This window comes from Argopecten irradians, chromosome 11, assembly GCF_041381155.1.
Source record: "Argopecten irradians isolate NY chromosome 11, Ai_NY, whole genome shotgun sequence".
Taxonomy (NCBI): Eukaryota; Metazoa; Mollusca; class Bivalvia; order Pectinida; family Pectinidae; genus Argopecten; species Argopecten irradians.
The window spans coordinates 41,495,786-41,625,294 of NC_091144.1; the positions used below are offsets into that span (position 1 = coordinate 41,495,786).

Below are 129,509 nucleotides of genomic sequence, written 5' to 3' on the forward strand. Positions count from 1 at the left end.
ACAACTCTACCCTGTCGTAACTTGTACGCATTTTCATGTCGGTGTTGGAAAACTCGTCATATCTCCTTCATTTGTGGATCTATCGCAATACTATTTACACATTGTAAAAATACAGATAAAAACGGAGAACTTTTGTTATGAGAAAAATGTCATTTGGCAAGGTCCACTTTCTCTTTCAGTGAATTAAAAAATGGTGCCAACTTTGTCTAATTCCGAGCATTTTTAAATTGTTGACGTCGGGCGGTGTAATCGCCGGAGCGGAAATTACATGAAAATATTGAGTTTCGAAATATTAATAAGTAACGAGAAATAATGCTTGTATGTCACGGGTTTAGTAGTTGATTATTTCTATTTTATGTATGATCAATTATATAGAAAGAAATACACTCTAAAAGTGATTTTTCTCGTAGAATAAATACATGCAATAGGTACCCTGTGCACTGCACATAAAACTTAAAGCTAACAAGTAAAGCTGGTTTCCCAATGTGTATTGTGTACCTGTACTGTGACATTTATGGCTTTTAAATTACGTAACTGGTATTTTTCGTGATTCGCAAGAAAACAAAACATGAAAAACTTCATTCTTTTAATATAGTATAGTACGGTATGTACTACATGGACTTGGTACGAATGCTAATCCACAAAACTTTCAATTCACGGTTATATATACATGTATTAATAAATAATTATGGCCAAGAGGATGGAAATTTGCATTCAAGCTTCCTCAGCTCGGACTAAGTACAGCTACGTACACGCAGGCTACAGCTGCATTGCCGGGATGTGCAGGATTACAATTTTAAATTTTTAAATCAAATAAATAAAAACTTGAATTAACAAAATCAACGTCAACCCCATACACCGCCTGCAAGGAGGTGTCCTTGAATTGGCCTATCGCTACCCACGATACTCTCCATCGTGGTCTTATATTATGTCACTTTTCATCAGATAATAAATCTAGATATATCTGTTTTCGATAGTTAAATTTCTATGAACATGTGTAAAACAAGCTGTCTCAACTGCTATTCCGAGACCGTAAAATGATATCTTGGTCACCTTAGCCAAAACACAGGGCACGCAAATTATGACTGAAACATTTACTGGTAAATTGATGCGTATGTCATTTAAAAGTGTTGGAGACCTTTTGATATGCACGTGTATATCATGACGTTTCAAGTGGCTGCCCGTATTATTTTTTGTGAAAAATGAATTATACATATATGCTATAAAATTCTGTTAGCTTTTTATTATCATTATAAATATAATTGTTATATACACTGTATGTGATATTTAAACGAAAACACAGATTTTACCTAAGAAGCCAATGATATATTATATATAATGTAAGTATCGGTTAGCTTGTAATGTTATAATTATAAGGGAGACAATTATTTCCCCAATACAGTATCTAAATTTATCAATCACACAACACGTTCACAGTCTCCGTAATAATTTGGATTTTTTAAAGAAAGAACAAAATAAATCAAGAAAAACAATCCTATAAACTCAGTAATTTAAGTAATAAAACTTAGAAGACTGATGACCATAGTGTAACAATGGTTTTAGTATAGCAGTATCCACATATAACCAGAAACATATATACATATGTATATATGTTTATGATATAACACCTAAATTACTAATTAGTGCCATGTTTCGTATCTTCTATTAGGCCAATAAAATATATGTCTTTTTAGGGTTACCCGACCGACCCTAATTTTTCACCCCCGACCCTATTTTTTTCCATTTTTCTACGAAAAAAAATAAAAGTCGGGATTTCGATCTCAGACTCCGGTTCAGGCCATTATTTTAGAGTGAAAGACGTTAAAAAATCCCGATCTACCGACCCTATTGTTTTTCACCAATGTAACCCTAAACAGACTTATCTTTTTTTTTTTTTGCCTTATTATCATGTACAAGCTGATATATAAACTCTACAAAAATAAGATAAAAAATAACTCGCGCTGAATATACTGTTGAACTATATACTGTGTATAAATATCTTAAAAAAACATTGTTTGTAAATGGACAGTTTTGACTGGGGTCGTTATTGCAGTGGGACCTTTATTTGATTTTTTTTTCTGACTGGGCCGATTTTACAGGGGGTCCGTTTTAGCTGGGATTCTAAGAAATCGCCGACTGAAAAACGAATAATTATAATTATGAGAAAAGTAAAAACAAAATCTTTAGCTGATAATTTACAAAACGGTGTAAAATTGTAATCAAAATCTAACCGTACCAACATTATTATTGAAGTTTGCTTTGTTGTTGAGAAATCTGTAAAAACATAATTCATGGTACAGAGAATGGGCACGGGAGCGGGTACGGCGTACACGAAATCGCCTCCACCATTTTTGTGGAACTTAAGCGACAAATGATGCAGATGAATAATATTTAATGTGATGTGAGCTTTTGAGGATAACTATATACAGAAGGGTTTTAGTGGATGTAAGTTAGCACACAATATTAATTTCTGTAATTGTTCAAGTTTGATAAATTGTTTATAATTGCCGAAATTGAATCCGTTTTAGATATTGCACGACGACAAGTTTAACTGTAACAGTTACGTAGGCTATTTTTATCTGATGTTGGTTACATTGTGTCTTGGTCTATTGCCTATATTGACTGTTTATGCACGTATTTCTGTACTTGCCAAGAGCCGAGTGATCGTGTAAGCTTATGCGAATGCCAGATGTTTCCCCCGAAGTCTGCCATTAATGCATTACCCTCCCCCTCCCTCCCGACATTTACAGAATATTATGATGAGCCCCACCCACTGGTGACGATAATAACAAAATTGAAATCAACATTTTGCCCCCAAGTAAATATGTGATAACTCTCATCATTTGGAAATAGAGATAAAAATTGTAGACGTCGACCTAATCAATTTTTTTGAGTCACAATTCATGACATATCATCAAAGCTATCGTCTCTCTATGCACGATATGCAGGTTGGGCACATGTTTATTTATCGCTATTATTACACGTTGAAAATAAATCAAAAGAGTCTGTGCTGTTCCAATATATCCCCATCAGTACTGGTATCACCGATATCTGTCATGTGATGCTCGGGAGATTCCGATCAGTACATATACAAGTATCACCAATGTCGATCATGTGATACAACTTACGATCAAGTTTAAAATTTCCAATATTACCTGAAAATTTTAAACATGACATTGATTTGTAGTCGCTTCTAAAATGCATGATATTTCATCTAACATTTCCCTCTCTTATCATCATATATTGGTGCTTATATGGATCTGAAGCATTGTATATCATTTGGATCCTTATTGACACATTGTATGTTTTACAACAATTTGTTGGAGTGAAAATAACATGAAATATGACTGAAATGGCATGTGATTATGGTGAGTCTAGCAGGGACCTGCTCAGGTCCTACCTGTCACAATAGTCATCATCTTACGTTAGTAACACTTTCTTATTTATGACTATATTGATTCAGGGAGATTTAGGGAGTATTATAGTTCACCATGCTACAATAGTGTATTTGTATTACAGAAAAACATGGCGGATGGTAAGCAGTTGAAGATTGGGACTCGTGTTGAAGTCATCGGCAAAGGGGTTGTAGGGGCTGTAGCCTATATAGGTACAACCCTCTTCTCTTCCGGTAAGTAATCTCTCTCGGCCAGCTGAGGTCATAGTGAAGGTAGAACCTTTATCTCTCGTTCATGCCTCGGGGGTATCAGGTCTGTAGTTTAGAGATCCAGAACATTTGTCTTGAGTGACGCTTTGTCTCAGACCAAGTGGGACAGTGATGCAATGGCGATTTACACGGGCTCCATTATCATTTTACCCTAATAACCTCAACAAAATAAACATATATTCCTTATATTTACAGTTTTTCAAGTAAATAAATATTATTAATTCCCGCGGCAGTTGCATATTTTTTATTAAAATACACATATTGTTTTCTCTCCCGTCATCGTCAACGAATTCGATTGAACAGCTGATTGGAATCGAGTCATTCATGTGTTCCCGCCAAAAGTGGGGTCATGATCACGTTGCTACGCCAACGACTATTTACGTAACAATAGAATCGCTGCGCGTGTTGTACTAACATTATGCACTAGCTGATACTGATAATACTAGAAAGCATGGTTATTGAGTCCATGTCAGTGCAAACTGTAAATATATATCTATAGCCACCGGGTAGTCTGGTTTGTATTTGGTGATTGAACAGTGATGGGCGTTGATCCTGATGTTGTGTGGAATGTTAGTTTCTACGAGAGGAGTTAAACAACATTGCTTGGTAATTCCTGTGAGATGTGGTTAACTTCGTTGTAGATTCTGTTTATAAACACAACTTGTATATAATTTGTTGCTGCACATGTAATGATGTTGAAGGAACCTGTCGTTATGACATGGGCAGATGCTACTCACTACCAGAAATCTTACATGTTTTGTCTACGATCAGCCAGTAAAGGTGGCTATGTGGGAAGGTATGCCTCCATTATACCCCAGTGGTTTCTAATTCTAATATTAAAAGGTAAAAATCTAAGATAGTAGGAATGTATTGGTTGTCTTAACCCCTTATGTCACAACTATGCATTTTCATGTCGGTGTTGGAAAAGTCGCAACACCTCCCTTATTTGTGGAGCTATAAGGACACTGTTTTACAGAAAGTAACTGACAACTTTGTGTGGTGTTATGTTATGTTGGTAAATGGATGGGTGTTATATCTTGTAGGTAAATGGATGCGTGTTATATCTTGTAGGTAAATGGATGGATGTTATATCTTGTAGGTAAATGGATGGGTGTTATATCTTGTAGGTAAATGGATGGGTGTTATATCTTGTAGGTAAATGGATGGGTGTTATATCTTGTAGGTAAATGGATGGTGTTATATCTTGTAGGTAAATGGATGGGTGTTATATCTTGTAGGTAAATGGATGGGTGTTATATCTTGTAGGTAAATGGATGGGTGTTATATCTGTAGTATAAATGGATGGGTTTATATCTTGTAGGTAAATGGATGGTGTTATATCTTGTAGGTAAATGGATGGGTGTTATATCTTGTAGGTAAATGGATGGATGTTATATCTTGTAGGTAAATGGATGGGTGTTATATCTTGTAGGTAAATGGATGTGTTATATCTTGTAGGTAAATGGATTGGTGTTATATCTTGTAGGTAAATGGATGGATGTTATATCTTGTAGGTAAATGGATGGGTGTTATATCTTGTAGGTAAATGGATGGGTGTTATATCTTGTAGGTAAATGGATGGGTGTTATATCTTGTAGGTAAATGGATGGGGTGTTATATCTTGTAGGTAATGGATGGGTGTTATATCTTGTAGGTAAATGGATGGATGTTATATCTTGTAGGTAAATGGATGGGTGTTATATCTTGTAGGTAAATGGATGGGTGTTATATCTTGTAGGTAAATGGATGGGTGTTATATCTTGTAGGTAAATGGATGGGTGTTATATCTTGTAGGTAAATGGATGGGTGTTATATCTTGTAGGTAAATGGATGGGTGTTATATCTTGTAGGTAAATGGATGGGTGTTATATCTTGTAGGTAAATGGATCGGTGTTATATCTTGTAGGTAAATGGATGGGTGTTATATCTTGTAGGTAAATGGATGGGTGTTATATCTTGTAGGTAAATGGATGGGTGTTGTATATATATATCTTGTAGGTAAATGGATGGGTGTTATATCTTGTAGGTAAATGGATGGTGTTATATCTTGTAGGTAAATGGATGGTGTTATATCTTGTAGGTAAATGGATGGGTGTTATATCTTGTAGGTAAATGGGGGTTATACTTGTAGGTATTGTTATGGGTGTTATATCTTGTAGGTAAATGGATGGGTGTTATATCTTGTAGGTAAATGGATGGGTGTTATATCTTGTAGGTAAATGGATGGGTGTTATATCTTGTAGGTAAATGGATGGGTGTTATATCTTGTAGGTAAATGGATGGGTGTTATATCTTGTAGATAAATGGATGGGTGTTATATCTTGTAGGTAAATGGATGGGTGTTATATCTTGTAGGTAAATGGATCGGTGTTATATCTTGTAGGTAAATGGATGGGTGTTATATCTTGTAGGTAAATGGATGGGTGTTATATCCTGTAGGTAAATGGATCGGTGTTATATCTTGTAGGTAAATGGATCGATGTACTTATATCTTGTAGGTAAATGGATGAGTGTTATATCTTGTAGGTAATTGGATAGGTGTTATATCTTGTAGGTAAATGGATGGGTGTTATATCTTGTAGGTAAATGGATAGGTGTTATATCTTGTAGATAAATTGATGGGTGTTATATCTTGTAGGTAAATGGATCGGTGTTATATCTTGTAGGTTAATGGATCGGTGTTATATCTTGTAGATAAATTGGTGAGTTTTATATCTTGTAGATAAATGGATCGGTGTTATATCTTGTAGGTAAATGGATGGGTGTTATATCTTGTAGGTAAATGGATCGGTGTTATATCTTGTAGGTAATTATATAAATGGATGGGCGTTATATCTTGTAGGTAAATGGATGGGTGTTATATCTTGTAGGTAAATGGATGGGTGTTATATCTTGTAGGTAAATGGATGGGTGTTATATCTTGTAGGTAAATGGATGGTGTTATATCTTGTAGGTAAATGGATGGGTGTTATATCTTGTAGGTAAATGGATTGGTGTTATATCTTGTAGATAAATGGATGGGTGTTATATCTTGTAGGTAAATGGATGGGTGTTATATCTTGTAGGTAAATGGATAGGTGTTATATCTTGTAGATAAATAGATTGGTGTTATATCTTGTAGGTAAATGGATCGGTGTTATATTGGATGACGCCAAGGGTAAAAACAATGGAGTGGTTCAGGGTAAAACCTACTTCACCTGTGAGGATAATCATGGAATCTTTGTGCGTCAGTCTCAAGTAAGTTCTATATTGTGATAACAAATTGTCCTCTATCTTCTGATTTTGAAATTTATGTAACACTTTAAAATCATGAGACATAAATGTGCTTTTTGTTCCTTAAGATTATATGGTAGACATATTTAAGGGAAGTATCTTTCAAAGCTATTTACCCAGAAATGTTTGTTCTATGCAGGTAACATTTGATTTATCACTTGTTGATATGGCAGCAAATTTTATCAAATATGTGACTTAAGATAAGATCAATACTTCACGGTATAATGACTAATGAAGTTTTAACCAACAAAATGATTCGAAAGCACCAAAGTAGAAAGAAATTACACAATGTCATGATGCACAATGTAAGGTGTTAAGATGGGCTGTGGAGTGGCGTAATCAACTATAGATTTATGGTTTTTATACTGTACAGATTGTAGCTTTAGATGATAAGGAACCTAGTCCTGTGGCAGCTCCTAGTCCGGCTATGTCGGCCTCCACTCCAGCCCCCTCCACCAAGTCAGGAATTCCAGCTCCCAAGTCAAACAAGCGGTCAGGCCTACGTCCACCAAGCTATGTCGGCAAAAGTAAGTCATCTGGAAATCCATTTCTATTGTTTTAAGGGTCAAAACAAATAAAGACATCCTGTTAAGTCAGTGTCTCATTACAATGACCTGTTTGGATAGACAGTCTGGCTTGATTCAAACTCATCAACCATCAGGTATCAATGAATACCAGTATGAATTATTTATTCTTCACAGGTAGTGAAAATCTAGTTGACATGTCAGCCACCCCTAAAAGGGCTCCCAGTGTCCCCACAGACCTGTCCAAAATAGCGGCTACACCTGTCCAAGCCAAGGAGAGTAGCATCCCTTCTGGATTGTCAAAGATTGGACGAGTTGCCAGCAAGGAAGCCACGCCGCCACCTCCTGTGGAGATGAAGGCACCAGCTGCAGAGACAGCACCAAAACCAGCACCAGCCATTAAAAAACTAACAGTGAGTCATGTAGAGATTTATACTCTTGTCCCATGTTAGCAGTTAAAAACTTTAAGAGTTTGTATTATTTTCTAGTCTACTAATACAGGAGATGTAGCTGTAAGAGTTTGTATTATTTTCTAGTCTACTAATACAGGAGATGTAGCTGTAAGAGTTTGTATTATTTTCTGGTCTACTAATACAGGAGATGTAGCTGTATGAGTTTGTATTATTTTCTGGTCTACTAATACAGGAGATGTAGCTGTAAGAGTTTTGTATTATTTTCCTGTTCTACTAATACAGGAGATGTAGCTGTAAGAGTTTGTATTATTTTCTGTATCAGGAGATGTAGCTGTAAGAGTTTGTATTATTTTCTGGCCTACTAATACAGGAGATGTAGCTGTAAGAGTTTGTATTATTTTCTGGTCTACTAATACAGGAGATGTAGCTGTAAGAGTTTGTATTATTTTCTGGTCTACTAATACAGGAGATGTAGCTGTAAGAGTTTGTATTATTTTCTGTTCTACTAATACAGGAGATGTAGCTGTAAGAGTTTGTATTATTTTCTGGTCTACTGATACAGGAGATGTAGGTGTAAGGAGTTTGTATTATTTTCTGGTCTACTAATACAGGAGATGTAGCTGTAAGAGTTTGTATTATTTTCTGGTCTACTAATACAGGAGATGTAGGTGTAAGAGTTTGTATTATTTTCTGGTCTACTAATACAGGAGATGTAGCTGTAAGAGTTTGTATTATTTTCTGGTCTACTAATACAGGAGATGTAGCTGTAAGAGTTTGTATTATTTTCTGGTCTACTAATACAGGAGATGTAGATGTATGAGTTTGTATTATTTTCTAATCTACTAATACAGGAGATGTAGCTGTAAGAGTTTGTATTATTTTCTGGTCTACTAATACAGGAGATGTAGCTGTATGAGTTTGTATTATTTTCTGGTCTACTAATACAGGAGATGTAGCTGTATGAGTTTGTATTATTTTCTGGTCTACTAATACAGGAGATGTAGCTGTATGAGTTTGTATTATTTTCTGGTCTACTAATACAGGAGATGTAGCTTAAGAGTTTGTATTATTTTCTGTTCTACTAATACAGGAGATGTAGCTGAGAGATGTAGCTGTAAGAGTTTGTATTATTTTCTGGTCTACTAATACAGGAGATGTAGCTGTAAGAGTTTGTATTATTTTCTGGTCTACTAATACAGGAGATGTAGCTTTAAGAGTTTGTATTATTTTCTAGTCTATTAATACAGGAGATGTAGCTTAAAGAGTTTGTATTATTTTCCAGCCTACAACACCAGGCGATGTCAGTGTTACATCGATTGACGACAAGATGACTAACCTACAGCAGTCGCAAGAGATTGAGGGGCTTACTGCGGAAATCAAAGACTTAAATGAAAAACTAGAAGTTTTGAAATTCAAGCGTAGTGAAGATAAAGGGAAATTGAAAGAGTTTGAGAGAGCAAAACTGCAAATGCAACAGGTAAAGATTAATGGTAAAGGGAGATTTAAAAGCAAGTATTCGCTGACAAGATGGATAAAACTTGATTTTCATCAATAAATAAAGCCAGTAGATCTGCATGAAGTCTTCTTCCCAGACTTGAAATCTGCAGTTTGGTTAGATTTGTATCTGAAATATCACATTGATAAAGGAGGAATAGATCCCGAATAAGTCTTTACCTTTGTTGTTTTGATTTAATATTAATTCTATTTTTGTTTAAAATTTCACCAGAGACGACTTTCTTTGTTCAACTTTCTAAGAAAATGCTTATTTTTTTATTTAGATAGATTACTTTGAACTGATATGATAATAATTGAACATATTTTTCTTTTGATGACTTTTTGTGTACATTGTTTGTGTAACAGTAGTAAAATCACAACTTTCAGTTACAAGAATACAAGACAAAGATACAGGAAACTAACAAGGAACTTCAGCAGCAGTTAGCTAATGCTAAAAGGGTAAATATTCATCAGTTTCAACCTAAAACAAGTCAACATGAAATTATCTTCCAATGACTTATATGAACAAAATTTAAAACAAGTCAGCGTGAAATGTTATGTATCATCTGGTCACTTATGTCAACAAAATCTAAAACAATCTGTGATAAATGTTTTAACAGGAAGCCAGAGATATCCAGGATGCTTTTGACCAGTACAAGGATGAGATGTCAGATCTAGCTGAATCTATGGAATTGGCCACACTTGACAAGGAAATGGCTGAAGAAAAAGTGGGTGGACACTTAACACTGTTCTGATTTATCTAGTCACTCACTGTCTTTATCTAGTCACTGTATTTATCTAGTACGTCACTTACTGTATTTATCTAGTCACTTACTGTATTTATCTAGTCACTTATCTAGTCACTTACTGTATTTATCTAGTCACTTACTACTGTATTTATCTAGTCACTTATCTAGTCACTTACTGTATTTATCTAGTCACTTACTGTATTTATCTAGTCACTTACTGTATTTATCTAGTCACTTACTGTATTTATCTAGTCACTTATCTAGTCACTTACTGTATTTATCTAGTCACTTACTGTATTTATCTAGTCACTGTATTTATCTAGTCACTAGTATTTATCTAGTCACTTACTGTATTTATCTAGTACTGTTTTTCTAGTCACTTACTGTATTTATCTAGTCACACTTACTGTATTTATCTAGTCTTACTGTATTTATCTAGTCACTTACTGTATTTTTATCTATGTATTTATCGTCACTTACTGTATTTTTATCTAGTCACTTACTGTATTTATCTAGTCACTTACTGTATTATCTAGTCTTACTGTATTTATCTAGTTCACTTACTGTATTTATCTAGTACGTCACATACTGTATTTATCTAGTCACTTACTTTATTTATCTAGTTACTGTATTTATCTAGTCACTTACTGTATTTATCTAGTCACTTATTGTATTTATCTAGTCACTGTACTGTATTTATCTAGTCACTTACTGTATTTATCTAGTCACTTACTGTATTTATCTAGTCACTTACTGTATTTATCTAGTCACTTACTGTATTTATCTAGTTACTGTATTTATCTACTGTATTTATCTAGTCACTTACTGTATTTATCTAGTCACTTACTGTATTTATCTAGTTACTGTATTTATCTAGTCACTTACTGTATTTATCTAGTCACTTACTGTATTTATCTAGTCACTTACTGTATTTATCTAGTCACTTACTGTATTTATCTAGTCACTTACTGTATTTATCTAGTCACTTACTCTATTTATCTAGTTACTGTATTTATCTAGTTACTGTATTTATCTAGTCACTTACTGTATTTATCTAGTCACTTACTGTATTTATCTAGTCACTTACTGTATTTATCTAGTCACTTACTGTATTTATCTAGTCACTTACTGTATTTATCTAGTCACTTACTGTATTTATCTAGTCACTTACTGTATTTATCTAGTCACTTATCTAGTCACTTACTGTATTTATCTACTTACTGTATTTATCTAGTTACTGTATTTATCTAGTCACTTACTGTATTTATCTAGTTACTGTATTTATCTAGTCACTTACTGTATTTATCTAGTCACTTACTGTATTTATCTAGTCACTTATCTAGTCACTTACTGTATTTATCTAGTTACTGTATTTATCTAGTCACTTAGTGTATTTATCTCATGTTTTCTCACTTACTGTATTTTTAGTACTTTTACTGTATTTATCTAGTCACTATTATTTAGTATTTATCTAGTCACTTATTTACTAGTCATTACTTTACTGTATTTATCTACTTATCTGTATTTATCTATCACTTACTGTATTTATCTATCTTTACTGTATTTATCTAGTCACTTATCTAGTCTCAATTACTGTATTTATCTAGTCACTTACTGTATTTATCTAGTCTCACGTACTGTATTTATCTAGTCTCACTTACTGTATTTATCTAGTCTCACTTACTGTATTTATCTAGTCTCACTTACTGTATTTATCTAGTCTCAATTACTGTATTTATCTAGTCACTTACTGTATTTATCTATTTATCTAGACACTTTCTGTATTTATCTAGTCACTAACTGTCTTGAGTATACACTGCACCTTTTTATACCTGGAAATCGCTGTATCAAACCTTTACTTGGTCCCAGATTTCTTTTCTACCTAACAATACTATTAAACCCATTTTGATCTGCGAGTTGAATTTTTAGCTATCCAAATCGCCTTTCGTCTATGGTCTGTTGTCCATCTGATTTCTCAGAAAGTACTGAAGGGATCTGTCTCATATCTGTTTCATTATGCAGGTTCCCCTAAGGCCCTAGTCGTGCAAATTGCATTTGTGGACTGATCGATGAACAAGATAGCTGACACACAGCCATATTGAATTTTGATAATTGAAGTTTGTCACGGCTATTTCTCAGAAAGCACTGAAGGGACCTGTCTCAAATTTTATATGCAAGTTCCACTAGGACCCTAGTTTTGCATGTTGCATTTTGGGACTAATTGGTCAACAAGATGACCGGTAAACAGCCATCTTGGATTTTGATAGTTAATTATAACAATTGCTTTTTCTCAGAAAGTACTTAAGGGATCAGTCTCATTCTATTACCAGACATCGATCATTCTTTGGTGGATGCCAAGATATCTTGTTTTGAATAATTTGAGGTTTTAATGAAATGTAACAAAAACTTAACTAGATTTTCTGTGGTTAAAATTATAAGTTGTGTTTAATTTAACAGAGTGAGTCTTTACAACAAGAACTGGACAGTCTGAAGGAAAAGAATGAAGAATTATCTTTGGATTTGGAAATCCTGAGAAGTGAGATCAGTGAAAAAGGTACAGAGGGCCTGGCCTCTAACTACCAGGTGAAACAATTGGAGCAGCAGAATGAACGCCTCAAGGATGCATTGGTCAAGTAAGTTACTCATTTATAATTAGATGTGCCACTCTTCACCAAAACGGGACATTAATGTACTGGTACTTCCCTTCATTCATGTCACTTTTCATACATAATGGGTAAAAAGATATTTTATCCATAGAAGGCTAAATTTGAAAAGGGCTACATTATTTTATAAAGTTGGAAGTGCCGAATCCCTTTGTATATATACTAACTACATGTAGTGTTTAAAATATAACATGATGAAAGTTCACATTTCATACAAACAGTTGATAGTCCTGACAGTTAAACAAAGGGTACAGTAATAAGTAAAAGTCTGTTGACTCTGATTTGTGATTAATATCGTTTTTGTTCAGGATGCGAGATTTATCATCCAGTGATAAACAAGAAGCAACAAAGAATCAGAAATTAAATGAAAAATTAACAAACGACATAACAACACTGAAACGTGACAAAGAGAAACTTCAACATGATGTGGCCGAGCTGCAGACACAGGTTATAGAGCTCAAGGAACAGGTATAGACCAATATACTTTCAGTACTTTGATATTATGCTGTGTAGGTGTGATAGTCATACAGTCTCAGTACATTCAGTACTTTGATATTATCCTGTGTAAGTGGGACAGTCCCAGTCTCAGAACATTCAATACTTTGATATTATCCAGTGTATGTGGGACAGTCCCAGTCTCAGTACATTCAGTATTTTGATATTATCCTGTGTAGATGGGATAGTTCCAGTCTCAGTACTTTCAGTACTTTGATATTATCCTGTGTAGGTGGGACAGTCCCAGTCTCAGTACATTCAGTACTTTATCCTGTGTATGTGTGATAGTCATACAGTCAGTACATTCAATACTTTGATATTATCCTGTGTAGATGGGATAGTCCCAGTCTCAGTACTTTCAGTACTTTGATATTATCCTGTGTAGATGGGATAGTCCCAGTCTCAGTACATTCAATACTTTGATATTACTCTGTGTAGATGGGATAGTCCCAGTCTCAGTACTTTCAGTACTTTGATGTTATCCTGTGTAGGTGGGACAGTCCCAGTCTCAGTACATTCAGTACTTTGATATTATTCTGTGTAGGTGGGATAGTCCCAGTCTCAGTACTTTCAGGACTTTGATATTATCCTGTGTAGGTGGGACAGTCCCAGTCTCAGTACATTCAGTACTTTGACTTTTATATTTTCTTACATAGGTGGATGCCGCCCTGGGTGCAGAGGAGATGGTAGAATCTCTAGCCGATAAAAATCTTCGTTTAGAGGAGACAATACAGGAACTGGAGGAGGAAAAGGCTGACCTGGTATGTATCTGATTACACTACAGTATATGGAATATAGAAGTCATTGTATAATAAAGTAGAATATCTGATGTTTTAAATACAGTTTGAGTCCCGACATATCACCCTTCATTGGTCTATACTACAATCTTAATTCTAAGTTTGTAAAATGGGGCAGCTAAGGGGCGTGAGGGCATATTTAGGTGGTAAAATGAGGCAGCACAGGGGCATGATGGCTAAGGTGGTAAAATGGGGCAGCTCAGGGGCATGATGACTAAGGTAGTAAAATAGGGCAGCTCAGGGGCATGATGGCTAAGTTGGTAAAATGGGGCAGCGCAGGGGCATGATGGCTAAAGTGGTAAAATGGGGCAGCGCAGGGGCATGATGGCTAAGGTGGTAAAATGGGACAGCTCAGGGACATGATGGCTAAGGTGGTAAAATGGGGCAGCGCAGGGGCATGATGGCTAAGGTGGTAAAATGGGGCAACTCAGGGGCATGATGGCTAAGGTGGTAAAATGGGGCAGCTCAGGGGCATGATGGCTAAGGATGTAAAATGGGACAGCTCAGGGACATGATGGCTAAGGTGGTAAAATGGAGCAGCTCAGGGACATGATGACTAAGGTAGTAAAATGGGGCAGCTCAGGGGCATGATGGCTAAGGTGGTAAAATGGGACAGCTCAGGGACATGATGGCTAAGGTGGTAAAATGGGGCAGCTCAGGGGCATGATGGCTTAGGTGGTAAAATGGGGCAGCTCAGGGGCATGATGGCTAAGGTGGTAAAATGGGGCAGCTCAGGGGCATGATGGCTAAGGTGGTAAAATGGGGCAGCTCAGGGGCATGATGGCTTAGGTGGTAAAATGGGGCAGCTCAGGGGCATGATGGCTAAGGTGGTAAAATGGGGCAGTGCAGGGGCATGATGGCTATGGTGGTAAAATGGAATAGCACAATAGTGCAAGGGCTTATTTAGGTGGTCAAATGGGGACCAAAAAGGGTCCATATCACAACTTCTCTGAAACTAAGAGTTTAATAACAATGTTGCATTGGTAGCATCATTATTGGGCGGGGACTCAAAATTATACAAATGGTTGGGCTGACCCTGCAACATTAGGGGTTGGGCCAAAACGGTCAATTTGGCCTTATCCATATCAACGAAAAAAAACATTGATTAGCACAGATTCAAATTGTTGGTTCTTACACCATGAGCACCTGAGGGGCTAAAATTGATCAGTACGGCTGTATTTATGTGAAGGAATTTGTTTCTGAACTGAGTGTGAATGATATAGTTTGCTTATAGCATGACAATGGTAGGACAGATTATAATTGTTTTTGTGATGATTAGTAAATATACCAGGTGAGCTAAACCGGCTGTCTAATTAATGAATAAAGAGGTGGGCTATACCGGCTGTCTAATTAATGAATAAAGAGGTGGGCTATACCGGCTGTCTAATTAATGAATAAAGAGGTGAGCTATACCGGCTGTCTAATTAATGAATAAAGAGGTGGGCTATACCGGCTGTCTAATTAATGAATAAAGAGGTGGGCTATACCGGCTGTCTAATTAATGAATAAAGAGGTGGGCTATACCGGCTGTCTAATTAATGAATAAAGAGGTGGGCTTTACCGGCTGTCTAATTAATGAATAAACGAGGTGAGCTATACCGGCTGTCTAATTAATGAATAAACGAGGTGAGCTATACCGGCTGTCTAATTAATGAATAAAGAGGTGGGCTTTACCGGCTGTCTAATTAATGAAAAAAGAGGTGGGCTTTACCGGCTGTCTAATTAATGAATAAACGAGGTGAGCTATACCGGCTGTCTAATTAATGAATAAAGAGGTGGGCTTTACCGGCTGTCTAATTAATGAATAAACGAGGTGAGCTATACCGGCTGTCTAATTAATGAATAAACGAGGTGAGCTATACCGGCTGTCTAATTAATGAATAAAGAGGTGGGCTTTACCGGCTGTCTAATTAATGAATAAACGAGGTGAGCTATACCGGCTGTCTAATTAATGAATAAACGAGGTGAGCTATACCGGCTGTCTAATTAATGAATAAACGAGGTGAGCTATACCGGCTGTCTAATTAATGAATAAAGAGGTGGGCTTTACCGGCTGTCTAATTAATGAATAAACGAGGTGAGCTATACCGGTTGTCTAATTAATGAATGAACGAGGTGAGCTATACCAGCTGTCTAATTAATGAATAAACGAGGTGGGCTATACCAGCTGTCTAATTAATGAATAAACGAGGTGGGTTAATTATACCAGCTGTCTAATTAAGGATTTAAAGCCTAGTTGATGTTTCAGGAAGCACTACACGAAATGAATGAGGAGCTACAAGAGAACACGAGAGAATCTGAACTAGAACTACGGGAGGAACTTGACCTGGCCAACGGACGAGTCATTGAGGTAAATATTAAAACCTCAGTAACTAGTCTTAATGAGAAATGAGGATGTCGTGAGCACTATACACGGTACATTGGTCAAAGGATGTGTGTGTCAGTCAAAGGATGTGCAGTCAGTGTACCTTAGTGGTGGTCAAAGGATGTGTCAGTCAGTGTACCTTAGTGGTGGTCAAAGGATGTGTCAGTCAGTGTACTTAGTTCATTAGTTGGTTACTATGATATTAACACAATCACAGTCAAACCTCTATGATTCTAACTCCAAGATAAATTCTGACAAACCCATATATGAGTTGAAGTTTGAAGTTTTATAAATCGTACTTTTCAATGTACAAACTGTTTTCATGGTCGATTTGTAATAGAATCATCTGAAATTGAGACTCGATGAGATCACAGGTTTGTGTTCAAAGGATGTGTCAGTCAGTGTACCATAGTGGCACTTTAAGTTCAATTAGTTCTTGGTTACTAATGATATTTAACACAATACAGTCAAACCTCTATGATTCCAACTCAGATAAAGAAAATTCTGACAAACCCATATATGAGTTGAAGTTTGAAGTTTTATAAATCGTACTTTTCAATGTACAAACTGTTTTCATGGTCGATTTGTAATAGAATCATCTGAAATTGAGACTCGATGAGATCACAGGTGTTTGCCAATACCATGCGGCATGCTGTCACCCATATGTTGAAAAGACCTTTTGCCTGACAATAGGAATGATGTGACAGCTTGTGTTTCTTGCTCGAGATCATCAGAATAATTCATGGTACTAATCATGCTGATGACTTTGATTAGTACAGTAAAGATACTGTTAATTGTTGTTACGTCATCTGACCTATGTAACCATCAGGTTTCTTTCGCAGCTGTCCGCCGTTCACAAACTTTTCACATTTTAAACTTCTTCTCAAGTTCTACAAGTGCATTTGGGCTGAGACTGTCTGAAATGATCCTGACATGGTCCAGACAAAGTGTTAATATTTTTCGGTTTATCAGGAGCAAGATTTTGAACATTTTCTCCAATCCAAGATTTATGCCAAAATAAACATCTTCAAAAATTATTTAATTCTTATTAACTGATGCCAACATTGTCCGATGACCATTAAGACCCTTGGACCTCATGTTATTTAAAACATTTTTATTAAGCATATTAGATTATCAATAAAATATTATACCTAATACATATGTATATATTGTTCACCTTATTTTGAATTGGTTTCAAGGATATGTAATGAATCGGGCCTCCTTTTCTTTACAGGCACAGAGGAAGCTGGATGCTACACAAGAGACCATCGCTGATTATGAGGCCACTATTTCAAAGTTCCGAGAGCTTGTCTCCAGTCAACAGGTACGTGTGTCATAGAGCTTGTATCCAGTCAACAGGTATGTGTGTCAGAGAGCTGGTATACAGGCAACAGGTACGTGTGTCAGAGAGCTTGTATCCAGTCAACAGGTATGTGTGTCAGAGAGCTTGTATACAGGCAACAGGTACGTGTGTCAGAGAGCTTGTATCCAGTCAACAGGTATGTGTGTCAGAGAGCTGGTATACAGGCAACAGGTACGTGTGTCAGAGAGCTTGTCTACAGTCAACAGGTATGTGTGTCAGAGAGCTTGTCTACAGTCAACAGGTATGTGTGTCAGAGAGCTTGTCTACAGTCAACAGGTATGTGTGTCAGAGAGCTTGTCTACAGTCAACAGGTATGTGTGTCAGAGAGCTTGTCTACAGTCAACAGGTATGTGTGTCAGAGAGCTTGTCTCCAGTCAACAGGTATATACCGTATGTGTCAGAGAGCTTGTCTCCAGTCAACAGGTATGTGTGTCAGAGAGCTTGTCTCAATGACTCGGGACAAGCAGACGTCCAATGACTAAACAGTATTCAAGATAAGAGAACTGTAAACATATGAAAGAAAATTTCTAAAAATGTAATATTAGCACCAAACATAGAATGGATAAATATAAATGTGTCACAGTTTGTATCAGTGTGTGGTCAGAGAGTTACCATTCTGTGCTTTTAGTGACCACCTCTGTTGGTCAAGTAGTGGTCAAACTGTCCAACAGATGTGGTCAACCATGCCAGGATTCTTTACGTTTTCTATAATGTCAGATTTCTTTCACAATGGGATTAATTCACACACCACATGATACTCGATAAAATTTGTGCGAGGCTATTGTTTCTACTGGTGATGGATTGACCTAAATAGATGATATCCCGCGCTAACATCATTTCAGCAGGAAGATTACAAAGAATAACATTCCATCACCACTGGAGATACTAGACCTGCACAATCGTTAGTGGGTATCACATGGTACATGAATTAGTCCCATTTATGTAAAAAAAATTTAGTTTACATTTAAGCCACGCTATACGTAACTATAAACAAAAATTCAAGTTAAATTTGACTCCGATATTATTAGTATTTGTAGATGTAGTTGAAATTAAGATACATTAAAGAATATTCATAATGTTTTTTTAATAACTTTGGTACAGCAGTTGTTGAAAGACGATACATGTAAACATGCCTTCATTTTAAACTGGTCGCCATAGAAGTTACGATTATTGCGGAATGGAAGTCGGAAAGTTCATGACCCGTTTTCAGAAGAGTTTGGACAGACGTTACGTAGTTACGGTGGTCACAAAGACGTTACAATGTCGGCTAACTTCGGCTTGTTTGATTAAGTGGGACCCACCTAGCGATAGTTGATATTTATTTGATTTTTTAAAAAAATATTCCGAATCATTATCGCTTATCTTGACTTCAATTTAGTCCTGTCTCTGCATGATTTACAACAGGATTTTTTTTCAACATTCTTCTAAATCATGAAAAAAGTAAGAAAGATACGGATATTGGGTCTTTAACTTTTAAACATCTTGTTGACAGGATACAATACGAGACATGAGGAGTCGTCAGGTGGAATCCGAACAGAAGACCGAAACACCAACTATGGAAGTGTTTGATTTCAAAGCTAAGTTTGCCGAGTCCAAGGCTTACGCTAAGGTAGGCAGAACTGCCAGACATTTGACATCACCACTACTTGGCTTAATCTATGTGCCATAACTGGGCACAAATTTTCACATGTTATATTTTCTTCAGTAATTAATTTAAAACCATATGGTTTGATCAATTAGGCTGTAAAAATCATTCAAATGGACTGACAATCATGTATGATGTCTTATAAGCGTTAGTTACAACTCTGTAAAAGATTTTGTTTTTATGCTTAATGTATGTTTAGATGAAAACAGTTAGGGTAACGAAAACCCATGTGTATGTACATATTACAATGAAAAGATAATGAAACACCGTGGTACTTCTCTCCTTGTTTGTGAATAAAGGAAGTTGGAAGTGTGGTATGTTTTACTAAAACAAACTACTTGTTTTGATTATGGTGTAAGGTTTAGATGTTGGGTATTTAGTGAATTCTCATGGTGATTGTTCTTACTTCATCATACCCGGTGACTGGAAGCTATCGTCATCTAATTTCCTCCCAAATATTTTGCTCAGACCACATTTTCTTAATTTCATTACTTAATTGGGATCAACATTTTTCGTAGTATCAGTAAATATTTTTCTCATTTAACACATAGATAATCTGTTCATTGTAAGATAAACTTTTATTTATTGATCAAACTTTCAGCATGAATGAGTTTTATGGTTTTAGGTCATCTGACCCTTCAATGTGTAGGTACTGACCGCTGGACGGTGGTTTTTCTCTGAGTACTTTTGTTTTCCTCCACCAACACACCTGGCACGTCCTTAAATGACCCTGGCTGTTAATAGGACATTAAAATAAAAAAAAACACCTTCAATGTATACATGTACAATGTCCAGTTAGTACACACACCCAGGGGCATCTCAATAGTACACACACCCAGGGGCATCTCAATAGTACACACACCCAGGGGCATCTCAATAGTACACACACCCAGGGGCATCTCAATAGTATTCTTTACATGTTGCTTCTTCACTCTTTTGTATAGTTTTGTTACAGTAGTACATTGTTATTAGGTCACCTGGGACAAAAGTGACCTATTCTAATCACCTTTTGTCTGCTGTCCGTGTCATGTGTTTGTTAAAGGTTTACATTCATTACCTCTTCTCCAAAACTGCATAAGCAAATTTTGCACAAACCATCTAAGGCACAAGGTCAATCGAAATTGTGTGAACTACATGTATATTGCCTCCACTCTGTGGGGGTATGAGAGAGTCCAAAAGGGGTAAAATTGATCAAACTTTCAAAAATCTTCTTCTCCACTCACTGATGTGGTAGAATCAAATACTCTTCATAGATAGAAGTGTTTTAAGGCTCTTTACAAAAATGTGAATTTCATGGCCCAGGGGTCTCATATTTTCCCCTAGGTGGGGAAGGAGAGTCAAATTTACAATAGGTTATATAGGGAAAATGTTTTTGAGCATTATTTGTTTAATTTTCATAGGAAAAGAGTCAAAAACCTGAGATAGCATTTTAACATAATATCCAAATTGGTCAAAAGGGGTCAAAATGGCTAAAATTTCAAAAACGTTCTTCTGAATTCATAGATTTGATGAAACCAAATACTATTTATAGATTGAAAGGTCTTAAGGCCTCTAAAAAAATTTAATGGCCCTGGGGTATCAGATTTTCCCCGGGGGAGGGGGTCAAATTTACCATAGTTTACATAGAGAAAACACATTTGTACATTAATTGTTCAATTTTCATTGGAAATGAGTAAAACTTGGGTATGGTTATTTGTCTAAGATAGCATTTTAACATCATGTCCAATTAGGTCATGGTTGACCCACAGGGACTAGAGGGGCGGGGCCAAAAGGGGTCGAAATGACTAAAATTTCAGTAATCGTCTGAATTCACAAATGTGAATCAAATATTTTCATAGGTTAAAAGGTCAAATTGATATAATCACTGAATGACTTCAAGAGCCTGATAGGTGATGTTGGCCAATATACAGTGTTTAAACGTCTTTGAATCATTTTGTATCAGAACTTATAGATCAGGTGACCATTAAGGCCAATGAGTTACTTGTTTTCAAGATGCAATTAATTATTTTAAATACTTTTTTTCTTAAGTAAAATAAGAAGCCCCAATATTTCAGTGCTGGTAATAGTGAAAAGTCAGTAACTTGTATTACTGAAGAAAATCCTAATTTGTCTGCTCCTGTTTAAACGTTGGTTGGTTGATGTGATGATTTGTTACAGACAATTGACATGGAGTTAAGGAAGCTCGAGGTTCAGCAAGCTAACTACCAGGTGTCACTACTCCAGTCATTCATGCCTAACTCCTTCAGCAACAGGGGAGGTAAGCCAGAAGAATGTTTGTTGATCTTCATTTTGCTAAAAGATGATATTCCCTATTAAAAGCCTGCCTTGAAATAGTGACTGATTCGTCCTAAATTGGAAACTGTTACTTGTTGAGATTTGCAGTATTTACTGTTATCAGTGTAATATGACTTGGTTTCATGCTGAATCGCTTTCGCAGTAGCGTAGACTTTATTGTTTAACTCTAAAATAAAAAGACAAAAATATATGTGACAATCTTCTACCCAATACAATATCTCCATGTACCTCCTACTTAGTCCAATACTATTACACGTGTATACGGTTAGTAATACTTACTTAAACATTGATGTCACTATTTTTTAATTTTATATTGGGGTATGAAAAAAAAAATTGTTTGCAAACTGTGTGAATCCGCGTAGCGGATTCTCACAAAAGTTTGCAAACATTTTTTTTTCATACCCCGATAAAATTTAAAAATAGTGACATCAATACTAATTTTATACTCTATTTGATAAAATAAAGTATGTTTCTAAATGTAACATTATAGTGGTTATTCAAGGGATTCTTTTTTCTGAATCAATACGCAAGGTCAATGTCTCTATTGTGACGTCAAGATAACGTCGGGGTTTCGCCCCATTCTCGGATTTTTTTTCATAGTGGTATGCAAAAACAATATTGGCCAATCAGAAAGCTAGATTTGGTATGAAAACAAAGAGAAGTATTGTTGTATATGATACAGGTGACCAGGATGCTGTTGGTGTGCTGCTAATGATCCCCAGAATTATCAGTAAATGTGACCTGTTAGCCTCACAAGTCAAGGACAAGGTAATACACCATATTATGCATATTGCATTCTGGGACTGATCCATCAACAAGATGGCTGATAGGCAGCCATTTTGCATTTTTTAGTTGAATTAAGTACTGAAGGGATTTGTGTCATATTTTATATGTAGACTCCCCTTGGGCCCAATAAATATATAGGCACAGGCTCGGATTTCCTTATGTAACTTATGTGAAATATTTTGATTTAAGGATCTATGAGGTTTCAGTCTCATTGAAGTCTCGTTTCAACATTAATCAAAGAGTTTTTGTGATTTTCAAGACATAATTGTCTCTATTTGTAACATGTTACCATACAGAAAATGTGTAAAAAAAGATATGACATCTACTGTTTATAGACATTTTTAGACACAAATTTTAATAAATGACCGATTTGACGGCCATTTAGAAAGTGGGCATTTCTTACAGTTAGTGGAGAAGTGAAAGTTCAACCTTTTTATTTCAATATTTTTGACTACCAAGCCCCATGCATAAGCTTTTCACATTTTGAACTTCTTCTACAGTTCTACCAGTGCAATTTAGCTGAAATGAGCCAAAATTGATTTTAAGGTGGTCCTGACAAAGTGTTGTTATTTTTCGGGTCGATCTGAAATCCAAGATGGTCACCACAGCCACCATCTTGAAAACACATTTTGAACTTCTTCTCAAGTTCTAGTAATGTTCATAAAAATACAATTTACATCAAGTAGCTATCTTTGATTCATAATGGCTCAAAATCAAGCACACCACCATATTTTCATTCTGTTTTCAGCTTTGGTATGAACTCCTATTATCAGAAATCTAATTTTGGTCATAATAGGCATCAGAAAAATTAAAATTTGATTTTTCACCAGAGCAGATCCTTAAGTCAGGGTTTTACTAAGTTGGTTTCGAGAAATTGGGGCCAGATTGTATTGTAAGTTTCCATTTCAATTTTTGTAATAAATCAAAAAAATCAGAAATTGAGTTTTATCAGAAAAATGTAGTATGAAAGATTCTGGTGCTAAACTGTTGTATACTTTGACTTTTTCAGTTTGAGATGGTGGAAAACATTAATCGTGAGACCGTACTGAAGAGTCATAAAGCACAACAATGTAGCTATGCTCTACAAATGGTCCTGATGCTTAATACACTCACAACCATAATGAAGCAGTATGAACAGTAAGTGTTGGTCCATGAGCAGTAAGTGTTGTTCCATGAACAGTAAGTGTTGGTCCATGAACAGTAAGTGTTGGTCCATGAACAGTAAGTGTTGGTCCATGAACAGTAAGTGTTGGTCCATGAACAGTAAGTGTTGGTCCATGAACAGTAAGTGTTGGTCCAATGAACGAGCAGTAAGTGTTGGTCCATGAGCAGTAAGTATTGGTCCATGAACAATAAGTGTTAGTCCATGAACAGTAAGTGTTAGTCCATGAACAGTAAGTGTTGGTCCATGAGCAGTAAGTGTTGGTCTACGAGCAGTAAGTGTTGGTCCATGAGCAGTAAGTATTTGGTCCATGAACAGTAAGTGTTGTTCCATGAACAGTAAGTGTTGTTCCATGAACAGTAAGTGTTGGTCCATGAACAGTAAGTGTTGGGCCATGAACAGTAAGTCCATGAACAGTAAGTGTTGGTCCATGAACAGTAAGTGTTGGTCCATGAACAGTAAGTGTTGGTCCATGAACAGTAAGTGTTGGTCCATGAACAGTAAGTGTTAGTCCATGAACAGTAAGTGTTGGTCCATGAACAGTAAGTGTTGGTCCATGAACAGTAAGTGTTGTTCCATGAGCAGTAAGTGTTGGTCCATGAACAGTAAGTGTTGGTCCATGAACAGTAAGTGTTGGTCCATGAACAGTAAGTGTTGGTCCATGAACAGTAAGTGTTGTCCATGAACAGTAAGTGTTGGTCCATGAACAGTAAGTGTTGTTCCATGAACAGTAAGTGTTGGTCCATGAACAGTAAGTGTTGGTCCATGAGCAGTAAGTGTTGGTCCATGAGCAGTAAGTGTTGGTCCATGAACAGTAAGTGTTGGTCCATGAACAGTAAGTGTTGGTCCATGAACAGTAAGTGTTGGTCCATGAACAGTAAGTGTTGGTCCATGAGCAGTAAGTGTTGGTCCATGAACAGTAAGTGTTGGTCCATGAACAGTAAGTGTTGGTCCATGAACAGTAAGTGTTGGTCCATGAACAGTAAGTGTTGGTCCATGAACAGTAAGTGTTGGTCCATGAACAGTAAGTGTTAGTCCATGAACAGTAAGTGTTGGTCCATGAACAGTAAGTGTTGGTCCATGAACAGTAAGTGTTGGTCCATGAACAGTAAGTGTTGGTCCATGAACAGTAAGTGTTGGTCCATGAACAGTAAGTGTTGGTCCATGAACAGTAAGTGTTGGTCCATGAACAGTAAGTGTTGGTCCATGAACAGTAAGTGTTGGTCCATGAACAGTAAGTGTTGGTCCATGAACAGTAAGTGTTGGTCCATGAACAGTAAGTGTTGGTCCATGAACAGTAAGTGTTAGTCCATGAACAGTAAGTGTTGGTCCATGAACAGTAAGTGTTGGTCCATGAACAGTAAGTGTTGGTCCATGAACAGTAAGTGTTGGTCCATGAACAGTAAGTGTTGGTCCATGAACAGTAAGTGTTGGTCCATGAACAGTAAGTGTTGTCCATGAACAGTAAGTGTTGGTCCATGAACAGTAAGTGTTGTCCATGAACAGTAAGTGTTGGTCCATGAGCAGTAAGTGTTGGTCCATGAACAGTAAGTGTTGGTCCATGAACAGTAAGTGTTGGTCCATGAACAGTAAGTGTTGGTCCATGAACAGTAAGTGTTGGTCCATGAACAGTAAGTGTTGGTCCATGAACAGTAAGTGTTGGTCCATGAACAGTAAGTGTTGTTCCATGAACAGTAAGTGTTGGTCCATGAACAGTAAGTGTTGGTCCATGAACAGTAAGTGTTGGTCCATGAACAGTAAGTGTTGGTCCATGAACAGTAAGTGTTAGTCCATGAACAGTAAGTGTTGGTCCATGAACAGTAAGTGTTGGTCCATGAACAGTAAGTGTTGGTCCATGAACAGTAAGTGTTGGTCCATGAACAGTAAGTGTTGGTCCATGAACAGTAAGTGTTGGTCCATGAACAGTAAGTGTTGGTCCATGAACAGTAAGTGTTGGTCCATGAACAGTAAGTGTTGGTCCATGAACAGTAAGTGTGTTGGTCCATGAACAGTAAGTGTTGGTCCATGAACAGTAAGTGTTGGTCCATGAACAGTAAGTGTTGGTCCATGAACAGTAAGTGTTGGTCCATGAACAGTAAGTGTTGGTCCATGAACAGTAAGTGTTGGTCCATGAACAGTAAGTGTTAGTCCATGAACAGTAAGTGTTGGTCCATGAACAGTAAGTGTTGGTCCAAACAGTAAGTGTTGGTCCATGAACAGTAAGTGTTTGTCCATGAACAGTAAGTGACAGTAAGTGTTGGTCCATGAACAGTAAGTGTTGGTCCATGAACAGTAAGTGTTGGTCCATGAACAGTAAGTGTTGGTCCATGAACAGTAAGTGTTGGTCCATGAACAGTAAGTGTTGGTCCATGAACAGTAAGTGTTGGTCCATGAACAGTAAGTGTTGGTCCATGAGCAGTAAGTGTTGGTCCATGAACAGTAAGTGTTGGTCCATGAACAGTAAGTGTTGGTCCATGAACAGTAAGTGTTGGTCCATGAACAGTAAGTGTTGGTCCATGAACAGTAAGTGTTGGTCCATGAACAGTAAGTGTTGGTCCATGAACAGTAAGTGTTGGTCCATGAACAGTAAGTGTTGGTCCATGAACAGTAAGTGTTGGTCCATGAACAGTAAGTGTTGGGTCCATGAACAGTAAGTGTTGGTCCATGAACAGTAAGTGTTGGTCCATGAACAGTAAGTGTTGGTCCATGAACAGTAAGTGTTGGTCCATGAACAGTAAGTGTTGGTCCATGAACAGTAAGTGTTGGTCCATGAACAGTAAGTGTTGGTCCATGAACAGTAAGTGTTGGTCCACATGAACAGTAAGTGTTGGTCCATGAACAGTAAGTGTTGGTCCATGAACAGTAAGTGTTAGTCCATGAACAGTAAGTGTTGGTCCATGAACAGTAAGTGTTGGTCCATGAACAGTAAGTGTTGGTCCATGAACAGTAAGTGTTGGTCCATGAGCAGTAAGTGTTTGTCCATGAACAGTAAGTGTTGGTCCATGAACAGTAAGTGTTGGTCCATGAACAGTAAGTGTTGGTCCATGAACAGTAAGTGTTGGTCCATGAACAGTAAGTGTTGGTCCATGAACAGTAAGTGTTGGTCCATGAACAGTAAGTGTTGGTCCATGAACAGTAAGTGTTGGTCCATGAACAGTAAGTGTTGGTCCATGAACAGTAAGTGTTAGTCCATGAACAGTAAGTGTTGGTCCATGAACAGTAAGTGTTGGTCCATGAACAGTAAGTGTTGGTCCATGAACAGTAAGTGTTGGTCCATGAACAGTAAGTGTTGGTCCATGAACAGTAAGTGTTGGTCCATGAACAGTAAGTGTTGGTCCATGAACAGTAAGTGTTGGTCCATGAACAGTAAGTGTTGGTCCATGAACAGTAAGTGTTGGTCCATGAACAGTAAGTGTTGGTCCATGAACAGTAAGTGTTGGTCCATGAGCAGTAAGTGTTGGTCCATGAACAGTAAGTGTTGGTCCATGAACAGTAAGTGTTGGTCCATGAACAGTAAGTGTTGGTCCATGAACAGTAAGTGTTGGTCCATGAACAGTAAGTGTTGGTCCATGAACAGTAAGTGTTGGTCCATGAACAGTAAGTGTTGGTCCATGAACAGTAAGTGTTGGTCCATGAGCAGTAAGTGTTGGTCCATGAACAGTAAGTGTTGGTCCATGAACAGTAAGTGTAAGTGTTGGTCCATGAACAGTAAGTGTTGGTCCATGAACAGTAAGTGTTGGTCCATGAACAGTAAGTGTTGGTTCCATGAACAGTAAGTGTTGGTCCATGAACAGTAAGTGTGTTGGTCCATGAACAGTAAGTGTTGGTCCATGAACAGTAAGTGTTGGTCCATGAGCAGTAAGTGTTGGTCCATGAACAGTCATAAGTGTTGGTCCATGAACAGTAAGTGTTGGTCCATGAACAGTAAGTGTTGGTCCATGAACAGTAAGTGTTGGTCCATGAACAGTAAGTGTTGGTCCATGAACAGTAAGTGTTGGTCCATGAGCAGTAAGTGTTGGTCCATGAACAGTAAGTGTTGGTCCATGAGCAGTAAGTGTTGGTCCATGAACAGTAAGTGTTGGTCCATGAACAGTAAGTGTTGGTCCATGAACAGTAAGTGTTGGTCCATGAACAGTAAGTGTTGGTCCATGAGCAGTAAGTGTTGGTCCATGAGCAGTAAGTGTTGGTCCATGAACAGTAAGTGTTGGTCCATGAGCAGTAAGTGTTGGTCCATGAACAGTAAGTGTTGGTCCATGAACAGTAAGTGTTGGTCCATGAACAGTAAGTGTTGGTCCATGAACAGTAAGTGTTGGTCCATGAGCAGTAAGTGTTGGTCCATGAGCAGTAAGTGTTGGTCCATGAACAGTAAGTGTTGGTCAATCAATAACTATCTACTGTCTTGTGTAATGTAAATACATTTCATTCTCTACGTTCAGAACAGACGTGTCATTTCCGGTACATAGTTTCAATCAAGGGGAATAACTCTTTCCACACATTCAGAAATAATTCATTTCTCTTAGACTGTTATACTAATTTTGCACCACCTTATACACACTAGCTAGGATTTATATATGCATTTGGTAAAAAAGTGGATTTTTGGAGCGACATCCCTGTCCTGAGCATATATGGCCATTATATATATGTCCTGAGAATGTGCGGCCATTATATATATGTCCTGAGAATGTGCGGCCACTATATATATGTCCTGAGAATGTGCGGCCATTATATATATGTCCAGAGAATGTGCGGCCATTATATATATGTCCTGAGAATGTGCGGCCATTATATATATGTCCTGAGAATGTGGCCATTATATATATGTCCTGAGAATGTGCGGCCATTATATATGTCCTGAGAATGTGCGGCCACTTATATATATATGTCCTGAGAATGTGCGGCCATTATATATGTCCTGAGAATGTGCGGCCATTATATATATGTCCTGAGAATGTGCGGCCATTATATATGTCCTGAGAATGTGCGGCCATTATATATATGTCCTGAGAATGTGCGGCCATTATTATATATATATGTCCTGAGAATGTGCGGCCATTATATATATGTCCTGAGAATGTGCTAATATTATATATGTCCTGAGAATGTGCGGCCATTATTATATATATGTCCTGAGAATGTGCGGCCATTATATATATGTCCTGAGAATGTGCGGCCATTATATATGTCCTGAGAATGTGCGGCCATTATATTATGTCCTGAGAATGTGCGGCCATTATATATATGTCCTGAGAATGTGCGGCCATTATATATATGTCCTGAGAATGTGCGGCCATTATATATATGTCCTGAGAATGTGCGGCCATTATATATGTCCTGAGAATGTGCGGCCATTTATATATGAGAGAATGTGCGGCCATTATATATGTCCAGAGAATGCGGCCATTATATATGTCCTGAGAATGTGCGGCCATTATATATGTCCAGAGAATGTGCGGCCATTATTATATGTCCTGAGAATGTGCGGCCATTATATATATGTCCTGAGAATGTGCGGCCATTATATATGTCCAGAGAATGTGCGGCCATTATATATATGTCCTGAGAATGTGCGGCCATTATATATGTCCTGAGAATGTGCAGCCATTATATATGTCCTGAGAATGTGCGGCCATTATATATATGTCCTGAGAATGTGCGGCCATTATATATATGTCCTGAGAATGTGCGGCCATTATATATATGTCCTGAGAATGTGCGGCCATTATATATGTCCTGAGAATGTGCGGCCATTATATATATGTCCCTGAGAATGTGCGGCCATTATATATGTCCTGAGAATGTGCGGCCATTATATATATGTCCTGAGAATGTGCGGCCATTATATATATGTCCTGAGAATGTGCGGCCATTATATATATGTCCTGAGAATGTGCGGCCATTATATATGTCCTGAGAATGTGCAGCCATTATATATGTCCTGAGAATGTGCGGCCATTATATATATGTCCTGAGAATGTGCGGCCATTATATATGTCCTGAGAATGTGCGGCCATATATATATGTCCTGAGAATGTGCGGCCATTATATAATGTCCTGAGAATGTGCGGCCATATATATATGTCCTGAGAATGTGCGGCCATTTATATATGTCCTGAGAATGTGCGGCCATTATATATGTCCTGAGAATGTGCGGCCATTATATATATGTCCTGAGAATGTGCGGCCATTTATATATGTCTTGAGAATGTGCAGCCATTATATATATGTCCTGAGAATGTGCGGCCATTATATATATGTCCAGAGAATGTGCGGCCATTATATATGTCCTGAGAATGTGCGAGCCCTTATATATATGTCCTGAGAATGTGCGGCCATTAATATATGTCCTGAGAATGTGCGGCCATTATATATATGTCCTGAGAATGTGCGGCCATTATATATATGTCCTGAGAATGTGCGGCCATTATATATATGTCCTGAGAATGTGCGGCCATTATATATATGTCCTGAGAATGTGGCCATTATATATGTCCTGAGAATGTGCGGCCATTATATATGTCCTGAGAATGTGCGGCCATTATATATATGTCCCAGAGAATGTGCGGCCATTATATATATGTCCTGAGAATGTGCGGCCATTATATATGTCCAGAGAATGTGCGGCCATTATATATGTCCTGAGAATGTGGGCCATTATATATGTCCTGAGAATGTGCGGCCATTATATATATGTCCTGAGAATGTGCGGCCATTATATATATGTCCTGAGAATGTGCGGCCATTATATATATGTCCTGAGAATGTGCGGCCATTATATATGTCCTGAGAATGTGCGGCCATTATATATATGTCCTGAGAATGTGCGGCCATTATATATGTCCTGAGAATGTGCGGCCATTATATATGTCCTGAGAATGTGCGGCCATTATATATGTCCTGAGAATGTGCAGCCATTATATATGTCCTGAGAATGTGCGGCCATTATATATGTCCTGAGAATGTGCGGCCATTATATATATGTCCTGAGAATGTGCGGCCATTATATATGTCCTGAGAATGTGCGGCCATTATATATATGTCCTGAGAATGTGCGGCCATTATATATATGTCCTGAGAATGTGCGGCCATTATATATGTCCTGAGAATGTGCGGCCATTATATATGTCCAGAGAATGTGCGGCCATTATATATGTCCTGAGAATGTGCGGCCATATATATATGTCCTGAGAATGTGCGGCCATTATATATATGTCCTGAGAATGTGCGGCCATTATATATATGTCCTGAGAATGTGCGGCCATTATATATATGTCCAGAGAATGTGCGGCCATTATTATATGTCCTGAGAAATGTGCGGCCATTATATATGTCCAGAGAATGTGCAGGCCATTATATATGTCCTGAGAATGTGCGGCCATTATATGTATGTCCAGAGAATGTGCGGCCATTTATATATGTCCTGAGAATGTGTCCGGAATGTATGTATATATATGTCCTGAGAATGTGCAGCCATATATATATGTCCTGAGAATGTGCGGCCATTATATATATGTCCTGAGAATGTGCGGCCATTATATATATGTCCAGAGAATGTGTGCCCCATATATATATGTCCTGAGAATGTGCGCCATTATTGTCCTATGTCCAGAGAATGTGCTGCCATTATATATGTCCTGAGAATGTGCAGCCACTTTATATAGTCCGAGATGTCCCCTTTGACTGTCCCTTTGTCTGGCCAATTTGTCTGTCCCTTTGTCTTGTCCCTTTGTCTGTCCCCTTTGTCTGTCCCCTTTGTCTGTCCCTTTGTCTGTCCCTTTGTCTGTCCCTTTGTCTGTCCCCATTGTCTGTCCCTTTGTCTGTCCCTTTGTCTGTCCCTTGTCCCTTTGTCTGTCCCTTTGTCTGTCCCTTTGTCTGTCCCTTTGTCTGTCCCTTTGTCTGTCCCTTTGTCTGTCCCTTTGTCTGTCCCTTTGTCTGTCCCTTGTCTGTCCCTTTGTCTGTCCCTTTGTCTGTCCCTTTGTCTGTCCCTTTGTCTGTCCCTTTGTCTGTCCCTTTGTCTGTCCCTTTGTCTGTCCCTTGTCTGTCCCTTTGTCTGTCCCTTTGTCTGTCCCTTTGTCTGTCCCCTTTGTCTGTCCCTTTGTCTGTCCCTTTTGTCTGTCCCTTTGTCTGTCCCTTTGTCTGTCCCTTTGTCTGTCCCTTTGTCTGTCCCTTTGTCTGTCCCTTTGTCTGTCCCTTTGTCTGTCCCTTTGTCTGTCCCTTTGTCTGTCCCTTTGTCTGTCCCTTTGTCTGTCCCTTTGTCTGTCCCTTTGTCTGTCCCTTTGTCTGTCCCTTTGTCTGTCCCTTTGTCTGTCCCTTTGTCTGTCCCTTTGTCTGTCCCTTTGTCTGTCCCTTTGTCTGTCCCTTTGTCTGTCCCTTTGTCTGTCCCTTTGTCTGTCCCTTTGTCTGTCCCTTTGTCTGTCCCCTTTGTCTGTCCCTTTGTCTGTCCCTTTGTCTGTCCCTTTGTCTGTCCCTTGTCTGTCCCTTTGTCTGTCCCCTTTGTCTGTCCCTTTGTCTGTCCCTTTGTCTGTCCCTTTGTCTGTCCCTTTGTCTGTCCCCTTTGTCTGTCCCTTTGTCTGTCCCTTTGTCTGTCCCTTTGTCTGTCCCTTTGTCTGTCCTTTGTCTGTCCCTTTGTCTGTCCCTTTGTCTGTCCCTTTGTCTGTCCCTTTGTCTGCCCTTTGTCTGTCCCTTTGTCTGTCCCTTTGTCTGTCCCTTTGTCTGTCCCTTGTTGTCCCTTTGTCTGTCCTTTGTCTGTCCCTTTGTCTGTCCCTTTGTCTGTCCCTTTGTCTGTCCCCTTTGTCTGTCCCTTTTGTCTGTCCCTTTGTCTGTCCCTTTGTCTGTCCCTTTGTCTGTCCCTTTGTCTGTCCCTTTGTCTGTCCCTTTGTCTGTCCCTTTGTCTGTCCCTTTGTCTGTCCCTTTGTCTGTCCCTTTGTCTGTCCCTTTGTCTGTCCCTTTGTCTGTCCCTTTGTCTGTCCCTTTGTCTGTCCCCTTTGTCTGTCCCTTTGTCTGTCCCTTTGTCTGTCCCTTTGTCTGTCCCCTTTGTCTGTCCCTTTGTCTGTCCCTTTGTCTGTCCCTTTGTCTGTCCCCTTTGTCCCTTTGTCTGTCCCCTTTGTCTGTCCCTTTGTCTGTCCCTTTGTCTGTCCCTTTGTCTGTCCCTTTGTCTGTCCCTTTGTCTGTCCCTTTGTCTGTCCCCTTTGTCTGTCCCTTTGTCTGTCCCTTTGTCTGTCCCTTTGTCTGTCCCTTTGTCTGTCCCTTTGTCTGTCCCTTTGTCTGTCCCTTTGTCTGTCCCTTTGTCTGTCCCTTTGTCTGTCCCTTTGTCTGTCCCTTTGTCTGTCCCTTTGTCTGTCCCTTTGTCTGTCCCTTTGTCTGTCCCTTTGTCTGTCCCTTTGTCTGTCCCTTTGTCTGTCCCCTTTGTCTGTCCCCTTTGTCTGTCCCTTTGTCTGTCCCTTTGTCTGTCCCTTTGTCTGTCCCTTTGTCTGTCCCTTTGTCTGTCCCTTTGTCTGTCCCTTTGTCTGTCCCTTTGTCTGTCCCTTTGTCTGTCCCTTTGTCTGTCCCCTTTGTCTGTCCCTTTTGTCTTTGTCCCTTTGTCTGTCCCTTTGTCTGTCCCTTTGTCTGTCCCTTTGTCTGTCCCTTTGTCTGTCCCCTTTGTCTGTCCCTTTGTCTGTCCCTTTGTTGTTTGTCCCTTTGTCTGTCCCTTTGTCTGTCCCTTTGTCTGTCCCTTTGTCTGTCCCTTTGTCTGTCCCTTTGTCTGTCCCTTTGTCTGTCCCTTTGTCTGTCCCTTTGTCTGTCCCTTTGTCTGTCCCTTTGTCTGTCCCCTTTGTCTGTCCCCTTTGTCTGTCCCTTTGTCTGTCCCTTTGTCTGTCCCTTTGTCTGTCCCTTTGTCTGTCCCTTTGTCTGTCCCTTTGTCTGTCCCTTTGTCTGTCCCTTTGTCTGTCCCCTTGTCTGTCCCTTTGTCTGTCCCTTTGTCTGTCCCTTTGTTTGTCCCTTTGTCTGTCCCTTTGTCTGTCCCTTTGTCTGTCCCTTTGTCTGTCCCCTTGTCTGTCCCTTTGTCTGTCCCCTTTGTCTGTCCCCTTTGTCTGTCCCCTTTGTCTGTCCCTTTGTCTGTCCCTTTGTCTGTCCCTTTGTCTGTCCCTTTGTCTTTGTCTCCCTTTGTCTGTCCCTTTGTCTGTCCCTTTGTCTGTCCCCTTTGTCTGTCCCCTTTGTCTGTCCCTTTGTCTGTCCCCTTTGTCTGTCCCTTTGTCTGTCCCTTTGTCTGTCCCTTTGTCTGTCCCTTTGTCTGTCCCTTTGTCTGTCCCTTTGTCTGTCCCTTTGTCTGTCCCTTTGTCTGTCCCTTTGTCTGTCCCCTTTGTCTGTCCCTTTGTCTGTCCCTTTGTCTGTCCCCTTTGTCTGTCCCTTTGTCTGTCCCTTTGTCTTGTCCCCTTTGTCTGTCCCTTTGTCTGTCCCCTTTGTCTGTCCCTTTGTCTGTCCCTTTGTCTGTCCCTTTGTCTGTCCCTTTGTCTGTCCCTTTGTCTGTCCCCTTTGTCTGTCCCTTTGTCTGTCCCTTTGTCTGTCCCTTTGTCTGTCCCTTTGTCTGTCCCTTTGTCTGTCCCCTTTGTCTGTCCCCTTTGTCTGTCCCCTTTGTCTGTCCCTTTGTCTGTCCCTTTGTCTGTCCCTTTGTCTGTCCCTTTGTCTGTCCCCTTTGTCTGTCCCTTTGTCTGTCCCTTTGTCTGTCCCTTTGTCTGTCCCTTTGTCTGTCCCTTTGTCTGTCCCTTTGTCTGTCCCTTTGTCCTTTGTCTGTCCCTTTGTCTGTCCCTTTGTCTGTCCCTTTGTCTGTCCCTTTGTCTGTCCCTTTGTCTGTCCCTTTGTCTGTCCCTTTGTCTGTCCCTTTGTCTGTCCCTTTGTCTGTCCCTTTGTCTGTCCCTTTGTCTGTCCCCTTTGTCTGTCCCTTTGTCTGTCCCTTTGTCTGTCCCCTTTGTCTGTCCCCTTTGTCTGTCCCTTTGTCTGTCCCTTTGTCTGTCCCTTTGTCTGTCCCTTTGTCTGTCCCTTTGTCTGTCCCTTTGTCTGTCCCTTTGTCTGTCCCTTTGTCTGTCCCTTTGTCTGTCCCTTTGTCTGTCCCTTTGTCTGTCCCTTTGTCTGTCCCTTTGTCTGTCCCTTTGTCTGTCCCTTTGTCTGTCCCTTTGTCTGTCCCTTTGTCTGTCCCTTTGTCTGTCCCTTTGTCTGTCCCTTTGTCTGTCCCTTTGTCTGTCCCCTTTGTCTGTCCCTTTGTCTGTCCCCTTTGTCTGTCCCTTTGTCTGTCCCTTTGTCTGTCCCTTTGTCTGTCCCCTTTGTCTGTCCCCTTTGTCTGTCCCTTTGTCTGTCCCCTTTGTCTGTCCCTTTGTCTGTCCCTTTGTCTGTCCCTTTGTCTGTCCCTTTGTCTGTCCCTTTGTCTGTCCCTTTGTCTGTCCCTTTGTCTGTCCCTTTGTCTGTCCCTTTGTCTGTCCCTTTGTCTGTCCCTTTGTCTGTCCCTTTGTCTGTCCCTTTGTTTGTCCCCTTTGTCTGTCCCTTTGTCTGTCCCTTTGTCTGTCCCTTTGTCTGTCCCTTTGTCTGTCCCTTTGTCTGTCCCTTTGTCTGTCCCTTTGTCTGTCCCTTTGTCTGTCCCTTTGTCTGTCCCCTTTGTCTGTCCCTTTGTCTGTCCCTTTGTCTGTCCCCTTTGTCTGTCCCTTTGTCTGTCCCTTTGTCTGTCCCTTTGTCTGTCCCTTTGTCTGTCCCTTTGTCTGTCCCTTTGTCTGTCCCCTTGTCTGTCCCCTTGTCTGTCCCTTTGTCTGTCCCTTTGTCTGTCCCTTTGTCTGTCCCTTTGTCTGTCCCTTTGTCTGTCCCTTTGTCTGTCCCTTTGTCTGTCCCTTTGTCTGTCCCTTTGTTTGTCCCTTTGTCTGTCCCTTTGTCTGTCCCCTTTGTCTGTCCCTTTGTCTGTCCCTTTGTCTGTCCCTTTGTCTGTCCCTTTGTCTGTCCCCTTTGTCTGTCCCTTTGTCTGTCCCTTTGTCTGTCCCTTTGTCTGTCCCTTTGTCTGTCCCTTTGTCTGTCCCTTTGTCTGTCCCTTTGTCTGTCCCTTTGTCTGTCCCTTTGTCTGTCCCTTTTTGTCCTGTCCCCTTTGTCTGTCCCTTTGTCTGTCCCTTTGTCTGTCCCTTTGTCTGTCCCTTTGTCTGTCCCTTTGTCTGTCCCTTTGTCTGTCCCTTTGTCTGTCCCTTTGTCTGTCCCCTTTGTCTGTCCCTTTGTCTGTCCCTTTGTCTGTCCCTTTGTCTGTCCCTTTGTTGTCCCTTTGTCTGTCCCTTTGTCTGTCCCTTTGTCTGTCCCTTTGTCTGTCCCTTTGTCTGTCCCCTTTGTCTGTCCCTTTGTCTGTCCCTTTGTCTGTCCCTTTGTCTGTCCCTTTGTCTGTCCCTTTGTCTGTCCCTTTGTCTGTCCCCTTTGTCTGTCCCTTTGTCTGTCCCTTTGTCTGTCCCTTTGTCTGTCCCTTTGTCTGTCCCTTTGTCTGTCCCCTTTGTCTGTCCCTTTGTCTGTCCCTTTGTCTGTCCCTTTGTCTGTCCCTTTGTCTGTCCCTTTGTCTGTCCCTTTGTCTGTCCCTTTGTCTGTCCCCTTTGTCTGTCCCTTTGTCTGTCCCTTTGTCTGTCCCTTTGTCTGTCCCCTTTGTCTGTCCCTTTGTCTGTCCCTTTGTCTGTCCCTTTGTCTGTCCCTTTGTCTGTCCCTTTGTCTGTCCCTTTGTTTGTCCCTTTGTCTGTCCCTTTGTCTGTCCCCTTTGTCTGTCCCTTTGTCTGTCCCTTTGTCTGTCCCTTTGTCTGTCCCTTTGTCTGTCCCTTTGTCTGTCCCTTTGTCTGTCCCTTTGTCTGTCCCTTTGTCTGTCCCTTTGTTGTCCTTTGTCTGTCCCCTTTGTCTGTCCCTTTGTCTGTCCCTTTGTCTGTCCCTTTGTCTGTCCCCTTTGTCTGTCCCTTTGTCTGTCCCTTTGTCTGTCCCTTTGTCTGTCCCTTTGTCTGTCCCTTTGTCTGTCCCTTTGTCTGTCCCCTTTGTCTGTCCCTTTGTCTGTCCCTTTGTCTGTCCCTTTGTCTGTCCCTTTGTCTGTCCCTTTGTCTGTCCCTTTGTCTGTCCCCTTTGTCTGTCCCTTTGTCTGTCCCTTTGTCTGTCCCTTTGTCTGTCCCTTTGTCTGTCCCTTTGTCTGTCCCCTTTGTCTGTCCCTTTGTCTGTCCCTTTGTCTGTCCCTTTGTCTGTCCCTTTGTCGTCTTGTCCCTTTGTCTGTCCCTTTGTCTGTCCCTTTGTCTGTCCCTTTGTCTGTCCCTTTGTCTGTCCCTTTGTCTGTCCCCTTTGTCTGTCCCTTTGTCTGTCCCTTTGTCTGTCCCTTTGTCTGTCCCCTTTGTCTGTCCCTTTGTCTGTCCCTTTGTCTGTCCCTTTGTCTGTCCCTTTGTCTGTCCCTTTGTCTGTCCCTTTGTCTGTCCCTTTGTCTGTCCCCTTTGTCTGTCCCCTTTGTCTGTCCCTTTGTCTGTCCCTTTGTCTGTCCCTGTTGTCTGTCCCTTTGTCTGTCCCCCTTTGTCTGTCCCTTTTGTCCTGTCTCCCTTTGTCTGTCCCTTTGTCTGTCCCTTTGTCTGTCCCTTTGTCTGTCCCCTTTGTCTGTCCCTTTGTCTGTCCCTTTGTCTGTCCCTTTGTCTGTCCCCTTTGTCTGTCCCTTTGTCTGTCCCTTTGTCTGTCCCTTTGTCTGTCCCTTTGTCTGTCCCCTTTGTCTGTCCCTTTGTCTGTCCCTTTGTCTGTCCCTTTGTCTGTCCCCTTTGTCTGTCCCTTTGTCTGTCCCTTTGTCTGTCCCTTTGTCTGTCCCTTTGTCTGTCCCTTTGTCTGTCCCTTTGTCTGTCCCTTTGTCTGTCCCTTTGTCTGTCCCTTTGTCTGTCCCCTTTGTCTGTCCCTTTGTCTGTCCCTTTGTCTGTCCCTTTGTCTGTCCCCTTTGTCTGTCCCTTTGTCTGTCCCTTTGTCTGTCCCTTTGTCTGTCCCTTTGTCTGTCCCTTTGTCTGTCCCTTTGTCTGTCCCTTTGTCTGTCCCTTTGTCTGTCCCTTTGTCTGTCCCCTTTGTCTGTCCCTTTGTCTGTCCCTTTGTCTGTCCCTTTGTCTGTCCCTTGTCTGTCCCTTTGTCTGTCCCTTTGTCTGTCCCTTTGTCTGTCCCTTTGTCTGTCCCCTTTGTCTGTCCCTTTGTCTGTCCCTTTGTCTGTCCCTTTGTCTGTCCCTTTGTCTGTCCCTTTGTCTGTCCCTTTGTCTGTCCCTTTGTCTGTCCCTTTGTCTGTCCCTTTGTCTGTCCCTTTGTCTGTCCCCTTTTGTCTGTCCCCTTTGTCTGTCCCTTTGTCTGTCCCTTTGTCTGTCCCTTTGTCTGTCCCCTTTGTCTGTCCCTTTGTCTGTCCCTTTGTCTGTCCCTTTGTCTGTCCCCTTTGTCTGTCCCTTTGTCTGTCCCTTTGTCTGTCCCTTTGTCTGTCCCTTTGTCTGTCCCCTTTGTCTGTCCCTTTGTCTGTCCCCTTTGTCTGTCCCCTTTGTCTGTCCCTTTGTCTGTCCCTTTGTCTGTCCCTTTGTCTGTCCCCTTTGTCTGTCCCTTTGTCTGTCCCTTTGTCTGTCCCTTTGTCTGTCCCTTTGTCTGTCCCTTTGTCTGTCCCTTTGTCTGTCCCTTTGTCTGTCCCTTTGTCTGTCCCCTTTGTCTGTCCCTTTGTCTGTCCCTTTGTCTGTCCCTTTGTCTGTCCCTTTGTCTGTCCCCTTTGTCTGTCCCTTTGTCTGTCCCTTTGTCTGTCCCTTTGTCTGTCCCTTTGTCTGTCCCTTTGTCTGTCCCCTTTGTCTGTCCCTTTGTCTGTCCCCTTTGTCTGTCCCTTTGTCTGTCCCTTTGTCTGTCCCTTTGTCTGTCCCTTTGTCTGTCCCTTTGTCTGTCCCCTTTGTCTGTCTGTCCCTTTGTCTGTCCCTTTGTCTGTCCCTTTGTCTGTCCCTTTGTCTGTCCCTTTGTCTGTCCCTTTGTCTGTCCCTTTGTCTGTCCCCTTTGTCTGTCCCTTTGTCTGTCCCTTTGTCTGTCCCTTTGTCTGTCCCTTTGTCTGTCCCTTTGTCTGTCCCTTTGTCTGTCCCTTTGTCTGTCCCTTTGTCTGTCCCTTTGTCTGTCCCCTTTGTCTGTCCCTTTGTCTGTCCCTTTGTCTGTCCTTTGTCCCTTTGTCTGTCCCTTTGTCTGTCCCTTTGTCTGTCCCTTTGTCTGTCCCTTTGTCTGTCCCTTTGTCTGTCCCTTTGTCTGTCCCTTTGTCTGTCCCTTTGTCTGTCCCTTTGTCTGTCCCTTTGTCTGTCCCTTTGTCTGTCCCCTTTGTCTGTCCCTTTGTCTGTCCCTTTGTCTGTCCCTTTGTCTGTCCCTTTGTCTGTCCCTTTGTCTGTCCCCTTTGTCTGTCCCTTTGTCTGTCCCTTTGTCTGTCCCTTTGTCTGTCCCTTTGTCTGTCCCTTTGTCTGTCCCTTTGTCTGTCCCTTTGTCTGTCCCTTTGTCTGTCCCTTTGTCTGTCCCTTTGTCTGTCCCTTTGTCTGTCCCCTTTGTCTGTCCCTTTGTCTGTCCCCTTTGTCTGTCCCTTTGTCTGTCCCTTTGTCTGTCCCTTTGTCTGTCCCTTTGTCTGTCCCTTTGTCTGTCCCTTTGTCTGTCCCTTTGTCTGTCCCTTTGTCTGTCCCTTTGTCTGTCCCTTTGTCTGTCCCTTTGTCTGTCCCTTTGTCTGTCCCCTTTGTCTGTCCCTTTGTCTGTCCCTTTGTCTGTCCCTTTGTCTGTCCCTTTGTCTGTCCCTTTGTCTGTCCCTTTGTCTGTCCCTTTGTCTGTCCCTTTGTCTGTCCCTTTGTCTGTCCCTTTGTCTGTCCCTTTGTCTGTCCCTTTGTCTGTCCCTTTGTCTGTCCCTTTGTCTGTCCCTTTGTCTGTCCCTTTGTCTGTCCCCTTTGTCTGTCCCTTTGTCTGTCCCTTTGTCTGTCCCCTTTGTCTGTCCCTTTGTCTGTCCCTTTGTCTGTCCCTTTGTCTGTCCCTTTGTCTGTCCCTTTGTCTGTCCCTTTGTCTGTCCCTTTGTCTGTCCCTTTGTTTGTCCCTTTGTCTGTCCCTTTGTCTGTCCCTTTGTCTGTCCCTTTGTCTGTCCCTTTGTCTGTCCCTTTGTCTGTCCCTTTGTCTGTCCCTTTGTCTGTCCCTTTGTTGTCCCTTTGTCTGTCCCTTTGTCTGTCCCTTTGTCTGTCCCTTTGTCTGTCCCTTTGTCTGTCCCTTTGTCTGTCCCTTTTGTCCTGTCTGTCCCTTTGTCTGTCCCTTTGTCTGTCCCTTTGTCTGTCCCTTTGTCTGTCCCTTTGTCTGTCCCTTTGTCTGTCCCTTTGTCTGTCCCTTTGTCTGTCCCTTTGTCTGTCCCCTTTGTCTGTCCCTTTGTCTGTCCCCTTTGTCTGTCCCTTTGTCTGTCCCTTTGTCTGTCCCTTTGTCTGTCCCTGTTGTCCCTTTGTCTGTCCCTTTGTCTGTCCCTTTGTCTGTCCCTTTGTCTGTCCCTTTGTCTGTCCCTTTGTCTGTCCCTTTGTCTGTCCCTTTGTCTGTCCCTTTGTCTGTCCCTTTGTCTGTCCCTTTGTCTGTCCCTTTGTCTGTCCCTTTGTCTGTCCCCTTTGTCTGTCCCTTTGTCTGTCCCTTTGTCTGTCCCTTTGTCTGTCCCTTTGTCTGTCCCTTTGTCTGTCCCCTTTGTCTGTCCCCTTTGTCTGTCCCTTTGTCTGTCCCTTTGTCTGTCCCTTTGTCTGTCCCTTTGTCTGTCCCTTTGTCTGTCCCTTTGTCTGTCCCTTTGTCTGTCCCTTTGTCTGTCCCTTTGTCTGTCCCCTTTGTCTGTCCCCTTTGTCTGTCCCTTTGTCTGTCCCCTTTGTCTGTCCCTTTGTCTGTCCCTTTGTCTGTCCCTTTGTCTGTCCCTTTGTCTGTCCCCTTTGTCTGTCCCTTTGTCTGTCCCCTTTGTCTGTCCCCTTTGTCTGTCCCCTTTGTCTGTCCCTTTGTCTGTCCCTTTGTCTGTCCCTTTGTATGTCCCTTTGTCTGTCCCCTTTGTCTGTCCCTTTGTCTGTCCCTTTGTCTGTCCCTTTGTCTGTCCCTTTGTCTGTCCCTTTGTCTGTCCCTTTGTCTGTCCCTTTGTCTGTCCCTTTGTCTGTCCCCTTTGTCTGTCCCTTTGTCTGTCCCTTTGTCTGTCCCCTTTGTCTGTCCCTTTGTCTGTCCCCTTTGTCTGTCCCTTTGTCTGTCCCTTTGTCTGTCCCCTTTGTCTGTCCCTTTGTCTGTCCCTTTGTCTGTCCCTTTGTCTGTCCCTTTGTCTGTCCCTTTGTCTGTCCCTTTGTCTGTCCCTTTGTCTGTCCCTTTGTCTGTCCCTTTGTCTGTCCCTTTGTCTGTCCCTTTGTCTGTCCCTTTGTCTGTCCCTTTGTCTGTCCCTTTGTCTGTCCCCTTTGTCTGTCCCTTTGTCTGTCCCTTTGTCTGTCCCTTTGTCTGTCCCCTTTGTCTGTCCCTTTGTCTGTCCCTTTGTCTGTCCCTTTGTCTGTCCCTTTGTCTGTCCCTTTGTTGTCTGTCCCTTTGTCTGTCCCTTTGTCTGTCTTCCCTTTGTCTGTCCCTTTGTCTGTCCCTTTGTCTGTCCCTTTGTCTGTCCCTTTGTCTGTCCCTTTGTCTGTCCCTTTGTCTGTCCCTTTGTCTGTCCCTTTGTCTGTCCCTTTGTCTGTCCCCTTTGTCTGTCCCTTTGTCTGTCCCTTTGTCTGTCCCTTTGTCTGTCCCTTTGTCTGTCCCTTTGTCTGTCCCTTTGTCTGTCCCCTTTGTCTGTCCCTTTGTCTGTCCCTTTGTCTGTCCCCTTTGTCTGTCCCCTTTGTCTGTCCCTTTGTCTGTCCCTTTGTCTGTCCCTTTGTCTGTCCCCTTTTGTCTGTCTGTCCCTTTGTCTGTCCCTTTGTCTGTCCCTTTGTCTGTCCCTTTGTCTGTCCCCTTTGTCTGTCCCTTTGTCTGTCCCTTTGTTTGTCCCTTTGTCTGTCCCTTTGTCTGTCCCTTTGTCTGTCCCCTTTGTCTGTCCCTTTGTCTGTCCCCTTTGTCTGTCCCTTTGTCTGTCCCTTTGTCTGTCCCCTTTGTCTGTCCCTTTGTCTGTCCCCTTGTCTGTCCCCTTTGTCTGTCCCTTTGTCTGTCCCTTTGTCTGTCCCTTTGTCTGTCCCTTTGTCTGTCCCTTTGTCTGTCCCTTTGTCTGTCCCTTTGTCTGTCCCTTTGTCTGTCCCTTTGTCTGTCCCCTTTGTCTGTCCCTTTGTCTGTCCCCTTTGTCTGTCCCTTTGTCTGTCCCTTTGTCTGTCCCTTTGTCTGTCCCTTTGTCTGTCCCTTTGTCTGTCCCCTTTGTCTGTCCCTTTGTCTGTCCCTTTGTCTGTCCCTTTGTCTGTCCCTTTGTCTGTCCCTTTGTCTGTCCCTTTGTCTGTCCCTTTGTCTGTCCCTTTGTCTGTCCCTTTGTCTGTCCCTTTGTCTGTCCCTTTGTCTGTCCCCTTTGTCTGTCCCTTTGTCTGTCCCTTTGTCTGTCCCTTTGTCTGTCCCCTTTGTCTGTCCCTTTGTCTGTCCCTTTGTCTGTCCCTTTGTCTGTCCCTTTGTCTGTCCCTTTGTCTGTCCCTTTGTCTGTCCCTTTGTCTGTCCCTTTGTCTGTCCCTTTGTCTGTCCCTTTGTCTGTCCCTTTGTCTGTCCCTTTGTCTGTCCCTTTGTCTGTCCCTTTGTCTGTCCCTTTGTCTGTCCCTTTGTCTGTCCCCTTTGTCTGTCCCTTTGTCTGTCCCTTTGTCTGTCCCCTTTGTCTGTCCCTTTGTCTGTCCCTTTGTCTGTCCCTTTGTCTGTCCCTTTGTCTGTCCCTTTGTCTGTCCCTTTGTCTGTCCCTTTGTCTGTCCCCTTGTCTGTCCCCTTGTCTGTTGTCTCACTCCCCATTTATCTGTTCGAATCCCTACTTAGAGTCCTGCTACGATTGTTAACAGGCCAGAAACATCATTGGAGGATATATATAAATCTTGGCTCTAGCCCTTTGGGTAGGAGGGATGGGGCCCAATAGGGAAATTGGAGGTAAATCTTAAAAATCCTTGAGGATTTAATGACTTAACGTGTATTCAGGGAATGTTTTGGGTAATAAACCAGATGCATGATACAGGACATCTTAATGAAAATCTTTCCATTGCATCTCATTCCATATTTCTTTTTAGGTGATCTGACCCCAGTTATATTTTACTGACATTTTAACTGAATTCAGCAAAGCTTAGATAAAGAGTGTTTAAGATGATCAAGTGATGCAGATAAATTAGGATTAATATTGAGTTTGATAACTTACGTGTGTTTCAGTGCTATGAGGACTTGCAGTGTTGAACTATTCCTGAAGATCGGGACCTTGTTACCGGAGATGAATGCCCATGAGAAATCGGTTGACTACTTCATTGAGTTGTTGAGGAAGGACCAGGTAATATCTCTGACCCCATCAATAATAGGATACTGCTATTGTCAAGTTTATGGTAGCTTTACAAATAAAAACAAACAACTACAGATTCTGCTTATTTTCATAGGGTATTTTTCAAAAGAAACTATGGGCATAGCTGGAGTATTCATTTGTATCTCCCTTAGACCCCTACATCTATGTGAATAGGCAAATTGGCACTGTTGTGGTCGTTTGTTGAATATGTAGATGATTTGCACTAGAAACAAACAAGTAAAAAAATGTTATCCCATAACTGGCCCGTCCATCCATGTCATACGGCCATGTCATAGATATTGTAAGACATATGTGTAATAGAACTTTTATGACTTCACATGTAGTTTTGACGTCATAATCTACATATGACGTCGCATGATTGTCTCAGTAGATGGAAGCATCCCGTCTGAGCTGGATTTCCACTGTTTTATGTAAAGAGACGAATTTAAAAGTTTGATTTCTATGTCTATCAATACAAGTTATGTGATAAATAGAATTTTACACTTGTGACTATGTTATATGAAAGTTATCAAACTCGTTAAATAATCTGATATGTGACTCGCCTAAAGTCTCAAATTATTGGACGCTTGATTCAATTTCATATCACATAGCCACTACTAAACATATGGTGAGACTGACTCCCTGGGGGCCTGAGGTTAGGGTCCAAAAAAGGGCTCAATCTGGCTATTTGCATATAATTTAACAACTTTTCTAAAATTAAGTATTGAATAGCACTCATAGTCATATTTAATTGCTAACATCCACATGTAATGGGGAACTCATGGAGTCGATCCTCCAATGGTCTACGGAGTGGCGCCAACAGGTATCAATTTTACTAGATTATTTGTGATAATTACTAAATAAACCAGGTGAGTGATACAAGCCCTCTAGGCCTCTTGTCTGTCTCCATTAACCATGGCATTGTCTGTTACAGTTGGATGAGAACAGTTCATTAGACCTACTGGAGAAGTCCATCAGCTACTTAGATATCCATAAGTCGTACATTGTATCACTAATAAAAACATGTAAGGTCAGTCACATTGTATACTGTAGATAATCAAAACATTGTACAGGTCAGTCACATTGTATCACTGTAAGATAATCAAAACATTGTACAGGTCAGTCACATTGTATCACTGTAAGATAATGTACAAACATTGTATACAGTAATCAAACATTGTCAGGTCAGTCACATTGTATCACTGTAAGATAATCAAAATCCAAACATTGTACAGGTCACACATTGTATCACTGTAAGATAATCAAAACATTGTACAGGTCAGTCACATTGTATCACTGTAAGATAATCCAAACATTGTACAGGTCAGTCACATTGTATCACTGTTAGATAATCCAAACATTGTACAGGTCAGTCACATTGTATCACTTAGATAATCAAACATTGTACAGGTCAACATTTATCACAGATAATCAAACATTATCAGACATGTATCACTGTTAGATAATCCAAACATTGTACAGAAATTGATAGTTCAAAGTTAGTGAATCACTGTAAGATAATCACAAACATTGTACAGGTCATTCACATTGTATCACTGTAAGATAATACATTGTTCACTGTACACTATTCAGATTCACATTGTATCACTGTAAGATAATCCAAACATTGTACAGGTCAGTCACATTGTATCACTGTAAGATAATCAAAACATTGTTCAGTCAGTCACATTGTTAATCACTGTAAGATAATCAAAACATTGTACAGGTCAGTCACATTGTATCACTGTAAGATAATCAAAACATTATACAGGTCAGTCACATTGTATCACTGTTAGATAATCCAAACATTGTACAGGTCAGTCACATTGTATCACTGTAAGATAATCCAAACATTGTACAGGTCAGTCACATTGTATCACTGTTAGATAATCAAAACATTGTACACTTCATCACATTAAATCACTGAATATAATTATTTCAGTTCACAGGTTAACACTTATTCAATCACATGTTCACTGTTCAGATAATCCAAAACATTGTACAGGTCAGTCACATTGTATCACTGTAAGATAATCCAAACATTGTACAGTTATTATTCAAAGGTTACTGAACACTTATTCAGGATTCAAAGGTTACTGAACACTTATTCAGGATTCAAAGGTTACTGAACACTTATTCAGGATTCAAAGGTTACTGAACACTTATTCAGGATTCAAAGGTTACTGAACACTTATTCAGGATTCAAAGGTTACTGAACACTTATTCAGGATTCAAAGGTTACTGAACACTTATTCAGGATTCAAAGGTTACTGAACACTTATTCAGGATTCAAAGGTTACTGAACACTTATTCAGGATTCAAAGGTTACTGAACACTTATTCAGGATTCAAAGGTTACTGAACACTTATTCAGGATTCAAAGGTTACTGAACACTTATTATCAGGATTCAGGATTCAAAGGTTACTGAACACTTATTCAGGATTCAAAGGTTACTGAACACTTATTCAGGATTCAAAGGTTACTGAACACTTATTCAGGATTCAAAGGTTACTGAACACCTATTCAGGATTCAAAGGTTACTGAACACTATTCAGGATTCAAAGGTTACTGAACACCTATTCAGGATTCAAAGGTTACTGAACACTTATTCAGGATTCAAAGGTTACTGAACACCTATTCAGGATTCAAAGGTTACTGAACACTTATTCAGGATTCAAAGGTTACTGAACACTTATTCAGGATTCAATGGGATATATTAAAGATGCTCCACAGCTGACAAATGGTATTTTTTCGCTATCAAAAACACGCGCAGACGATTTAGTACTTTTTATCAGTTACAAAAGTTACTTACTTGACACCATTACCTCGCTTGAAAAGTTTGAGCTTCTCATTTTACTTCAAGTTAAAATTACAAAAAATAATTAATTGCAGCCCGCAAAAGCTCCGTAGTACTATATCCTATATGGAATGAAGTACTGATTGCGGATGGACCAAATGCAAAATACAGTAAAAACTTGTGTAATTTGCGCAATTTTTCTGTACAAAAATAAAATATGAAGTTGGGAGTGCGCAAAATACATTGATTGAGGCGATTTTAAAATTTTACGGGGAAAAAATCTGTCCAAATCTGAGGGGCTGACGATCGATGAATGTCGAGGTACTGCTCTGTTTATGGTAACCTTTTATATGATAAAAGGTATTAAATTTTGTAAAAACAATGCCTCACCTATTAAAGTGGATTATCTAAGGCTAATTAAAGTGTTAAGTTATGACAATGATGTCTTGCATTTGCCCCGAGAATTCAATGGCGACTGACTGAGAGCATGGCTTCTACTTACAGCAAGAGATGTATACCCTGTACACCTCGTAGTATAATGGGACAGACACAATCAGTGGCTTTGGCCGGGTCGATCTAGTTTACCTGTATTTTTTTTAGGGGAGAGAGTCTGGAGAGAGAGAGTGTGTGTGTATACACAAACATCAGTGCCAGCCAGCCACCTGTGCATGATCACCAGTGACTGGGTTTTCTGAGCTGTGAATGAATGGCTAGTTAGCTTAAGTGATTTATATACCGTCAACAATGCATCTGTATCTACTTAAAATCAAAGAATTTATTCTTCAAAGTGCATCAACATTCACTTGATTAAAGTCCTATTACGTCTTTATTTTAGATATTATAATTAATCTTCACATTTCTAGTAAAATTGCACATGAAACTCCAAAAGCAAATCTAGCAATGCTCCTTACGTAAGGGAACCGCCCAACCGCAAAAAGTCAAAACACAGGTGGGATTTATAAGATGCCTAAACTGACCTATATCTAGGACTTTCAATAGGTGGTTTGCAATTTTATTACTGCAGAATTAACAAGCTACAAGGTTAGTGACATTTTCAACCGTATTGTTAAATATAATTAGCCATCAGCTTGGATCTGGTACCGTACAGGTAGCGAGTTCACTCACTCTGTGATTGTTGCAAGCTAAACTACGTATCCGCTGATTGTTGTTGATTGTTAATGACCTCAAACACACTGATTACTTATTGTGACAATTTTAAGTAAATAGATTCTAATCTTTTCAAATATTCCTGATTAGTATTCATGTGTAATATCTCAAAACATTGACATGTGCACGGAGTGCGGCGGACCAGACCGCCGATGTTTTGGACATCTGCAAGATATTTCAGTTTCAGGTTACGGTGGCCAATTAATAAAAGAAATCAAACACAATGCAGTTTTAATATGTTATTTCTTCTAAATACAAGACTTCTTTGTGCAAGTTGTCAAGCATTTATGGGGAATATTTTGCATTGAAATTGTCACCTTCATACATCAATTTTGGGACTCCCTGGACATCGTTTATTTCCAAATTTTTTGATGTGCAAAATATACTGATAGTAGTTTTTTTTCAGCATTTTCAGCCCTAAAAAGTACCTGCGCAAATTACACTGGTGCGCAAATTATACCAGTTTTTACGGTAAATTATTTTATATGATTTTTTGTGTTAATTAGACATATATATACATGATTAAACACCAATTATTGTTCAAGTGATGGATATAATTTATGCTCTGTCGGCGGTGGAGCATCTTTAACATTCAATGCTTTGATATAGGAGAGCTTTTGTTTCAGTTTGATAGAATTTCATGACCATTGTAATTTGTTAGTACAATTGAAAGATGTGAGTATTCTGCTGATGGAGTGTATATATAACCTTACTGGTTGTTATTTCAGCAACTCCATGCTGTCCATCTGGTAACCGAGAAAGTGGACTGTACATCTCTAATGGCTAACAAGACCAGACTTGTCCTGAGCGCTTGTGACTGTATCAACACGGATATCGCTCGTCTGAAAGTCCTACTACAGGTAATGATAGCCATCAGGTTAACTGGTAACTCTATCAAATGATTGATGAAGGGTACACTTGGTGTAGACCAGGAAAAACAAGAGATCGGACAGGGATCTTGATGCCCACTGGCTAAGCATGTTATCCTCTTGAAATTAAGTTTTATTCATATCATTTCTTTGTTTCTTTCAGCCTGGACAAGAACAGACACAGATCTCCATACTGTTGAAAGACTTGGAGAATTGTAACAGTGACACACGTATGTGTGCTAGGAAGGTATGTTCATTCTGGAGCAAATTACTTGGAATCTGATTGGTCAAGTAGGGTAATATATTTTCTTGTTTTAGTTGTGATGTCGTCATGGTTGATTATGATGTCACTAGCAGACATGATGTCATAAACAAACATGTCTGATAGCTTGATCACAAAGCAAATTGAATCAAAGCGAGATAATAATTTGTAGTTTGTATGAGAGTCCATCATTATAGAATTTGAAGGAAAAGTTAGAATGTCACAAGTATTCAACTAGAAATCAACTTATATATATTCAGTAAGTTGAATAAAGAGCTCTTACACACATTTCTATTTGCTTGAATTTAAACTAGAAAAACAGTGTTTGGGGTTGATCTGAAATAAGGATCGGCCACCACGACACCATATCTAATTACATTTGTTATATGACTATTGCCAAAGTAGTCAGATGACCGTTAAGGCCCTTGGGCCTTTTGTTCAAGGAGCTACCAGGATAATATATTTCTAGATCATCCCTGCAAATAATAATATGTAGCAAAAGTTTATACAAAAAGTAATTACAACTTAATCCTTAAAAATCTTTATTTACAATGAATGTTTTATATCACGAAGAGGGAAGCGTAGTTGTTGATGTTTCGGATGGTCCATTAGATGAAGTAATCACTAGTAGAATATAGACAACAACGATGTCAATTTTGTTTTAAGGTGAAGCGCCGTCTACCCCAGGGAGATGGAGCTGCCACACCCCTCATGTTTGGAAACGAGGTTAGATAACAGAAATAACATCCACTATAACTACTTAGGACTTCACCCTAAGTTTAACTGTTATCATGATGAGTTTGTTCCACATAACTAACGTCCTGATCAGGACTTCACCCTAAGTTTAACTGTTATCATGATGAGTTTGTTCCACATAACTAACGTCCTGATCAGGACTTCACCCTAAGTTTAACTGTTATCATGATGAGTTTGTTCCACATAACTAACGTCCTGATCAGGACTTCACCCTAAGTTTAACTGTTATCATGATGAGTTTGTTCCACATAACTAACGTCCTGATCAGGACTTCACCCTAAGTTTAACTGTTATCATGATGAGTTTGTTCCACATAACTAACGTCCTGATCAGGACTTCACCCTAAGTTTAACTGTTATCATGATGAGTTTGTTCCACATAACTAACGTCCTGATCAGGACTTCATCCTAAGTTTAACTGTTATCATGATGAGTTTGTTCCACATAACTAACGTCCTGATCAGGACTTCACCCTAAGTTTAACTGTTATCATGATGAGTTTGTTCCACATAACTAACGTCCTGATCAGGACTTCACCCTAAGTTTAACTGTTATCATGATGAGTTTGTTCCACATAAACTAACGTCCTGATCAGGACTTCACCCTAAGTTTAACTGTTATCATGATGAGTTTGTTCCACATAACTAACGTCCTGATCAGGACTTCACCCTAAGTTTAACTGTTATCATGATGAGTTTGTTCCACATAACTAACGTCCTGATCAGGACTTCACCCTAAGTTTAACTGTTATCATGATGAGTTTGTTCCACATAACTAACGTCCTGATCAGGACTTCACCCTAAGTTTAACTGTTATCATGATGAGTTTGTTCCACATAACTAACGTCCTGATCAGGACTTCACCCTAAGTTTAACTGTTATCATGATGAGTTTGTTCCACATAACTAACGTCCTGATCAGGACTTCACCCTAAGTTTAACTGTTATCATGATGAGTTTGTTCCACATAACTAACGTCCTGATCAGGACTTCACCCTAAGTTTAACTGTTATCATGATGAGTTTGTTCCACATAACTAACGTCCTGATCAGGACTTCACCCTAAGTTTAACTGTTATCATGATGAGTTTGTTCCACATAACTAACGTCCTGATCAGGACTTCACCCTAAGTTTAACTGTTATCATGATGAGTTTGTTCCACATAACTAACGTCCTGATCAGGACTTCATCCTAAGTTTAACTGTTATCATGATGAGTTTGTTCCACATGACTAACGTCCGGATCAGGACTTCACCCTAAGTTTAACTGTTATCATGATGAGTTTGTTCCACATAACTAACGTCCTGATCAGGACTTCACCCTAAGTTTAACTGTTATCATGATGAGTTTGTTCCACATAACTAACGTCCTGATCAGGACTTCACCCTAAGTTTAACTGTTATCATGATGAGTTTTGTTCCACATAACTAACGTCCTGATCAGGACTTCACCCTAAGTTTAACTGTTATCATGATGAGTTTGTTCCACATAACTAACGTCCTGATCAGGACTTCACCCTAAGTTTAACTGTTATCATGATGAGTTTGTTCCACATAACTAACGTCCTGATCAGGACTTCACCTAAGTTTAACTGTTATCATGATGAGTTTGTTCCACATAACTAACGTCCTGATCAGGACTTCACCCTAAGTTTAACTGTTATCATGATGAGTTTGTTCCACATAACTAACGTCCTGATCAGGACTTCACCCTAAGTTTAACTGTTATCATGATGAGTTTGTTCCACATAACTAACGTCCTGATCAGGACTTCACCCTAAGTTTAACTGTTATCATGATGAGTTTGTTCCACATAACTAACGTCCTGATCAGGACTTCACCCTAAGTTTAACTGTTATCATGATGAGTTTGTTCCACATAACTAACGTCCTGATCAGGACTTCACCCTAAGTTTAACTGTTATCATGATGAGTTTGTTCCACATAACTAACGTCCTGATCAGGACTTCACCCTAAGTTTAACTGTTATCATGATGAGTTTGTTCCACATAACTAACGTCCTGATCAGGACTTCACCCTAAGTTTAACTGTTATCATGATGAGTTTGTTCCACATAACTAACGTCCTGATCAGGACTTCACCCTAAGTTTAACTGTTATCATGATGAGTTTGTTCCACATAACTAACGTCCTGATCAGGACTTCACCCTAAGTTTAACTGTTATCATGATGAGTTTGTTCCACATAACTAACGTCCTGATCAGGACTTCACCCTAAGTTTAACTGTTATCATGATGAGTTTGTTCCACATAACTAACGTCCTGATCAGGACTTCACCCTAAGTTTAACTGTTATCATGATGAGTTTGTTCCACATAACTAACGTCCTGATCAGGACTTCACCCTAAGTTTAACTGTTATCATGATGAGTTTGTTCCACATAACTAAAGTCCTGATCAGGACTTCACCCTAAGTTTAACTGTTATCATGATGAGTTTGTTCCACATAACTAATGTCCTGAATCAGGACTTCACCCTAAGTTTAACTGTTATCATGATGAGTTTGTTCCACATAACTAACGTCCTGATCAGGACTTCACCCTAAGTTTAACTGTTATCATGATGAGTTTGTTCCACATAACTAACGTCCTGATCTGGACTTCACCCTAAGTTTAACTGTTATCATGATGAGTTTGTTCCACATAACTAACGTCCTGATCAGGACTTCACCCTAAGTTTAACTGTTATCATGATGAGTTTGTTCCACATAACTAACGTCCAGATCAGGACTTCACCCTAAGTTTAACTGTTATCATGATGAGTTTGTTCCACATAACTAACGTCCTGATCAGGACTTCACCCTAAGTTTAACTGTTATCATGATGAGTTTGTTCCACATAACTAACGTCCTGATCAGGACTTCACCCTAAGTTTAACTGTTATCATGATGAGTTTGTTCCACATAACTAACGTCCTGATCAGGACTTCACCCTAAGTTTAACTGTTATCATGATGAGTTTGTTCCACATAACTAACGTCCTGATCAGGACTTCATCCTAAGTTTAACTGTTATCATGATGAGTTTGTTCCACATAACTAACGTCCTGATCAGGACTTCACCCTAAGTTTAACTGTTATCATGATGAGTTTGTTCCACATAACTAACGTCCTGATCAGGACTTCACCCTAAGTTTAACTGTTATCATGATGAGTTTGTTCCACATAACTAACGTCCTGATCAGGACTTCACCCTAAGTTTAACTGTTATCATGATGAGTTTGTTCCACATAACTAACGTCCTGATCAGGACTTCACCCTAAGTTTAACTGTTATCATGATGAGTTTGTTCCACATAACTAACGTCCTGATCAGGACTTCACCCTAAGTTTAACTGTTATCATGATGAGTTTGTTCCACATAACTAACGTCCTGATCAGGACTTCACCCTAAGTTTAACTGTTATCATGATGAGTTTGTTCCACATAACTAACGTCCTGATCAGGACTTCACCCTAAGTTTAACTGTTATCATGATGAGTTTGTTCCACATAACTAACGTCCTGATCAGGACTTCACCCTAAGTTTAACTGTTATCATGATGAGTTTGTTCCACATAACTAACGTCCTGATCAGGACTTCACCCTAAGTTTAACTGTTATCATGATGAGTTTGTTCCACATAACTAACGTCCTGATCAGGACTTCACCCTAAGTTTAACTGTTATCATGATGAGTTTGTTCCACATAACTAACGTCCTGATCTGGACTTCACCCTAAGTTTAACTGTTATCATGATGAGTTTGTTCCACATAACTAACGTCCTGATCAGGACTTCACCCTAAGTTTAACTGTTATCATGATGAGTTTGTTCCACATAACTAACGTCCTGATCAGGACTTCACCCTAAGTTTAACTGTTATCATGATGAGTTTGTTCCACATAACTAACGTCCTGATCAGGACTTCACCCTAAGTTTAACTGTTATCATGATGAGTTTGTTCCACATAACTAACGTCCTGATCAGGACTTTCACCCTAAGTTTAACTGTTATCATGATGAGTTTGTTCCACATAACTAACGTCCTGATCTGGACTTCACCCTAAGTTTAACTGTTATCATGATGAGTTTGTTCCACATAACTAACGTCCGGATCAGGACTTCACCCTAAGTTTAACTGTTATCATGATGAGTTTGTTCCACATAACTAACGTCCTGATCAGGACTTCACCCTAAGTGTAACTGTTATCATGATGAGTTTGTTCCACATAACTAACGTCCTGATCTGGACTTCACCCTAAGTTTTAACTGTTATCATGATGAGTTTGTTCCACATAACTAACGTCCTGATCTGGACTTCACCCTAAGTTTAACTGTTATCATGATGAGTTTGTTCCACATAACTAACGTCCTGATCAGGACTTCACCCTAAGTTTAACTGTTATCATGATGAGTTTGTTCCACATAACTAACGTCCTGATCTGGACTTCACCCTAAGTTTAACTGTTATCATGATGAGTTTGTTCCACATAACTAACGTCCTGATCTGGACTTCACCCTAAGTTTAACTGTTATCATGATGAGTTTGTTCCACATAACTAACGTCCTGATCAGGACTTCACCCTAAGTTTAACTGTTATCATGATGAGTTTGTTCCACATAACTAACGTCCTGATCAGGACTTCACCCTAAGTTTAACTGTTATCATGATGAGTTTGTTCCACATAACTAACGTCCTGATCAGGACTTCACCCTAAGTTTAACTGTTATCATGATGAGTTTGTTCCACATAACTAACGTCCTGATCTGGACTTCACCCTAAGTTTAACTGTTATCATGATGAGTTTGTTCCACATAACTAACGTCCTGATCAGGACTTCACCCTAAGTTTAACTGTTATCATGATGAGTTTGTTCCACATAACTAATGTCCTGATCAGGACTTCACCCTAAGTTTAACTGTTATCATGATGAGTTTGTTCCACATAACTAACGTCCTGATCTGGACTTCACCCTAAGTTTAACTGTTATCATGATGAGTTTGTTCCACATAACTAACGTCCTGATCAGGACTTCACCCTAAGTTTAACTGTTATCATGATGAGTTTGTTCCACATAACTTTCGTCCTGATTGGACTTCACCCTAAGTTTAACTGTTATCATGATGAGTTTGTTCCACATAACTAACGTCCTGATCTGGACTTCACCCTAAGTTTAACTGTTATCATGATGAGTTTGTTCCACATAACTAACGTCCTGATCAGGACTTCACCCTAAGTTTAACTGTTATCATGATGAGTTTGTTCCACATAACTAACGTCCTGATCAGGACTTCACCCTAAGTTTAACTGTTATCATGATGAGTTTGTTCCACATAACTAACGTCCTGATCAGGACTTCACCCTAAGTTTAACTGTTATCATGATGAGTTTGTTCCACATAACTAACGTCCTGATCAGGACTTCACCCTAAGTTTAACTGTTATCATGATGAGTTTGTTCCACATAACTAACGTCCTGATCAGGACTTCACCCTAAGTTTAACTGTTATCATGATGAGTTTGTTCCACATAACTAACGTCCTGATCAGGACTTCACCCTAAGTTTAACTGTTATCATGATGAGTTTGTTCCACATAACTTTCGTCCTGATTGTACATGTAGCTTAGTCTGGACATTTATATCCTATTCTTGATTGAGAAAGAATATTTCATTTGACAATGTATAAAGGAGGGTTGTCAAACTGGTCCGAATTCACTAACTGGTTACTCAGAAAATCTTCCAACTGAGTAACCGGTGACCTGATAAATAACATCAAAATGTGTAATAATGGTTATAATTTTAAATATTCACAGTTTTAACAAGTAAATACTGTACAACCTTCTTTATAAAATAGACCATCTTCATAAGTGAACACTTTCAGTTCCGATATTTCTAAATATATGTCTTTTTATATTGGTCGCTATTCTATATTACGACCACTTTTGACACATACAGTGTACATTGTATATATTAATTGACCTTACAAATTTACAACCCCATGTCCAACGTTAAACAATCTGGTACAGCGAGTTATGAACAATTTTCGACATTAAATGGAACCACAGCAAATCATCAATGTTTTGTTTATATTAGAGTAGGCCTATCGTTCAGAATTATTAGCTCACCTGGCCCAAAGCTTATGCCGTGGCGCAGCATTCGTCGTCTGTCCGTCCTTCCTTTCAGAAGTAATTTTTTTCAAATTTCGTATGTAAGTTCCCTAGGACCTTAGTTATGCTTATTGCATATCAGGACTGATTGGTTAACAAGATGACTGACAGGCAGTGATGACTTTTGATAGTAAATTCTTGTTACCGCTATTTCTCAGAAAGTACTGAAGGGATCTGCCTCATATATACAAGTGTGATTGTTTTATAATCGGTAAGCAAACTTCTGATGGAGGAACCAGTTAACCTTTGACATAGATGCTCCAAAATGATTACTTGACGTAATACCCCAATATCTAGGAGGAAACATAAGATACAGGACACTGAAGTAAACACTTGCTTTCAGATCCAGAGCCTTCTAAATGATTGTAGTAGAAACATAACGTGTGTGGCAAAGACTCTCCAACTGATGGCGGCGGGAGCCATGCAACAGGCTGCTCTCCTTACCGGTAAGTCTCTAACAAGTTTATTCAAATAAATGACCTTGATCTTCATTCAAGGTCACAGTGGTCAAATAGGCTTTAAGTCTTTTAAGCAACTTCTTGTGAATAACTAAGAGGCTTAGAGACCTGATATTTGGCCTGTAGCATGCTGGGAAGTAGGGCTACCAAAATTGTTTAAATAAATGATCTTGACACATAGGGGTAAAAGGGAGGTGCAAAATTCCATCTCCACCTATATGGATACAGCGGTTATTCGCATTTGAAAATAGCCTATTCAGATAAGCGGAATCCTCTGCATTATATATCATAATATACTAATATTCTAATGACCAGAATAATCGTAAATTCAGAAGTTAATCCGACTTTAAATTAGGACGGGAAAATACTCAGGAATTCTGGAACTTGTGCTAGAGAATTTCCTTGGTAAAATTTGTTGGAATTCTCATTGGTATTATCAGATTGGGGGTGTCCCCTTTTGTTTGTGGTTCGCTGTCTATTTACAATTCTTAATAACCATTATTTCTCAAAAAGTACTGAAGGTATCTTTCTCGAGTTCATTTTGGTGCCTATCGTTCCACAAGATAGCCAACAGACAGCCATCATTGATTTTGATAGTTGAAGTTTGTTACCACTAAGAATCTCTCTCAAATTTCATAACTAGGTTCCAAATACATATATTTTTAATGTAGCGTGTTAGCGTGTAGATAGGACTGTAACTACTCGTTCATACTACTTTTGCACAATCATACCACTGTTCAATCCGTACATTTATATAATTTGTCTACTTTACCATGTTAGTCATCCTTTAACATGCGGTTGGTTGCTAAGTTGAGTCAGGAAAAAGTTGTAGTTCTGCTTGATGAATGTTATAACTAACGCACGTTTGATAAGAAATTTAAAAATGATAACTGAAAAAAATGGAGATAACCAAAGCCGAATGACTTTTAGAGTAGTGATGCCGTTCGAAGTGGAGCAAACCGCCATATTTAATTTTTAATCGAGGAAAGTTAGTGTAAGATATTGATGATGTGGCCAACAGAATTTGAAATTGACCCCAAGCTACTTTGAGTTTATGTTGGGGATGTAGAATTTGAAATCGCCCCCAAGCTACTTTGGGTGTATGTTGGGGATGTAAAATTTGAAATCGCCTCCAAGCTACTTTGGGTGTATGTTGGGGATGTAAAATTTGAAATCGCCTCCAAGCTACTTTGATGTATGTTGGGGATGTAAAATTTGAAATCGCTACTTGGGTGTATGTTGGGGATGTAAAATTTGAAATCGCCTCCAAGCTACTTTGGATGTATGTTGGGGATGTAAAATTTGAAATCGCCTCCAAGCTACTTTGGGTGTATGTTGGGGATGTAAAATTTGAAATCGCCTCCAAGCTACTTTGGGAGTATGTTGGGGATGTAAAATTTGAAATCGCCTCCAAGCTACTTTGGGTGTATGTTGGGGATGTAAAATTTGAAATCGCACCCAAGCTACTTTGGGAGTATGTTGGGGATGTAAAATTTGAAATCGCCTCCAAGCTACTTTGGGAGATGTTGGGGATGTAAAATTTGAAATTGCACCCAAGCTACTTTGGGTTTATGTCATGAATGTATCTGTCTTTTGTAATGAACACACTCTAGATCCGAAAACTACATTCTTCATAGCCACAACTTTCATTTCTGTGACGGAGGATAGACAAGTGTTTGTATGGTGTGTACAGATCTGTTTACTGTTTCACATATTGTGTAATTCTTACGCATTTGACACCTATTTTACGCCATTATGTGTGAATAAAATCAGCAATCACAACTTATATATAATAACAACTAACTGACGGGATAACACAGACAATATGAATCGCCATTGTCTCTATACATATGTAGTTTATCTGTATGTTCTATATGTGTTCATTGTATAGATTTTTATGAACATTCGTGACCATCCTTATTATATAATTTCATTTGTTGTTTTTGTGTCTTGACAAAGAGGCAGATTGCCTCGAAACTTCAACAACATTCTGTCCACACTTTAAAATTTACCTCTTTGTCCAACAAAAAAAATACATATTCATTTTATCTGCCGCTAACAGGTAATATTGTAAATCGAATGCATTATGTATTAGAAATTAAACATGTCTTATCAACATTATTGTAATGCTTTACATTGTGAGCATATTGGAATTGGTGCAAGTTATTTACCTGTATGGTTGTTTACCTGTATGGTTGTTTTATACCTGTATGGTTGTTTTATACCTGTATGGTTGTTTACCTGTATGGTTATTTAATACCTGTATGGTTGTTTAATACCTGTATGGTTGTTTAATACCTGTATGGTTGTTAACCTGTATGTTTGTTTAATATCTGTATGGTTGTTTACCTGTATGGTTGTTTAATACATGTATGGTTGTTTACCTGTATGGTGTTTACCTGTATGGTTGTTTAATACCTGTATGGTTGTTTAATACCTGTATGGTTGTTTACCTGTATGGTTGTTTAATACCTGTATGGTTGTTTACTGTTGTTTACCTGTATGGTTGTTTAATACCTGTATGTTTTTTTACCTGTATGGTTGTTTAATACCTGTATGGTTGTTTACCTGTATTGTGTTTACCTGTATGGTTGTTTAATACCTGTATGGTTGTTTACCTGTATGGTTGTTTAATACCTGTATGGTTGTTTACCTGTATGGTTGTTTAATACCTGTATGGTTGTTTACCTGTATGGTTGTTTACCTTTATCGTTGTTTACTGTTGTTTACCTGTATGGTTGTTTAATACCTGTATGGTTTTTTACCTGTATGGTTGTTTACCTGTATGGTTATTTATCACCTGTATGGTTGTTTATCGCATGTATGGTTGTTTACCTGTTTGGTTGTTTACCTGTATGGTTGTTTACCTGTTTGGTTGTTTAATACCTGTATTGTTGTTTACCTGTTTGGTTGTTTACCTGTATGGTTGTTTACCTGTATGGTTGTTTAATACCTGTATGGTTGTTTAATACCTGTATGGTTAAGTACCTGTATGGTTGTTTACCTATATGGTTGTTTTATACCTGTAGGATTGTTTACCTGTATGGTTGTTTAAAACCTGTATGGTTGTTTAATACTTGTATGGTTTTTAGCTCACCTGGCTCGAAGGACCGGTGAGTTTATGTCATGGCGCGGCGTCCGTCGTCCGTCCGTCAACATTTCCTTTAAATCTTTAATAGTCATAGAGTTCTGCATGGATTGTAACCAAATTTGGCCACAAACATCCTTGGGGGAAGGGGAACAGAACTTGTATAAATTTTGGCTCTGACCCCCCGGGGGCAGGAGGGGCGGGGCCCAATAGGGGAAATAGAGGTAAATCCTATAAATCGCTACTTGTCCTAGAGTTCTGCATGGATTGTAACCAAATTTGGCCACAAACATCCTTGGGGGGAAGGGGAACAGATCTTGTATGAATTTTGGCTCTGATCCCCCGGGGGCAAGAGGGGTGGGGCCTAATAGGGGAAATAGAGGTAAATCCTGTAAATCGCTAATAGTCATATAGTTCTGCTTGGATTTTAACCAAATTTGGCCCAGAAACATCCTTGGGGTTAACAGAATTTGTATAAATTTTGGCTTTGACCCCCTGGAGCAGAAAGAGTGGGGCCTAATAGGGGAATTCAGAAAAGAAACAATGAACTTGAATTCAGAACATTCCTAGGCATTACAAACCAGGTGAGCGATACAGGCCCTCTGGGCCTCTTGTTTACCTGTATGGTTGTTTAATACCTGTATGGTTGTTTACCTGTATGGTTATTTATCACCTGTATGGTTGTTTATCGCATGTATGGTTGTTTACCTGTTTGGTTGTTTACCTGTATGGTTGTTTACCTGTTTGGTTGTTTAATACCTGTATGGTTGTTTAACTGTTTGTATGTTTACCTGTATGGTTGTTTACCTGTATGGTTGTTTAATACCTGTATGGTTGTTTACCTGTATGGTTGTTTTACCTGTATGGTTGTTTAATACCTGTATGGTTGTTTACCTGTATGGTTGTTTAATACCTGTAGGATTGTTTACCTGTATGGTTGTTTAAAACCTGTATGGTTGTTTAATACCTGTATGGTTGTTTTACCTGTATGGTTGTTTACCTGTATGGTTGTTTAATACCTGTATGGTTGTTTACCTGTATTGTATGTTTACCTGTATGGTTGTTTACCTGTATGGTTGTTTAAAACCTGTATGGTTGTTTAATACCTGTATGGTTTTTTTACCTGTATGGTTGTTTACCTGTATGGTTATTTATACCTGTATGGTTGTTTAATACCTGTATGGTTGTTTACCTGTATGGTTGTTTAAAACCTGTATGGTTGTTTAATACCTGTATGGTTGTTTACCTGTATGGTTGTTTAATACCTGTAGGATTGTTTACCTGTATGGTTGTTTAAAACCTGTATGGTTGTTTAATACCTGTATGGGTTGTTTACCTGTATGGTTGTTTTACCTGTATGGTTGTTTAATACCTGTATGGTTGTTTACCTGTATGGTTGTTTAATACCTGTAGGATTGTTTACCTGTATGGTTGTTTAAAACCTGTATGGTTGTTTAATACCTGTATGGTTGTTTACCTGTATGATTACCATCCCCACCCCCAAATGTAGTTTTGTTTGAGTTGTTTTATGTTTTCACCTGCTGGTTACAAGCTTTGATGTTTATGTTTTCACCTGATCTATTTCACATCCAGTTTTTTACCTTTTTGTTGAGATATTTGACACTTTTATAGATTTTTGTTAAGTTTTTATTGTTTTGTTAATACTTTAGGTGGGCGAATGGACTTGGAATCCTGCAAGGGTAATTTTACTTGGCTTGTTCTGTATGGCAGATCATCCACACTGTCATAACACTCTCTGGCCAATCAGATCACACCGTTTTTGACTTACCATGGCAAGGTGCAGCCAATCAACAGAATAATTGCTGATTTGAAAACAAATTTCACACCATGAATATGGAGATGATTTGCAAAATATTTGAGAAACCAAACTTCTTTTTAATTAAAATTTTACTGAATTGAAAAAATAAATTAGGATGTTAGAAATGCTTAGTTGTGAAATAGAACTATTAAGTATATATAAGAATTATTTGCATTCCTTCCTTACATAGAAGCTCAAAATATTCCACTAATTCATCTGAAAAAAAATATTGAATGCAACTATTCATATTTACATTTCAACATTTTAAGTATTCTTCTTAAAACCATAAGATATTGGTGAGTTCATGTCAAAAATGGCGTTATCTGTGTTAGCCTTGATGTGTGCTGCTTGATTGTTTATAAATCTTCTTGTCATGACAGATACAGAAGCCTTCATTCTACGCATCTAAAACCAAACAGAGCATTGTGGGAAATATGTTACTATAAATCACTTATATGTCGCATGGTTTCAGAAATTTTAAGAAAGCCAATTGAATATTATTCTACATCTAATACATTTATTTCAATGAGTGTCAATAGATCGTGTATTATAGTAATACAGTTGTCATTGCTTGAAGAAAGAAAATGAAAAAAAATAAATACAAATTCAAAAATTAATTCAAATTTGAAAATATTCTTGTTAAAAAGATTTAGTGAAATTTTAGTGGTTTATGAAATATTAATCAGAATTTTACATTTATTACATATAAACAATATTTATTTGGTTCAAAGAAAAAGAATAAATGACTAAGACTTAAAGGCCCACTATTTTTCTGAAACAGCTTCTGATTTTTTTTTAAAAATTGGAATGTAAAACGAGATTGATAATTTTTTTAGAGTCACAAAAGTTATCAGCTTATTGTTAATACTACACAATCATCACCTTCTGAACAATTAATTTAAAATAAGATGTTTTATGTTGAAATCTCATCTTATATCATAGATATAAATTTTGGTATGTTATTATTGCTTAAACAAAACTTTTCTGTATTTTTTGTTTCGGAAAGGCAGTGGGCCATTGAAGCTATACCAACTACTAGACCTATGAGTTGGTGTAGGCCCTACCAGGCCTACTCTATACCAACTACTAGACCTATGAGTGAGGTGTAGGCCCTACCAGGCCCACTCTATACCACCTACTAGACCTGTGAGTGGGTGTAGGCCCTACCAGGCCCACTCTATACCCAACTACTAGACATATGAGTGGGTGTAGGCCCTACCAGGGCCTATGAGTGGTGTGTAGGCCTACCAGGCCTACTCTATACCAACTAACTAGACCTATGAGTTGGTGTAGGCCCTACCAGGCCCACTCTATACCAACTACTAGACCTATGAGTGGGTGTAGGCCCTACCAGGCCCACTCTATACCAACTACTAGACCTATGAGTGAGTGTAGGCCCTACCAGGCCCACTCTATACCAACTACTAGACCTATGAGTGAGTGTAGGCCCTACCAGGCCCACTCTATAGCAACTACTAGACCTATGAGTGGGTGTAGGCCCTACCAGGCCCACTCTATACCAACTACTAGACCTATGAGTGAGTGTAGGCCCTACCAGGCCCACTATATACCAACTACTAGACCTATGAGTGAGTGTAGGCCCTACCAGGCCCACTATATACCAACTACTAGACCTATGAGTGAGTGTAGGCCCTACCAGGCCCACTCTATAGCAACTACTAGACCTATGAGTGGGTGTTAAAAGTTTTGGCCATGTCTGTTTAGTGTTCCAAGCTGACACTGATCAATCATTTAATACTGAACTCTTTCATTCCTTAGTCTGGAACAGTTCATTCTGAAATCTTAGGGGAGGCTTGAACAGTTCATTCTGAAATCTTATAGGTGAATGAACTGTCCTTCAATAGTTTGTAGGAATGTTGAATATGAAGCTCTAATCTTGTAAAAAGAGTTATTCATACTTTCTGTTCAGATCTAAAGCATCGCATGAACTTTTGCCCTTCTGACCTTTTTTGTAGGACAAGTGTCCTATATTTACCACTCTAATCTTATTTTCCTTATTTGTCTCAGTTTTGTTGTAAATTATTTTTTATTTTACAGTCTTTTGCTATGTCTTATGTCTATGCTTAGTTTGCCACTTAAGATGTTGTTTTCATTGGTTTGGATTTTTCCTAGGTTAGCATGCTTCCAGTGATGCATCCTGTAGATTAAGCTGGCTTTAGTTCAGAAAAATATATTGATTTGATCCTTTTTATTTGTGTTTTTATCGGCGTCCATGCACCCTATAATAGATTTTTGCTTTCAGAACACACTATGAAGATGTACAAAAGTCACACACAATATCTGACAATTAGAAGAAATGACCATTAGTGAAATTCTCATATAAGAAAAAAAAATAAAAAAGATTTCTAATGGAGAAGTCACATTCTGCACTAGTGGAGGAGTTTAGATCCACATATTAAATGCTGTGTTAAAACAAAGTCTTGTCCTTGTGTACACCAAACCTATTCTGGAAATAAAGTCTTGTCCATGTGTACCCCAAACCTATTCTGAAAACAAAGTCTTGTCCATGTGTACACCAAACCTATTCTGAAAACAAAGTCTTGTCCATGTGTACCCCAAACCTATTCTGAAAACAAAGTCTTGTCTGTGTGTACACCAAACCTATTCTGGAAACAAAGTCTTGTCCATATGTACACCAAACCTATTCTGAAATCAAAGTCTTGTCCATGTGTACACCAAACCTATTCTGAAAACAAAGTCTTGTCCATGTGTACCCCAAACCTATTCTGAAAACAAAGTCTTGTCCATGTGTACACCAAACCTATTCTGAAAACAAAGTCTTGTCCATGTGTACCCCAAACCTATTCTGAAAACAAAGTCTTGTCCATGTGTACCCCAAACCTATTCTGAAAACAAAGTCTTGTCCATGTGTACCCGAAACCTATTCTGAAATCAAAGTCTTGTCCATGTGTACACCAAACCTATTCTGAAAACAAAGTCTTGTCTGTGTGTACCCCAAACCTATTGTGAAAACAAAGTCTTGTCCATGTGTACCCCAAACCTATTCTGAAAACAAAGTCTTGTCCATGTGTACCCCAAACCTATTCTGAAAACAAAGTCTTGTCCATGTGTACACCAAACCTATTCTGAAAACAAAGTCTTGTCCATGTGTACCCCAAACCTATTCTGAAAAACAAAGTCTTGTCCATGTGTACACCAAACCTATTCTGAAATCAAAGTCTTGTCCATGTGTACACCAAACCTATTCTGAAAACAAAGTCTTGTCCATGTGTACCCCAAACCTATTCTGAAAACAAAGTCTTGTCCATGTGTACCCCAAACCTATTCTGAAAACAAAGTCTTGTCCATGTGTACCCCAAACCTATTCTGAAAACAAAGTCTTGTCCATGTGTACCCCAAACCTATTCTGAAAACAAAGTCTTGTCCATGTGTACACCAAACCTATTCTGGAAACAAAGTCTTGTCTGTGTGTACACTAAACCTATTCTGAAAACAAAGTCTTGTCCATGTGTACACCAAACCTATTCTGAAAACAAAGTCTTGTCCATGTGTACACCAAACCTATTCTGGAAACAAAGTCTTGTCCATGTGTACCCCAAACCTATTCTGAAAACAAAGTCTTGTCCATGTGTACCCCAAACCTATTCTGGAAACAAAGTCTTGTCCATGTGTACCCCAAACCTATTCTGAAAACAAAGTCTTGTCCATGTGTACCCCAAACCTATTCTGAAAACAAAGTCTTGTCCATGTGTACCCCAAACCTATTCTGAAAACAAAGTCTTGTCCATGTGTACCCCAAACCTATTCTGAAAACAAAGTCTTGTCCATGTGTACACCAAACCTATTCTGAAACAAAGTCTTGTCCATGTGTACACCAAACCTATTCTGAAACAAAGTCTTGTCCATGTGTACACCAAACCTATTCTGAAACAAAGTCTTGTCCATGTGTACACCAAACCTATTCTGAAAACAAAGTCTTGTCCATGTGTACACCAAACCTATTCTGAAAACAAAGTCTTGTCCATGTGTACCCCAAACCTATTCTGAAAACAAAGTCTTGTCCATGTGTACCCCAAACCTATTCTGAAAACAAAGTCTTGTCCATGTGTACACCAAACCTATTCTGAAAACAAAGTCTTGTCCATGTGTACACCAAACCTATTCTGAAAACAAAGTCTTGTCCATGTGTACACCAAACCTATTCTGAAAACAAAGTCTTGTCCATGTGTACACCAAACCTATTCTGAAAACAAAGTCTTGTCCATGTGTACACCAAACCTATTCTGAAAACAAAGTCTTGTCCATGTGTACACCAAAATTCTGAAACAAAGTCTTGTCCATGTGTACACCAAACCTATTCTGAAAACAAAGTCTTGTCCATGTGTACACCAAACCTATTCTGAAAACAAAGTCTTGTCCATGTGTACACCAAACCTATTCTGAAAACAAAGTCTTGTCCATGTGTACACCAAACCTATTCTGAAAACAAAGTCTTGTCCATGTGTACACCAAACCTATTCTGAAAACAAGCCGCCAAAGATAACCAGGAAAACTAACTTATTATTGACATTGACTGGTCATTTTGTCTCCTTTTTAGACTCTTTTTCATTTTCTTGGACACGGAAATCAGCGGACGGTAATATATGTGTGACAAATAGTAACTGGTGTGGTTAATGAAGCAAAGGTCACTGATCAATTGAAGAAAATTTATATCAATATCAATATATCAAAATGCTACAAAGGATTATTGTACATTTAGGCTAATTGAAAACGTTTTAAATAAAAATAAATAAATGCATCAAAATGACACAGATATAAAACATTTGTATCGAGTGGTGTTGTTGTAATGTCCCATACTCCAATATTGAGTGTGACTGATAATGGTGATTTGTGTGTTGTGTTACTAATAATTGAACAAATAATGCCTGTGCTGTGTTACTATAACACTAGTGATCTGTGTGGTGTGTTACTATAACACCAGTGATCTGTGTGGTGTGTTACTATAACACCAGTGATCTGTGTGGTGTGTTACTATAACACCAGTGATCTGTGTGGTGTGTTACTATAACACCAGTGATCTGTGTGGTGTGTTACTATAACACCAGTGATCTGTGTGGTGTGTTACTATAACACCAGTGATCTGTGTGGTGTGTTACTATAACACCAGTGATCTGTGTGGTGTGTTACTATAACACCAGTGATCTGTGTGGTGTGTTACTATAACACCAGTGATCTGTGTGTGGTGTTACTATAACACCAGTGATCTGTGTGGTGTGTTACTATAACACCAGTGATCTGTGTGTGTTACTATAACACCAGTGATCTGTGTGGTGTGTTACTATAACACCAGTGATCTGTGTGGTGTGTTACTATAACACCAGTGATCTGTGTGGTGTGTTACTATAACACCAGTGATCTGTGTGGTGTGTTACTATAACAGCAGTGATCTGTGTGTGTTACTATAACACCAGTGATCTGTGTGGTGTGTTACTATAACACCAGTGATCTGTGTGGTGTGTTACTATAACACCAGTGATCTGTGTGGTGTGTTACTATAACACCAGTGATCTGTGTGGTGTGTTACTATAACACCAGTGATCTGTGTGGTGTGTTACTATAACACCAGTGATCTGTGTGGTGTGTTACTATAACACCAGTGATCTGTGTGGTGTGTTACTATAACACCAGTGATCTGTGTGGTGTGTTACTATAACACCAGTGATTTGTGTGTGGTGTTAAGGCGCCTGAGGGGCGGGGCCAAAAGGGGTCAATTTGGCTATTTCCATATAAACATATTCTTCTCTTTAACTAAGCATGGGATAGCACTCATAGTGCAATGGTAGCATCCTTATAGGGTGAGGATTCAAAATTGTACAAATGATGGGGCTGACCCCCCCAGGGGCCTGAGGGGCGGGGCCAAAAGGAGTCAATTTGGCTATTTCCATATAAACGACTTCTTCTCTGAAACTAAGCATGGGATAGCACTCATAATGCAATGGTAGCATCCTTATAGGGTGAGAATTCAAAATTGTACAAATGATGGGGCTGACCCTGGGGGGGGGGGGGGGGGGCAGAGGGGCGGGGCCAAAAGGGGTCAATTTGGCTATTTCCATATAAACGACTTCTTCTCTGAAACTAAGCATGGGATAGCACTCATAATGCAATGGTAGCATCCTTATAGGGTGGGGATTCAAAATTGTACAAATGATGGGGCTGACCCCCCAGGGGCCTTAGGCACGGGGCCAAAAGGGGTCAATTTGGCTATTTCCATATAAACATATTCTTCTCTGAAACTAAGCATGGGATAGCACTCATAATGCAATGGTAGCATCCTTATAGGGTTGGGGATTCAAAATTGTACATACGATGGGGCTGACCCAGGGGCAGAGGGGCGGGGCCAAAAGGGGTCAATTAGGCCTATTTCCATATAAACATATTCTTCTCTGAAACTAATGGGATAGCACTCATATTGCAATGGTAAGCATCCTTATAGTGGGATTCAAAATTGTATTACCATGGGGCTGACCCACCATTATAGGCAAAAAAGTTAATAAGGATTTACTATAGCTTTCATATAAATTACTTCCTCTCTGAAACTGAATAGCTATTGGATAGCATAATAAAAATTTAGGTTACCAGCTGAACTGCTTTGAGATATCAAAATAAAAAGAGATTACCAGCTGAACTAGCTCTGAGATATCAAAATAAAAAAGAGATTACCAGCTGGGTTAGCTGTGAGATATAAAAAAAAGAGATTACCAGCTGAACTAGCTGTGAGATATAAAATTAAAAAGACAACCAGCTGAACTAGCTGTGAGATATAAAATTAAAAAGACAACCAGCTGAACTAGCTGTGAGATATAAAATTAAAAAGACAACCAGCTGAACTAGCTGTGAGATATAAAATTAAAAAAGAGATTACCAGCTGAACTAGCTGTGAGATATAAAATTAAAAAGACAACCAGCTGAACTAGCTGTGAGATATAAAATTAAAAAGACAACCAGCTGAACTAGCTGTGAGATATAAAATTAAAAAGACAACCAGCTGAACTAGCTGTGAGATATAAAATTAAAAAGACAACCAGCTGAACTAGCTGTGAGATATAAAATTAAAAACGAGATTACCAGCTGCACAAGCTGTGAGATATAAATTAAAATGAGATTGCCAACTGAAGTAGCTGTGATAGAACAATGCCTGCATGTGTAGTGATATAAATGGAATTTTGTTATCACATTAAAACAATTACTAAAACTAATTTGAATGAATGAATAGATAATGGAACACTATAGTTACAGTGATGCAATCTGGCTACATATAAAAAGAGCAGTAAAGATGGGCCAGGATAATAGAAATAAAGTATCAGTATAAAATTTGAGATTTTTGTTTGTGCTGTAAATGCTTTTCAGTCCAACTTAATAGATGTCAGTATTCTATAAGCTCTGAGTTGTATGGTTTCAGATGTTGAAGGTTTGATGCCAAAGAAGATGGAAGAGATCGCGTTTGAAGTTACAGACAAAGTCTATGGCAAGGAAGATAATGGACCATATGACAGCACAAAGTAATTTTAAATTACCTCCCTTTGTTGCATCCGTATATACAAGTCCTGTTGATATACATTATCAGAATTATTGACTCTCACCAATTGGCTCTAAATATCTAAGTCTTCATTCTAGGAAATATCTAAGTCTAAATTAACGGAAAAAGAACAAAACGACATATATATGCAGGGCTATATTTCCGCCATTTTGGTATTTATGACTTTGAAATGAAAATACATTAAATTTTGTAGATAATTTTCCCAAGTATATATATACAAATAATTGACACTATTCAAAATACAAAGGCGCGGCAAGCTCAAAAATTACATTAAAATTTACTTAAAGTTATATGTGCCGCAACTGGGCGAAAATTTTGGCATGTTGATTTTTCTTCGTTAATCTATTGAAAATCATATGGTTTGATTAATTAAGCCATGAAAATCATTCAAATGGCTTCAAATGCCTTATAAACGTTAGTTACAACACAGAAATTATGTACTGGAAAATTGTTGTTTTTTATGCCTTATGTATATTTAGATGGAAACTTTCCTGCAGAAATCACTTTATAATTACTAATAACATTGTAAAAATGTGAAATGAAATTGTAGACCACAATTTGGCTTCATGGTCTGACCGTAGGTACTCATTTCGCTTTACTATAGATGTACATATAATGATTTTTGGCAGTACTGCTAAAAATCATTTTCTTATTTATAGTTGTGAAATTAAAACCAAATGCATTGAAAGTACTGTAATTTTCAAAATGTTAATAACTTTTGGTGATGAATAAGATCAAAAGCTTATCTTGATTCGTAAGTATGAAAAATGCGGCACATATAACTTTAAAATGAACGAATCACCATAATTGCAGGGATATATTTCACCATTTTGCAATATATGAATATATGACCTTGAAACCTCATAACTGTTGTAGACAAAATCAACACTACATCTAGTTTTAAAGGGGCTAAAAAATCTTCACTTAGGACAAAAAAATATGTATAAATTGCTATTTTGGATGTCATATACCTCTGCCATTTTGAATGCTATGATCATGAAACTGATCATTATATGTGCTTGAGAGCATGCTCTTACATGTATATACAATCTTCAAGAACTGTCCATTTGATACTAACAGGATGTCCTTTGGACAAGTGGTGGGTACGATGAATAAGATCGCCAACGCCATGGAAAATGGAGAATATGACTTTGATGGAACCCGAGACAAACAGGTACCTTCCAATCCTAACCTTACTTTCTCAGGAGATTATAGACCTAAATATACCTATAGTTTACTGATTCAATATGTGGAAATGATAATGTGGTTATTGAAGAACAAAAAAAATGCTTTGCCAGTCAAAAAATTCTTATCCCATCCAGTGTACATATTATGGGTAAAGAGTATTTGTAGATCTTTAGTTTTATTTTCTGAAAATTATGGTTGCTCTGATTACCAGGTAACTATACACATGTTTTGTAATTAGTCATTTGATCATTTTCAGCTCACCTGGCCCGAAGGGCCGGTGAGCTTATGTCATGGCGCGGCGTCCGTCGTCCGTCATCCGTCCGTCAACATTTCCTTTAAATCGCTACTAGTCATAGAGTTCTGCATAGATTGTAACCAAATTTGGCCACAAACATCCTTGGGGGAAGGGGAACAGAACTTGTATAAATTTTGGCTCTGACCCCCCGGGGGCAGGAGGGGCGGGGCCCAATAGGGGAAATAGTGGTAAATCCTATAAATCGCTACTTGTCCTAGAGTTCTGCATGGATTGTAACCAAATTTGGCCACAAACATACTTAGCGGAAGGGGAACAGAACTTGTATAAATTTTGGTTCTGACCCCCTTGGGGCAGGAGGGGCGGGGCCCAATAGTGAAAATAGAGGTAATCTTATAAATTGCTACTTATCCTAGAGCTCTGCATGGATTGTAACCAAATTTGACCATAAACATCCTTGTGGGAAGTGGAACAGAACTTGTATAAATTTTGGTTCTGACCACCCGGGGGCAGGAGGGGCAGGGCCCAATAGGGGAAATAGGGGAAAATCCTATAAATCGCTACTTGACCTAGAGTTAAGCATGGATTGTAACCAAATTTGGCCAAAAACATCCTTGGGGGAAGGGGAACAGAACTTGTATAAATTTTGGCTTTGACCCCCGGGGCAGGAGGGGCGGGGCCAATAGGGGAAATAGAGGTAAATCCTATAAATCGCTACTTGACCTAGAGTTCTGCATGGATTGTAACCAAATTCGGCCAGAAATGCATCCTTGGGGGAAGGAGAACAGAAAATTGTATAAATTTTGGCTCTGACCCCCCGGGGGCAGGAGGGGCGGGGCCCAATAGGGGAAATAGAGGTAAATCCTATAAATCGCTAATAGTCATATAGTTCTGCTTGGATTTTAACCAAATTTGGCCCAGAAACATCCTTGGGGTTAACAGAATTTGTATAAATTTTGGCTTTGACCCCCTGGAGCAGAAAGAGTGGGGCCCAATAGGGGAATTGGAGGTAAATATTCAAATTCCTTCAGAAAAGAAACAATGAACTTGTATTCGGAACATTCCTAGGCATTACAAACCAGGTGAGTGATACAGGCCCTCTGGGCCTCTTGTTCACACATCTTAACCTCAGCCTGTGGTAACTGTTACCTAATGACTTTGTGGTATATAACTGGATGTTTGTTACCTAATGACTTTGTGTATCTAAACTGGATGTTTGTTTACAGCCACCTCAGTCTGTGGTTACTGTTACCTAATGACTTTGTGTATATAACTGGATGTTTACAGCCACCTCAGCCTGTGGTTACTGTTACCTAATGACTTTGTGTATATAACTGGTGTTTACAGCCACCTCAGCCTGTGGTTACTGTTACCTAATGACTTTGTGTATATAACTGGTGTTTACAGCCACCTCAGCCTGTGGTTACTGTTACCTAATGACTTTGTGTATATAACTGGATGTCTGTTTACAGCCACCTCAGCCTGTGGTTACTGTTACCTAATGACTTTGTGTATATAACTGGATGTTTACAGCCACCTCAGCCTGTGGTTACTGTTACCTAATGACTTTGTGTATATAACTGGATGTTTACAGCCACCTCAGCCTGTGGTTACTGTTACCTAATGACTTTGTGTATATAACTGGGTTTGTTTACAGCCACCTCAGCCTGTGGTTACTGTTACCTAATGACTTTGTGTATATAACTGGATGTTTGTTTACAGCCACCTCAGCCTGTGGTTACTGTTACCTAATGACTTTGTGTATATAACTGGTGTTTACAGCCACCTCAGCCTGTGGTAACTGTTACCTAATGACTTTGTGTATATAACTGGATGTTTGTTTACAGCCACCTCAGCCTGTGGTAACTGTTACCTAATGACTTTGTGTATATAACTGGATGTTTGTTTACAGCCACCTCAGCCTGTGGTTACTGTTACCTAATGACTTTGTGTATATAACTGGATGTTTGTTTACAGCCACCTCAGCCTGTGGTTACTGTTACCTAATGACTTTGTGTATATAACTGGATGTTTGTTTACAGCCACCTCAGCCTGTGGTTACTGTTACCTAATGACTTTGTGTATATAACTGGATGTTTGTTTACAGCCACCTCAGCCTGTGGTTACTGTTACCTAATGACTTTGTGTATATAACTGGATGTTTGTTTACAGTCACCTCAGCCTGTGGTAACTGTTACCTAATGACTTTGTGTATATAACTGGATGTTTGTTTACAGCCACCTCAGCCTGTGGTTACTGTTACCTAATGACTTTGTGTATATAACTGGTGTTTACAGCCACCTCAGCCTGTGGTTACTGTTACCTAATGACTTTGTGTATATAACTGGATGTCTGTTTACAGCCACCTCAGCCTGTGGTCACTGTTACCTAATGACTTTGTGTATATAACTGGATGTCTGTTTACAGCCACCTCAGCCTGTGGTTACTGTTACCTAATGACTTTGTGTATATAACTGGTGTTTACAGCCACCTCAGCCTGTGGTTACTGTTACCATAATGACTTTGTGTATATAACTGGAGTTGTTTACAGCCACCTCAGTCTGTGGTTACTGTTACCTAATGACTTTGTGTATATAACTGTATTTACAGCCACCTCAGCCTGTGGTTACTGTTACCTAATGACTTTGTGTATATAACTGGTGTTTACAGTCACCTCAGCCGGTGGTTACTGTTACCTAATGACTTTGTGTATATAACTGGATGTCTGTTTACAGCCACCTCAGCCTGTGGTAACTGTTACCTAATGACTTTGTGTATATAACTGGACGTTTGTTTACAGTCACCTCAGCCTGTGGTTACTGTTACCTAATGACTTTGTGTATATAACTGGGTGTTTGTTTACAGCCACCTCAGCCTGTGGTTACTGTTACCTAATGACTTTGTGTATATAACTGGTGTTTACAGCCACCTCAGCCTGTGGTTACTGTTACCTAATGACTTTGTGTATATAACTGGATGTTTGTTTACAGCCACCTCAGCCTGTGGTTACTGTTACCTAATGACTTTGTGTATATAACTGGACGTTTGTTTACAGCCACCTCAGCCTGTGGTTACTGTTACCTAATGACTTTGTGTATATAACTGGACGTTTGTTTACAGCCACCTCAGCCTGTGGTTACTGTTACCTAATGACTTTGTGTATATAACTGGACGTTTGTTTACAGCCACCTCAGCCTGTGGTTACTGTTACCTAATGACTTTGTGTATATAACTGGATGTTTGTTTACAGCCACCTCAGCCTGTGGTTACTGTTACCTAATGACTTTGTGTATATAACTGGACGTTTGTTTACAGCCACCTCAGCCTGTGGTTACTGTTACCTAATGACTTTGTGTATATAACTGGACGTTTGTTTACAGCCACCTCAGCCTGTGGTTACTGTTACCTAATGACTTTGTGTATATAACTGGGTTTGTTTACAGCCACCTCAGCCTGTGGTTACTGTTACCTAATGACTTTATGTATATAACTGGACGTCTGTTTACAGCCACCTCAGCCTGTGGTTACTGTTACCTAATGACTTTGTGTATATAACGTGGACGTTTGTTTACAGCCACCTCAGCCTGTGGTCACTGTTACTTAATGACTTTGTGTATATAACTGGATGTTTACAGCCACCTCAGCCTGTGGTAACTGTTACCTAATGACTTTGTGTATATAACTGGACGTTTGTTTACAGCCACCTCAGCCTGTGGTTACTGTTACCTAATGACTTTGTGTATATAACTGGACGTTTGTTTACAGCCACCTCAGCCTGTGGTTACTGTTACCTAATGACTTTGTGTATATAACTGGACGTTTGTTTACAGCCACCTCAGCCTGTGGTTACTGTTACCTAATTACTTTATGTATATAACTGGTCTGTTTACAGCCACCTCAGCCTTGTGGTTACTGTTACCAAATGACTTTGTGTATATAACTGGATGTTTGTTTACAGCCCACCTCAGCCTGTGGTTACTGTTACCTAATGACTTTGTGTATATAACTGGATGTCTGTTTACAGCCACCTCAGTCTGTGGTTACTGTTACCTAATGACTTTGTGTATATAACTGGTGTTTACAGCCACCTCAGCCTGTGGTTACTGTTACCTAATGACTTTGTGTATATAACTGGACGTTTGTTTACAGCCACCTCAGCCTGTGGTTACTGTTACCTAATGACTTTGTGTATATAACTGGATGTTTGTTTACAGCCACCTCAGCCTGTGGTTACTGTTACCTAATGACTTTGTGTATATAACTGGACGTTTGTTTACAGTCACCTCAGTCTGTGGTTACTGTTACCTAATGACTTTGTGTATATAACTGGACGTTTGTTTACAGCCACCTCAGTCTGTGGTTACTGTTACCTAATGACTTTGTGTATATAACTGGTGTTTACAGTCACCTCAGCCTGTGGTTACTGTTACCTAATGACTTTGTGTATATAACTGGACGTTTGTTTACAGCCACCTCAGCCTGTGGTTACTGTTACCTAATGACTTTGTGTATATAACTGGACGTTTGTTTACAGCCACCTCAGCCTGTGGTTACTGTTACCTAATGACTTTGTGTATATAACTGGATGTTTGTTTACAGCCACCTCAGCCTGTGGTTACTGTTACCTAATGACTTTGTGTATATAACTGGACGTTTGTTTACAGCCACCTCAGCCTGTGGTTACTGTTACCTAATGACTTTGTGTATATAACTGGTGGTGTTTACAGCCACCTCAGCCTGTGGTAACTGTTACCTAATGACTTTGTGTATATAACTGGACGTTTGTTTACAGCCACCTCAGCCTGTGGTTACTGTTACCTAATGACTTTGTGTATATAACTGGACGTTTGTTTACAGCCACCTCAGCCTGTGGTTACTGTTACCTAATGACTTTGTGTATATAACTGGTGTTTACAGTCACCTCAGCCTGTGGTTACTGTTACCTAATGACTTTGTGTATATAACTGGTGTTTGTTTACAGCCACCTCAGCCTGTGGTTACTGTTACCTAATGACTTTGTGTATATAACTGGACGTTTGTTTACAGCCACCTCAGCCTGTGGTTACTGTTACCTAATGACTTTGTGTATATAACTGGATGTTTGTTTACAGCCACCTCAGCCTGTGGTTACTGTTACCTAATGACTTTGTGTATATAACTGGACGTTTGTTTACATTCACCTCAGTCTGTGGTTACTGTTACCTAATGACTTTGTGTTTATAACTGGACGTCTGTTTACAGCCACCTCAGCCTGTGGTTACTGTTACCTAATGACTTTGTGTATATAACTGGACGTTTGTTTACAGCCACCTCAGCCTGTGGTTACTGTTACCTAATGACTTTGTGTATATAACTGGTGTTTACAGCCACCTCAGCCTGTGGTAACTGTTACCTAATGACTTTGTGTATATAACTGGATGTTTGTTTACAGCCACCTCAGCCTGTGGTTACTGTTACCTAATGACTTTGTGTATATAACTGGATGTTTGTTTACAGCCACCTCAGCCTGTGGTTACTGTTACCTAATGACTTTGTGTATATAACTGGTGTTTACAGCCACCTCAGCCTGTGGTTACTGTTACCTAATGACTTTGTGTATATAACTGGATGTTTGTTTACAGCCACCTCAGCCTGTGGTTACTGTTACCTAATGACTTTGTGTATATAACTGGATGTTTGTTTACAGCCACCTCAGCCTGTGGTTAACTGTTACCTAATGACTTTGTGTATATAACTGGGTTTGTTTACAGCCACCTCAGCCTGTGGTTACTGTTACCTAATGACTTTGTGTATATAACTGGACGTTTGTTTACAGCCACCTCAGCCTGTGGTTACTGTTACCTAATGACTTTGTGTATATAACTGGATGTTTGTTTACAGCCACCTCAGCCTGTGGTTACTGTTACCTAATGACTTTGTGTATATAACTGGTCTGTTTACAGCCACCTCAGCCTGTGGTTACTGTTACCTAATGACTTTGTGTATATAACTGGTATTTACAGCCACCTCAGCCTGTGGTAACTGTTTACCTAATGACTTTGTGTATATAACTGGACGTTTGTTTACAGTCCACCTCAGTCTGTGGTTACTGTTACCTAATGACTTTGTGTATATAACTGGACGTTTGTTTACAGCCACCTCAGCCTGTGGTTACTGTTACCTAATGACTTTGTGTATATAACTGGGATTTGTTTACAGCCACCTCAGCCTGTGGTTACTGTTACCTAATGACTTTGTGTATATAACTGGACGTTTGTTTACAGCCACCTCAGCTGTGGTAACTGTTACCTAATGACTTTGTGTATATAACTGGATGTTTACAGCCACCTCAGCCTGTGGTTACTGTTACCTAATGACTTTGTGTATATAACTTGACGTTTGTTTACAGCCACCTCAGCCTGTGGTTACTGTTACCTAATGACTTTGTGTATATAACTGGATGTTTGTTTACAGCCACCTCAGTCCTGTGGTTACTGTTACCTAATGACTTTGTGTATATAACTGGACGTTTGTTTACAGCCACCTCAGCCTGTGGTTACTGTTACCTAATGACTTTGTGTATATAACTGACGTTTGTTTACAGCCACCTCAGCCTGTGGTTACTGTTACCTAATGACTTTGTGTATATAACTGGACGTTTGTTTACAGCCACCTCAGCCTGTGGTTACTGTTACCTAATGACTTTGTGTATATAACTGGGTTTGGTTTACAGCCACCTCAGCCTGTGGTAACTGTTACCTAATGACTTTCTGTATATAACTGGACGTTTTTTTACAGCCTCCTCAGTCTGTGGTAACTGTTACCTAATGACTTTGTGTATATAACTGGAGTTTGTTTACAGCCACCTCAGCCTGTGGTTACTGTGTTACCTAATGACTTTGTGTATATAACTGGACGTTTGTTTACAGCCACCTCAGTCTGTGGTTACTGTTACCTAATGACTTTGTGTATATAACTGGATGTGTTTACAGCCACCTCAGCCTGTGGTTACTGTTACCTAATGACTTTGTGTATATAACTGGTGTTTGTTTACAGCCACCTCAGCCTGTGGTTACTGTTACCTAATGACTTTGTGTATATAACTTTGTTTGTTTACAGCCACCTCAGCCTGTGGACTGTTACCTAATGACTTTGTGTATATAACTGGACGTTTGTTTACCACCGCAGCCTGTGGTTACTGTTACCTAATGACTTTGTGTATATAACTGGACGTTTGTTTACAGCCACCTCAGCCTGTGGTTACTGTTACCTAAGACTTTTGTGTATATGACTTTGTGTATATAACTGGACTGTTTTGTATTAACTTTGTTGATATAACTGATGTTGTTTACAGCCACCTCAGCCTGTGGTTACTGTTACCTAATGACTTTGTTGTATATAACTTGGACGTTTGTGTTTACAGCCACCTCAGTCTGTGGTTACTGTTACCTAATGACTTTGTGTATATAACTGGATGTTTTTACAGTCACCTCAGCCTGTGGTTACTGTTACCTAATGACTTTGTGTATATAACTGTAATGTCTGTTGTTAACAGCACCTCAGCCTGTGGTATACTGTTACCTAATGACTTTGTATATATAACTGGAAAGTTTGTTTACAGCCACCTCAGCCTGTGGTTACTGTTTTACCTAATGACTTTGTGTATATAACTGGTCGTTGGTTTACAGCACACCTCAGTCCCTGTGGTTACTGTTACCTAATGACTTTGTGTATATAACTGGACGTTTGTTTGTTTACAGCCACCTCAGTCTGTGGTTACTGTTACCTAATGACTTTGTGTATATAACTGGTATTTACAGCCACCTCAGCCTGTGGTTACTGTTACCTAATGACTTTGTGTATATAACTCGACTGACTGTTTACAGCCACCTCAGCCTGTGGTTACTGTTTACCTAATGACTTTGTGTATATAACTGGACGTTTGTTTTTACAGCCACCTCAGCCTGGTGGTTACTGTTACCTAATGACTTTGTGTATATAACTGGACGTTTGTTTACAGCCACCTCCGTCTGTGGTTACTGTTACCTAATGACTTTGTGTATATAACTGGACGTGTTTGTTTACAGCCACCTCAGCCTGTGGTTACTGTTACCTAATGACTTTGTGTATATAACTGGAATGTTTGTTTACAGCCACCTCAGCCCCTGTGGGTTACTGTTACCTAATGACTTTGTGTATATAATCTGGACGTCCTGTTTACAGCCACCTCAGCCTGTGGTTACTGTTACCTAATGACTTTGTGTATATAACTGGTGTTTACAGCCACCTCAGCCTGTGGTTACTGTTACCTAATGACTTTGTGTATATAACTGGAGCGTTTGATTACAGCCACCTCAGCCTGTGGTTACTGTTACCTAATGACTTTGTGTATATAACTGGACGTTTGTTTACAGCCACCTCAGCCTGTGGTTACTGTTACCTAATGACTTTGTGTATATAACTGGACGTTTGTTTACAGTCACCTCAGTCTGTGGTTACTGTTACCTAATTACTTTATGTATATAACTGGTGTTTACAGCCACCTCAGCCTGTGGTTACTGTTACCTAATGACTTTGTGTATATAACTGGACGTTTGTTTACAGCCACCTCATCCATGTGGTTACTGTTACCTAATGACTTTGTGTATATAACTGGACGGTTGTGTTTACAGCCACCTCAGCCTGTGGTTACTGTTACCTAATGACTTTGTGTATATAACTGGACTTTGTTTACAGCCACCTCAGCCTGTGGTTACTGTTACCTAATGACTTTGTGTATATAACTGGATGTTTGTTTACAGCCACCTCAGCCTGTGGTAACTGTTACCTAATGACTTTGTGTATATAACTGGACGTTTGTTTACAGCCTCCTCAGTCTGTGGTTTACTGTTACCTAATGACTTTGTGTATATAACTGTTTGTTTACAGCCACCTCAGCCTGTGGTTACTGTTACCTAATGACTTTGTGTATATAACTGGTGTTTACAGCCACCTCAGCCTGTGGTAACTGTTACCTAATGACTTTGTGTATATAACTGGATGTTTGTTTACAGCCACCTCAGCCTGTGGTAACTGTTACCTAATGACTTTGTGTATATAACTGGACGTTTGTTTACAGCCTCCTCAGTCTGTGGTTACTGTTACCTAATGACTTTGTGTATATAACTGGATTTGTTTACAGCCACCTCAGTCCTGTGGTTACTGTTACCTAATGACTTTGTGTATATAACTGGTGTTTACAGCCACCTCAGCCTGTGGTTACTGTTACCTAATGACTTTGTGTATATAACTGGACGTTTGTTTACAGCCACCTCAGCCTGTGGTTACTGTTACCTAATGACTTTGTGTATATAACTGGACGTTTGTTTACAGCCACCTCAGCCTGTGGTTACTGTTACCTAATGACTTTGTGTATATAACTGGATGTTTGTTTTTACCACCTCAGCCTGTGGTTACTGTTACCTAATGACTTTGTGTATATAACTGGACGTCTGTTTACAGCCACCTCAGCCTGTGGTTACTGTTACCTAATGACTTTGTGTATATAACTGGACGTTTGTTTACAGCCACCTCAGCCTGTGGTTACTGTTACCTAATGACTTTGTGTATATAACTGTTTGTTTACAGCCACCTCAGCCTGTGGTTACTGTTACCTAATGACTTTGTGTATATAACTGGATGTTGTTTACAGCCACCTCAGCCTGTGGTTACTGTTACCTAATGACTTTGTGTATATATAACTGGACGTTTGTTTACAGCCACCTCAGCCTGTGGTTACTGTTAACCTAATGACTTTGTGTATATAACTGGATGTTTACAGCCACCTCAGCCTGTGGTTACTGTTACCTAATGACTTTGTGTATATAACTGGACGTTTGTTTACAGCCACCTCAGCCTGTGGTAACTGTTACCTAATGACTTTGTGTATATAACTGGTGTTTACAGCCACCTCAGCCTGTGGTACTGTTACCTAATGACTTTGTGTATATAACTGGATGTTTGTTTACAGCCACCTCAGCCTGTGGTTAACTGTTACCTAATGACTTTGTGTATATAACTGTTTGTTTACAGCCACCTCAGCCTGTGGTTACTGTTACCTAATGACTTTGTGTATATAACTGATGACTTGTTTACAGCCACCTCAGCCTGTGGTTACTGTTACCTAATGACTTTGTGTATATAACTGGAGATGTTTACAGCCACCTCAGCCTGTGGTAACTGTTACCTAATGACTTTGTGTATATAACTGGATGCTTGTTTACAGCCACTCAGTCTGTGGTTACTGTTACCTAATGACTTTGTGTATATAACTGGATGCTTGTTTACAGCCACCTCAGCCTGTGGTAACTGTTACCTAATGACTTTGTGTATATAACTGGGTTTGTTTACAGCCACCTCAGCCTGTGGTTACTGTTACCTAATGACTTTGTGTATATAACTGGTGTTTACAGCCACCTCAGCCTGTGGTTACTGTTACCTAATGACTTTGTGTATATAACTGGATGTTTGTTTACAGCCACCTCAGCCTGTGGTTACTGTTACCTAATGACTTTGTGTATATAACTGGTGTTTTACAGCCACCTCAGCCTGTGGTTACTGTTACCTAATGACTTTGTGTATATAACTGGATGCTTGTTTACAGCCATCTCAGCCTGTGGTAACTGTTACCTAATGACTTTGTGTATATAACTGGTGTTTACAGCCACCTCAGCCTGTGGTAACTGTTACCTAATGACTTTGTGTATATAACTGAATGTTTACAGCCACCTCAGTCTGTGGTTACTGTTACCTAATGACTTTGTGTATATAACTGGTGTTTACAGTCACCTCAGCCTGTGGTAACTGTTACCTAATGACTTTGTGTATATAACTGGATGTTTGTTTACAGCCACCTCAGCCTGTGGTTACTGTTACCTAATGACTTTGTGTATATAACTGGATGTTTACAGCCACCTCAGCCTGTGGTAACTGTTACCTAATGACTTTGTGTATATAACTGGTGTTTACAGCCACCTCAGCCTGTGGTAACTGTTACCTAATGACTTTGTGTATATAACTGGACGTTTGTTTACAGTCACCTCAGCCTGTGGTAACTGTTACCTAATGATTTTGTGTATATAACTGGACGTTTGTTTACAGCCACCTCAGCCTGTGGTTACTGTTACCTAATGACTTTGTGTATATAACTGGATGTTTACAGCCACCTCAGCCTGTGGTTACTGTTACCTAATGACTTTGTGTATATAACTGGTGTTTACAGCCACCTCAGCCTGTGGTAACTGTTACCTAATGACTTTGTGTATATAACTGGTGTTTACAGCCACCTCAGCCTGTGGTTACTGTTACCTAATGACTTTGTGTATATAACTGGTGTTTACAGCCACCCTAGCCTGTGGTTACTGTTACCTAATGACTTTGTGTATATAACTGGATGTTTGTTTACAGCCACCTCAGCTTGTGGTTACTTTGTGTATATAACTGGACGTTTGTTTACAGCCACCTCAGCCTGTGGTTACTCGTGCTAACACAGTCCGGTCCCAGATTGCAGACATAGAAACCATGAAGTTCAAACTTGAGAGTAAAGATGATGACATCAAGGAACTGAAGAAACTCATGAAAATGAAGGTAAGTTGATACAAGATCACATATATCCATCCTTATCCGTTGTCGTCCTCATCCATCGTTGTGTCATTTGTATGTGATTGACATCTTTTCCATAACCGCTGATCAGAATTTAACAAAAATATACTAATGATAGGGCTGACCCCCAGGGGCCTAAGGGCGGGATGTCAAAAGGGGTTAATTTGACTATTTCCATATAAACGACTTCTTCTCTGAAATTAAGCATAATGCAATGGTAGTATCCTTATAGGGTGGGGATTCAAAATTATACAAAGATTTGGGGGTCGTTCCACCCTCCAAGTTGCAACTTGCCTAGAATTATCCTAACTTGGTCCTAATATCAAGTGTTTTAATTTTTTGGCCAATCCAAAATCCAAGATGGTTGCCACGTCTTCCCCATTCTAATGGTGTGATTTAGCTGAAATTGCCTGAATTGATCCTGATATGGTCCCAATCTGTCTGTGTATGGGTAGTTGTAGTCATAAAAATAGTCAAATTATCAATTGCATGTTGTACATGAAAAAGGAAACAACATGACTGATTAGCAGCCTTCTTGTATAGTCCACTTTCTCAGTAAGTACTGAAGAGGGTGAGCTTCCTCAAATTAAACTTGTAGTGTCATCTTGGTCCTGAGTTCTGCATATTCATTTTGGAACAAATCCAAGCACAAGATGGAAGACGGTATATAGCCATATTAGATTTGACAATTGAAGTAAGAGTTTTTGCGAGGGAGTTTAATGTGAATAAACTTGTGAATTTTTCCTTTGTTTATTCAATAGTGAGAGGAAAAAGAAAAGCAGAGAAAAGATTCCTCTTTTCATTGTTGTAGATCATTCTTGATATAAGTACCATGATTCAGAGGGATCTCACACTGTTAAATGAAGAAACCCTGACAAGTGGTTGGTTTGGACTGGAGAAAGCTCTTGTTCACTAATTATATATTGTTTGTATTTGTTATTTATAACCTTACAGCAAGAAGAGTTCAGTGAGCAGCAGGTGAGGATGACCCTGGTGGAGAAGAAGCTGGACAATGCCACTAAGGATGGTGATGAACGTGTCGAGAAAATGCAGCGTAAACTTGATGAGATCCAACTTCAGATGAAGAAAAAGGAAAAGTGTGTACTGTTGATAATTCATTCTCATCTATAATTTGTCTCGAGTGAAATTAAACTGTTTTGAAAATATGCAATGTGAGGTAAAACCTAAAATTTGAATTTTTCTTCATAATATTTTCATGGATATTTATTGGCTAATGAAAGATATAAAAATTTAGATGAGAATTAATTTCATATGTTGAGATTTTATGAAACGATGAGTCTAAGAAACCTTTATTTTTTCAAGCTTGGGTGAGCAAACAATAAAACTTGGTGATGAGTTTCATCGAATCTGATATGGAATGAACACAAATGTAATTATTTACATAACAGCAAAACCTTCCATTCTGAAGAATTCCTGCGTCAAAATGTTCTCCAACAATCGAGCGGAGGCCTTTTTGTTCCACAGTCCTCGGATCCTCATGTCCTTTGGTTCTTGACGTCACAATGTTTAAATGTCATGATGGATTTTATACCTGCCACACCAAACTAAAAAATTTAGATTAAATTATTATTAAATTAGTGATATACCCCATTTAATTAAGGAATAGAGCACGTGTAAATTATGTAACCCCGGTGAAGCCGGGTTACATGAAATTTACACGGGCTCCATTATCATTAAAACCTCATAACCTCAACAAAATAAAAATCCATTCATTATATTTACAGTTCTCCACGTAAATGAATATTATTTATACTCGAGACATTTGAATATTTTTTATTAAAATACCCATATTTTGTTCTCTCCCGTCATCGTCAACGAATTTGATTGAACAGCTGATTGGCATCGATTCATTTATATGTTCCCACAAAAAGTGGGGTCATGGCCACACGTTGCTACGCCAGCGACTATTCCCATAACAATATAATCGACGCACGTGTTGTACTATCATTATGCACTGATAATGATGATACTAGAAAGCATGGTTATTGAGTCCATGTCAGTGCACACTGTAAATATTTGAAAATCAAATTAGATGGTGGGGATACCCAACTAAGTTATAATATCAAATCAGATGGAGGGGATAGATGGAGATGTAGATATGAAGTGACAGAGGAGGTAGATATGAAGTGACAGAGGAGGAAGATATGAAGTGACAGAGGAGGTAGATATGAAGTGACAGAGGAGAGGTAGATATGAAGTGACAGAGGAGGTAGATATGAAGTGACAGAGGAGGTAGATATGAAGTGACAGAGGAGGTAGATATGAAGTGACAGAGGAGGTAGATATGAAGTGACAGAGGAGGTAGATATGAAGTGACAGAGGAGGTAGATATGAAGTGACAGAGGAGTTAGATATGAAGTGACAGAGGAGGTAGATATGAAGTGACAGAGGAGGTAGATATGAAGTGACAGAGGAGGTAGATATGAAGTGACAGAGGAGGTAGATATGAAGTGACAGAGAGGAAGATATGAAGTGACAGAGGAGGTAGATATGAAGTGACAGAGGAGCTCGAGGTAGATATGAAGTGACAGAGGAGGTAGATATGATGTGACAGAGAAGGAAGATATGAAGTGACAGAGGAGGTAGATATGAAGTGACAGAGGAGGTAGATATGAAGTGACAGAGGAGGTAGATATGAAGTGACAGAGGAGGTAGATATGAAGTGACAGAGGAGCTCGAGGTAGATATGAAGTGACAGAGGAGAGGTAGATATGAAGTGACAGAGGAGAGGTAGATATGAAGTGACAGAGGAGGTAGTAGACAGAGGAGAGTGACAGAAGTGACTCGAGAGGTAGATATGAAGTGACAGAGGAGCGAGGTAGATATGAAGTGACAGAGGAGGTAGATATGAAGTGACAGAGGAGGTAGATATGAAGTGACAGAGGAGCTCGAGGTAGATATGAAGTGACAGAGGAGGTAGATATGAAGTGACAGAGGAGAGTAGATATGAAGTGACAGAGGAGGTAGATATGAAGTGACAGAGGAGCTCGAGGTAGATATGAAGTGACAGAGGAGGAGGTAGATATGAAGTGACAGAGGAGGTAGATATGAAGTGACAGAGGAGGTAGATATGAAGTGACAGAGAGGAGGTAGATATGAAGTGACAGAGGAGGTAGTATAGATAGAATGAAGTGACAGAGGAGGTAGATATGAAGTGAGGTAGAATGAAGTGACAGAGGAGGTAGATATGAAGTGACAGAGGAGGTAGATATGAAGTGACAGAGGAGCTCGGTAGATATGAAGTGACAGAGGAGGTAGATATGAAGTGACAGAGGAGGTAGATATGAAGTGACAGAGGAGGTAGATATGAAGTGACAGAGGAGGTAGATATGAAGTGACAGAGGAGCTCGAGTAGATATGAAGTGACAGAGGAGGTAGATATGAAGTGACAGAGGAGGTAGATATGAAGTGACAGAGGAGGTAGATATGAAGTGACAGAGGAGGTAGATATGAAGTGACAGAGGAGGTAGATATGAAGTGACAGAGGAGGTAGATATGAAGTGACAGAGGAGGTAGATATGAAGTGACAGAGAGAGGTAAGATATGAAGTGACAGAGGAGGTAGATATGAAGTGACAGAGGAGGTAGATATGAAGTGACAGAGGAGGTAGATATGAAGTGACAGAGGAGAGGTAGATATGAAGTGACAGAGGAGGTAGATATGAAGTGACAGAGGAGGTAGATATGAAGTGACAGAGGAGGTAGATATGAAGTGACAGAGGAGGTAGATATGAAGTGACAGAGGAGGTAGATATGAAGTGACAGAGGAGGTAGATATGAAGTGACAGAGGAGGTAGATATGAAGTGACAGAGGAGGAGGTAGAATGAAGTGACAGAGGAGTAGATATGAAGTGACAGAGGAGAGTAGAATGAAGTGACAGAGGAGGTAGATATGAAGTGACAGGAGAGGTAGATATGAAGTGACAGAGGAGGTAGATATGAAGTGACAGAGGAGGTAGATATGAAGTGACAGAGGAGGTAGATATGAAGTGACAGAGGAGGTAGATATGAAGTGACAGAGGAGGTAGATATGAAGTGACAGAGGAGGTAGATATGAAGTGACAGAGGAGGTAGATATGAAGTGACAGAGGAGGTAGATATGAAGTGACAGAGGAGGTAGATATGAAGTGACAGAGGAGGTAGATATGAAGTGACAGAGAGGAGGTAGATATGAAGTGACAGAGGAGGTAGATATGAAGTGACAGAGGGAGGTAGATATGAAGTGACAGAGGAGGTAGATATGAAGTGACAGAGGAGGTAGATATGAAGTGACAGAGGAGGTAGATATGAAGTGACAGAGGAGGTAGATATGAAGTGACAGAGGAGGTAGATATGAAGTGACAGAGGAGAGGTAGATATGAAGTGACAGAGGAGGTAGATATGAAGTGACAGAGGAGGTAGATATGAAGTGACAGAGGAGGTAGATATGAAGTGACAGAGGAGGTAGATATGAAGTGACAGAGGAGGTAGATATGAAGTGACAGAGGAGGTAGATATGAAGTGACAGAGGAGGTAGATATGAAGTGACAGAGGAGGTAGATATGAAGTGACAGAGGAGGTAGATATGAAGTGACAGAGGAGAGGTAGATATGAAGTGACAGAGGAGGTAGATATGAAGTGACAGAGGAGGTAGATATGAAGTGACAGAGGAGGTAGATATGAAGTGACAGAGGAGGTAGATATGAAGTGACAGAGGAGGTAGATATGAAGTGACAGAGGAGGTAGATATGAAGTGACAGAGGAGCTCGAGGTAGATATGAAGTGACAGAGGAGGTAGATATGAAGTGACAGAGGAGGTAGATATGAAGTGACAGAGGAGGTAGATATGAAGTGACAGAGGAGGTAGATATGAAGTGACAGAGGAGGTAGATATGAAGTGACAGAGGAGGTAGATATGAAGTGACAGAGGAGGTAGATATGAAGTGACAGAGGAGGTAGATATGAAGTGACAGAGGAGGTAGATATGAAGTGACAAGAGGAGGTAGATATGAAGTGACAGAGGAGGTAGATATGAAGTGACAGAGGAGGTAGATATGAAGTGACAGAGGAGGTAGATATGATATGACAGAGTGAGAGATATGAAGTGAGCTGAGGTAGATATGAAGTGACAGAGGAGGTAGATATGAAGTGACAGAGGAGGTAGATATGAAGTGACAGAGGAGGTAGATATGAAGTGACAGAGGAGGTAGATATGAAGTGACAGAGGAGGTAGATATGAAGTGACAGAGGAGGAGGTAGATATGAAGTGACAGAGGAGAGGTAGATATGAAGTGACAGAGGAGGTAGATATGAAGTGACAGAGGAGGTAGATATGAAGTGACAGAGGAGGATAGATATGAAGTGACAGAGGAGGTAGATATGAAGTGACAGAGGAGCTCGAGGTAGATATGAAGTGACAGAGGAGGTAGATATGAAGTGACAGAGGAGGTAGATATGAAGTGACAGAGGAGGTAGATATGAAGTGACAGAGGAGGTAGATATGAAGTGACAGAGGAGAGATAGATATGAAGTGACAGAGGAGGTAGATATGAAGTGACAGAGGAGCTCGAGGTAGATATGAAGTGACAGAGGAGAGGTAGAAATGAAGTGACAGAGGAGGTAGATATGAAGTGACAGAGGAGGTAGATATGAAGTGACAGAGGAGGTAGATATGAAGTGACAGAGGAGGTAGATATGAAGTGACAGAGGAGGTAGATATGAAGTGACAGAGGAGGTAGATATGAAGTGACAGAGGAGGTAGATATGAAGTGACAGAGGAGGTAGATATGAAGTGACAGAGGAGGTAGATATGAAGTGACAGAGGAGGTAGATATGAAGTGACAGAGGAGGTAGATATGAAGTGACAGAGGAGGTAGATATGAAGTGACAGAGAGAGAGGTAGATATGAAGTGACAGAGGAGTAGATATGAAGTGACAGAGGAGGTAGATATGAAGTGACAGAGGAGGTAGATATGAAGTAGAGGTAGATGAAGTGACAGAGGAGGTAGATATGAAGTGACAGAGGAGGAGGTAGATATGAAGTGACAGAGGAGGTAGATATGAAGTGACAGAGGAGGTAGATATGAAGTGACAGAGGAGGTAGATATGAAGTGACAGAGGAGGTAGATATGAAGTGACAGAGGAGAGGTAGATATGAAGTGACAGAGGAGGTAGATATGAAGTGACAGAGGAGGTAGATATGAAGTGACAGAGGAGGTAGATATGAAGTGACAGAGGAGGTAGATATGAAGTAGAATATGAAGTTGACAGAGGAGGGTAGATATGAAAGTGACAGAGAGGAGAGGTAGATATGAAGTGACAGAGGAGCTCTGGAGGAAGACATGAAGGAGTGACAAGAGGAGGTAGATATGAAGTGACAGAGGAGGTAGATATGAAGTGAAAGAGGAGGTAGATATGAAGTGACTGAGGAGGTCAGAAATGAAGTGACAGAGATGGTAGATATGATTGTGACAGATGGTGAGGTAGTATGAAGTTGACAGATGATAGATATGAGTGACAGAGGAGGTAGATATGAAGTGACAAAGGAGGTAAGATATGAACGTGAAGAGAGAGGGAAATAGAAGTGACAGGAGGAGGTAGGATATGAAGTGACAGAGGAGGTAGATATGAAGTGACAGAGGAGCTCGAGTAGAGAGATAGAAGTGACAGAGGGGGTAGATATGATGTGACAGAGGAGGTTAGTTATGAAGTGACAGAGGAGCTCGAGGTAGGATTTGAACAGTGACAGAGGAGGGTAGATACTTGAGGTAGATTTGAAGTGACAGATTAGTGAGGGTAGATATTGAAGTCGACAGAGGTAGGTAGATATGAAGTGAGAGTAGGATAATGACGTGGAGGATGCTCGAGGTCACATATGAAGTGACAGAGGAGGTAATGATTGAAGTGACACTTGAAGTGACCTTTCACAGTTACTACTTGTTTGTGACAGTCAGGGACACAATACTTGGGTTGTCCTGTCTCATTTACACATACCTTGGTTTGGGTCCTGTCACATTTACAACTTACTTGGGGGTGCGGGTCCTGCTTACAATGAACACAGACTTGGTCTGTCTGCTCGTCATTAACACATACTTGTTGTCCTGGCGCACTAGTTACCCATACTGTGGTCTCCTGCGCACATTAACACATACTTGTATTTGTCCTGCGCACATTAACACATACTTGGGGTGGTCCGGCGCACAATAACCCATACGTGTTTGTCCTGCGCACAATAACCGATACTTGGTTGTCCTGCTCACATTAACCGATACTTGGTCTGTCCTGCTCACATTTACCCAAACTTGTTGGGGTCCTGCGCAAATGTTACCCAGACTTGGTTGGTCCCTGCTCACATTTTACACATACGTGGTTTTTGTCCTCACACATTAACCATACTTGGTTGGCCTCTCACATTTAACCAGACGTGGTTGTCCTTAGCCTCACAATTAACACATACGCTTTGTCCCTGCTCACATGTAAAACATACGTCGTTTGTCATACCTCACATTTACCATACGTTGTTTGTCCTGGCTCACTAGATGGTACCCATACTGTTGTGTCCTGCTCACATTTTACACATACTTGGTTTGTCCTGCTCACATTTAACCATTACTTGGTTTGATCCTGAGCTCACAATAAACCATAATTGGAATTTGTCCTCTCTCCAATTTAAACCCATACCTGTTTGGATCCAGTTCACAAAAACACATACTTGGTAGTGTCCTATCTCACAGTTAACACATAACTCCTTGATGATGTCCTGTCGCACATACTAATCACATACTGGACGTCTGTCCTGTCATCATAGTTTACCCATTCCGATTGTTTGTCTCTCGCCGTCACATTGAACCCAAGACCTGGTTTTGTCCTGTCTCACATTCTCACATATAAACCCTTGGTTGGGGGTACGCTTCACATTGAACACAGTACTTGGTTCTGTCCTGCCCCCACAATAACAACGACCTACCTTGGTTTGTCCTGCCTTCAACAGTAACCCATGACTTGGTCTGTCCTCGCTCTACAATCAACAACATAACTTAGGTTTACATGTCCTTGCTCACCATTAACACAGACGTGGTCTGTCCCTGCTCACATTTCACACATACTTGTATTGTCCTTGCTCACAAATTAACACAGCCCTGTTTTCCGACTCACATTACACCTTGCTTGGTCTGTCCCCTGCTCTGACAGGTTACACAGACCTGGTTTGGTTCCTGCTCACATAAACACATACTTGTTCTGTCCTGCTCGACATAGACACATACATTGTTTGGTCCTGCTCACATTGGACCCATAACTTGCGGTGTTTCCGACGTCACATTTTACTCATACTCTTGTGTTTTGGTCCTGCGATCATCAATTCAACCCACTACATTCTTTGTGACCCTGGCGCACTAATTCACACATACTCCAGTGGGTTTCGTCCCTACTCACAATAACCCCATACCTTCGTCCGGTCCCCATGCCGCCAGCATTAACACATACTATGGGTCATGATCCTGCTCACATTAACAACATACGTGGTTTGTCCTGCCACATTTTAAAACCCCATCTTGGGTCTGTCCTGCTCACATTAACCAAATACGTGAGTGTGGTCCCTGCTGACAGGTTAACACATCACTTTGGTTTGGGCCTTCTCTCAGTTAACACATACTCTGGTCTGTGCCTGCTCACAATAACACATACTGAGGTGTGAGTCCTAGCTCATATTTAACTCATACTTGTTTGTCCTGCGCACAATTATGGTAACCCATACTTGGTTTCCTGCTCACGATTAAACCCATACTTGGTTTGTCCTGCGCAACATTACCCAAGACCTGGTTTGTCCCGGTCATAAATACACATACATGTTTGCGTCCCTGCTCACATAAACACATACTTGAGTTTGTCCTGCTCACATTTACCCATACTTGGTTTGTCCTGCTCACATTTACCCATACTTGGTTTGTCCTGCTCACATTTACACATACTTGGTTTGTCCTGCTCACATTTACCCATACTTGGTTTGTCCTGCTCACATTTACACATACTTGGTTTGTCCTGCTCACATTAACACATACTTGGTGTTGTCCTGCTCACATATTAACACAGACTATGGTTTGTTGCTCACATTATTACCTACCTTGGTATGATTAGTCCTGCTGCACATTAACACATACACTTGGTTCTGTGCCTGCACACATTTAACACATTACTTGTTTTATTGTCCTACTACACATTAACACATACTTGGTTGTGTCTCTTCTCACATTAATAACCATACTTGCTTTGAGTCCTGCTCACCTTAATTTACCCATACTTGGTTTGTACCCTGCTCACATACCCAATCAACATGTATACTACTTGGTTTGTCCCCTGCTCACATTAACACAAACTTGGTTTTGTCCTGCTCACATTTACCCATACTTGGTTTGTCCTGCTCACATTTACACATACTTGGTTTGTCCTGCTCACATTAACACATACTTGGTTTGTCCTGCTCACATTTACACATACTTGGTTTGTCCTGCTCACATTAACACATACTTGGTTTGTCCTGCTCACATTAACACATACTTGGTTTGTCCTGCTCACATTTACCCATACTTGGTTTGTCCTCTCACATTTACCCATACTTGGTTTGTCCTGCTCACATTTAAACACATTACTATGGGTTTGTCCTGCTCACATTAACAACCATACTGGTGGTTATGCTCACATGCCCCTTCTCACATTTACCCATACATGTTTTTGTCCTGCTCACATTATAACACATACTTGGTTTGTCCTGCTCACATTAACACATACTTGGTTTGTCCTGCTCACATTAACACATACTTGGTTTGTCCTGCTCACATTAACACATACTTGGTTTGTCCATGCTCACATTTAACACATACTTGGTTTGTCCTGCTCACATTTAACCCTACTATACTTGGTTTGTCCTGCTCACATTTTACACATACTTCGGTATTGTCCTGCTCATGATTTACCCTTACTGTGGAGTTTGTCCTATCTCACAATTTACCCTTACATGTTGTTTTGTCCTGCACTCATCATTAACCCATACTTGGTTTTTCCTGTCTGATGCTTCACACTATTTAAACATATACTGGGACTGTTTCCCCTGCTCCACCATTTTGACTCATTTACTTGGTCTTGTCCTGCTCACATTAACACATACTTGGTTTGGTTCCTGTCACGATTACACATACTTGGTCTGTCCTGCTCACATTAACACATACTTGGTTTGTCCTGCTCACATTTACCCATACTTGGTTTGTCCTGCTCACATTAACACATACTTGGTTTGTCCTGCTCACATTAACACATACTTGGTTTGTCCTGCTCACATTTACCCATACTTGGTTTGTCCTGCTCACATTTACCCATACTTGGTTTGTCCTGCTCACATTTACCCATACTTGGTTTGTCCTGCTCACATTTACCCATACTTGGTTTGTCCTGCTCACATTTACACATACTTGGTTTGTCCTGCTCACATTTACACATACTTGGTTTGTCCTGCTCACATTAACCCATACTTGGGTTTGTCCATGACTACTCACATTTTACACATACTTGGTTTGTCCTGTCACAATTTACACATAACTTTGGTTTGTCCCTGGCTCACATTAACCCATACTTGGTTGGTTTGTGTCCTGCTCACATTTACACATACCTTGGTCTGTCCCTGCTCACATTAACACATACTTGGCTGTCCTACACACATTACACATAACTTGGTTCTGTTCTGCTCACATTAACCCATACTTGGTCTGTCCTGCTCACATTTCAACTTGTTTTGTTGCTACCACATACTTGGTTTGTCCTGCTCACATTAACACATACTGATGGTTTGTCCCTGCTCACATTAACACATACTTGGTTTGTCCTGCTCACATTAACACATACTTGGTTTGTCCTGCTCACATTTACCCATACTTGGTTTGTCCTGCTCACATTAACACATACTTGAGTTTGTCCTGCTCACAATTAACACATACTTGTTCTGTCCTGCTTCTCACATTAACACACATACTTCGTTTGTCCTGCATCACATTAAACCGCATACTTGGTTATGTTTCTGTCTCACATTTACCCATACATGTTTGTCCTCTTCATGTGACCCATACTTGGTTTTGTCCTGCGCACATTTACCCATACTTGTTTTGTCCTGGCTCACATTCTACTCCATACTTGTTTGTCCTGGCTCACATGATTACACATACTATGGTTGTTTGTCCTGTCACATTTGAACACATACCGGGGGGTTGTCCGGCGCACATTTACACAGACTTGGTTTAGCCTGCCTGCACATTAACTCATACGTTGGGTTGTCCTGCGTCACATTAAAACATACATCCTTGGTCTGTCCTATCGCACATGTACCACATACTTGGTCCTGTCCTGCTCGACATTAACTAAACCCATACTTACATTGGTTCTGTCCCTACTCACATTTAAACCCATGACTTTGGTTGGAGTCCCTACTCGACATTAACACCTATACGTGGTTGGTCTCGCACAGTTACCCATACTTGTCTGTCTGCTCACATTTACCCATAACTTGTCTGGCCTGGCGCCATTAACCCTTACGTGGTGTGTCCTTCTCACATAGTACCCTACTTGGTTTGTGCTGCTCACAGTTTACCCATCTTGTTGTGTCCTAGCTCACATGTACACAACCGTGGTTTGTCCTGCTCACAGTTTACACATACTTGATTTTGTACCTGCTCACATGTTACCACATTACTTGTTTGTCCTGCTCACATTAACACATACTTGGTTTGTCCTGCACACAATCAACACATACTTGGTGTTTTCCCTGCCACATTACCACATACGTTGTGTCCTGTCCTACTCACATTTACACATACATGGTTTGTCCAGCTCACATTTACCCATACTTGGTTTTTGTCCCTGCTCACATTAACACATACATGGTTTGTCCTGCTCACATTAACACATACATGGTCCTGTCCTGCCTCACATTAACTACATTACTTGGTTTGTCCTGCTCACATTAACCCATACTTGGTTTGTCCTGTTTACTTCTGTTTACATTTACAACCTGTCCTCACATTAAAAATTACTCATTATACTTATCTACTGACTTTGTAAAATACACTACGTAACCTCTACAGACTTATAAAATTACTCTGTTATAACCTCTGTACATTTATAAAATTACTTGGTTTGTACCCTCTACAGACATTATAAAATTACTTGTTATAGTCCCTCACATTTGGTTTGTTACTGTCTGCTTATATTTACAATACTTGGTTTTTAAAATCACTTTATACATACTTGGTCTACAAGACTTATAAAATTTGGTTATGTCCTAACATCTTAGAACAAAAATTACTCTGTGTATTGTTACATTTAAATTAACAAAGATTTATAATTATACTCTTTATTATGCTCACATTTAAAAATTTCATACTTGGTTTGTCCTGGCTACAGACATTTAAATTACTATATAACCTGTACATTACATACTGGTTTACTCTGTTATAACAAACCTTGTACAGACTTATTTGGTACTCTGTTATATTTAACCCATACAGACTTATAAATTTACTCTGTTTATTTAACGTAACTTCTTATGCTACTTATAACTTACTTGTTATAAAACCTCTACAGACTTATAAAATTACTTGTTTATACGTAACCTCTACAGACTTATATAAATTACTCTGTTATACGTAACCTCTACAGACTTATAAAATTACTCTGTTATACGTAACCTCTACAGACTTATAAAATTACTCTGTTATACGTAACCTCTACAGACTTATAAAATTACTCTGTTATTCATTCTACATTATACTTACTCTGTTATAACGTAACCTCTACAGACTAAAAATTACTCTGTTATAACTCTACAGACTTATAAAATTACTCTGTTATATAAACCTCTAACCTCTACAGACTTAAAAATTACTCTGTTATACGTAACCTCTACACACTTTAAAATACTCTGTTTAACTCACATTATAAAATTACTCTGTTATACGTAACCTCTACAGACTTATACATTACTCTGTTATAACCTTAAGACAACCTCTACACTTATAAAATTACTCTGTTATACGTAACCTCTACAGACTTATAAAATTACTCTGTTAATTACTGTTTATAACGTAACCTCTACAGACTTATAAAATTACTCTGTTATACGTAACCTCTACAGACTTATAAAATTACTCTGTTATAACGAACTCACAGACTTATAAAATTACTCTGTTATAAACGAACGTCGTACAGAATAAAATAACTCATGTAATACGTACTACAATTACTCTGTTATAACGAACCTCTACAGACTTATAAAAACTCTGTTTACGTAAACCTCTACAGACTTATAAAATTACGAACGTCTACAGACTTATAAAATTACTCTGTTATACGTTTTTAACCTCTACAGACTTATATAAAATTACTCTGTTATAACGTAACCTCTACAGACTTATAAAATTACTCTGTTATAACGTAACCTCTACAGACTTATAAAATAACTCTGTTATACGTAACCTCCAGACTAAAGACTCTACAGTTATAATACCTCTACAGACTTAAAATTACTCTGTTTATACGTAAACTCTACAGACTTATAAAATTACTCTGGTATACGTAACCTCTTACAAGACTTTGTAAAATTACTCTGTTATACGTAACCTCTACAGACTTATAAAATTACTCTGTTATACGTAACCTCTACAGACTTATAAAATTACTCTGTTATACGTAACCTCTACAGACTTATAAAATTACTCTGTTATACGTAACCTCTACAGACTTATAAAATTACTCTGTTATAACAAACCTCTACAGACTTGTAAAATTACTCTGTTATAACAAACCTCTACAGACTTGTAAAATTACTCTGTTATAAAACCTCTACAGACTTGTAAAATTACTCTGTTATACGTAACCTCTACAGACTTATAAAATTACTCTGTTATACGTAACCTCTACAGACTTGTAAAATTACTCTGTTATAACGTAACCTCTACAGACTTATAAAATTACTCTGTTATATAACCTCTACAACCTTATAAAAATACTCTGAAATATTAACAAACCTCTACTTATAAAATTACTCTGTTATACGTAACCTCTACAGACTTATAAAAATTACTCTGTTATACGTAACCTCTACAGACTTATAAAATTACTCTGTTATAACAAACCTCTACAGACTTATAAAATTACTCTGTTATACGTAACCTCTACAGACTTATAAAATTACTCTGTTATAACAAACCTCTACAGACTTATAAAATTACTCTGTTATACGTAACCTCTACAGACTTATAAAATTACTCTGTTATAACAAACCTCTACAGACTTATAAAATTACTCTGTTATACGTAACCTCTACAGACTTATAAAATTACTCTGTTATACGTAACCTCTACAGACTTATAAAATTACTCTGTTATAACAAACCTCTACAGACTTATAAAATTACTCTGTTATACGTAACCTCTACAGACTTATAAAATTACTCTGTTATAACAAACCTCTACAGACTTATAAAATTACTCTGTTATACGTAACCTCTACAGACTTATAAAATTACTCTGTTATAACAAACCTCTACAGACTTATAAAATTACTCTGTTATAACGAACCTCTACAGACTTATAAAATTACTCTGTTATACGTAACCTCTACAATAGACTTATAAAATTACTCTGTTATAACAAACCTCTACAGACTTATAAAATTACTCTGTTATACGTAACCTCTACAGACTTATAAAATTACTCTGTTATACGTAACCTCTACAGACTTATAAAATTACTCTGTTATACGTAACCTCTACAGACTTATAAAATTACTCTGTTATACGTAACCTCTACAGACTTATAAAATTACTCTGTTATAACAAACCTCTACAGACTTATAAAATTACTCTGTTATACGTAACCTCTACAGACTTGTAAAATTACTCTGTTATACGTAACCTCTACAGACTTATAAAATTACTCTGTTATACGTAACCTCTACAGACTTATAAAATTACTCTGTTATAACAAACCTCTACAGACTTATAAAATTACTCTGTTATACGTAACCTCTACAGACTTATAAAATTACTCTGTTATAACAAACCTCTACAGACTTATAAAATTACTCTGTTATACGTAACCTCTACAGACTTATAAAATTACTCTGTTATACGTAACCTCTACAGACTTGTAAAATTACTCTGTTATAACAAACCTCTACAGACTTATAAAATTACTCTGTTATACGTAACCTCTACAGACTTATAAAATTACTCTGTTATAACAGACTTATAAAATAACTCTGTTATACGTAACCTCTACAGACTTATAAAATTACTCTGTTATAACAAACCTCTACAGACTTATAAAATTACTCTGTTATACGCAAACCTCTACAGACTTGTAAAATTACTCTGTTATAACAAACCTCTACAGACTTATAAAATTACTCTGTTATACGTAACCTCTACAGACTTATAAAATTACTCTGTTATACGTAACCTCTACAGACTTATAAAATTACTCTGTTATACGTAACCTCTACAGACTTATAAAATTACTCTGTTATAACAAACCTCTACAGACTTATAAAATTACTCTGTTATACGTAACCTCTACAGACTTGTAAAATTACTCTGTTATAACAAACCTCTAACAGACTTATAAAATTACTCTGTTATACGTAACCTCTACAGACTTGTAAAATTACTCTGTTATAACGTAACCTCTACAGACTTATAAAATTACTCTGTTATAACGTAACCTCTACAGACTTATAAAATTACTCTGTTATACGTAACCTCTACAGACTTATAAAATTACTCTGTTATAACAAACCTCTAACAGACTTATAAAATTACTCTGTTTAGTAACCTGCTTTATAACTGTTATACGTAACCTCTACAGACTTATAAAATTACTCTGTTTATACGTAACCTCTACAGACTTGTAAAATTACTCTGTTATAACGTAACCTCTACAGACTTATAAAATTACTCTGTTATACGTAACCTCTACAGACTTATAAAATTACTCTGTTATACGAACCTCTACAGACTTATAAAATTACTCTGTTATACGTAACCTCTACAGACTTATAAAATTACTCTGTTATAACGTAACCTCTACAGACTTATAAAATTACTCTGTTATACGTAACCTCTACAGACTTATAAAATTACTCTGTTATAACGTAACCTCTACAGACTTGTAAAATTACTCTGTTATACGTAACCTCTACAGACTTATAAAATTACTCTGTTATAACGTAACCTCTACAGACTTATAAAATTACTCTGTTATACGTAACCTCTACAGACTTATAAAATTACTCTGTTATAACGTAACCTCTACAGACTTATAAAATTACTCTGTTATTACGTAACCTCTACAGACTTATAAAATTACTCTGTTATAACGTAACCTCTACAGACTTGTAAAATTACTCTGTTATACGTAACCTCTACAGACTTATAAAATTACTCTGTTATAACAAACCTCTACAGACTTATAAAATTACTCTGTTATACGTAACCTCTACAGACTTATAAAATTACTCTGTTATACGTAACCTCTACAGACTTATAAAATTACTCTGTTATACGTAACCTCTACAGACTTATAAAATTACTCTGTTATAACAAACCTCTACAGACTTATAAAATTACTCTGTTATACGTAACCTCTACAGACTTATAAAATTACTCTGTTATACGTAACCTCTACAGACTTATAAAATTACTCTGTTGTACATAACCTTTGGCGTCAAGGTTGGAAATCCCAATTTAAGATTTTGGTGTTTTGACAATTGACATTGATTTCTACTATGATATTGGATTATAATTCTTTTGATGGATATTGGCATTCAGTAAAAGAAGAAAAATACTAGATTTTGAGAATTTCAAGAGGCCCAAGGGGCCAGAAATTAAAGTTAAGTTATGTAATGATATTGCTATATTTTATAATACTGGTAAATTACAAGGAAACTCAATCAAATCAACAAACCTCCAGAGACGAGCTTTGCTGTTCTCAAAAAGCTCTTGTTTTATTTATTTTGAACAGTTGGCAGTACCCCGAGTATGTCCTCCTTGGCACCTGTGAACGAGTCCCCAGTCCTGCTACAACAGGTAGGAAAATCAAATCCAGTCAAACCTTGTACTTCCTATAGATATTAGTAAATATAACAGTATGGTAACAGAAGTACGTGGCTGGTCCTGTGGACTTGTTACACTAGAATGTAACAAATTACAAGTCAACAGAAATAGCTTTAATGTATACACCCTTTTTATCAACTAAGTTATGTTCAAGTACACCTAAGAAGTAATATATAACATGCAAAATAGTTGAAAGATGTATGGTCTGTGAATTGCTCTCTTTTTGTCATAGAAAAAGTATTGAAAGTGTTTTACATATTTTTAGCCCACCGTCATCAGATGGTGGGCTATTCAAATCGCCCTGTGTCCATGGTCCGTGGTCCGTCGTCCGTCGTCTGCCGTCCGCCGCCCATCGTCTGTCGTCAGCTGCCTTCGTCCCTCCGTAAACAATGCTTGTTATCACTATTTCTTAAAAACTGCTGCAGATATTTTGTTCAAACTTCACATGGAGGGTCCCTTTGATCCATAGTAGTGCCATACAGGATTGATGGCTATCAGAAAAAAACAAGATGGCCGCCAGGCAGCCATCTTTGATTTTGGCAGTTGAAGATTGTTATCGATATTTCTTGAGAACTACTGAAGGGATTTTGTTCAAACTTCACATGGAGGGTACCCTTGGTCCCTAGTTGTGCCTTACAGATTTTGAGGCTGATCGGAAAAATAAGATGGCTGCCAGGCAGCCATCTTTGATTTTGGCAGTTGAAGTTTGTTATCGATATTTCTTGAGAACTACTGAAGGGATTTTTTTCAAACTTCTTATGGAGGGCACCCTTGGTCCCTAGTTGTGCCATACAGATTTTGAGGCTGATCAGAGAAATAAGATGGCCGCCAGGCAGCCATCTTTGATTTTGGCAGTTGAAGTTTGTTATCGATATTTCTTGAGAACTACTGAAGGGATTTTTTTCAAACTTCTTATGGAGGGTACCCTTGATCCCTAGTTGTGCCATACAGATTTTGAGGCTGATCGGAAAATCAAGATGGATGCTTAGCAGCCATCTTGGATTTGGGCAGTTGAAGTTTGTTATAGCTATTTCTTGAAAACTGTTGAAGGGATTTTGTTCAAACTTCACATGGAATATTCCATTGGTCCCTAGTTGTGCCATATAGATTTTTAGGCTGATCGGAAAAACAAGATGGCCGCCATTTGGATTTTCATAGTTAAGGTTTGTTATCACTATTTCTCAGAAAGCGCTGAAGGGATCTTTCTCAAATTTAGTATGTAGGTTCCCCTAGGGCCCTAGTTGTGCATATTGCTTTTTTGGACCAAATGGTGAATAAGATGGCCGCCAGGCCGCCATCTTAGATTTTGATTTACAAATTTTGAGGCTGATCGGAAAAATAAGATGGCCACCAGGCAGCCATCTTTGATTTTGGCAGTTGAAGTTTGTTATCGATATTTCTTGTGAACTACTGAAGGGATTTTTCTTGGATTTTCATAGTTAAGGTTTGTTATCACTATTTCTCAGAAAGCGCTGAAGGAATCTTTCTCAAATTTAGTATGTAGGTTCCCCTAGGGCCCTAGTTGTGCATATTGCTTTTTTGGACCAAATGGTGAATAAGATGGCCGCCAGGCCGCCATCTTAGATTTTGATTTACAGATTTTGAGGCTGATCGGAAAAATAAGATGGCCACCAGGCAGCCATCTTTGATTTTGGCAGTTGCAGTTTGTTATCGATATTTCTTGTGAACTACTGAAGGGATTTTTCTTGGATTTTCATAGTTAAGGTTTGTTATCACTATTTCTCAGAAAGCATTGAAGGGATCTTTCTCAAATTTAGTATGTAGGTTCCCCTAGGGCCCTAGTTGTGCATATTGCTTTTTTGGACCAATCGGTGAACAAGATGGCCGCCAGGCCGCCATCTTAGATTTTGATAGTTAAAGTTTGTTATCGCTATTTTTCATATAGTACTGAAGGGATCTGTCTCAAATTTCATATGTAGGTTCCGCTAGGGACCTAGTTGTGCATATTGCATTTGGGATCAATCGGTGAACAAGATGGCCGCCGGGCCGCCATCTTAGATTTTGATATTCAAAGTTTGTTATCGCTGTTTCTCAGAAAGTACTGAAGGGATCTGTCTCAAAATTCATATGTATGTTCCCCTAGGGACCTATAGTTGTGCAGATTGCGTTTTGGGACCGATCGGTCAGCAAGATTGCTGCCAGGCAGCCATGGATTTTGACAGGCAGCCATCTTGGATTTTGATATCAAATTCAAAGCCATTTGTTATCTCTATTTCTCAGAAAGTATTGAATGGATCTTTCTCAAATTTCACAGGTAGGTTCCCCTAGGGCCCTAGTTGTGCATAGTATGATTTGGGACCGATTTAATCAACAAGATGGCCGCGAAGGAGCAATCTTGGATTTTGATAGTTAAAAGTTTGATATCACTATTTCTCAGAAAATATTGAATGGATCATTCTCCTATTTCACATGTAGGTTCCCCTAGGGCCCTAGCTGTGCAAATTGCGATTTTGGGCTGATTGATCGACAAGATGGCTGCCAAGGAGCCATTTTGGATTTTGATAGTTGAAGTTTGATATCACTATTTCTCAGAAAGTATTGAATGGATCATTCTCAAATTTCACATGTAGGTTCCCCTAGGGCCCTAGCTGTGCAAATTGCGATTTTGGGCTGATTGATCGACAAGATGGCTGCCAAGGAGCCATTTTGGATTTTGATAGTTGAAGTTTGTTACTGCTATTTCTCAAAAGGTACTGAAGGGATCTGTCTTAAATTTTATGTGTAGTATGTTTGAAAAAGTTTAAAAAGTAGAGAAAAGATCCATCTTTCCATTGTCAGATATAGATCATTCTTTGGTGTTCAAAGTTGTTATTGCGTTTTGTTTTTAGTTTGTGTTCACAAAGTTTTTATATCGTTCACTATACTGTAAACCAACTTCTATTCGCATGGGATTTTCTTTTGCGAATTCTGCGATCGACTTGCATTCACAAAAGTTAATCTCCGCAAATTATTATTGATACATTTGTATGATTGTATAGTTAAAAAATGCTCTGTTAGCTTTAAGATAATAATAATTGCTTAGACGTAAAATATCTATGTTCAAACTAAGAACAATTTACTCTTCAGTAAAACTAAACCTTAAGTTCCGAGCGCGATACCATCCATATGAGACAGTGTTCGCTTCAGCCGCCATGACATGCCTGGTGGAAATCTTTGAGGAACTTTTGATCACAGGGGTCAATTTCTTATCAACAAACAAATCATCTTCACTCCTTTCCTGAGTTTTCTCAAGTCTCAGTATTTCTGAGTTAGGGTTTGGTTTTAGCTACATGTAGTAGATGTTGTCTTGTTTTGTTTTAACCACGCTAATACCGACATGTTTACACTAAGAAAACTCAACGCATGCTGAACGTTACTAATACTGGCAGGTTCTATTGGTCATTTGTGTGGGAGATCTATTTAGTCGTACGTACTTGTGTAAGGATTAACACTTACTTAGAATGATATACCTGGCCAATATGTTTACATACATACGCAGGTAAACGGCTATAGTCTGTTTCACAAAAACAGACTTGTAACACCTGGTAAATACTTGATTTCAGGGAAAGTATTGCAAGTAGACCTATAGCCTGTTCCACAAAAGTTAATCGCCTTGAACTTGTTTTGAAAATTCACGATTATTTAGCCTCGAATAAAAGATGGTTTACAGTATATATCAGTTTTTGTGTACACATTTAAAATTCAGTCATACTGGCTCAAACGACCGCCTGTCTAAAGTGATCGCTTTTCTGTCTCCCCTTCAGTGGTCGTTATAGACAGGTTTGACTGTAGCTCAAAAGATTTTTTGTACACAGATAAGTTCTCTGAAGGAGGCCCTGAATTTTACAAAGCAAGATAACCATCGCTTGCAGGCCGACCGAATGAAGGTACTGATTACAATTAAAGATTAACTTCAATAAAATTTTTTGCAATTTATATAATCATTTATTGCGAATGCATTGTCAGAAGTCAATTGATGTAAATTACAATATGATGAAATTGTTCAAGTTCCTTTGTTGACTTTCCATACAATGAGATGTCCAGCATACTGATACAATATGGTTCATGTGTTCTTGTAAATACTTCTAACAGGAAAAGATGACTAAGCTACCCCCCTTAAAGGTTCCCAAGAAGCCAGCAATATTTTGCCGCAGTGTAGCTAGGGTAAAAAAAGGTCAAACAGCCGACGACTCTTTGGACAAAACTGAAATTGTCAATCTGACCAGGGAGACATCCAAACTTCTAATGGAAGTCAACGTGTTGTCAGCCTGTCCAAGAGTGGTGGACATATCCAAACGGAAACCAGGTCAGAGTTTTACAGGGAATCTGTGGTAACTCATATTGATTCATGTTTATCTGTGTAACTCAGATTGACTCGTGTTTATCTGTGGTAACTCACATTGACTCATGTTTATCTGTCGTAACAAAGATTGACTCATGTTTATTTGTGGTAACTCAGATTGACTCGTGTTTATCTGTAGTAACAAAGACTGACTCATGTTTATTTGTGGTAACTCAGATTGACTTGTGTTTATCTGTGGTAACAAGATTGACTCGTGTTTATCTGTTGGTAACTCAGATTGACTTGTGTTTATTTGTGGTAACTCAGATTGACTTTGTGTTTATCTGTGGTAACTCTTTATTGTGGATTATGACTTGTGTTTATCTGTGGTAACTTAGATTGACTTGTGTTTATCTGTGGTAACTCAGATTGACTCATGTTTATCTGTGGTAACTTAGATTGACTCGTGTTTATCTGTGGTAACTTAGATTGACTTGTGTTTATTTGTGGTAAGTCAGATTGACTTGTGTTTTTCTGTGGTAACTCAGATTGACTCGGGTTTATTTGTGGTAAGTCAGATTGACTCGTGTTTATCTGTGGTAAGTCAGATTGACTTGTGTTTATCTGTGGTAACTTAGATTGACTCGTGTTTATCTGTGGTAACTCAGATTGACTCGTGTTTATCTGTGGTAACTCAGATTGACTCGTGTTTATCTGTGGTAACTCAGATTGACTCGTGTTTATCTGTGGTAACAAAGATTGACTCGTGTTTATCTGTGGTAACTCAGATTGACTTGTGTTTATCTGTGGTAACTCATATTGACTTGTGTTTATCTGTGGTAACTCAGATTGACTCTTGTTTATCTGTGGTAACTCAGATTGACTCGTGTTTATCTGTGGTAACTCAGATTGATTCATGTTTATCTGTGGTAACTCAGATTGACTTGTGTTTATCTGTGGTAACAAAGATTGACTCGTGTTTATGTGTGGTAACTCAGATTGACTCATGTTTATTTGTGGTAACTCAGATTGACTCTTGTTTATCTGTGGTAACTCAGATTGACTTGTGTTTATTTGTGGTAACTAAGATTGACTCGTGTTTATCTGTGGTAAGTCAGATTGACTTGTGTTTTTACGTTACCATATTTACAAGGCTAAATTGACTCGAGTTATCTACCTTGTTTAGGTAATGCCCCAGTATATGGTGTATTATATTTGTACAGTTATTTCTTTGTTTAGGTAATGTTCTAGTATATGGTGTATTATATTGCTATGTGTACAGTTATTTCTTTGTTTAGGTAATGCCTCAGTGTATGGTGTATTATATTTGTACAGTTATTTTTTTGTTTAGGTAATGCCCCAGTATATGATGTATTATATTTGTACAGTTATTTCTTTGTTTAGGTAATGCCCCAGTGTACGGTGTATTATATTTGTACAGTTATTTCTTTGTTTAGTTAATGCCCCAGTCTATGGTGTATTATATTTGTACAGTTATTTCTTTGTTTAGGTAATGCCCCAGTGTATGGTGTATTATATTTTGTACAGTTATTTCTTTGTTTAGGTTAATGCCCCAGTCTATGGTGTATTATATTTGTACAGTTATTTCTTTGTTTAGGTAATGCCCCAGTGTATAGGTATTATATTTGTACAATTATTTCTTTGTTTAGGTATGTAATGCCCCAGTATATGGTGTATTATATTTGTACAGTTATTTTTTTGTTTAGGTAATGCCCAGTATATGGTGTATTATATTTGTACAGTTATTTCTTTGTTTAGGGTAATGCCCCAGTATATAGTGTATTATATTTGTACAGTTATTTTTTTGTTTAGGTAATGGCCCCAGTATATGGTGTATTTATTTGTACAGTTATTTCTTTGTTTAGGTAATGCCCAGTATATGGTGTATTATATTTGTACAGTTATTTCTTTGTTTAGGTAATGCCCCAGTTTATGGTGTATTATATTTGTACAGTTATTTCTTTGTTTAGGTAATGTTCTTAGTTTATGGTGTATTATATTTGTACAGTTATTTCTTTGTTTAGGTAATGCCCCCAGTATATGGTGTATTATATTTGTTTTACAGTTATTTCTTTGTTTAGGTAATGCCCCAGTATATAGTGTATTATATTTGTACAGTTATTTTTTTGTTTAGGTAATGCCCCTAGTGTATGGTGTATTATATTTGTACAGTTATTTCTTTGTTTAGGTAATGGCCCAGTATATGGTGTATATATATTGTACAGTTATTTCTTTGTTTAGGTAATGGCCCCAGTGTAAATGGTGTATTATATTTGTACAGTTATTTTTTGTTTAGGTAATGCCCCAGTCTATGGTGTATTATATTTGAACAGTTATTTTTCTTTGATTGGGTAAATGCCCAAATTATATGGTGATATTTATTTGTACAGTTATTTCTTTGTTTAGGTAATGCCCCAGTATATAGTGTATTATATTTGTACAGTTATTTCTTTGTGTAGGTAATGCCCCAGTATATGGTGTATTATATTTGTACAGTTATTTCTTTGTTTAGGTAATGCCCCAGTATATGGTGTATTATATTTGTACAGTAATTTCTTTGTGTAGGTAATGCCCCAGTGTATGGTGTATTATAATTTGTACAGTTATTTCTTTGTTTAGTAATGCCCCAGTGTATGGTGTATTCTATTTGTACAGTTATTTTCTTTGTTTAGGTAATGCCCCAGTATATATAGTGTATTTATTTGGTGTATTTACAGTATTTTTTTGTTTAGGTAATGCCCCATCCTCTAGTATATTGTACCCCCCAACCCCCACCCCCCCCAACAAACAAACCCCGTATTATATTTGTACAGTTATTTTTTGTTTAGGTAATGTCCCCAGTTATATGGTGTATTATATTTGTACAGTTATTTCTTTGTTTAGGTAATGCCCCATTGTATGGTGTATTTATATTTGTACAGTTATTTTCTTTGTTTTAGGTAATGCCCCAGTCTATGGTGGTATTATATTTGTACAGTTATTTCTTTGTTTAGGTAATGCCCCAGTGTTATGGTATTATATTTGTACAGTTATTTCTTTGTTTAGGGTAATGCCCCAGTCTATGGTGTATTACATTTTGTAAGTTATTCTTTGTTTAGGTAATGCCCCAGTATATAGTGTATTATATTTGTACAGTTATTTCTTTGTTTAGGTAATGCCCAAGGTATATGGTATATTATATTTGTACAGTTATTTCTTTGTTTAGGTAACGGCCGAAGTGTATGGTGTATTATATTTGTACAGTTATTTCTTTGTTTAGGGTAAGTGCCCCAGTAATATGGGTATATTATATTTGTACAGTTATTTTTTTTGTTTAGGTAATGCCCAGTCTATGGTGTATTATATCCTGATACAGTTATTACTTTGTTTAGGTAATGCCCAAGTATATGGTGTAGTAATTTGTACAGTATATTTCTTTGTTAGGTAATGCCCAAGTATATGGTGTATTATAATTGTTACAGTTATTTCTTTGTTTAGGTAATGCCCAGTATATATAGTGTTAATTATAATTTGTACAGTTATTTCTTTGTTTAGGTAATGGTATATGGTCTATATTTGTACAGTTATTTCTTTTGTTTAGGTAATGCCCCAGTATACTGGTGTATTATATATTTGTACAGTTATTCTTTGTATAGGATAAAGGTTATTGCCCCAGTATATAGTGTTATTATATTTGTAACATTTTATTTTCTCGTTGTGTAACTGCCCCATGTATGGTGTATATATATTGTACATACGTATTTCTATTGTTTAGGTAACAAGTATATGGTACAGTATATTTGTACATTTATTTCGTTTTTAGGTAATGTTGCCCCATTAATATAGTTGTATTATATTTGTACATGTTATTTCTTTGTTTAAGGTAATGCCCCAGTATGTATGGTGTATTAATATTTGTATCAGTTATTCTTTCTTTGTTTTAGGTAATTCCCCAGTATATAGTGTATTATATTTGTACTGTTTATTTCTTTTTGTTAGGAAATGGCCCAGTATATGGTGTATTATATATTGTACAGTTTATTCATTGTTTCGTGGTAATGCCACAGTCCTATGGTACCATTTAGTATTTGTACAGTTATTTCATTATGTTTAGGGTAATGCACATGTAAAAGTTGTATTATCTCATGTACAGTTTATTTCTTTGTTTAGGTAAATGCCCAACTGATTTATTGGTGTATTATATTTGTACAGTTATTTCTTTGTTATAGGTAATTGCCCAGTATAATGGTGCATATTAATTTTCACAGTTATTTCTTTGTTTAGGTAATAGTCCCAAGTATATGGTGTTATTTATATTTTTACAGTATATTTCGTTGTTTAGGTAATGGCCCAGTGTAGGGTACATTATATTTGTACAGTTATATCCTTGTTTAGGTATAGTCCAAGTGTTAATGGTTGTAAATTAATATATTGTACCAGTTTATTTCTGTGTTTAGGTAATGGCCCCAGTCATATGGTACATAATGTTTGGTACAGTTAACTTCTTTGTTTAGGTAATTGTCCCCAGTGTATGGAGTATTATATTGTACATAAGATTATTTCTTTGTTTAGGTAATATGCCCCAGTGTATGGTGTATTATATTTGTACAGTTATTTCTTTGTTTAGGTAATGCCCCAGTGTATGGTGTATTATATTTGTACAGTTATTTCTTTGTTTAGGTAATGCCCCAGTATATGGTGTATTATATTTGTACAGTTATTTCTTTGTTTAGGTAATGCCCCAGTATATGGTGTATTATATTTGTACAGTTATTTCTTTGTTTAGGTAATGCCCCAGTATATGGTGTATTATATTTGTACAGTTATTTCTTTGTTTAGGTAATGCCCCAGTATATGGTGTATTATATTTGTACAGTTATTTCTTTGTTTAGGTAATGCCCCAGTATATGGTGTATTATATTTGTACAGTTATTTCTTTGTTTAGGTAATGCCCCAGTGTATGGTGTATTATATTTGTACAGTTATTTCTTTGTTTAGGTAATGCCCCAGTATATAGTGTATATATTTGTACAGTTATTTCTTTGTTTAGGTAATGCCCCAGTATTATATTTTTAATATATTGTACAGGTTTAATTATCTTTGTTTAGGTAATGCCAAGTATATGGTATATTAATTTGAACAGTTATTTCTTTGTTTCAGGTAATGCCCCAGTGTATGGTATATTATATTTGTACAGTTATTTCTTTGTTTAGGTAATGCCCCAGTGTATGGTATATTATATTTGTACAGTTATTTCTTTGTTTAGGTACTGCCCAAGTATATGGTGTATTAATATTGTACAGTTCTAATTTCTTTGTTTAGGTAATTGCCCCAATTATACTGGTACATTATAATTGAACAGTATATTTCTTTGTTTAGGTAATGGCCCAGTGTATGGTGTATTATATTTGTACATTATTTCATATTGTTTAGGTAATGCCCCAGTGTATGGTATATTATATTTATGTACAGTAATTTCTTTGTTTAGGTAATGCCCCAGTCTAATGGTGTAATAATATTTTGTACAGTATATTTTCTTGGTTTAGGTAATGCCCCAGTATATAGTGGTATAATATATATTTGTACAGTTTATTTCTTTTGTTCAGAAAATGCCCTGTGAGTATGGTGGTATTATATTTGTAGACAGTTATTTCTATGTATCAGGTAATGCCCAAGTATATGGTGTAATTTTTTGTATACAGTTCATTTCCTTTGTTGAGCGTAATTTCCCAATTTTTAAGTGTACATTATATTTGTACAGTTGATTTTCTTTGTTTAGGTCTAATGGCCCTGTGTATGGTGCATTATATTTGTGACAGTTATTTCATTGTTTAGGTAATGGCCAAGTATATTGGTGCGATTTTATTTGTACAGGTTATTTCTTTGTCTAGGTAAATGCCCCACTGATATATGGTACATTAAATTCGCCTAACAGTTATTTTCTTTGTTTAGGTAATGCCCCCAGTGGTTTTTGAGTTACATTATATATTGGACAGGTACAGTCTTTGTTTTAGGTAATGCCCACTGTATGGTGTATTTAATTTGTACAGTTATTTCCTCGTTTAGGTTTAATGCCACACAGTTTTATGGTGTATTCTATTTGTACAGTTATTTCTTTGTTTAGGTAAAGGCCCACCCAGTAGTATGGTGCTATTAAAATTTGTACAGTTATTGTCTTTGTTTAGGTATTGCCCAGAGTCTAATGGTGTATTATATTCTGTACATGTATATTTTCTATTGTTTAGGTAAATTCCCCTGTGTATGGTTGTATTATATTTGTACAGTTATTTCTTTGTTTAGGTTACAAGGCCCAGTGTATGGGTATTATTTTGTACAGTTATTCTTTGTTTAGGTAATGGGGCCAGTATCTGTGTATTCATCTTTGTACATTTACTGTTCTTTGTTTACTTTGATATCAAACAATATGGATACTCAATCCTTGTTGAATAGCTGTAATTTGTTAACGTTTTTGAACGTTTGTTTGAATTTTGAGGTCATCCTTACCCTGACAGGGTCAGGTTGTCCTATATTCCAACGTGATTCGACCGTCCGTCGTCCGCTCGGTCGCTGTCCGCCGATCCGCCGGTGCGGCAGTCCGTCCCTGTCGCACGTTCGCCGTCCGTCTGTTGTGTAAATTTTATTCCTTCTAAAAAAAAACGCTACTCCTTCCTTAAACCGATAAGCGGATTTCATCCCTATTTGGTGTGAAGCATTATTGGTGAAGGACAATCAAATTTTTATCTATTATGAGCTTTGGACCGAACCCCTAGAGCATGAGGGGTGGGGCCATAAAAGGGGCAAAATTTTTTTATTTTCAAAGCTGTAAAATCCTACTCTTCTGCATCCTTGGATGGATTTCATCCCTATTTTGCGTGTGAAACATGTAGTGGGGAAGTTACAATCATATTTTATATATATGAGCTCGGTCCGAAACATAGGGAGGCTGAGGGGATGGGCCGCCAAATGGGCAAATTTTCTTATTTTAATGCTTTTAAAATCCTACACCACCTTCATCCTTGGGTTGATATCAATCCATAATTTAGAGTGTGAAACATCATTAGGGAATGGACAGTCATATTTTTATATAAATGAGCCGGTCCGACCGCCTAGGTCAGAGGGGCAGGGCCCAAAAGGGCAATTTTTCTTCATTTTATAGCTTAAAAATTCCTACTCCCTCCCTTCTTCCTTGGAATGGATTTCATCCATATTTTGGTTGTTGAAACATTATTGGGGAACGGAACTCATATTATTACATTAAAGTAGTTTGCGTCCGACCCCTAGGGGCTGAGGTGGTGGGGCCCCACAAGTGTCAAATTTTTCTTATTTTAAGCTTTAAAAATCCTTACTCCTCCTTCCTCCTTGGGTTTGTTTATCATCATAGTTAGTATCGGAAACATCATTTTGAGAAGTACACATCATTTTGCATATAAAAGAGATAAGGTCCCCACCCCAAGTGTAATCATAGGGGCGGGCCACCAAAAGGGGTACATTTTTTAAATTTAAGCTTTAAACTCCTACCTTCTCCTTAATCCTTGGATTGGATTTCATTCCATAATTGGTGTGAAAACATTCTATTCGGGGAAAGGCATTTATATTTTAATATAAATGACAGTTCGGGTCGAAAACCCCTACAGGTGCTGAGGTGGTGGTGGGGCCCCACCAGTGCAAATTTTTCTTAATTTTAATCTTTTAAAAATCCTACTCCCTCCATAATGCCTTGGGTTGATTTTCATACCATATTAAGGTATGAGAACCAACATTTGAAGAAGTTACCAATCCTTACTTTATATAAATGAAATTAGGTCCCAACCCAAGGGGACATAGGGGTGGGGCCCCAAAAAGGGTAAATTTTCTCCTTAATTGAAGATTTAAAAAATCTACTCCTCTTTCACTCCTTAGGATGGATTATCTCCCATATTTGGCATGAAATACATCCATTTGGGGAAAGACAAACATATTTTTTTATAAATGAGCCTGATCTGTATCGGACCCCTAGGCGGTCAGAAGGGCGGGGGCCCCAAAAGGGCAAATTTTCTTTAATTTGACGCTTTTAAAATTCCTACTCCTCCTTCATCCTTATATGGAATTCATCCATATTTGGTCGTGCTGAAAACAATCCTTGGGGATGGACAATTATTTTTTTTGATATAAATGAGAAAGGTCCGACCCCTAGGGGAGCTGAGGGGTGGGGCCCCAAAAGGGCACATCGTTCTTTATATTTAAGCTTTAAAATGCGTTAATCCTTCTCAACTCTTGAGAGGATTTCTCCATATTTGGTGATTACATACTCTTAGGGATGGAAGTCATATTTTATATAATGATTTTGGTTATTCTCAAGATGGTCGCTGGCCCACGTCTGTTCTTCAGGTTTAGTCTCTGATCTCAAACAAAATTTAGTCTGTAGAGGTTTAAAGGTGATGGAATATACAACTTGCAATATTTTCATAAAGATTTTAGTATTCCAAGATGGCTGCGTGCCATCTGTGTTCAGGTTTTTGTCTTGATCTCAACAACATTAGTCTGTAGAGGTTTTAAGGGATGGCGAATAAATGCTAATTTTGGTAAGATTTTGGTATTCCAAAGATAGGTCGCTTGGCACCACGTCCTGTTTTTCAGGTTTAAGTCTCGGATCTCAACAAAAATTAGTCTGTAGATGTTTAAAAAATGGGTATGGGCAAACAACATGCAAATATTTTTCATAATGATTTTAGAATTCCATGTTGGGCTGGCGTGCCCCTACTTTTCCTTTGTGTTATGTTTTTGTCTCTGATCTCAACATAAAATTTGTCTGTTAAGAGGTTTTAAAGGGATGGCGAACAACCATGCAATCATTTTCGGAAAGATAGGGGTTGGTAATCCAAGATGGCCACTGGGCCAACTCCTATATTTTATATTTCGGTCCCTCTATTTCAATTAAATTTAGTATAAAGTGTTTATAAAGGGGATGCTTGTCTTCAGTATGATAAAAATTTTGAGAAAGTATTTTTGCGTGAGCACATACTACTGTTTTTCCAATTTTCGTCTCTGCAATTCATATGAATGATAAAAGTACCCCTCAAAATTACTTTCAAAATGTTCATACAACTGTGCAACTTCGCCATTTCTTAAATTGTGTCGCAGGTGGAGATGGGGAAGGGGGGGAGGGAGAGGGTAATTATGGGGTATTAAGTTTTAGTGTCCATTACAATGAGTACATGGTACTTGTTTTATGCTTTAAAATCCTACTCCTCAGTAACCCTTGAGGTGGATTTCATCCATATTTTGTGTAAAAGGATCGTAGAGGAAGGACTGTCCATATTTTATATAAAATAGTTAGGGTCCGGAACTCCTGGGGACAGAGGTGGGGGCCATCAGAATGGGGAATTTTGAATCTAAATTTTTGCTTTAAAAGCCTACTCCTTCCTAACCCTTGAGTGGATTAAGTGCATCCATATTTTGTGTGAAACATCACTGGGAAGGACAATCATATTTTCATATATACGAGTTTGGTCAGACCCGAGGTGGACATGAGGGACGGGGCTCGCGATGGGGGTACTTAATTTATAAAAGGACGATGGTAAGAACCCATGGGAATAGAACGGTCAGGGGTCCAAAAAGGGAGCTTTTGCTGAAATTTGGCTTTTGAAAATCCGGTACTCTCCTTCATCCCTCGGAATTGGTTAATACGCATATATGGATGAAGGGCTAACCAATATTTGCTTCAAACAAATGACCTTTACCTATTGTTCTGAAAACTTACTTATTTCAAAAAAAGAGTTCCTTGTATTGCTTTACTAATAAATTGTTAAACCACTCCCATTATACTTGTGACTGTTGTTTTGTTCCATGAGTCAGATGACTCGTTAAGGCCCATGGGGCCCCCTCATGTTATAAAATTCTGGGGCTAAAATAGGCCCCTTAGTGCACCTACTACCCCTTTGGGACAAAACATCCTTGGAAGAATGTCAACAGAAACCTGTTTTTAAATTTTGGCTCTGACCCCCCCCGGAGGCAGTATGGGGTTGGGGCCCCAAATATGGGAATTAGAGGTAAATCCTATAAATACCGCTAGCTTGTCCCTAGAGTTCTTGCATGGAATGTAACCAATATATGGCCACAAGCATCCTTAGGGAAGGGGAACAGAACTTGTATAAAATTTGGCTCTGGACCTCCCAGGGCAGGAGGTGGGGCGGGCCTAATAGGGGAAATAAGAGATAAATCCTAATAAAAACCGCTACTTGTCCAAGAGTTCTGCATGGATTGTAACCAAATTTCGGACCACAAACCTCCTTGGGAGAAGGGAACTGAAATTGTAATAAATTTTGGGCTCTGACCCCTCGGGGCAGAGGGTGGGGCCCAAAAGGGGTAATAGAGGTAAATCCTATAAATCGCTACTTGTCCTAGAGGTTTTCTCTGCATGGATTGAAACCAAAATTTGGCCACAACAACATCCTTGGGGGAAAGGGGAAAGAACGTTGTATAAATTTTGGCTCTGAACGCCCCTGGGAAGCAGGAGGGGCGGGCCCAAAAGAGGAAATAAAAGTTAAATCCTATAAGAATATGCTACTTGTCTCTAGGAGTTCTGCAAGGATTGTAAAAAAATTTTGGCCACAAACATCCTTGGGGGAAGGGGAATAGAACTTGTAAATAAATTTTGGCGCCTAACTCCCCGGGGGTAGGAGGGGCGGGGCCCAATAGGAGAAACAGAGCCTTAAATCCCTATAAATCGCTACTTGTCCTAGAATTCTGCATGGATTGTAACCAAATATGGCCACAATCAATCCTTGGGGGAAGGGGAACAGAACTTCGTATATAATTTTGGCTCTGACCCCCCGGGGGCAGGAACTGGGGCTGGGGCCCAATAGGGGAAATAAAGGTAAATCCTATAAATCGCTACTTGGACAGTCGTCTGCATGGATTGTAACCAAATTTGCCACAAACATCCTTAGGTGAAGGGAATAGAACTTTGTATGAATTTTGGTCTCTGACCCCCCGGAGGGCAGGAGAGGCCCCAATAGGGGAAATAAATGTAAATCCTATAAAGATCGCTACTTGTCCAAGAGTTCTGCATGGATTGTAACCCAAATTTGGCCACAAATATGGATTTTTGTATAATGGTGTATTATATTTGTACAGTTATTTTCTTTGCTAATTAACCAGGTGTGGAGCCCTGTATCTGACAGTAGTAAACCCTGCTCCATGAGAACTGGTCTCCAAGACAGCCAAACTGACATTACTGTAGAAGGAAAACACAGAGAGGTACTATTACCATTTGTCACATATGACCTTTATGATAGAATATATACTATGGTTGACAGCCATGTAACACTACTGTACATTGGCTGAGTAGATAGCCATGTTAACACTAACCCTGATACAATGGTCATGAGTAGTTAGCCATGTAACACTAACCCTTTACACTGGACTGTAGTTTGACAGCCATGTAACACTAACTGTACAATGGGAAATGAGGGCTATGGAATCCCGCCCAAAGATCCTTGTTAGAGCTGGGGACAAGGTTTCGTACCTGATGTGTTAGCTACCGAGTGGGTGCTTGGAGCGGGGAAGTTGGTTAACTTACCTACTTCCCTGATGACAATGATTAGTCTTCAGGGGTCTGATCTAGAAAGGGGAATAAGCCTGGAAATCTTAGGGGGTGCCATCCAGATGAGAACTAGGAGATTGGCCACACTCCATTTGTGTGTACACTGTCTGTTCAAGTTGATGATGACAATGAGGTGATTTTGCCTTGTTTACTCATGTTCCTAGATGAGTTCGCGAGTGAACGCTGAAACGGACCAGGGGCTGTAGTTAGCCACGGGGCGGGCTGAAGGGTACCACCGCCGGCGAGGGGGGCAGGAGGAATCCCTTAGGACTTCAGAAGGGGGAGGAAAAGCCCCACACGCCGGACCAAATCTAGGGGAAGAAGAAAGGCATGGACGGGCCACGCTACACATCCCTTGAGGGGGGGCGGCATGAAGTACGATAGCCATGTAGAACACTACCGCTACATTGAACGCTGTAGTTTGACACAAGCAGCTCGGCCAGAGAGTAAAACTATGGCCTGTTCATATGGCAGTTTAGGGCCTGGGAGTGGTAGTTGACAGCCACTCCGCAAGCCATTGTCAAACCACATACCTTACAGATGACTCTGAGGTTTAGTTAGGTTTTAGGTTTGTAAGTAGTTTGATTTTAGAGTAGTTTAAGTTTTAAACAAGTTTTTTAGTTTTTTTTGACTGAGTTCCTGTGTTGGCTGACGGTTTACTTTAGTAACGAAGGGTTCTATTTTTTTTTCAGTGTAAGTTGAGCTCCTGACGAATTTGTGACTGTTGTTTGATCTTACTTTGTCAAATGGTGCCTGAGCTGAGTGGGACAGCCGCCCGACAAAATCTTAGAACGTCTTCTCAGGCATATAAGTACGGAGGGGCATTGAGCCGTGAAGTTTACCCCTGAAGTTTTTATGAAGCTAGGTGTGCATAGGAAGGGGGAGGGTTGTTGGGTGGGTCGGGGTGGTATATGATTTTACGGGTCCTTTTTCTGGTAGCCGTCGGGCGGAGTTGGTAGTAGCTAGTTGTGGCTGAGCTAGGGAAGGGAGGGGAGGGGAGGGAGGTGGAGAGGGGTATATATGGAGTAACAGGGGGTTCCGTATGGGGAGGTGTTTGGTGTGTCGAGGGGGTCAGAGCTATGGTGTGTTAGGGGGGGACAATTATGAGATATAGGGGAGGGGGGGGGCGTGAGGGGAGGGGGGGTGAGCAAGCAGCCCCGTGGCGAGGATGTGGAACCTTAGTGTTAGTGAGGGGGGGCGTAGGGGAACCTGCGGGTAAGATGTATGGTAGTGGGGCTGGCTGGATCATCCTGGTTTTTATTAAGTAGTGCAGTGGTTCGAGTGGTTGATTGGCTGCTTGTAGGGGAGAACGGGGAGGCGATAGTGCACTTATCGGGTTATGTAGGCGTTAACGACTATAGCCACCAATCGCTCAACGGACGTTTCGCTCACTCTCAGTCCATGATGGAGTGTTTGTGGTGGTCCTTGCGTATAATATACTATTCTCCTGATTACCACACTGTCGGTCTTTGTTCAAACATATGGAGTCGATCGAAAATGGGCCTTAGCGCTCGGCGTTGCGCACGGAGTACATCGGTAAATATGTCCATCAGACCTTTGTGTCTTATGTCGCAATACATCTTACTCCTGTAAATATAATTACGGTAAACGTATCAAGTTGGACAGCATTTCTGTTGATTTGTGTAGGGGATGTGAAAACTCTACACCTTGCGGTAGGACTAAGTGGGTGACTTGAGGTTTAAAGTTTGGACTACCAAATATTGTACAAACTGGGAGACCTCTCTTGAATCTAGTTGTTTGACTGGAGGTGTGGCGGGAGCCGTGGTATTTTAACCCACACTAGCCCCCGCTACACGCGTTCCCTGTGACTTTTTAGGGATGAGAAAGCCATGAAGTTGTAAGTGCGGACATGCTCATTGTGGGTGTAAACACTACCAGTACTACAAAATGGGTGCAGCTGACCGCGTGTCAGCGAAAGAATCCTGGAAAGGGGAAGGATATTAAGTAGGGGGAAATTATCTAGACATGCTTGTGAGTTGATTAAACACTACCTGTACAAAGAGGTGTGGATCTTCGGGTGGCCAGGGTAGGGGAAGTAGCATAGAGGGATAGCCCAGGGAGTCGGTAACCAACAGAACTACCGCTATACAAATGGGAGGGGGACTAGGTGGGGGTACAGACCTAGAGATAGCATAAACTGAAGGCAGACTAGCCGCCATTGTCAGATACGACATTGTGTGGTTAGCCTTGTAAACACAACACAGTCACGCAATTTACGGGAGTTTCATGGTGAACACCACGAGCCATATTGTAAGCGCATGCATTGTAACGAGCTACGCACTGATTGGTACAATGAGCTCAGAAGTCAGGATTGTTTTGATACCTGTTATCAAATGATTGGAAGTTTGACAGCCGGTTTTTGTCTTGTATTTGTTTTTTTGTGTGTTTTTGTTTCTGCTCGGGAAGCAGATTGCTGCGTAAGATAATTCGTGATAACAAACACTAGCCCGTAATCTTTAATATAATGACCGAGTACGTTGATAGCCCCCATACCTTTATGGTACGGAAGCTTGTATCCGGTAGTTTTTCAATGTTGGCGTAGTTGGGGGTTTTAAGTTTGATTTAAGTTTGAGACACCAGACCATGAATTAACACATATGCCTGTACAATGACATTTTTGGAGGGTGTGATACTTTCTTTTACAATGATCTGACGAAGTTTACCATCCCTGAATGTGATTAGGACAGCACGCGTTTTTATTGTTTTTGTATTTTTGGTTTAACAAGACTACCCATCGTGTTTTAATATAATGAACTGAGTTGGACACAGCATTTTCGAAGGCAAAACGGGCTGTCAAGCATATGCTTGTTCTATACACCTACCTGTACAATGGAACTTGAGTTCCCAGAGGGTCTAAGCTTTGACGCGCGTGTAAACATACGCCCTACTTGTAACAATGACTTGAGTTGACTAGCTCCTTATTAACACTACCCTCCGTAATAGATGACTGAGGGTTAGCCCTAGCTGACCGTTTGCGTTTCGGTGACCTGAACCGTTTGTTTGGTTGGGCCGGTTTATGTGTTTGAAATATGTGACATCGAAGCACGCTGTTACCAACTGTGAATGATTATTGGACAGGTTTGGACATGCCGTTTTTGTTTATTGTTGTGTTTTTACCCGTATAGGGTGATCTTTTTTGTAATCTGTTTTGTGCTTAACACTTTTTTTCCTAAGTTGAACCGCAGGTTAGTTAGCACAGTGGTGAAGTTTAGCTGTTGATACGTGTGACATGCCGTTGTTTGTATTTCTTTTTGGTCTTGTGTGTCATTGTTTGTTTTTTTTGCTTTTTGTAAAGACTACCTGTATGACAACTTGACCCTGGACGCCTACTGGGGCTTAACGATGACAGCATAATTGTAAGTCCACTATCTTGTACATATGACGCCTGAATGTCGTTGACAGTGCTCAGTTGTTTGTCATGAGTTTAACCCCATACACCGATTGTTGTGCTTCTTTTGCAAGACCTCCATTGTTGTATCACTACCTGTTCAAATGACTTGTAGATCTAGGTTAACAGATCCTGACCAGTTGTGGACAGCGTTTTAGCGTACGTTTGTTTTTGACACACCCATTGGTGACTGTTGCCGTTTTGACAAAGCCGTATTAATTACAAAGCGGCTTTCAGTTGTGTACAATGGTCCCTTGAGTTGACTACCTTTTACAATGAGACTCGACGTTTGACAGCTTACGTACGCGTTAATCGGGTATAACACTACCTGTGTGCAATGGGGTTTGCTGTCCTGAAGTGTTGTCTGACAGTCTGTACTGGATTAGGTAACTCACTTTCCTGTACAATGGAGACCTGAGTTGACAGCCATGTAAACACTACACCTGTACATATGAGTTCTCAGTTTTGACTACTTTTACAAAAAACGAAGGAGCGTCGTTGAAGGTTGCCAGCAGGTAAAACTGAACTGCTCCTTCTTTGATCTACAGCTCGCAGGGTTACTCCAGGTTTACCAACCTGTTGGCTGCCAACAGAACCAGGGAGGGTCAGGTCAGAACAGACATTCATCCACCTTCCCAACTCATTGGGTTTGTGTTTGCATCGGGTAAGTAACTCCACCTTCCTGACTCCTCAGTTTAACTCAGGTAAGTAACTCTCCACCTTCCTGACTCCCTCAGTTTACTCAGGTAAGTAACTCCACCTTTCCAGACTCCTCAGTTGTCTCAGGTAAGTAACTCCCACCTTACCAGACTCCTCAGTTGTCTCAGGTAAGTAACTCCACCTTCCTGACTCCTCAGGTTACTCAGGTAAGTAACTCCACCTTCCCGACTCCTCAGTTTACTCAGGTAAGTAACTCCACCTTCCAGACTCCTCAGTTATCTCAGGTAAGTAACTCCACCTTCCCGACTCCTCTCAGGTTTACTCAGGTAAGTAACTCCCACCTTCCAGACTCCTCAGTTGTCTCAGGTAAAAAAAACTCCACCTTCCTGTACTCCTCATTTGACTCAGATAAAGTAACTCCACCTTCCTGACTCCTCAGTTGACGTTCGGGTAAAGTAACTCCACCTTCCCAAACCTATAACAAGCACCACGTGATATCCCAGTGGAAGTTTGGGAGGAGGCCTGTCCTATCTCAGCCTGTCCTATCTCAGCCTGTCCTATCTCAAGCCCTGTCCAATCCTCAGCCTGTCCCTATCTCACTTGTCCTATCTCAGCCTGTCCTATCTTCAGCCTGTCCTATCTCTAGCCTGTCCTGATCTCAGCCTGTCCTATCTCAGCCTGTCCTATCTCGAGCTTGTCCTATCTCAGCCTGTCCTATCTCAGGCCTGTCCATATCTCAGCCTGTCCCATTGTGTCATTAATGGCATACATTTCTGATTTTCATTTTATATCAGTTCAAAAAAAAGTAAAATGAAATTATTTGCTTATCCAGTTATATATTTGATAAATGGAATGAGGCTATTCTAGCATGAAGAGAGAGGATGTTATTTTCTGTGGTTTACCTGATGGCCAGTCTGTATGTGTTACAGATGCTACATGAGAAGTAGAGTGTGGGACAGTTGTCTGTGGTGGGCAGGATTAACATCCCAACACAAGCCGGTGTGGACTGGCCGACGTAGATTCCCCATCAGTGTACAACCCCCATCATCTCTTCGACAAAATTCACAGCACAATTTAGGACCTCCTAATTCGCTCAGTTTCACAACCAAAAAATACAGTTGATACAAAATAGAACATTATATATACAGAAAATAGAATGAAAACTATTAAGCTCCTAGAATATGTACAAGTCGAAATAGAGAATTGTTTTGTTAAGTGGCCATATATGGTAAAATCAATATACAATTCAGTAAATGATTTTTGAGCTGCTATTCCATCTGTTTATATTACGGAGTTAGCTCCCTTACGGTTAATATTCCATTGTGTGACGTCATTATTTTGTGAGAGTTTTCTCTGATTAGTATGGTTGTGTTTAATGCTCTTAAACCCTGGTGTCACAATCAACCTGCAAGGGCAGATAACTCTGTAATATACAAACTATACAGTATCATGAGAAGTGTAGTGCTAGTACCTTAAATATGCTGTATATGATTTGGCTGGGGGATTGGGCATGATCTACACATGTAATAATTTATTTGTGCAATGTTTGTTATAGAGTATATGTAGCTTGCTTTCAATGGGTTTGTGGGTACTGTAATACACAGGACAACTGCTGTACATGTCAATGAATCATCACAAATTATAACATTTTTTCATTGACCATCACTGTTAATTGTAACACTTTAATGATATTACACAAAATCTCTTCAGATCTTCTCTGGGAAATCATTAATTTTGAAAGGAAACTATTTCTAAGTTATCTAACCCCAAGGCTCAGGATGACATCATGCTTCATATCCTTTGTCGCGCACCATCCGTTATCTTGAAAGAAAAAAAAACCATTTTGAATTTTTAGTGGGAGCGTACTCGCGCACTATTGTTTTCCTTGTCGGATGTGGAGTTTGTGTACATCCGCTATTGCAGATTTCCAACTGCACACACACGATAGACCGGAAGTCACTGTCTTATACCGTCTCATATATATGTTTCGGCGGTTTTATAGATTTCCGCTTGTGACACCACCGACCTTTTATAAGCTCACCTATATACTAAAAGAGGATACCTGTCAGCGATGTTCTACTATAAATTAACAACAGTGACATAAGACAGTGCTAACCAGATTTCGTTTTGTGTAAATTTCAAGAGACATATCATACAAAATCTTGTCATCATCGGCCACAATATTCTAAGCATACAGCTGATCGACTTTGGAAACTTTTCGGAATAATATAATGCAAATCTTGTTTATAAAGTCAATAAAAAAGTGACGAAACGGATAACTTTTAGTGTCGGTCAAAGATATTTACAGCGTTATTTAGCAGATTATATTTAATTTATTACACATCATCCTAGGTCCTAGGTGTACGTTGCATTATCGCTTACTTTCCCCCGTGACCCATATACCGGATTTGCTTTTTTTTTTTTTTGTTACTCTACCATGTGTTCTAAATGTAAAACAAAATTTATGAAATTACCCAACCTTGCCGTAAGAAAAACATTATACAATTATCAGGATTGCCCCCCTGGGTGCCTGAACTCACAGATCTGATGTTACCCAGAAAGGCATTCAAGCATTAGTACAGACAGGTAAGTCACACACGTGAACGAGAGACTGGACATGGCTCTAGGGCAGACTACTATTTTGAACAGGAACGAACAAGTCTATCGTTATCAATATCAATAAGATAATAATAATCAAACTTCTTTGTACATGGGGTAACAAAAGAACACAATTAACAAAGGTTCAAGTCATTTCACATCTAAAGTTCTGATGAAAGTACCTGGAAAAGAAAAAGTTCAAAGTCATTTCACATCTAAAGTTCTGAATGAAGTAAAAGTGAAAGTATTTTTATAACCAAGTGAAATCATTAAACCAGTTCTACATGTTACACTATAGTCCCGATTCTGGGTAATGATGCGATATTGTTAACATTTTTGTACGTGCAAGAATATCCTCAAGGCAAGTGCCTTCATCAGATGTCCTATTAGGATACTATGGAACATAAAGGTTGTTAGGAAGAAATTTGTGAGCACCTTAATGTCTAACAAGCACTAGTTTCTTGTTTTGTGTCTCACAAGTTGCCACTGGTGTGATTACAGCTGAAACACTATGCCTTGAGAAATAACCCCAGTCGCCATCATTGAAACTAGAACGCGTTTTCCAAAGTTCCGTTTAGCTTCAGGTGCTGTGAATAATTGAATGTAATGGAAAACTTACCAAAATTCCATGAAAGATACTCAAAGTGCCGTGTGTACTCGTCTTGAAAACCTAATTTAATTTGTTGAGATGATGTCATGGTGTATTGTTAGATGTCTGGCCCTCATGTTTCTTGTTTGACATTGTATTCTGTATTATCTAATGTTAATCAGCTTTAACTCCTGCTTAACGACTTTCACGGTGCTGTCACTATTTTACAACTGATAAGGATTTAACATACCTGTGCTTAGAACATTTTTATGGCCATTTATTTCCACAGTCGCTAATTGCAAGAGAAATAGGAAAATCATGCATGACAATAAGTTTGGTTACAGTATTTGATTGTAAAATCTTGGTGAATTGCTTTCTATGACTATAAAAACCATGTTCTGCTTATTAAACTTCTTTGGAAACGGTATCTGTCTTATTGTGTTTTTTCACCTGAATTTAGAAACATATCTCTGTTGGTTAACTTATAAATACACAGCAGTCAATTAGGCTAAAACTATACCATATTTGACACAATAAGTGCCCCCATCCCTATTAGCAACACACACACACACCCCCTCCACACACACAATGCCCACACACACACACCCTTTCCCTCACACACACACACACACACACACCACACACACACACACACACACACTTCTAATAAGACCTTAATTTCACATAGATTGAACTAATAGCAGACTGAAAACGTTGAAACTGAAGGTTTCTTTATTGCTTTCTTTTGCTAATTGATTTATTGGCTTATTTTGTGCAAAACATTAATGAAGGGGTAGTCCAAATTTAGTTTGTATTAAAATGTCCCCTTATTGGTAAATTGTTTCTTTGTATTAAAATGTCCCCTTATTGGTTAATTGTTTCTTGTCAATAACTTAAAAGAGGCTTGGAGCCTGTAGTTATGATGGGGTGAAGGGCTACCAAGTTTGTTTTTATTAATCACATTGACCTAGTTCATTCAAGATCACATGAGTCAAATGAATTAAACAACTTCTTGTCAGTACCTAAGGAGTCTAGACCTCCATCAAGTTGATTCCTAGTTCCATATTTTATGACTCATTCACTTCCCTGATTATTTGATTCCTATTAATAAATGATTCAAAATGTATTGCTGTATTCGACCCAATAAGCGCCCAGGGCGTTTCAAAATTTGAAAAGAATGAAAAGGGGTGCTAATAGGACGAAATTGTATTGGAAATATATACATTTTTTGTGTAGTTTTGGTCTTAATTTATGCCTGGGCAATTGAAATCGAGGCCTCAAAAAGAAGGAGGGGCACTTATTAGGTCGAATACAGTATTAATCATCACAATATTTAACCTTAAGATTCCATACCAAGCATTCATTACTTATTCAATTGTGCGACTACTTCTTCGATTCCCATTTTCTTATTTGTTCCTTAATACCCAATAAAAACCTTTTGTTTATAAATTTGATATGGAAATGATTAATTTTAGTTTTACAAAATGGGGACTTGGCTTATTTAGTCCCAGAAAATGTGACAAGCAAACTTTACAGAGATTTATATCTTTCCAATTTGCTATCAACGGACTAAGTTTCTCTGACAATTGTTGCATCGGTATTTGAAATATTTAGTACATCCCTGATTCAACTATAAATAACCGTTTTTAGCTCACCTGGCCCGAAGGGCCGGTGAGCTTATGTCATGGCACGGCGTCCGTCGTCCGTTGTCCGTCCGTCGTCCGTCCGTCCTGTCGTCCGTCATACATTTTCCTTTAAATTGCTCTACTAGTCATAGAGTTTCTGCATGGATTGTAACCAAATTTGGCCACAAACATCCTTGGGGAAAAGGGGAACAGAACTTGTATAAATTTTTGGCTCTGAACCCCCCCCGGGGGCAGGAGGGGGCGGGACCAAATAGGGGAAATAGAGGTAAATCCTATAAAAAAACGAACTACTTGTCCTAGAGTTTCTGCATGGATTGTAACCAAATTTGGCCACAAATATCCTTGAGGGAAGGGGAACAGAACTTGTATACAATTTTGGCTCTGATCCCCCAGGGGCAGGAGGGGCGGGGCCTAATAGGGGAAATAGAGGTAAATCCTATAAATCGCTAATTGTCCTAGAGTTCAGCATGGATTGTAACCAAATTTGGCCACAAACATCCTTGGGGGAAGGGGAACAGAATTTGTATAAATTTTGGCTCTGACCCCCCGGGGGCAGGAGGGGCGGGGCCCAATAGGGGAAATAGAGGTAAATCCTATAAATCGCTACTTGTCCTAGAGTTCTGCATGGATTGTAACCAAATTTGGCCACAAACATCATTGTGGGAAGCAGAACAGAACTTGTATAAATTTTGGCTCTGACCTCCCGGGGGCAGGAGGGGCGGGGCCCAATAGGGGAAATAGAGGTAAATCCTATAAATCCCTACTTGTCCTAGAGTTCTGCATGGATTGTGACCAAATTTGGCCACAAACATCCTTGGGGGAAGGGGAACAGAACTTGTATAAATTTTGGCTCTGACCCCCCGGGGGCAGGAGGGGCGGGGCCCAATAGGGAAATAAGAGGTAAATATTCAAATTCCTTCAGAAAAGAAACAATGAACCTGTATTCAGAACATGACTTGACATTACAAACCAGGTGAGCGATACAGGCCCTCTGGGCCTCTTGTCTAATTTTATAGCTGTAGTTGCCATATAGTAATCATCCAAAATATGTATAAATTATGAAAATGTAAAAATTTTGACCATTTTTAGCTCACCTGGCCCGAAGGGCCAGTGAGCTTATGTCATGGCGCGGCGTCCGTCGTCCGTCAGTCCGTCTGTCCGTCAACATTTCCTTTAAATCGCTACTAGTCATAGAGTTCTGCATAGATTGTAACCAAATTTGGCCACAAACATCCTTGGGGGAAGGGGAACAGAACTTGTATAAATTTTGGCTCTGACCCCCCGGGGGCAAGAGGGTCGGGGCCCAATAGGGGAAATAGAGGTAAATCCTATAAATCGCTACTTGTCCTAGAGTTCTGCATGGATTATAACCAAATTTAGCCACAAACATCCTTGGGGGAGGGGGAACAGAACTTGTATAAATTTTGGCTCTGACCCCCCCCGGGGGCAGGAGGGGCGGGGCCCAATAGGGGAAATAGAGGTAAATCCTTTAAATCCCTACTTGTCCTAGAGTTCTGCATGGATTGTGACCAAATTTGGCCACAAACATCCTTGGGGGGAAGAGCAACAGAACATGTATAAATTTTGGCTCTGACCCCCCGGGGACAAGAGGGGCGGGGGCTCAATAGGGGAAATAGAGGTAAATCCTTTAAATCGCTACTTGTCCTAGAGTTCTGCATGGATTGTAACCAAATTTGGCCACAAACATCAGTGGAGGAAGGGGAACAGAACTTGTATAAATTTTGGCTCTGACCCCCCGGGGGCAGGAGGGGCGGGGCCCAATAGGGGAAATAGAGGTAAATCCTATAAATCGCTACTTGTCCTAGAGTTCTGCATGGATTGTAACCAAATTTGGCCACAAACATCATTGTGGGAAGCGGAACAGAACTTGTATAAATTTTGGCTCTGACCTCCCGGGGGCAGGAGGGGCGGGGCCCAATAGGGGAAATAGAGGTAAATCCTATGAATAACCCTACTTGTCCTAGAGTTCTGCATGGATTGTGACCAAATTTGGCCACAAACATCCTTGGGGGGGAAGAGCAACAGAACTTGTATAAATTTTGGCTCTGACCCCCCGGGGGCAGGAGGGGTGGGGCCCAATAGGGGAATTAGAGGTTAATATTAAAATTCCTACAGAAAAGAAATAATGAACCTGTATTCAGAACATTACTTGGCATTATAAACCAGGTGAGCGATACAGGCCCTCTGGGCCTCTTGTTAGCTCACCTGGCCCAAAGGGCCGGTGAGCTTATGTCATGGCGCGGCGTCCGTCGTCTGTCCGTCTGTCCGTCAACATTTCCTTTAAATCGCTACTAGTCATAGAGTTCTGCATGGATTATAACCAAATTTGGCCACAAACATCCTTGGAGGAAAGGGAACAGAACTTGAATAAATTTGGCTCTGACCCCCCGGGGGCAGGAGGGGCGGGACCCAATAGGGGAAATAGAGGTAAATCCTATAAATCGCTACTTGTCCTAGAGTTCTGCATGGATTGTAACCAAATTTGGCCACAAACACCATTGGGGGAAGGGGAACAGAACTTGTATAAATTTTGGCTCTGACCCCCTGGGGGCAGGAGGGGCGGGGCCCAATAGGGGAAATAGAGGTAAATCCTATAAAACGCTACTTGTCCTAGAGTTCTGCATGGATTGTAACCAAATTTAGCCACAAACATCCTTGAGGGAAGGGGAACAGAACTTGTATAAATTTTGGCTCTGACCCCCCTGGGGGCAGGAGGGGCGGGGCCCAATAGGGGAAATGGAGGTAAATCCTATAAATTATTTCTTGTCCTAGAGTTCTGCATGGATTGTAACCAAATTTGGCCACCAACATCCTTGGGGGAAGGGGAACAGAACTTGTATAAATTTTGGCTCTGACCCCCGGGGGCAGGAGCGGCGGGGCCCAATAGGGAAATAAGAGGTAAATATTCAAATTCCTTCAGAAAAGAAACAATGAACCTGTATTCAGAACATGACTTGACATTACAAACCAGGTGAGCGATACAGGCCCTCTGGGCCTCTTGTCTAATTTTATAGCTGTAGTTGCCATATAGTAATCATCCAAAATATGTATAAATTATGAAAATGTAAAAATTTTGACCATTTTTCAGCTCACCTGGCCCAAAGGGCCTGTGAGCTTATGTCATGGCGCGGCGTCCGTCGTCCGTCCGTCTATCCATCAACATTTCCTTTTAAATCGCTACTAGTCATAGAGTTCTGCATGGATTATAACCAAATTTGGCCACAAACATCCTTGGGGGAAGGGGAACAGAACTTGTATAAATTTTGGCTCTGTCCCCCCCCCCCCCCGGGGGGGCAGGAGGGGCGGGGCCCAATAGGGGAAATAGAGGTAAATCCTTTAAATGGCTACTTGTCATAAAGTTCTGCATGGAATGTAACCAAATTTGGCCACAAACATCCTTGGGGGAAGGGGAACAGAGTTTGTATAAATTTTGGCTCTGACCCCCCCGGGGGCAGGAGGGGCGGGGCCCAATAGGGAAATAAGAGGTAAATATTCAAATTCCTTCAGAAAAGAAACAATGAACCTGTATTCAGAACATGACTTGACATTACAAACCAGGTGAGCGATACAGGCCCTCTGGGCCTCTTGTCTAATTTTATAGCTGTAGTTGCCATATAGTAATCATCCAAAATATGTATAAATTATGAAAATGTAAAAATTTTGACCATTTTTAGCTCACCTGGCCCAAAGGGCCGGTGAGCTTATGTCATGGCGCGGCGTCCGTCGTCCGCCCGTCTGTCCGTCAACATTTCCTTTAAATCGCTACTAGTCATAGAGTTCTGCATGGATTATAACCAAATTTGGCCACAAACATCCTTGGGGGAAGGGGAACAGAACTTGTATAAATTTTGGCTCTGCCCCCCCCCCCCGGGGGGCAGGAGGGGCGGGGCCCAATAGGGGAAATAGAGGTAAATCCTTTAAATCGCTACTAGTCATAAAGTTCTGCATGGAATGTAACCAAATTTGGCCACAAACATCCTTGGGGGAAGGGGAACAGAACTTGTATAAATTTTGGCTCTGACCCCCCCGGGGGCAGGAGGGGCGGGGCCAAATAGGGGAAATAGAGGTAAATCCTATTAATCGCTACCTGTCCTAGAGTTCTGCATGGATTGTAACCAAATTTAGCCACAAACATCCTTGGGGGAAGGGGAATAGAACTTATATAAATTGGCTCTGACCCCCCTGGGGCAGGAGGGGCGGGACCCAATAGGGGAAATAGAGGTAAATCCTATAAAACGCTACTTGTCCTAGAGTTCTGCATGGATTGGATTGTAACCAAATTTGGCCACAAACATCCTTGGGGGAAGGGGAACAGAATTTGTATAAATTTTGGCTCCGACCCCCCGGGGGCAGGAGGGGCGGGGCCCAATAGGGGAAATAGAGGTAAATCCTATAAATCGCTACTTGTCCTAGAGTTCTGCATGGATTGTAACCAAATTTGGCCACAAACATCCTTGGGGGAAGGGGAACAGAACTTGTATAAATTTTGGCTCTGACCCCCCTGGGGCAGGAGGGGCGGGACCCAATAGGGGAAATAGAGGTAAATCCTATAAAACGCTACTTGTCCTAGAGTTCTGCATGGATTGGATTGTAACCAAATTTGGCCACAAACATCCTTGGGGGAAGGGGAACAGAATTTGTATAAATTTTGGCTCCGACCCCCCGGGGGCAGGAGGGGCGGGGCCCAATAGGGGAAATAGAGGAAAATCCTATAAATCGCTACTTGTCCTAGAGTTCTGCATGGATTGTAACCAAATTTGGCCACAAACATCCTTGGGGGAAGGGGAACAGAGTTTGTATAAATTTTGGCTCTGACCCCCCCTGGGGCAGGAGGGGCGGGGCCCAATAGGGGAAATAGAGGTAAATCCTATAAATCGCTACTGTCCTAGAGTTCTGCATGGATTGTAACCAAATTTAGCCACAAACATCCTTGGGGGAAGGGGAACAGAACTTGTATAAATTTTGGCTCCTGACCCCCCGGGGGCAGGAGGGGCGGGACCCAATAGGGGAAATAGAGGTAAATCCTATAAAACGCTACTTGTCCTAGAGTTCTGCATATTGGATTGTAACCAAATTTGGCCACAAACATCCTTGGGGGTGAAGGGGAACAGAACTTGTATAAATTTTGGCTCTGACCCCCCGGGGGCAGGAGGGGCGGGACCCAATAGGGGAAATAGAGGTAAATCCTATAAATCGCTACTTGTCCTAGAGTTCTGCATGGATTGTAACCAAATTTGGCCACAAACATCCTTGGGGGAAGGGGAACAGAATTTGTATAAATTTTGGCTCTGACCCCCCGGGGCAGGAGGGGCAGGGCCCAATAGGGGAAATAGAGGTAAATCCTATAAATCGCTAGTTGTCCTAGAGTTCTGCTTGGCTTGTGACCAAATTTGGCCACAAACATCCATGGAGGAAAGGGAACAGAACTTGTTTAAAGTTTGGCTCTAACCCCCCAGGGCAGGAGGGGTGAGGCCTAATATGGGAAATAGAGGTAAATCCTATAAGTCGCTAATTGTCCTAGAGTTCTGCATGGATTGTGACCAAGTTTTGCCACAAACATCCATGGGGAAAGGGGAACAGAACTTGTATAAATTTTGGCTCTCACCCCCCGGGGGCAGGATGGGTGGGGCCCAATAGGGGAATTAGAGGTAAATATTCGAATTCCTTCAGAAAAGAAACAATGAACCTATATTTCGAACATTACTTTGCATTACAAACCAGGTGAGCGATACAGGCCCTCTGGGCCTCTTGTTGTGTACGAAACTATAGATTGCATTTAGCTTTAACAAATTAAATTAATATTTACTGGGAATATGTATGCACTTCCAATAGATCCTAAAGAGAAATATAAAGTTTGTTCAAGGATGCACTCTATGGTTTCTTAGTCAAAAACTTTCAAAATTTCCACATTTTCATAATTTATGCATATTTCAAGTGGTTACCATGGCAACTGAAACTGCAAAATCAGAAAACTATCATTACAATTAAATTAGGGATGCATGTTCTGCATATGCTAAATTCAACAAAAACAGAGATAGTTCATATGCCGATTTTTTAATTAATTTTCAAATCTCTATTTTCTGAAAAAAAATCACATGACTGTCATGTATACTCATCAGTCCATCCACCAAATACAAAAACTGTATGACAACATCCATTTTCATTGAGTTGGTCCCCTGTGTTCTGAAGCAGGGGCGGGGGAGGGGGGGGGAGAAACATGTCTTTTTGCACCCCCCCCCCCCCTTCCCCCATTTTCCTCGACTGAAATGTTCTAAAAATGCACATTTGAGGGGAAAAAAAGGTCCTTTTTTTGTCCTTTTTACATTTTTCGTACTTCATTTTAAAAATTTTCCGCTGCACAGCACATTTCCTTAAATGTTCAAGCACGAAATGTTCAAACTTTTAATAGGAAAAAGTCAATACACATGAACTAGACTAAAAATGTCCATCAAGGGATTCTA

General features: G+C 39.4%; 1 protein-coding gene across 1 annotated transcript; it reads left to right on the forward strand.

The window, feature by feature from the left end:
- The first annotated feature begins 2,338 nt into the window (after positions 1–2,338).
- On the forward strand, positions 2,339–102,727 carry LOC138334645 (dynactin subunit 1-like). Its single transcript, XM_069283282.1, has 31 exons — positions 2,339–2,445; positions 3,520–3,628; positions 6,786–6,901; positions 7,311–7,464; positions 7,639–7,874; positions 9,157–9,351; positions 9,756–9,827; positions 9,989–10,096; positions 12,575–12,750; positions 13,089–13,248; positions 13,932–14,036; positions 16,321–16,422; positions 17,672–17,761; positions 19,293–19,409; positions 21,603–21,702; positions 22,423–22,508; positions 23,536–23,663; positions 42,976–43,090; positions 44,034–44,081; positions 47,786–47,923; positions 48,096–48,179; positions 48,861–48,920; positions 55,448–55,550; positions 60,321–60,350; positions 67,911–68,010; positions 69,129–69,222; positions 80,965–81,093; positions 82,063–82,225; positions 98,168–98,232; positions 102,075–102,146; positions 102,352–102,727. The coding sequence occupies exons 2-31, from the start codon at positions 3,526–3,528 to the stop codon at positions 102,592–102,594; spliced, it is 3,492 nt and encodes a 1,163-aa protein (XP_069139383.1). The 5' UTR covers positions 2,339–2,445; positions 3,520–3,525; the 3' UTR covers positions 102,595–102,727.
- Positions 102,728–129,509: the final 26,782 nt, after the last annotated feature.

Bases quoted from the DNA above. Each gene is read 5' to 3' on its own strand.
- LOC138334645 (XM_069283282.1), top strand. From the start codon at position 3,526: ATGGCGGATGGTAAGCAGTTGAAGATTGGGACTCGTGTTGAAGTCATC. The intron at 7,465-7,638 runs GTAAGTCATCTG...TATTCTTCACAG, and splicing joins ACCAAGCTATGTCGGCAAAA to GTAGTGAAAATCTAGTTGAC. The intron at 21,703-22,422 runs GTAAGCCAGAAG...TATATGATACAG, and splicing joins CTCCTTCAGCAACAGGGGAG to GTGACCAGGATGCTGTTGGT.